Here is a 104,394-nt window from a genome sequence, read left to right on the forward strand (position 1 = left end):
CAAAGGATCAGTGGGCACGCAGGTGGGAGAAGCCAAGGCCACATGCCCAGAGGCTGCTTGTCAGTCTCTCCCCCCCCCCCCCCAAAGACTGGAATAACAGCCATTCTGTGCTTGATAACCCTTGATACCCATGCATGCACATTAACCTGTCATGCTCCATGGAGAGGGCCAGACCTGTGTTAGTTCCTGGGAAGTGACATCTTTCTATCACTGAGCCTCACTCATGACGTGTTAGCTCATCATAGATGAGAGAACCAGGAGTTTAGTAATTCACCTACAACATTCACTTCAAGTTCACCCAGCTAGACCGGGTGGGGTAGAAGAGCCTACCCTTTTCTCTTTGGGGGTTTGGGAGACATGGAGAGGACCTCTAGATCTCTGGAATAATTGTATTTTTAAATGACTGCAGCTGTGCTGCCTGATAAGTCAGTGGATAGGTTCAAAGGATCATTTTCCCTCTGGTCATGTAGAGATGAAGACGCATACTGTCGTTGAGATAACGGGGCATACTGAGCTAGCCAAGAATGAAACAACCAGTCCTGGAACAAGTTACAGAACTGTGTCCACATGATAGCTGCAGAGCTATCCATCAGAGTGCTGGGGGCTGCCCATTGGTTGAGAGCTCGCTTAGCATACAGGAAACCCTGTGGTCAATCTCAGCACTACAATAAACGAGGCACATGTGGCACACTTGTGGTCCCAGAATAGAGAAGGTGCAAACAAGAAATTAATAACCAGTGTTCAGGGTTCAAGGTTATATAGAGAGTTCAAGACTAGCCTGGGCTACACAAATCTCTACACCAAAGAAAAGAAAAAAATAACCGGTAAAGTGGTGGCACACACCTTTAATCCCAGCACTCCCCAGGTGGAGGGTGGGCCTCTGCTCAGGGGCCATCCTATACAAGGCTGGGCTGGGCATGAGTGGAGTTACTCACAGGGCTCTTAGGGAGGCGGGGTCCTCTAGCAGTCTTCTGGGCAGAGTAGGGAGAGAAAGATCTTCATACTTGCTGGGCAAGACTTGACTTCTGAAATGACAAGTTAGGATGACTTGGCACCTTTGCTGTATGTTCAAGGACAGCAGTCCTGGGATGGGCTTACGGGATGACTCAGAGGGTCAGCCACAGTCTGGGCATGCAAGGTCCTGCCTGGAGCAGCCCTCTCTCCCTGAAACACGGTGCTAGCTGGAAGCAACACATGTGTGCGCGTGCGTGCGTGAGTAAAGCATGAAAGCCCTGAAAAAGTTTACCCAGTGGGAAACAGATGGCAGATGATTGATCTTTTTCTGTACCAGGATTAATCCAGGGGCAGAAAGAAAAGGGATAGCTTGGGAATGAAGCTTTTCTTCTTCTTTGTTGTTGTTGTTTTTTGGTTTGTTTGGTTGGGTTTTTTTGTTTGTTTGTGTTTTGAGACAGTGTTTCTCTGTGTAGCCCTGGCTGTCCTGGAACTCACTTTGTAGACCAGGCTGGTCTCGAACTCACCCTGCCTCTGCCTCCCGAGTGCTGGGAATAAAGGTGTGCGCCACCACTGCCCAGTGGAACACAAGTTTCTAATCCCAGCATTTAGGAGGCTGAGGCAGGAGGATTAAGAGTTCAAGAATAGCCTAGGATCTGTATCAAGACCCTGTCCCGCCGGGCGTGGTGGCACATACCTTTAAAAAAAGACCCTGTCCCAAATATAGGCCCTACAGTAAATGGGCACTGCGAGATTTATTCAGAGAGTGGGCCCATCCACCTGGAGGCCAGCAAGTTGGAACCACGTCAGACTGCGGGACTCTCAACACTGAAGCTCTTCTTCACAGAGAAACTTTTTCCTATCTATCCTGTCTTCTGAGTCACCGGAGTGTCCGGGGTATGACCACATCTACAAAATACCAGCACAGCCACACCTGAGTTAGTGTTTCATTGCATAACTGAGAACTACAGACTAGCTAACTTAGCTCTTTCAACTGACCACAGTCACACATGCATACACATAAACATGAACAAACATGCACACACACACACATACAGGCACATATGACTATTAACATGCACATACACGCATATGCATGCACACACAGTTGTAAACACATGTGACTTTTAAAATTACATTTATTTATGCATGTGTGTCCAGGTCACAACACACATGTAAAGAGTCATTCTAACACTCCACCTTGTGCGTCCTGGGGATGGAACATTGGCAGGCAGGCTTGAGAGCAAACTCCTTTACCTCCTGCTGCAGCTGTCTGGGTCCAATAACGCTTTCTAAGCTATAAGGAATACGATTATAGCATAGTGGTAGAGCTCTTGACTATATTCTCAAGCCCTAGTCCTAGCACCATAAAAGATAAAAAGCAAGAAATGTCAAAGCCTCCCTGAGATTTCCCTCTGTGCATACTCTGTTGAAAGCAGCCATGATCCTGTACAAAGGCTGACAAGGGCCTGGAAACCCTGAAGTGCTTAGGGCTGGGCTTGCAGCTCAGGTAGAATGCTTACCCAGCAAGTACAAAGATCAGACTTTGCTCTCCAGCCCGAGGGGCTGGGGCAAGAAAAGAAGTAAAAAAAAAAAAAAAAAAACAAGATCCCCATGTATCATTGGTGAAGCTACACAATGATAGACACTCTGCAAAATGATGAAAAGCTACAAGGGCAGCCTGGTTTGGGGGCAGGGGTTCACCCCCTGTAACCGCTGCACTGGAGGGTGAAGGCAAAAAGATTGAGTCTGAAAAAAGGAAAAAACAACGGTCATATGAGTCAAGGATTTCACTCCTGGGTGTGCACCCAAAAGAACTGGAAACATGCTCGCCCGCATGGACAGACAGACAGACAATCTTCCTGTCAGCGTTTATCCCAGAGTTCACAGCTACGAAGCAGCACAAGTTGAGACCCTCAAAAAAGCTAACCCATGCACGCTGTGCTCTGCAAGGACCTGGATGATGTCATTCTGAGTGACAGCAGCCAGACATAAAGCCCTGTTGTCCATGTAGTCTTTGTGTAACATATTCAGAAAAGGTCACTACAGAGATGAAGAGAGACGATGGCCACGCAGGCGGTGTGTGTGTGTGTGTGTGTGTGTTTGTGGTGGGGGAGAAGTAGAGGGTAGGTAGCTGCTAAGGGCCCAAGGCTCTTGGGGTGGGCAGGGAAAGGGGGTATGAAAGGATCTTAAGAAAGAGCAAGGATGTTTGTACGAGTCCATAAACATCCCTGTGAGATACTGAGTTCAAATCCCAGCAACCACAGTTCTGTTCTTTACAGCAACACTACAGGAGGGCCAGTGAGATGGCTCAGTGGGTAAATGCTGCCAAGACTGACAACCTCAGTGAGTCTGTGGGAGCCACATGCTGGAATGAGACAACAGCATACCTATCCCCCCCATCACTGTCACAATTTTTTAAACTAAAAAACTATTAATAAACCAAGTAGTAGTGGCACATGCCTTTAATCCCAGCACTCAGGAGGCAGAAGTAGGCAGATCTCTGAGCTGGAGGCCAGCCTGGTCTACAGAGTGAGTCCCAGGACAGCCTGGGCTACACAGAGAGACCCTATCTCAAAATACTTTTAAAAATAAAACAAGGGCTGGAGAGATGGCTCAGTGGTTAAGAGCACTGACTGCTCTTCCGAAGGTCCTGAGTTCAATTCCCAGCAACCACATGGTGGCTCACAACCATCTGTAGTGGGATGCCCTCTTCTGGTGTGTCTGAAGACAGCTACAGTGTACTTACATATAATAAATAAATAAATATTTTTTAAAAATTAAAAAATTAAAACAAACAAACAAACAAAATCCCCACTAATTATTTTTTAGAAATACATGATTTCTTTGTGGCTTTTCTTTTTTTTTTTTTTTTTTTTTTTTTTAGATTTATTTATTTATTATATATAAGTACACTGTAGCTGTCTTCAGACACTCCAGAAGAGGGCGCCAGATCTCATTACGGATGGTTGTGAGCCACCATGTGGTTGCTGGGATTTGAACTCTGGACCTTCGGAAGAGCAGTCGGGTGCTCTTACCCACTGAGCCATCTCACCAGCCCCTCTTTGTGGCTTTTCATGTCATCCTTGCATAGGCCATGCTAACCTCTGTCGTGTTTGATTTTAGTGCAGTGCTAAGAAAACAAGCACATTCTTTTTTAAGATTTATTTCATGTATGTGACTACACTGTGGTTCTCTTCAGACACCAGAAGAAGGCATTGGATCCCATTACAGACGGTTGTGAGCCACCATGTGGTTGCTGGGAATTGAACTCAGGACCTCTGGAAGAGCAGTCAGTGCTCTTAGCTGCTGAGCCATCTCTCCAGCCCATGAGCACTATTCTTAAAGATTTCCTTTGGGTCCAGCAAGTTGATGAAGTGGGTAGAGACACGTGCCATGCAAACCTGGGCTCCTGGATTCCATCTTGGAATCCTCACAGTGGAAGCAGAGAACCAGGTCTTCTCTCTCTCTCCTCTCTTCTCTTCTCTCTCTCTCTCTCTCTCTCTCTCTCTCTCTCTCTCTCTCTCTCTCTCTCTCTCTCTCTCTCTCTCTCTCTCTCTCCCCACAAATAAATAATAAATAAACATATATAAGTTTCTACTTGGGTTTAAAGCATAAAGACCCCATCCCCCTCGATAGCAGCTGAGTTTGTTCTAATGAGGTGACTTAGGGCCGAGCCCCAGACAACTTCAGGTGTGGGAAATCAAATGATTTCAAGGTTAAAGGTTAGAACTTTCAGCCCCATCCACGTCCTCTTGGAAGTGAAGAGGAGGCTGGACAGCAGCTCTGCCACATCTCTTAGGAACTGAGGTGATGGAGTTCAGTGACAAAGCGCTTGCCTACCATTCATGGGGTCCTGGGATCTATCCCAGCAGCACAAAAACAAGTAACGCTATTTAAAAAACAAACAAACAAACAAACAAACAGAACAGAACCTTTCTATATAGCTTTACCTGACCTAGAATAAGCTATAAGAACCAGCCTGGCCTTGAACTCAAAAATGTCTTTGTGAATACTTCTTTTGTTTTATTTTTTTGAGATAGGGTCTCTCAAGGTAGTTCTGGCTGTCCTAGAACTCATTATGTAGACCAGGCTGGCCTCAAACTACAGAAATCGTCCTGCTGCCTCTGACTCCCAGGTGCTGCACCACCATACCTGGCTTTGCCTGGCTTTACTCTGGAGAGCTGGGGCGGTAGCTCACTTAGCACACTTTCCCAGCATGCATGGAGGCCCTGGTTATGAGCCCCAGAACCACATAAACCTGGCATGGTGCTGTATTCTGGAGAGAGAGACAAGAAATCAGAAAGCCAAGGTCACCCTTGACTACATAGAGAACTTGAAACCAGCCTGGGTTACCTGAGACCCTGCCTCAAACAAAATTAAATGAGGGCTGACCTGACAATCTGGGCTTCATCTTCAGAACCCACATGATGCTGGAATCAACTCCACAAAGTCCTCTGATTGCCACATTATCCTCCACATACACAAACACACACACACACACACACACACACACATCTTGTGCATAGAAACATGCAAATAACAGAGCAGTGGTGGCACACACCTTTAATCCCAGCCCTCAGGAAGCAGAGCCAGGTGGATCTCTGAGTTCAAGGCTAGCCTGGTCTGCAGAGTAAGTTCCAAGATAACCAGGGAACATGGTGAAACCCTATCTCAAAGAAAGAAAAAAAAAAGAGAGAAAGAAAGAGAAAGAGAGAGAGCCTTTTAAAAAATGAGTAAATTTTTAAATAATTGCTCTTGTACAAGATTTGCTGAATTTCTAGGTTGCTGAACACATGGATACTGAAAGGGGTACCTCCTAGAGAGGGCATGGGACCTTTGCACCCCGACTCCTGACCTTGCCCTGTCCATCTCCCAAGCTGGTGTTCATCCTTTATAACAAAAGGGCGAATGGAAGCAGAGAGTTTCCTTGAGTGTGAGCCAGTCTAGTAAGTCAGTCCATCACTGGAAAGGATCACTGGTTGGCCAGAGGTTCTGGAAATCCAGACTTGTGAATGGAGTGGCCTAGGATTGAGCCTCAACCTGTGAGATCAGACATTCCCTCTCAGTAGACTGAGTCAGAAACAGACTGAATTCGAGAAGCCCAGCTGGTGTGGGCGGCCGAAGTGCTGTTGGGGAAAACTCTCCCATACATCACGGTGACCGGTGGCCACTGAGGCACGGGAAGAACTCTGAGGATAGGGAAACGCTTTGCATGGATCACCCCCCCCCAACCCCCCTTGTATTTAGTATACTCCAAATCACTGAAGTGTACGCTCCCGGCCCATAGCGATCTCAGTGCCACCTGGACTGAATGAAAACGTGTCTGAAAAAAAACAATAAAATAAAATCAAAACCCAAAGGTGATTCTCACGGTGTGTTTGCTATATCTCAACAAGATTGTGGTTTAAAACAGAACAACAGAAAGAGTTAGCAAAGGAACAAGGAGGGTGCGCGAGAGCCACATATGCCTGCGAGAGCCACGTATGCCCGGGTGGGCTGGCCCCGGCCTGGGTAAGCAGCTGCAGCAATTCTCCCTTAGTCCAGATTCCCTTTCACTGCTCTTGCCTCCCTGCCACAGGGCTGCCCTGGATGCTGCACAGGGTCCAGAGCCTGCAGATGCCCTAGAGCAGAAACTGTAAAATTCCCAATTTTCCCCTCATTCCATTGCTTGCTGGCCACGTGGCATGTGCTAGTTAATTTTGTCAACTTGACACAAACTAGAGTCATTGGGGAAAAGAGAACCTTAATTTAGAAAATACCTCCACTAAATGGCTGTGGACATGTCTGTAGGGTATTATTATTATTGTTGTCGTTATTGTTACTGTTATTGATTGCTGTAAGAGAGCCCAGTCCACTGTGGGCAGTACCATTCCCGAGCAGATGATCCTGGATAGTATAAGAGAGCAAATTGAGCAAGCCTGGGAGCAAACCAGTAAGAGCTCGCCCGTGACCGCTCTTCAGTTCCCGCTTCCAGGTCCCTGCTTTGAGCTCCTCCTGCCTTGGCTTCCCTCCGTGATTGACTACGATCAGGATGTATATAAACCAAATAAACCCTTCCTTCCCAAGTTACTTTTGGTCATGGTCTTTAACACAGCAATAGAAGCCTAAAGAGGATGTAGCTTCAATAACTTCCCTGAGCCTCCATCCCACTGCTTGAAGAGAGTATTGTCTGAACACACTGACAGATGTCAGATGTCAGGGCCCAGTGGTATTTGCTTCTCCCAGATGGAAAGAGCCACCACCCACCCACCCCCAACCCTCAGGCTGTGACCTAGCACACAGAGTCTGACACAAAAGGAGAAACCAACCTTCGTTATAATGAGCATTGTGTGGCATATCCATCTTACAGATGCAACGAATCTGAGATCCAGTGATGGTCAAAGAGCCATCCAACACTGAGGGGGATTTGGGTCCCTGTCTTTGAGATCCTTTCTCACTCAGGATGGGACCTCACCAGTTAGAGGCAAAGGTGACTAAGTCAGCAAAACCAGCTTTTCTGGAGAGCTCTTTGCCAAGCCAGAGTTCTAAGAGGATGGCCAACCTCTAACCCAGTAGCTGCTTGTGTAGGGCTCTGGTTCATAAAACATCTCACCAGGACAAAGATATATGTAGGTTCCCATGAGGATGAAAAGCAGAAAGCAATCCAGACTTCCCTGATCGCAACACAGCCTTGTGATTAGACAGTGCGCACTTACTTAATATCTTTGTGGCCAGTGACATAAAAGGCTTAGCTGGTAAAGCTTGCTTGTCACCAAACCTGACCACCGGAGTTTAATCCCCCTGGGTTCACATGGTTAGAGAACAGCACTGACTTCTGCAAGCTGACCTTTGACCTCTACTTCACTTGCATGCCCCCCCTCCTACACACACACACCAAATTAATTAATATAATTTAATTTTTTATGCTGTCTTTGAGGAATTTTTAAATGCTGGGGAGAAATCATATGTTCTGATGATCATGATAATTTTTTTAAAAGCCATACTAGCAGTGACTATCCATTTTCAGCCTCCCATGGCCAGCACAGAGGCATAGGTACCCCAACCTCACATGACCATCAGAGAGGCAACCCTATTCTGCAGCAATTTCTTAGTTCAGCCTAAAAATCAAAAAGCAGTATTTGTCGAATGGACAGGTTAGCAGTCATCCTCCTTGTGTGAAATTATACATGATTTTAGTTTACTTAACAGTTTTCTATATTCCCTGGGTATGCATGGTTTTGTTTTCTGTAGTGAACCTAGGACCTTGTGGGAGCTAAGTAAACAATCTATCCCTGAGCTACAAATAATTCAGTCTTTACATTTTTATTAAGGCCAGAATGTCCTTGAACTTTCTTTTATTCATATTTGAGATGATCTCACTATGTAGCACAGGCTGGCCTAGAACTCACTACATAGCACAGGCTGACCTTGAACCTGCTATAATCCTCTTGTCTTATCCTCCAAATGCTGGGACTATAAGCATCTGCCATCATACATGGCTCTCCGCCCTTAGTTTTTTTTTTTTTTTTTTTTCTTTTGCTATTACACACCTGTGATCCAGCACTTAAGGAGAGATGAAGGCAGGGGCTGGAGAGATGGCTCAGAGGTTAAGAGCAATGACTGCTCTTCCAGAGGTCCTGAGTTCAGTTCCCAGCCACATCACCATGCTCATAACCATCTATGATGGCATCCGGTGCTCTCTTCTGGCCTGCAGGCATAAATGCAGGAAGAACACTATATACATAATAAATAAATGAATAAATAAATCCTAAAAAAAATTAAAGGAGATGAGGTATGATGGCAAAGTGTCCAAGGTCACCTCGCTGAGTTCAACGCTAGCCTGAGTTACCTGAGACACTATCTCAAAATAATAATTATATGGCTGATTTTGTGTGTCAACTTGACAGAGGCTGGAGTTATCACAGAGAAAGGAGCTTCAGTTGAGGAAATGCCTCCATTGAGATCTAGCTATGGGGCATTTTCTCAATTAGTGATCAAGCAGGGAGGTCCCCTTGTGGGTGGTGCCATCTCTGGGCTGGTAGTCTTGGTTCTATAAGAGAGCAGGCTGAGCAAGCCAGGGGAAGCAAGCCAGGAAAGAACATCCCTCCATGGCTTCTGCATCAGCTCCTGCTTCTTGACCTGCTTGAGTTCCAGTCCTGACTTCCTTGGTGATGAAAGTATGGAAGTGTAAGCTGAATAAACCCTTTCCTCCCCAACTTGCTTCTTGGTCATGATGTTTGTGCAGGGATAGAAACCCTGACTAAAGCCGGGCATGGTGGTGCATGCCTTTAATCCCAGCACTCTGGAGGCAGAGGCAGGCATATTTCTGAGTTTGAAGCCAGCCTGGTCTACAGAATGAGTTCTAGGATAGCCAGAGCTACACAGAGAAACCCTGTCTCAAAAAACCAAAAAAAAAAACCAAAAAAAAAAAAAAAAAAAAAAAAAGAAGAAGAAGAAGAGAGCGAGCTGCCGAGTGTGAGTAAGAGCACTTGATGCTCTTGCAGAGTCTGCATCATGGTTCCGAGCTCAGCACCCACATGGTAGCTCACAACCCTCTGTGTAACTCCAGTCCCAGGAATCCAATTCCTGTTTCTGCTGGTCTCTTGGACACCAGGTACACATGCCATACACATACATACACACAGACAGTACACATACATACACACAGACAGTACACATACATACAAACATGCAGTACACATACATACACACAGACAGTACACATACATACACACAGACAGTACACATACATACAAACATGCAGTACACATACATACAAACATGCAGTACACATACATACACACAGACAGTACACATACATACACACAGGCAGAACACATACATACACACAGACAGTTCACATACATACACACAGGCAGAACACATACATACACACAGACAGTACACATACATACACACATGCAGAACACATACATACACACAGACAGTACACATACATACACACATGCAGTACACATACACACAGGCAGTACACATACATACACACAGGCAGAACACATACATACACACAGACAGTACACATACATACACACAGGCAGAACACATACATACACACAGACAGTACACATACATACACACATGCCGTACACATACATACACACAGACAGTACACATACATACACATAGGCAAAGCACTCATACACATCAAATAAAATAAATTTGTTTTGAGAGATAGAGAGATCCCAAAAATGCCTCTGGAGGGAAATTCTGGTTTAGGGAGGGCAGTAGATTTATTAGCCAGCCTACAAGCCTGCTCACTGTAAGGTACCATGGGTCCAGTGCTAGGCACTTACCCCATAAAGACTCATCCCAGGGCTCTGCTGGCCAGGAGCCCTGGCAATGTGTCAAAGGCCATAGCCATGGAGATTGGCTTCAGTACAAGGGCTGTGCTGGCTTAGGGCTCACAGCACCCAGCTGAGGCATGCCCCAGGAGTGCACACACGGGTCCAGGGCTGCCAAAGCAATGCCAGCTCTGTCACTCAGGAACGCAGCTGCTGGAGGCCATTCACGCCTCATTGGTGCCCACTCGGTAGACGGTGGATGGTGAACGGCAGATGTGTCGGGGCACATCAGGGTAACTTCACCCTGAGCTGCATCCGGACGGATGGCCAAACAAGGGCAGGGTCACATCCACAGCCTGAGGCTCTGCTCTCTACCCCAAACATCCTAGGCAGCAGCCTGGCTTATGAAACACAGGCACAGCTTTACATAATCATGGGGAATGGAAAGCGCATGTTGACGAAGGCCCCTAACCTCAGCAGTAGATTTTTCAAGATGGAATTTTCTTTTGCTTTCTTCGGATGATAAAAGCCAATTGTGGTTATTGCCACCAAATCCCTGAAAGAAAAAAAAAAAAAAGTAATGGATGAAGAAGAAATTGTAAGTCTCTCAGTCCCACCCTTCTGAATCTCTCTAGGCTGTGAGCCTGTACTTGCAGCAGTTCTGAGTCTATGTGAATCAGGCACACACACACACACATACACATGCATGCACACACACAAATACACATGCATGCTTCAATTTTTTACTACATTTGTGTAGTGAGAATTCTAGAACTTTGGTTTCCTTTTTTTAAAATAAATTTATGCATATGACTACACTGTAGCTGTTGTCAGACACACCAGAATAGGGCATCAGATCCCATTACAGATGGTTGTGAGCCACCCTGTGGGGGCTGGGAATTGAACTTAGGACCTCTGTAAAAGCAGTCAGTGCTCTTAACCACTGAGCCATCTCTCCAGCCCCAGATTTGGGTTTCTTTAAAAACAGAGAAATAGCCTTGGGCTGGCGAGATGGCTCAGCTGGTAAGAGCACTGATTGTTCTTCCGAAGGTCCTGAGTTCAAATCCCAGCACCCACATCATGGCTCACAACCACCCATAATGAGATCTGACGCCCTCTTTTGGTGTGTCTAAAGACAGCAACAGTATACTTAATAATAAATAAAATCTTTAAAAAAAAAAAAAAGAAAAGAAAAAAGAAAGAGCCAGGCAGTGGTGGCACACACCTTTAATCCCAGCACTTGGGAGGCAGAGGCAGGTGGATTTCTCAGTTCAAGACCAGCCTGGGCTACAGACTGAGTTCCAGGACAGCCAGGGGTACACAGAGAAACCCTGTCTCCAAAAAAAACCTAAAACAAACAAACCAAAAAAAAAAAACCCACAGAAAAATTGTAAGAATATGTTTTGTTTTATTCCCAGGTGTGGAATATGGGCTGTTTCGGACTGTCCACAGCACCTGACAACGATTTGCCTCATGCTCTAGCAGAGGCATGGTTTTGCCAGCTGGAAATAGTTCCTGCAATTGTGAGAGGTTTTGAATTCTGGGAGCTTTTCAAAGGGTTTATGAATGCTATGGCCCTGAGAGGAGGGGTTGGTTGTGGTTTGTTAGTGGTTCAACGAAGAAACAAGAACAAATAAATTAGATTGAAGAATTCGTACGCAACCCCACTCCCCAATCCTTCTTTCTCTCCTGTCTAGTGATAGGGATGAAACCAGGGGGATAAAGGGTGGGAATAAAGAACTGACAAAGTACCAAATCCCAGCTCTCTCGCTCTCTCTCCCTCTTCCTCTCCCCCTCCTCTTGTGTGTGTGTGTGTGTGTGTGTGTGTGTGTGTGTGTGATAGAGAGGTCAGAGGACAACTTGCAGGGAGAGTTCTTTGCTTTCATCATGAGTCTTAGGCCTCACACTCAGGCTTGGCAGCAAGCACTCACTGAATCATCTCATCCCTTTAAGTACCTTTTTTTTTTTTTTAAAGATGTATTTATTTCATTTATATGAGTACACTGTCGCTGTCTTCAGTCACACCAGAAGGGGGCATCAGATCCCATGACAGATGGCTGTGAGCCATCATGTGGTTGCTGGGATTTGAACTCAGGACCTCTGGAATAGCAAGCAGTCAGTGCACTTAACTGCTGAGCCATCTCTCCAGCCTGCTTTTAAAAAAAAAGATAGATTTTATTTTGAAACAAGGTCTCACTGGGTAGCCTTGACTGTCTTGAACTTACTGTGTAGACTGTGTAGACCAGGCTGGCCTCCAACACAGAGATCCCCCTGCCTGTACTGGGATAAAAAGTGTGCACACCCCTCTTGGTTTTGATGAACCTGCTTTTCTGGCCCTTGCTATGATTCTGATATTGGTGTGCAATGGATGTCTCAGCTCCCCACCCCCACCGCACTCCCATAACCTACCCCCAACCTTCAGTCCGCCTGTCTCGACCTCTTACGTGCTGAGATTACAGGTGTGTGCTACCTCTCTGGAGCCAGCAAAACCCTGAGCTCAGGGCTACCCAGCCTCACCACCCGACATCTGAGCAGGCTGGCTGCCAGAATTCCCAAAACCCTAACACAATTGCCTGAGGGTCTTGTTACCCACCAATGCAAAGTCCTGGACCCAACTCCATAGAGACAGGTCAGAAGTTACATAGTGAGGTCAAGTAAAGGTTAGTCACCTCTGCTGGGGCCACCGAGGAGCAACATTTCCACATGGGTCATTCTGCTCTCTATTCCCCTGTCAGGGTGCTTTAGAAAGACTTTTCTCAAGAGGGTTGGAGCCAGGCATAGCAGAACATGCCTATAACCCAGGAGGTTTGAGGAGTTTAAAGGCCAACTTGGGCTACCTACTGAGAGCCTGTTTTTTAAAAAGAAACAACTTTGGAGGTTCGGTCTTCACTTTGGCCCCAGTCTCTGCCCACTACCACCACAGATGCTTCTATTGGGGGAGCACCCCTCAGGACCACCTCTTGGCATAGGGTTCTGGGTTAGAGGGCGTGAGCTCTGCCAGGTCTTGGCCGAGAAAGCCTGAGCCTCCATGTCTGCGGTTCCAGTTGAGGCTGGTAGCAGACGGTTGGGCTCTGTCTTTACCCAGGGCCTCAGCCAAGGCACTGAGACTTTGTAGAAGGCCAGGAAGAAGTGTGACAATGGCAGCACTCTGCTGAGGGGAGAACAAAACGAGGGGTTTCGAGAAGAGGCTGGGTATCCAAGAGCATCAGAGATGAGTTGTAGCTGGCTAGCGGGTTGTTCGTGTCCTGTCAGAGTGTATGTGAAAGTCTGTGAGGGTGAGGACGTGTGAGCCAGTGTTTGACAAGTGTCAGAGAATGTGAGAGAAAGTGGAGTGAGTGTGTGTGTGTGTACAGTTTCCATGGCTATGGAGAGACACACCATGACGAAGGCAAGTCTTTTTTTTTTTTAATATTTATTTATTTATTTATTTATTGTACCAGAAGAGGGCATCAGATCTCATTACGGGTGGTTGTGAGCCACCATGTGGTTGCTGGGATTTGAACTTCGGACCTCCAAGAGCAGTCGGGTGCTCTTACCCACTGAGCCATCTCACCAGCCTGACCAAGGCAAGTCTTATAAGTACAAGGTTTAATTGGGGCTTGCTTACAGGTTCTGAGGTTCAGTCCATTATCAAGGCAGGAGCATGACAGTATCCAGGCAGGGATGGAAATGGAGAAACCCAAAGTTCTACATCTTGATCACAGACAGGAAAAGGCTGGTAACCACATGGCTAGAAGGAGGGTCTCAAAGCACATCCCCACAGTGACGCACGTCCTCCAACAAGGCCACACCTCCTAATAGTGCTACTCACTGGGCCAAGAGTATTCAAACTACTACGAAGAGCATGTGTGAGTGTGAGTGAGTGTGAGAGTGTGAGAGAGTATGTATGTGTAAAACCTGCCTCCAGCCTGGTCCAAGTGTAACATTTTGCCACACTGACTGCCTGGCCCAAGCTAGCGGAGCAGTGCCAAAATTTCCTGCTGAGGTGAACTCAGAGCCCAGTTGTTCCAGAGTTCATTCCATCATTCCAGGCAACCTTTCCTATCCAGCATCACTGTCCAAGTGATGCCCTATATAACCATGCCAATAGCAATGCCATGGTGGGTGCCACCTCTCAGCACCCCTAGTAGCCTCCCAGTACATTCTGGTAGTCGTGGAGGTCCCAGGAGATAGCTGAGGGGGCATTAGGTTATGAGCACTTGCACTCTAAGGGTGGCTGCCCTTTGTGGGAGGTCCTGTTTAGAACTAGAGGGACAGCTCACTTCAGTGTGTGGCTCTGCTCTCAGGTTGCCACGCCCTTTGCTGTCACCTGATGCTGGCATCAGGACATCTGTGCTACTTTCTACCTTCCAACAGAGCACCTTTGTGTCTCAAGGCGGACAGGTTAGAATGGAGGGCATTAGCTGGAACAACCAGGTTCCTCCCTGGGACATCTTCCTCACACCTCTCTTTGGGTGTAGTTCTGACAGTTGCTGGCTCCGTTTACAGTATATCAGGCACTTTACAGTAATACTTTCATTTCAGTGGCACTTAGTGAGTCCCTACTATGTACAAGAGGTCATTGTAGTCTTCAGGGGTAGAGCCAGAGGCTAGAGCTCTGATCCTCCTATTCTTCTAGAACTGACATAAGATATTTGGTAGTGCATGCCTTTAATCCCAGCACTCTGGATGCAGAGGCAAATGAAACTATGGGAGTCTGAGGCCAAGGCTGGTCTACAAAGTGAGTTACAGGTCAGTTGAGGCTACGTACAATGAGAAAGAGAGGGGGGGTGGGGAGAGAGAATACACCTAGAATGGCAGTCCCTGCCTCAGACCCTGACAATGAGAAACACCCATAGAAGGGCTTTACTGGCTCCGGGTCCACCAGGGACAAACCACTGGGTAGGAATCAAAGCTCTCAGTCCTCCTGGCTCAGCTTTCCCTACACTGGGAGGAAGGTGGATACCACCATGCACAGTTGAGTTTTGTGTTGTTGCATATGTGCTTTTGTGAGTACATGTGTGTAGAGGCCAGAGAACCTCAGGTGTCACTCCTCAGGTGTCACTCTTCCTGTGCCTTCCACCTATTTTTAATTTAATTTATTTTTGAGATAGTGTCATTAACCTGGAGCTTGCTAAGTTGGCTAGCTAGACTCGCTGGCCAGTGAGCCAAATGGATCCACCTGTCTCTGTCTTCAAGGTCACATACACCACACCACCAGGATAAATCTAGGTTCTCATGCCTGGGTCCAAGGACTCCTAACAATGGAGCCATCTCTCCACCTTGGACCTTAATGTTCTTAAAGCAGGGCAAGACACTGGTGTGCTGACATGGATGGGGTGGGGCCACAAGAACAAGAGTGGGAGAGAGGCTAGAGGGTTCATGTGCTCAATTTTATTCCAGTAGTGGAGGGAGACCACGGAGGGACAATGGTGGGAAGCAGGAGGAGTTTCCTCTGACAACCACAAGGAATATGAACAGGAGACTCAAAGAATCTTGGATCTGAGGGGACAGGGGAACAAGAAGGGAGCTGGTGGCCAGGTTGGAACCCAAGGTCTTACGCCTAAGTCAAATGTGGTTCATGAAGTATTGAATAAAGACCCTTGGACTGGAGAATTACCCCCAACAGTAGGATGCTGGCAGAGTCAGGATTCTGATTCCAAAGGTGACCTTGGGGACCAAAGGCACTGAACTATGGCTGAAATCCATCGTGAACTGAGCCAACCAATGTGGAACTCCAGGATAAAACAAGATCTTAGACGCCTACAGTGGCCAAGAAGAGTTAGGAACATCTTTACTAGGATGGGTACATAGAAGTTAGCATTTTTTAACTGTTTATCACATGCAAATATATATATATGCATATGCATATATATATATTACTAAATATAACCCACTCAGTCTGTAGAACGTGACTGGTGTGTATGTTTTCAAGGTTGACCATTTGGTATTGGGTATTGACCACTTGGTATTGGGTATTGACCACTTGGTATGCTCTTTCTGGGAGAACACTACTTCAGGATTCCTTATTGCCTGTAGATCTTCGTGTAGAGTTGAAAGAGAGCAAGGATGGATATATGGAAGGGATTGGAGGGAGGAAAAGGAAAAGAGAAATGTTGTAACTATTTTATAATTTTTAAAAGGACATTCAGATATATAGAAATGAACATTCAGAAATAAAAACATATACCTCTCTAAGGTTATGTTTCCATTCCCAAATAGATTATAATTTTCCACTGTGAAGAAGAGGTGGAGGAGGAGGGGGGAGGAGGAGGGAGAAGAAGAGAACAAGGAAGAGGAAGGAGGAGGAGGAGGAGAAGAAGAAGAAGGAGAGGAGGAGGGGGGAGGAGGAGGAGGAGAAGAAGGGGAGGAGGGGGGGAGGAGGAGGAGGAGGAAGTTAACATCAGTGTCATTGGACAGGTGGAGAAATGATGAACTGGATTAATAATCACTGCCCTCAGGTTGATGGGGTTGGAAGGCCCAAAGGCTTCTGAGGTTTGTTTGCCTCCTTGACCTGTTGGTGAGCAGAGGACAGAGGTGGCACTTGCCTTGCCAAGGATCTGATGGTGGAACACTCCGAGGCCACAACACTCCAGTCCCAGGTCCAGCCCTTGGCAGACAGGCACTAGGAGGGCCAGCCTCTTTGGGCAGAGCCAGCAGAAGCCAGGGGCTGTAACAAACCACACTGGCAGTCTCACTGGGACACCTGGGAAACAGGCCAGGCAGGCAGCGCTTGGGGGAGGGGTGCTCACTTGCACAGGGCCCATTGTCTCATGACTGAGTTTGAGCTCTGTGGAGGACACAGAGAGGACCTGGTCCAAGGCTGTACTAGTGCCTTCCTCTGCCTCTGCCCAGCACCCACTCACAGGCTTGCCTTTATATCCTCTCTGTAAATTGCAACAACCTCCGCCTCTGGAAACGGTATTGACCCGAGTGTGTGTCATGGATCCAATGAGACTGATCCAAGGAGACTGTGAAGGCAACGCTTTCTGTTACAGCTGCTCAGTCCTCTCAGCTCCACCAGATCTGGTAAGAGCAGTAGGAGCTAACTGTCCTTACAGAGGCAAACCCAGTAATCTCTTTGAATCCACTCTTGTCGGTAGGCTCTAGTAGTCTGAGACCAGCATACTCCTAGTAACTTCTCAGTATTATCGTTTCTGGCAGTGTATATTTATTCTCATGTCTGGGATCTTTTTGGACTGAGGATAATCTGTTGCGGCGCTACCCACCAGCCCTGTAATCTCAATCTAACCTTGCCAAGCCTCAACCTTTTCCTTAGAAAAGTGCAATTACCGATGAGTATCTCTCTTCTCAGTCTTACCCAAGTCAGCCGCGGAACTCTGAGCCATGCTTAGAACCTGGAGTAGTGGCGAAGTTACTTTATTGCTACTGTTAGTGTGTGGTTAATTCCAACAGGGCACTGTGCGGGGACAGAGCCCCCAGGCCTGGCGACTTCCACTAAATGTGTCCACTAAATGCGGGGCGTGGCCAGAGGCCACTCGTCGGCCTGGGGTGATTCGGCGCCCCGCCCCACCCCCGCCCCGCCCCCCATGGGCGGGTCCTAGGGAGTCTTAACGCGCCCGCCCGCAGCACCCGTCCTCGGTCACTGCGGGTCGCTTCCTGAGCCGCTGCTGGCTCTGTGTCTCTGTCCTCTGCGTTCTCGTCCTCGTCCTCGCCCTACCACGCCATGGAAGGTTACCATAAGCCAGATCAGCAGAAGCTCCAGGCCCTGAAGGACACAGCCAATCGCCTACGCATCAGCTCCATCCAGGCCACCACCGCGGCAGGCTCAGGGTGAGCGCGCGCTTCTGGCGGGGCTGGGAGCCGGGTCCCGCGGCCTCCCTGGCTCTGTGTCGCGCAGCACGATGTCGCCACGAGGGCGCGGTCAGATGGCGGAGCCTTCCGCTGCTCCGGAGCGGCCCGGTTCGACCGCGTGGGCCTCGGGTCTCGCGAGCGCCTCCAGCCGGCCCGGGCTTCCCGGTTCCCGCTGCACCCGGGCGCGCCTCCTCGCTCTGGCTGCACCCCGGAGGCCACCATGACTGCTGGCGGGAGAAACCTGAGCACGTGTGGGCTCCAGCTCTCCACCAGCCTGTTGGTTCCACTGGTTTGCAGATGGGGAAACTGAGGTTCCGGGTTTATATCAGTTGTCCAAGGTCACAGTAAGAGCTGAAATTTCAGCCCTTGCAATGTAGGCAGAGAATGTGTGTAGAGCCCACCATTTTGCAGAAGACTGTGGGCCCACCCTTCTCTGTATCTCTAACCACGCTCCCCTCCTCGACACTTCTTGCCTCTCCTGCTATGTGTGGGCTGGGGTCCCGGTGCTGCTGAAGACTCCAGGGTGGGGGCAGGGAGGTGACGATGCAACACCAAGAGAGGCTTAGACCCGAGCAAAGAGGTTGGAGTGAGAGTCTGGGGAGAAGGGAGCTTGTAGAAAGAAGGGGCGAGGCCCACGCGAAATAGGAAGTTCTGGGCTAACGGTGTTTGCACACTGGGTGGTTTCAAGAAATTCTAAGGTCTCCATTGGGCCTGGTGTGAGACCTGAGACAGAGAGGTCTGGGCTTCTTGGAATGGTTTGGGGTTCTGGGGAGGGAGATTTTAGGAACCCAGACAAGCTGTGAGCTTAGAACAAAGACCAGGATTCTGGATTTTGGCCAGTTCCATACAGAACATATTATTAAAGGAGTGCATTTCTCTGGCCTTTTACCGTGGGTTCCTCCTTAACTTAGCCCTTGTGCTTTTAAGACGGGATGTCCTCAGAAGGTTTGAACTGGGAACCCTTTGCCACCCAACTTCCCATGCATACTTTGGACCTGTTATCTGTCTTGGCTTTAGCTCACTGCCTATGATAGAGGGTGCTCCCTGCCCAAGTAGAGACCTGACTTCCTTTTCTCTGGATTTCCTCAGTGTCTGGTAGAGATACTGTCCTCTCTACCTAGCTTAGCACAGAGTAGATCTTCACATCCACATCGTTTATTACTTGTTCTTTACTGGCCCCTACATCTCCCTCCAGGTCTGAAGTCTGGTCAGAGGGGCGAAGTAGTTGACTAGCTGGTACCTATGCAGCTGACCATTCTACAATGCTGGATACGCATGTAGACCTTTCCAGGATCAGGGAGAAACTAAGTGGGTATTCCTGGGCAACACAGCGTCCTGGGGTGGCATTCTGATAATCAGTTTACACATGAAGACACTGAAGTGTAGTATGTTGATTTCCCCAGACTGGGGAAATCAGTGGCTATTTAGTACTGCCTGCTGGGGGCCTGGCCTATCAGAAAGTCCTCTTGGGCACATGGGACGGCATCAGGCTGGAGGAGCAGGGAAAGCCAAGTTCAGATGAAGAGAAACTAAGTAACATTTACGGCTCTTAGGGACTTCCAAAGCAGGGGTGGTCTCCAGGGGAGAAGGTTGAAGGTGGCTACAGAGTTACACTGTTTACATTGTAGCCTTAGGCAGTCATTGAACTCTGAAAGAATCCGCTACAAATGGAAGAGGTGGGTACGCAAAGGCTGAGTGTATGGGTTGCCAGTTCCGGTATATATTTTCCTTGCAGAAAGGTACTACTTGGAGAAATTTTGTTTTTCAGAAGGAAGTAGCATTGCTCCTCAACCCCTGTCACAAGAATGATTTTGAAATGTGTGTGCAAAGAGTGTGTGCGTGTACAGAAAGTGTTTGGGGAAGACTTGAGATGTGAATGTATTTTGACTGAATGTTTCTTTGGATGCTCACTACAGTGAGAGAGTTCATCACGTGTGAAAGCAGGCTCAGTTCTGAAGTTCTGACCCAGTCAGTTGCAGACAGCTGAACTGGCCACCTAACCAGTCTGTCCCATCTTTTGGGACAATTTGGGGTGATGGTTTCAGGATGGCAAGAAGTCCTGACTGGACAGACTTCCCATAGTGCATCATCAGCACTGTAGACAATAGACTTCACCAGGCCACAGAAAGTGAGTCCACTGGCTTCTGTGTGGGGAGCTTGGTGGACAGTGCGTCCACGGGTCAGGCTTTCCCGGGTCATCTTTTTCTCATACAGAGGCGGCTGTGGCAAGGGTCCAACTCACCCAAGCTTTATCAAAGAAACTCCAATGGCCTTGTCAGAAGTGGCCAGGTTGCTGTGGCTGCTAAGTGTTCTCAGCCCTCACTTGCAGGGCTAGGTTGTGTTAGCCAGATGGAGGCCAGTGCCACCTGAGGATGCATCAGAGTTGGGCCTGACTTAAAGGGGAAGTAGTCTGTGCTTTCAGCTAGTCCCTTAGGCTTTGGGGAGAGTGAGTACCTGGGAGGATAGGGTAGACCCAGCCCTGGCTTGTGAGCACAGGAGACAGATCTAACCTGTCTCTGTTCTGAACAGCAGATGTATTTGTCAGGAAGATCCTAACTTTCTTAGAACTTCCATTTCTCCATCTTTAAGTGATGGGATCTTACAAAAGTGGTTAGCCTTTTTTTTTTTTTTTTTCATTATTAATTATTACAAGATACATGAGGCAGTCTAACTTTACAGAAAAAAAGGTTTTTATTGTTGTTTCTTGGGGTTTTTTTTTGGGGGGGGTTGTTTTTTTTATTTCTGAAGGCATGGTTTCTGTGTGTAACAGAAACCTGGCTGTCCCTGAACTTTGTAGACCAGGGTGATCTTGAGCTCACAGAGATCTGCCTGCCTTTGTCTCCCAAGTGCTGGGATTAAAGTTATGTGTCTCTGCCCCATCCCCCAAAGAAACGAGTTTTATTTTATTTGTTTATTTTGGTTGGAGTTTGTTGTTTGTTTTTAGATTGTGTGTATGAGTGTTTTTCCTACATGTATGTATGTGTACATGTATGTACATGCCTAGTACCTGTGAAAGTCAGAAGAGGACATTGAATTCCCTGGAGCTGGAATTCTGGATGGTTGTGAGCCATCATGTGGGTGCTAGGAATAGGACTTAGGTCCCTGACAAGAGCAAAAAGTAATTTTAATCCCACAAGTCTACTCTCCAGCCCAAAGACAAGGTTGTTAAGTTGGATTTTATCCTTGTTTGTTTGTTTGTTTGTTTTGGGTTTGTTATTGTTTAAACAGTTGTTTTTAGATGGAGGAAGTTCAAACAGCATGTGTGGGTGAGGCTCCTGGTGGGAATATGTGAGAGGAAAAAACACAGCCAAAGAGGAAGATGGAGACCAAGGAGGGGCAGGTCCCACAAACCACAGTACCTCCAGAAAGCATAGCCCAAGTTTAGCTAAGGGTCTTTCAGGGTTCCACACTACCTCTATGCTCAGGACCAGACTTCCAATGGGAAACACATAAATAGCATCCAAACCGTCGCTTTCCTTTTTTAAATTTATTTTTATTATTATTATTTTCGAGACAGAGTTTTTCTGTGTAGCCCTGGCTGTCCTGGAACTCACTCTGTAGACCAGGCTGGTCTCGAACTCAGAAATCCGCCTGCCTCTGCCTCCCGAGTGCTGGGATTAAAGGCGTTTGCCACCACGCCCGGCAAAACTGTAGCTTTCAAATCAGGTCCCTTAGGAGTGAAGCTAAGGGTTCAGAGTAAGTAGGCTCTGGGTCCCAAGCCCTGCAGTGAAAGTGGTTAGTTCCCTGTTCCCCAGCTCTGGCATTCAGGAACATTCTGACCAACTGTGCAGAGGGCCCTCTCAGGACTCTAGCCCCTGTGTGGAATCAGCTTCTTCAAGTAGAAAAGGCCTCCAAGGGCTAGCTCCTTTCAGGCTGCCTCGGGCCTTCTGACTGAGGCAAGAGCAAAACCTTGTGGTTGAGATTGCCTCAACAGCAGCAACAGTGTTTCTCAACTCAGGGTGAAGACACCTGGCAGCTCTTGGACTACTGGGCTCTTTGCCTGGGTAACCTCTGAGTCAGCAGAGTGCTAACGACCATATTCCTTAAAGCTAGGAACCAGCGGTGGGCACTACGTTAGGGTCTGCTGGTGATGACCTCATGGCTTCCCCTGAACTCAAACTGGCTCTTAGACTTGCCCCAGTGTCTCCAGACCCTAGTCCTACAGAATTAAGAGCAGGGACACCCCAAAGGCCAGGGACTTGAACAGAGCTGGTAGGGTGCCCTTGGACCTAGTGGTTAGGTAGAGCAGAGATCACGCTGGGACCTCTTGCTCCGCATCTGTGAACGGTGAAGACCATGACCGCTAAAGGTGGTACAACTTGTCTAGGAGCACAAACTCCTGAGAGCTTCCTCCACTGGGCTTTCTGAACACTGTTTTCCTTCTACAAACAGATCTGTGACAGCTCTGTGGAGGGGGGCTTTGCAGAATGAAAAGTTTTAAATGTACACTTCTGTTTTTGTGGTACTAGAGAATGGACCCAGAGCCAAGCAAGTACCTACCACTGAATTATATTCTCAGCTAATTTTTTTTTTAAATCTAAAGTCATCAAAGTTAGTGGCTTTATCACGTCTAACTTTAGGACATTTTCCAGCCTCCGAAAGGTCTCTCTTGCCCAGGTTTCCGTCTCATCCCATACTGGGTCTGATTTCCCATCTCTGTAAATTTAATTCATCTGGATACTTTTATCATAATGCAACTGGACAGAATGAGGTCTTTTGGGTCTGGCTCCTTGCACGTGGTATAAGATGTCGATGTGTTCATGTGGTGGCATGATTCTTCTTTCATTTCACTATCCCCTTGTATGTCACACATTCAATCACCAGTCTCTCTTACCATCCTGCTTTGTCCTAGCTCTATTGTTTGCGGGGACAGGTCGCCTGGCTTCTGAGGACCCAGACAGTCCCAGCCCCAAATGTAAAATCCATTAGACCTGATCTGTGATGACATTAGTGCAACTATTAACTTAGCTGGTTCAGAAGAGGGAAAGCAGGGTGAAGATCCAGAGAAATGGCCTGGGGTCCAGGGTTAGGTTCGTTCTGGGTGAGAATCAGCTCTGTGTCTGAGGGACTTCCATCTGACACCCTGAATTTATTCAGGAACAAGGTCTTACTCTATAAACCTGGCTGGCCTGGAACACACTATAGAGAGCAAGCTGTCCTTGGATTCATGGGAAAACCTCTTGCCTCTGCCTCAAAAGTGCTAAGATTACAGGTGTGTACCACCACACCCAATTTACCAAATATAAAGTTGGGAGGGAGATGGGCGCATTAAAAAAAAAGGCTGTATGCAAGCGTGGGGACCTGAGGTCAGATCTCCAATGGACACCTGTAGTCCCAGCTCTGTTAGAACAACCCCAGAGCTCACTGGCCACCCTGTCTAGCCAGTTAGTGACTCAGGTTCAATGAAAGACTGTCTCACAGAATAAGATGGGGAGGTGATAGAGGAGGTGACTTCTTTGTCACCTTATCTTTCTTTATCTCCTGCTATCCCACAAAACACCCTGGATGCGCCTTTATTCTGTCTTCTTTATATAATGTGCATAAATTACATGTGTAAATATTTACAATGTCTTCTCTGTTATGTCTCTGGTGTACAGTTTTCATGCTGTGTTCGTGAGGTGACGTTGATGTTGGGTCACAAATTGCTACTGCTATGGTGCCCCGTTGTATTTCATTCATCTATTCTATTGATGCATGTAAGGCTTCGTTCCAGATGGTTCCTTGCTGTGGGAACATGTGGAGTACATAGGGAGCATATGATTGCTCCTGTGTATATTCCAGTACATTGGCTTGCTGGGTCTTGGGGACGAGGCCTCTCCAACATGTTCATTCTATACAGCCAAGTGCCTCAAGTTTTCTCCTTCTTGAACAAGTTTGGGTAAATTATATTTCCCCAGAGCGTTTTCTGTTTTCAAATCTATTTACATCAGGTAGATCAGAATATTTACCATATACTTGGACCTTAAGTTCTACTTAAAACAACAACAATGCTTCGTGGTGGTGGCACACATCTTTAATCCCAGCATTTGGGAGGCAGAGACAGGCAGATCTCTGAGTTCAAGGTCAGCCTGGTCTACAGAATGAATTTCACAGCCAGGTTTATACAGAGAAACCCTGTCTTAAAATCTAGAAGACAGACAGACAGACAAAAGTTGGCTAGCTTTTCGGTCTCCCAACTACTTCACTCCCCGTATGTACTAGCCTTTGGGCTAGAAGTGTAGTGTGTTATTAGAGGGTTTGCCTTGCTCAGCAGCCTTGGCTCCAATCCCCAGCACCGCCCCTGCAAATAATAACTTAGAAAGGACTAGCTCTTAGCTCTCATTCTTTCTATTAAATATTCGCTTACTGTTTCATGAATTTCTGGGAATTCTATTTCTCAGTTTATGTGTATGGATGTTTTACATGCAGTGATGATAGAAGCCAGAAGAGGGCATTGGATCCCCTGGTGCTGGAGTTGAAGATTGTCAACCTCCATTGTGGGTGCTGGGAATTGAACCTGGGTCCTTCGGAAGAGTCGTCAGTGCTCTTAACCTCTGAGCCATCTGTAGCTCTTGTTTTATTTTGAATTTCTTTTCTGGGCTAGAGTGTTAGTTCATACCTTATAAGCATTAGGACCTGAGAACCCTCAGAACGCATGTGAAGAAGCTGGGCATGGTATCCGCTCATAATTCCATACACATGAGGCAGGGACGGGGGCTTCATGGGGCTCAGCGGTTTGACTGGTAAGTCCCAGGCCAAGGAGATTGTCTCAGAAATCAACTAAGGTGCACAGTGCCTGAGGAAAGACCACCAATGCTACCTGCGTGCATGTATGTACCCCTGTACACGTTGTCACACAAATCTTTTTTTCTGCTCTTTAAACTCAGTCCACTTGATCCGGATAGTAAATGGCTCCTTGGGCCAAGGCAGCATTTTTTAACAAGCAGCCAAGTCTATTTGAAACTTCTGTGTAGCACAAAGAGCCAGGTGGTAGGGTAGATACCTCCACCTCTGCTCAGCCAATGTCTTCAGGTGAACTACAGGTAGCACCTGCAGGCATCGGCTCAGGCGGCCTGAACTGCAAGGGGGGTTCAGTCCATGAAGCCACAGGTCCCTGTGCTGTTTCAGAGTGGCCATGTCTGTCTCCCTGGTGCTCAGCACTTTACAGTTTCCAGCACCTTCTCTCAATCTTTGGCTCATTCTCTTCTCTTGCACGGAGTGACTCAGGTGAGCCAGGGTCCTGGCCTATAGATGAGTCGTTGAAGGCCCTGAGAGGTTTGGCAGTGGCCAATCAACGTTTGCATTAGCTTTCACTGGGTTACCCAAGCATCTCTTCACAGCATCCCCTTCATAAACAAAGACAGAGCCCCGGGGTGATGAGTGAGTCATACCTCCCATGTATGTGGCAGCCTGTAAACCACCACCACCCCCCATTCAGAAGGCACATAGGGTCTACTTAGTGGGTATGAAGACTACATCTGCAGCTGGCCAGATGTGTTACAGGCTTCCTCTTTGGGGCCTAATTAGGAGAGCTTAAATCAATGGTTTGTTCTATTTATCAATCAACAAGATCTCTCCCTCCATGTGTCCTCTGTGTGAGCCTGGGCATTCCTCTGCCACAGACATCACTTTGCCATATAGTTTCTCTGAGAGTCCTTAGTTGTGGCCATGCAAGAGTGTCACCCTGCGGTCAGTAGGCAGAGTCCCCACTCCTATTTTGTTGGGCACTTCCTTCCCCACTGAAGCTTCCTCACAACAGCCTCGACATTTCGCATCTCCCCCTCCCCCTCAGATTTTTATTGCATTCATTTTTTTTTAAGATTTATTTTATTTTCAGTTGTGTGTCTGTGTGTGGGTATATGCATACAAGTGTAGGTGCCCATGGGGGTCAGAGGGTGTCAGAACCCCTGGAGCTGGGTTAAGGGTACTGGGAGCAGACCTTGGAACTTGTGGAAGAGGGGTTTGAGCTCTTAACCGCTGAGTCATTTTGGGGACGAGGCTGGACTCAGGTGGGAAGGGTACTTGGCCTGGGGTGTTCTGCAACTGAGGTTGGTGCTGGGAGCTGGGGACTAGGCTCCCCGTGAGACAGGCAAGACTTTCTTGTTCACTTGTCCTCACCTCCCTCTTTTCAGGTGTAGTGTCTTTCCCCCATGACCAGGAGTTCTCATAGAGATGGTTAAGTATGAGGCTACTGTGTGTTGGGAACTAAACCAGCATGGACCATTCTGGACCTCTTTACTAACTCATCTATGCTGAGAGCGATTTACCCCTAACCTGATGGGGAGCCCCAGAGGGGAGGAGGCCGCTGCTGTGACCCTCACCCAAGGCTGCATGCGCCCTTGGGCTTCGTGTTGGCATGTTTTAGTGTGAAGCGTCTGGAACAGCGACATCAGGGCCGAGCTGAGCTGCATGTGGGGGAGGCTGACCTTCATAGAGAATGGCTAGGCAGACTCTGACCCCATTCCCAGGGTAGGGGCCAGGTTCATCAAGCGATCCTGTGAGACCAAAACTAATCCGGTCTCTAGGATATAATCCTTGTGCTTTCTAAAACCATTCATTCAGCTATCAAAACAAGACTCTAAAATAGAGACCCTACCACTCCAGAACTGGAAGGGCAGGTTCTTGCCAGCCCCACCTCCGGCAGGCAGAAGGGTTTTTACCTTCAGGATAGGAGCTTGTGTGTTGCATGGTTCTGAGTGCTAGCTTTCAGAGTGGCCATTCAAAACACAACCAGAAAACTAATGTCCGATGTTTTGGGTTTACAAACCTTCCCTTATCCCTCTGCCTATAACGCCAGGGCACCCTGGGGTGGGCAGAATGCTCCTCATAAGCAGGTGAGCTCTGGGCAGTCTCTTTGGGGTGGGCCTCCTTGGTCAGTTGTATCATCCCTCCCCAGTCCTTAGATTCCCTCTAGGAACTCCTAGGTAGGGAGTAAGCTCTACCCTCACAGTGGGTACTCTCTGGAGGGCATGGCAGTCCCTGACCCATTAGCAACGCCAGATCCTAAGCCATCAACAGTGGCCTCCTTTAAACCCATACCGTGTTTCTAAGGAGTGGGAGCATGTAGCTCTGATGGGCCAGGCCTTTGTGAGTCTCCTCAGAACAGGCGTCCTCAGGCCCCTGACACATGCCAGAATGGATGTTGTAGGTCAGGGTCTGGGGCTACAGTATTCATGTCTGTCTTCTCTCCTTGGCCACAGCCACCCCACATCATGCTGCAGCGCTGCCGAGATCATGGCTGTCCTGTTTTTCCATACCATGCGCTACAAGGCCCTGGATCCCCGAAACCCTCACAATGATCGCTTTGTGCTCTCTAAGGTAAGAGCCCTGCCGCCTGCCACACCTACCTGGGGCTGGGCCCTGTAAGGACCCTGGAATTCAGTGTGAGCCCCAGCCCACCCTACCCCACCTGCTGGTCCTACACCTCCTTTATGTCTTGTGCCGGTCTGGTAGTGAACCGGAGCTAAGGAACCAATTCCACTCTTCGGGTAGCCTGGTACATCAGAAAGACTCTTCAAAGCAGGGTACAGGGTAGCAGCAGAACCTGTGCTTCTGCTGGGTGTGTGCTCAGTTTTGATACTGACAGGCAGCACTCAAATCCAGGTCAGAAGGTCTGGATTCCTTCTTATCTTCTGCCTGAATCCCTCTGTTGTGCTAGCATCCTGGGGACCAAGGCTTGCTTTCCTTCTGAGTAACACTCCACTGCAGTTTGGGCGTGCAGATACCCTGCCTTTCCTCTTCTAGTAAAAATCACAGCCACAGACCATACCACAATTGCCCCCAAATCCACCTGTCCTCTGGCCTGGCTCGACAGCCTCTGGCTTCCCAGGGCAGGCTGTAGGGCTTAAAACTCTGTCCAAGTATGTTCCATGCCAGAAAGGAGGATTAGGGTGGCTGCTGCCTGCTGGAGTGCTGGACTCCCGCGGCTGCACAGCTGTGACCCTGCACCTGTCTGACATGGCGTCTACCCACTTTTGGCTGTGGGAACTTTGGGCTGGAAACCAAGAATCTGGAGAGGAATGAAAGGGGAGAAGCCTTCTTTGGCTTCCTCATCTGAAATGGATATCCTGGTTGGCCTGCTCGGCCAGGCCCCAAGCTCCACGCATGGTGGGAATGATCCCAGCAGCTCTGCCCATGCGCAGTAGGAATGAACCCAGCGGCCCTGCCCATGTGCTGTAGGAATGATCCCAGCGGCTCTGCCCGTGACCTCCTCCTTGTGCATCCTCCCCACCCCCACAGGGCCATGCAGCTCCCATCTTATATGCAGTCTGGGCTGAAGCTGGCTTCCTGCCCGAGGCCGAGCTGCTGAACCTGAGGAAGATCAGCTCTGACTTGGATGGGCATCCTGTCCCGGTAAGTCCCCTGACGGGCAGCCTCCTGGACCCCGGCCTCATCTTCCTGTCCTAGGCGCAAGGGAGAGGAATGAGGCAGGGGAGCCAACTATGATGAGGCGGGATGGGAGCACGTTGTGTGCTCCCCAGCACGGGGTGAGTTCTTGTACTGATCAAGGATGAACCCCGAGCTTCCCTTTCCCCCCACGAGCCCCTGAGCCATGAGTGGGTACTACCACTCAAGAAGAGAGGTCCCTAGAGAGACTTAAAGAGGTGGTACCGTGGTACAGAGGCACCTAGGCAATGAAGCCGTTTGTACCAAGTTGCTCCCAGCACGTGCTGGCACATCGCTGGCACACTGTGATGTAGGTATTCACTAAGGCCGGATGCTATCTATCATCTGTTATATTTTCTCTATCGCTGACCTCTAGCTTCTGAATGTGGTAAGCTGTGCTTATACACAAGACCATTAAGGTTCAGAGAGGTTTAGTTTCCAGCCTGACGTCACATAGTTCACTAGGGGACAGGGTTTGGAACTGAACCCACTCCCATAGTGGCTTTGCTGTCTGAATAAGAAGGGCCTTCTTCTGTGTGGAGAGACACACTCACACACCCACTGGCTCTGGGTGCGGATGCTGCCCTGACTGATGGTGGGGGAGGGGAGTGTAAGTTGGAAACAAACAGCTCTTTACTGGACCCTTGAATAACTGTGGATCTCTCTTGTGACAGAAACAAGCCTTCACCGATGTGGCCACTGGCTCCCTGGGCCAGGGCCTGGGAGCTGCTTGCGGGATGGCATACACAGGCAAATACTTTGACAAAGCCAGGTAACCCCCGCTCCCTACTTGGTAACGTTGAGAGGGGGTCCTCAGTGGCTCAGGCTAAGCCGGCCCACATTGCCCCCTAGCCTGACTAGGGTTAAGTAAGATAAATACTTTCGGTCTTCTGCTCTCAAAGCCCTGAAGCTGGTGATACAGGCAGCACCTTTTCAGATGAGACAGACTTACAGGACAGAGGGAGCCGCCCCAGAGTCTGGCTTCCAGGCCAGGTTTGCTCTGAGTACATGAGCTACCACACAGACTCAGTCCAGTGCCTGGACCCTGGCAGTAGCAGAGGAGCCTGCCTCCCACCCCCGTATCTGACTGGGCACCAAGAAGCTTGGCCTGGACTACTTGCCCTTGCATTTGAAGAGGATCAAATTGTGTTCCAGAGGGCTCCGGGGTCCTTGGGTCACCTCCCATTGGCGAGTAAAGAAACTGCAGTGTGTGGGTACAGCCTGGTAGGTAGGTTTAGCTATTCTAGCACCAGGCGGTTTGTAGAACTCCCAGTGCCCTCGGGCAGATTTCAGCCACGTGATCTGCTGTGGACAGGTTGTGTCTCAGAAGCAGAGTGTACAGGCTGCTAGGAGTAGCCACTGGTCAGAACAGTACCTCCGGACCACCCTGTAGGAGCGAGGCTGAGTGCTAATCTTCAGCTTGATAAAGCCCCTGTGAGATGGGAGAGGCGTGAGGATGAAGTAGCTAGGGACAATACTCACCTAGATCCTCTTGTCTTGCTCTGAGTGTCCAGAAGGCAACCTGGGGACACCCATAGTCCCCAGGTGCCCTGTGGGCAAAAAGCTTCCTAGGAAAACTGGAGGGGACTGGCCCATAGCCAGGGACATCCCACTTCCCTGAAGGCCAACGCTGCAGAAGAGTGGCCACAGCCAGGTCCCTCTGAGGACAGGCAGCTGCACGAAGCTTGACTGCTCTCCCTACACACTGGAGAGTACCTACTGTTGTAGGAAGTTCTTTGAGGGGACAGGGGGACTTCAAAGTTAGTCTCTAGGAGAGCCCCAATCCTTCCAGTACCCAACCTCCAGTCCAGGGTCACTGGGATGACAGCTATTGAGCTCTAGGGCTGGCGTAGCCGCACCCAGAAGTGATTCACTCTGAGGTGAGGTGTCTCAGAGAATGAGGTGTATGCTTAAGGACATTTTATCTGGCCTAGAACCATAGATGTGAGTTAATTATTCCCTACAGATACTTGAAATAATTCCCCGTGAAGGATCATTTTCTGACCTCAACATAATAGAACAAGCCAGTGTAGAGAGAAGGGCTTTAGTTCCCAGAGGCTGTGTTGGCATAGAGCCAGGCTTGGCTGAGACCTGGGCCCTCAGACAGTACCCAGAGGGTGGGGGGACTCAGATCGCTTAGGGCACCAAGAGATTATCAGGCCCAGCCAGGCACCCAGCGGTAGCACCCCGATAGAGCTGCGTGGGCTACTGCTGTGGTATCCCTGTAAAGTCTTTTAAAGTTTTGTTTTTAAGATCATTTATTCATCAATGGTAACAATTTTTTTAAAAAAATTTCTCAGTGTTTTCAAATTCCTAGTGTGTTAGTTACTCTTTGAAATTCAAGGACAATAAAACATTGTCCCAGGGTTTTCAAAACTACAATACTTTACACACATGTCTTTGTGACCTGTAATTTGCATAGCTAAAATTCTTATTTACAAGGACAAAATACTATAAGTTCAATAGCACTTCCAAAAAACACTACATCCTAGAAAGCTATTCAATGAAAAACATAATTTAAAATTCAGATCTCCCAGAAGACAACAGCCCCTCATGGAATGACATGTTGGTATTACCAGTTGAGCACTGAGAGCAGTCATTTGAGAGAGAGAGAGAGAGAGAGAGAGAGAGAGAGAGAAGTGTCATGCATATACCTTAGCTCCTCATTTTATTACTTATCTATATTTTGCTAAGTTGCTGTGGCTAACCTTGAATTTCTGATCATCCTGCCTCAGTTTCTTTTCTTAACCCCTTGCCCTAATTTAAATCTAATAATATATTTCTTGCCCTCAAAGTCTTCATAAAAAGGTTTACAAATTTGTAATCCTAATATAAGTTCACATCTTGCTTTTTAACACAGTCTCCCTCCCCTCCCCGACCCCATTAACGCATAGCATCCATGGCGAAGTGTGGAAGCCAGAGGATAACTGGAGAATAATAAGGCATCGGGTGCCATTACCCGCTGAGCCCTAAAACATCTAAACAGTCTTTCATGGGCATTTTCTCATTGTTTAATGAGCAAGGGCTGTGTTTTGTTTTTTTGTTTTTCCTTTGGTTTTTCGAGACAGGGGTTCTCTGTGTAGCTCTGGCTGTCCTGGAACTCACTCTGTAGACCAGGCTGGCCTCAAACTCAGAAATCCACCTGCCTCTGCCTCCCGAGTGCTGGGATTACAGGCGTGCGCCATCACGCCCGGTGAGCCAGGGCTGTTTTAGTGGCTGTATGATGTCCTGTAGACATACTATATTTCCTTTAGCCTTGTCTCCTATGCGGAGTGGTTTCCAGACAGCTCTGCTGTGTGGACACTGGCTTTATCTTTATCCGAGCTCACGAATTCATCCTCGCAGCTCCTGACCCTTATTTAGTTTTTAGTTTCTCCTCTAATCTAGAAGAGCTTTTATTTCTGCTATCTAAAGAGTAGAGTAGATGGAATTCATCACAATTAACATTAAGCCTGCCTGCTGCCTTTAATCCCTCCATTCAGGCTGCATAGCACGTGAGTGAAGGCTACATAGTGAGACTCTGTCTTCACAACAAAAAAAAAAAAACGAATCACACACATTAGGCAGGCTCCTCTCCCTGAAACTGTTGTTGGTTTTGGACTGGTCTAAGTTTTTAAGCACATCTCATATCTTTAATTTTTTGGGTGGGGGGCAGGGAAGCTAAGGCCTTGATTATAGTAAGCCAGCAACTCTTCTACTGACTTGTTCCCCAAGCTCCAACATCTTTGAATTTTTTGAACCCTGAGCAAGTCTAGTATTAAGAATTCTGTCATTGGCTGGGTGTCTCTAGAGAGCGATACTGATACCTGTATTCAAAAGGATCATTGTATAGAACCAATCTCCAACTCTTGACAGGCCAGGCATCTCCAGCTAGGGTTAACTCAAGTTTCTCTAGACCCCCACATATATTCAGACTCTCATCTCAGGACCTTAGGGTCTCCCCCCACACACACACACCTTAGTCTTCTGACCGTCTGGGGCCAGCCTTGTCCCTGATCTTGACATACAAGACTATGCTGTAACCCCGCTTGGCTCCTGTCTGACTTTCCGGAAATGTGTTGAGCATGTGACACAACCATTCATATCTCCCCTCCCCCCCACCCCCAGAAGCTCTTAGTGGAGGTCAGGATCCATCCCTACATGGCTGCCTCTTTGGCTTCTATCATGGAGATCCTTTTGGGGAGCTGCTGTGTCAGGCCAGAGCTCCCTTGGGGTTTTGGGGCCCCTGGTAACCTGCAGGGAGAGAAAAGGGAACTTGGGAAAACCAAGTTATAGGCCCTCCTAGCCAGGGTAACCAGTGATCCCATCTAACAAGCACCTTACAAGAGAAGCCCCAAGCAGGAAGCACGAAGGGAGTTCTGGCTGCGGAAGTGCTGAGTCATGCTGACAGCTCTGACTGCCCGGCCCTGGGCCTGCAGTCACTTTGAGGGCCTTTCTCAGGAACAGCTAGGGAGGATCTATGTCCTCTGTGAGCCTGGCCAGCCGGAGCCACAGGGTTGGACACCAGGAAAGATGTAGGGGTACCCCACCCCCATCCTATCACCCCTCCTGCATGTATTTTTATATAGCAAGGAGATGCCAGTCCAGGATGCAGGCAGACATGTCACCTTCAGACAAGCCCTTTGACTGTGGAATGTTTCCTTGGTCTCTGGATTTGGGGAGTTCATCTCAAGAAGGTCACTCAGTTCAGGGCCCTGCACCAGCTATGGCGCTGCTACCTCACCTCCAGACCCTCACCTCTTCTGGGGCTTGGGAGTCTCAGAACCAGTCCCCTGGCTCTAGCCCCACCCTTCCATGACAAAACTTGTATTCTCTGAGTGCCGTGTCCTGATTTCATGCTCGTACCTCGCCGCTATGCTTTGAGAAGACCACACTTGCCTGTATTGAGAGGAAGCCCCACAGAAGAAAGGCCTAGGACAAAGTCCTGGGCTTCAAAGGAGCCTGCCTCTGAGACACCTAGTCCCTATGCCAAGCGATTGTGCCTGTTCTTCCCCTAGGTGGACTGAGCCTGGCTCCCAAGTTCCCCTCCCGATAGAGGGCTTGCCTCTCAAGTCCTTCCAACCATGTCTCCTTAGTTTCCTCTTGTCCTCATCATCTCAGCAGCCAGCCATTAGGATCCTAGTGATACCGATGACCCTCCCAGATCCCTGTTGCCCGCTCTCCATAGGCTGCCTGATAGGTTTTCTGGGAAGGGTGGTGTTGAGAGCTTCACACTCCCAGGGGAGAGGGACCAGCCCTACAACCTGCCTTTTGTCCACAGCTACCGTGTCTATTGCATGCTGGGAGATGGGGAGGTCTCCGAGGGCTCCGTCTGGGAGGCCATGGCCTTTGCTGGAATTTACAAGCTGGACAACCTCGTTGCCATTTTTGACATCAACCGTCTGGGCCAGAGCGACCCAGCCCCACTGCAGCACCAGGTGGACATCTACCAGAAGCGCTGTGAGGCCTTTGGGTACGTACGAATGGCCTGAGAGGGGCTCCTTTAAAGCAAGGGCTCTTTTACATGGTTGTACAGCCTACCACCTAGACACAGTTGTATGCAGGCTCAGTTAGTGAGGCTAAGTTGAACGTGAGGATGGGACCAGAAACCCACGTGTTTGGGGACCCAAGCCAGCCTGGGGGTTAGGGACTGGCTTCCTCCCCTAAAGATCTGGTGTCAGGGCTTCCCTACCTGAGCTTTCATTGCAGTGAATTCCAAACCAAGTGCTGCAAAGCAGGGAAGCACACGCCAGCCTGAAGGCTCCTGACCTCAGCATGGCTCCTCAGCCCCAAAGACAAGATACTCTGGATGGAGCTGTTGGCTCTGAGGGGCCACACTGCCTGAGGGGGATTTAAAGGGCAGGGTTTGAGGACTTGGGTGAGCATCATGGCTGCCCTTTGTAATGAATCTTGTTGTGACTGTTGGTGGGTACAGCCATCAAGGTATCTTGACCTTACGAAGGGAAGAGGTGGGGGTTAGGTATATTCTTTCTGTTGGGTAGATAAGGAAATGACTACAACAAGCCTGTAGGGTCTTTTCAAGATCATATGTGTCCGGAAACTTGAGTTTAATCCCCTGGGGCCTATGTAAACTTGAACCATGACCTTGGACAAATTATAGTCTCCGTGTGTGTTTGTGTGTGTTTCTGAGGATGGGACCGGGGCCTCATGTGCTGGCAAGTGCTTGACACTGAGCTACATACATACAATCTTTATTAATATGCCCAAAGGTGTTGGCGAGGGCCTAGCTCAGTGGTAAAGTTCTTTCCTAGCATGTACAAGTCCTTGGCTTCGCTAGGCGCACAGAGTTGTCCCAGTTCCTTGACACGTGGTGGATAGCGTGATTGAGTGTATAAGAGTTCGCAGCATCTGCGGAGGTCAGGTGTGTCCTCCAAATAAACACCGAGCCAAACGTTTTATGAATCTAATAACAAGTGGCTTCCAAACCCAGTGCATTGCCTGCAATATGGCTTAGGAGGAAATGAGTGGATCAGGAGAAAAAAGGCAGCGCATGAGCTAAGCTTTGGGTTGTTTGGAAAGAGGGAAATTAAAACTCAGCAAAGGAAGCAGAGTGTAGATTAGAAACAGTAGTAGTGACTTAGACTTTGCAGCTGGAGTTTGGCCATGGGATGGTGTGCATGTGGGATGGTATGGAGCTCCCAGATGCTGGGCCACATCTTTCCTGGGGGCTTTCCAGGGTTCTCTGGCACCTGGCTGCCCCTTACCCTGTGCTGCTTCTGTCCCCAGCTGGCACACCATCATCGTGGACGGACACAGCGTGGAGGAGCTGTGCAAGGCCTTTGGTCAGGCCAAGCACCAACCAACAGCCATCATCGCTAAGACCTTCAAGGGCCGCGGGATTACAGGTCTGTGTGTGAGCCTCCCCAACCCCACAGCCACCACCCTTGAGCCTGGAAAAATGCCTGCTCTTGGCTGCTCCCTAAAGTGACTGGTCTCAACTGAACCAAATGGACAGACAGAAGTTTCCTGAAGGAAAAACCCCTGTACCTACCTTAGTGTAGGGTGTCACTTAATGGAGTGTCCCTGCCTGCTCTGGCCATCTGCCCTGGGCTGCAGTATAGCGTGGCACTGTACAGCCCAGGAGCTCCTGGGAAGACCTGAATTCTCGCCAAGGAGGCAGTGCAATGGAGTAGCATGTGGCAGAGGCCTTCGCCAGTCCCTAGATGAGGGTTCCCTGCTTGGGGGTGAAGCAGGCATAGTCCCTATGCAACACCAGGGGTGAACGCCGGATCCCAAGGCCTCCTCATTTAATCCTTGCCTACTTTAAAGATGGAAAAATCAGAGTATACATGATCAGAGACAGTGAGAACTTTCACCCTAGTTCAAATGGTTGTTTTTAAAAAAAAAAAAAAGACAGAAGGTAGGACCAGGGGAATATGTGGTATATTTTTGTCCGTGTCCCAACACTTTGGTGGAACAGAAGAGAGTTTTAGGCTAACCTGGGCTATGTGAGACTGTGTCTCAAAAAGGAAAAACGAGCTGGTACCATGATGTGGTGGGTCAGGGTGTCTGCTTCTAAGCCTGACAGTTTTGAGTTAGTCCCTGCAACCCATGCAGGTTTGGAGGTAACTCAGCAGCCTGCAAGGGTTGGTCTGTTCTTGGATCTCCTTGGGCAGCAGTGGCATTAAGTGTCCTCAGATAGTAAGCCTCACTGGTCCTCGCATGGTAAAGCTCTGAGAGGATGAGAGGACCGGACTCCGCTCACAAATGCGTCAGATAAACTTGGCGGTACTTTCTCTCTTCCTTTGTCTTCTGACAGGGATGTGGAGCCTGGGGCCAGGGCCTGCAGGGACAGTGGCAAAGGGGACACACATCTGCCTACACATGGTTCCTCCTCTTCAGGTTCATCCAAGCCATTTCCCTGAGTGGTGGCCAGAAGTCCTTTGCTGTGACACCACTGTTGCCCTGATTTTCCTCTGTGGGCATTCTTACCTGACCTCCTGTCTCCTGTCCTACAGGGATTGAAGACAAGGAGGCGTGGCACGGGAAGCCCCTCCCCAAAAACATGGCCGAGCAGATTATCCAGGAGATTTACAGCCAGGTTCAGAGCAAAAAGAAGATCCTGGCCACACCCCCTCAGGAGGATGCCCCATCCGTGGACATTGCTAACATCCGAATGCCTACGCCACCCAGCTACAAAGTGGGGGACAAGGTACCTGGATGGCTCTTTTGTGAATGGACTGGAACTGGGGTGGGCCTGCTTGCTTCTTTGGCTTCCCACAGTCTTGGCCAAGATGTGCCTTCTGGGGGCTGTGAGGATAAGTGTGACCTAAGAGGGAAGCTCAGGCTCTTTGTCTGCTCCCTGATGGGGGAGTTATGTGCCTGTAGAGGCTCAGAGAGGCCAGGGTACTTACCTAAGGTTGCACAGTAAGCTTCTAGTTGAAATGATTGTAGAGTTCAGGACTTTTTCATAGTCTGGCAAAAGCTAGGCAAAGCTGTCTTGATCGAGGTTTTTCATTGCGTAAACCCATCCATGCAGCCTGCAGCTGAGCCTTCTGGCTCTTGGGCCCTTGTGCTCCTGTGTGTGTGCAGTTCCTGTGTTCCTGAGTGTGCGCAGTTCCTGGCCTCGTTTTCTGTTTCTCTCTTTGTGTTGTTGTTTTCAGTTCCCTGATGCCTTAAGTTCAGCATGCTCTTGCCTTTGCCTCCCTAGTGCTAGAGTTACAAGCGTGCTACTCCCGGGTTCCCATTTTTCTCATCCTTCGGAAGCTTCAAAATCCCTAAAAGTCAGACAAGACTCTAGACCCCGTCCCCACACATGCCTCAGTGGTCCTCAGAGCCTTTGCTCCTGCCCACAGATAGCCACCCGGAAGGCCTATGGACTAGCCCTCGCCAAGCTGGGCCACGCCAGTGACCGTATCATCGCCCTGGATGGAGACACCAAGAACTCCACCTTCTCGGAGCTCTTCAAAAAGGAGCACCCAGACCGGTTCATTGAGTGCTACATTGCCGAGCAAAACATGGTGGGTGCCTGGGTAGGGTGAGGGACACAGCCACAGCTGCAGGGCTACCCTGACAGGTAGCAGCAGGCAGAAGCCCTCTTTCTCCCTCGGGCAGCCGTATTGACAGTGCTGAGTGACAGCCATGGGTCAGCTGAAAGAAAACCACAGAGTAACTAGAACCCACATTGACCTTTGACCTTGGGTAGCCAATTTTGGGGATGATTATTCCCAAGGGAGGAGCTTGTATATAGGACAGATAATGGAGGTAAAGGGGACCTGCTGGTCTATAGAGCCTTTAAAAAAAGGGAGGAGGGGGCTCCTATGTAGCCCAGGATGCCCTAGATTTCAATATGTAGCTAAGGCTAGTTTGAATTCCTGATCCTCCTATGCCCCAAGTTGCTGGGATTATAGATTGCAACCATCCTGGTGTCAAAGGAAACTTGTTGATTTTTGGTCTTTTGAGACAGGTTGGTTTTTTTTTTTGTTTTGGTTTGGTTTTTGGTTTTTCGAGGCAGGGTTTCTCTGTGTAGCCCTGGCTGTCCTGGAACTCACTTTGTAGACCAGGCTGGCCTTGAACTCAGAAATCTGCCTGCCTCTGCCTCCCAAGTGCTGGGATTAAAGGTGTGCGCCACCACGCCCAGGAAATTGATTTTAAGAGTTTTGAAATAATCATTTCAAGTCAAAGGAGTTTGGGGCTGGGAAACAGATGACAGAGCCACGGATACACAGGCGACTCTCGAGGGTTAGCATACTGGGATCGCAGCCTCTTCTGCCTCCCACATGTGGCCTCGGGAGGGTTCTGGGCTCCCTGTTCTTCAGGGCTAACCTGGCCCTCCTGCCCTCAGGTGAGCATTGCCGTGGGCTGTGCCACACGTGACCGGACAGTGCCCTTCTGCAGTACCTTCGCGGCCTTCTTCACACGGGCCTTCGACCAGATTCGCATGGCTGCCATCTCTGAGAGCAACATCAACCTCTGTGGCTCCCACTGTGGTGTGTCCATTGGTGAGTTCAGACCTGTTGCTAAGCAACGGTACCTTTCTCACCTGCAGCCAGTGAGTGTGGGAGGGCGCACTGGAGCTGGGAGCCAATCATCAGCTTCTTTTCAATACTCCAGGGGAAGACGGGCCCTCTCAGATGGCCCTCGAAGACCTGGCCATGTTCCGGTCAGTCCCCATGTCCACCGTCTTTTACCCAAGCGATGGAGTTGCAACAGAGAAGGCAGTGGAGTTAGCAGCCAACACAAAGGTTAGTCGTGTGGCTGTTCTTTTGGAAGCTAGCTCTTCCACAGAGGCAGAAGAGGAGGCCAGTGCAAGGTAGAACTGGTCACTTGCTGCCTAGGGAGGCATTTCCTGGCCATGTCCCTCGTGTGTGTATACCTTAAAGAAACAAGACTGAGAAGAAGAACAAAGCATACCATTCGTCGTGCATCATGGCAGACACGGCCAGCTGATGGGCACTCTGCCAGCTTGACCACTGGTGTTTGCCTTCCTTGGGTTGAAGGACAGTAACCCGAGCCTCCTGGTCCAAGACAATAACTGACTTGCCTCAGACTGGCATACAGTTTCCCGTGTCCCACCCGAGAGCCGGGGCCAGCCTTACCGAGGCATTCTGGGGAGTAGCCCCACTGAGAAGCCAAGCCAGTCTACCTTTTATAAGTTGCTTCCAGTCTGAGATTAGCCAAGCTGTGGGTGCTTCTTCTCGTGTGTTCAGAGGTGCCAGCTACAGAGAACCAGCCCCATCTCTTTGCCATAGCGCCAGGACACAATGACTGTGCCCAGGTTATAATTGACTGACTAAATGAGGCTTGTATCTAGGAAGGGTGGCCCTCTAGAAGACCAAGCTGTCGTGTTTCTCAGTTTATCTGTTCCAATCCCAGGGCATTTGCTTCATCCGGACCAGCCGCCCAGAGAATGCCATTATTTATAGCAACAACGAGGATTTCCAGGTCGGCCAAGCCAAGGTCAGTGCCCTTCGTGTATGAGAACCCAAGGGAGCCACCCACCCTGCTGCTGCTTCTACTCTCAGACCCTACTCTGGCCCCTCACTGTCCCCATGTCACCCGCAGGTGGTCCTGAAGAGCAAGGATGACCAAGTGACAGTGATCGGGGCTGGTGTAACTCTGCATGAGGCCTTGGCTGCTGCAGAGAGTCTAAAGAAAGGTAAAAAGAAAGGGACCAGGGAGGTCACAGGCTGGTCACATAGAATCTCTAGTTAAGTCATGATGACAATAACTGAAGCCACCCTTTGAGCCATTATGCCATGTCCTTGCTATGTTCTAGGACTGGTGACTATCGTCACCTATGATCCCTGTGTATCAGATCGGAGGCCATGGAGCCTGCCAGGGAAACTGAAGTCACAGCTCAGCCGGGCACTAGTTAAATGACTTATTCACCGTCTTTGTGTCTCCGATTCCCCATGGGTAAACTGGTACTTAGCCTTTATGACTGTCCCAGGGCCTTAGGTGTGCCTTGGCATTCATACTGTGATTATTATTATAATGTTGTTAGCTAGTGATACCGTAGGGACAGAGCGCCAGCCTCATCCTCTCAGTAAGATCACCAGACACGTCACATCTCAAGCTTGTGAGCACCAGGAAGCAAAAGATAGTCCCTTGGTTGGGTGACCTCAGAGTGGCCTGTGCAATGTGGGGGTGAACTGGATTGAGGCTGTAGCAAGCTGGGCCTGAGAGGTCAAGAAAGCTCCGCCCAGGCAGGCCGTCTAGGCAGCTGGGTGTGGTGAGGTGGCTTTTATTCTGAGAAAGTCACTCTGGCTACAGCTCTTTTCCCCATTACCCCAAAAACCTTTATGTTAGATCAGATATCTGAATTCTTCCTTTTATCTTCAAAGGCATAGGAGGATAAGAGCCCCATAGTCTGCTCTAACAGTCGGTCCACAGGGCACCCAGCTGACCACTATCTCTCCCAAACAGGAGAGAATAAGGGGAGAAGAGCTATCTCAGTGGTGAGAATAAATGGACAGACAGCTAGCCACCAAAGAGTAGTTCTTCTTAGGCCCAAGATGCCCCCATTCAGGATAAGGGGCCATTGAAGTTCTGTTCTAGCACAGGGGAAGCTCAGTGCCAGCCTCTCTCTTAGCCGCACTCTGGTCTTCCCTCGCAGATAAGATCAGCATCCGGGTGCTGGATCCCTTCACTGTCAAGCCCCTGGACAGGAAGCTCATCCTAGACTCTGCCCGAGCAACCAAAGGCAGGATCCTCACCGTGGAGGACCACTACTACGAAGGTAACTGCGGCTGCACCAGCCTGGCGAGGGAAGGCCAGAGAGAGCAGTAGGGGAGGCAAGAGGTAGACACCACTTTAAGTTCCTCTGAGGACAGTCCGCCTTTGCCGCTCACGGCCTGGCAGGGGCTCGGGGAGTAGAGCCAGCCGGCAACTGAGTTAGCTGGATCCCTAAGCCAAAGCCTAAAGCCTGAGAAGAGGCCAGGTCTCAGCTATACTGATGGAGGCTCTGGGTTTTCTGGCCACAGCTGAACTCCTGGGCCTCGTATCAAGGAGGTAAGATGGCTGGACAGGAACAAACAGGAAAGACAGTACCGAGTGTCTTCTTGAGTCCTCTATAAGTGCATGCCTGTTCTTACAGGAGCCTCTGAGGAGAGACGAGCTGAGACTCTAAGGTCAAATGCACAACTTGTGGGAGTCAAGCTGACCCCCACCTGTACCATACATGTGTGCACACACACATACTAGATAAAGAAGTGTTTAAAGTATTAACTCAAGGAGCAGGGAAGACCCGGCAGTCACATCGCCTTCACAAGCATCTATAGCTCCCCAGTGTCCTCTCCTGGCCTCTGAGGGCGTGGAGCAAGCATGTGGCTCACAGACATGCAGGAAAAACACTCGGTACACATTTAAAAACAATTTTTTTAATTACATAAAGCTAAGTGTTGAGGCTAAATCCCAGGACTCAGAAGGTGAAGGCGGGTGAATCTCTGAATTCAAGACCTTGAGCTCCATAGGGAGTTCTAGGCCAGTCAAAGCTACAAACAAAAATAGATGTAGGGCTCTGATGGTAGAGTCCTTGCCTTGTGTGCACGAAGCCCTAGGTTCAATCCCAGCACTGTGTAAAATCAGGCAAGTGGCTTATGCTTGTAATCCCAGCATCCAGGAGGTAGGATAGAACAAATCGGAAGTTCAGGGTCATCCTAGATGATAGGGTTAGCTTGAGGCCATCCTGGGCTATCTCTAAAGAAAAAGTAACAAAAAGAGAGTGCACATCTGGACTTAGAATAAGTCACGGGAACCCTGGTGGATTAGTGATGTCTGCTCCGGCAAGGGCTGTGCCGTCTTTGTCATCTCTGGCTCAGGACTAAGACCTCTCTGACTTTCCTCTGCACAGGTGGCATAGGAGAGGCAGTGTCTGCTGCCGTAGTGGGTGAACCTGGAGTCACGGTCACTCGCCTGGCTGTCAGCCAAGTACCACGAAGTGGCAAGCCAGCTGAGCTGCTGAAGATGTTTGGTATTGACAAGGACGCCATTGTGCAAGCTGTGAAAGGCCTTGTCACCAAGGGCTAGGGAGGGCATGGGATGCTGGGTGGGTGAACTGCACATTCCAGGGAGGTTCTGGCAGAGGTGCTCGGAGGTGTACTGAGTGGGGAGGTAAATATATGTTTTGAGAAAAAAAAATTAATCCTCAGACTCTTTTTTTTTTCTTTGATATAAACATATCCAGTGCCAATATAAGGAGACTGTGGGGAGAGAGGAAGAGAGCTGGCTCTCTAGGCTTGGGGTCAGGATCTAGGTGTCCCCTGGAATCCCCTTCTCCAGTTCAGCCTCTGCAAAGCCAGAACTGCTCCCACCAAGTCATAACTGGGGACACTCATTGCAGCCTGCCTTTTAGCCAAACTAGGATCCAGCCCCTTCCCTTGCCAGTGTGCCCTAAATGACACCATGGAGTTCCCTCCTGCCTTATAAAACCTTCCTGGGCCCTCCATAGCTGCACCATGGCCCCCACGGTCCCACAACTCCTTTTATGGGTGGTTACTGCTGTTTCCTAGGAATTCCGCAGTGCCCTTAGGGAGGATGGGGCCCATTTGTTGAGCTATGCGCATGTCTGCCCTTTGTTGACAAACTGTTCGGCTAGCGAGCTGCCTGGCCAGATCCTTCCATGCCAGGAAACTATATGGTACCAACTCCAGAAACAGCAGAACAGGTAGGTTGTCTCAGGGAGATGACAGAGACTCCTCAGTGGGTGATCTTAGGGCAAACCCTGGGAGGCCTTGAGCTCCGCATGTCAGGAACTCTCCTTCACTGAGAAAAGAAGGCAAGCCATCTCCCTGTCAGGACAATTGAAGAACTTCTCAGTGACGAGTTTCAAGTTTGGACATAACTACAATGTGTTAGGTAGTTCGGAACAAAAACAGTAAAGCTTGGGTGCTTGGTCACCACCTGGTGGCCATCTATGGTACTACAGTGCTAAGCACACCCCCTACAGAGGAATCTGAGGAAGGAGAGAGAGACTAGGGATGGTGTTTTCTGAACTCTGGAAAGCAACTGCTCACAGCAGGTGGAGGTGACAGTGACATTACTGAACTTTGTATGCATTTTACTTAATCCTTACTACAAGAAACCATTTTAGAAGACATTCCACTTGGCTGAGTGCTAAGGATTGGTCTATGTATTGCAATGCTAAATTCTGTACCCAAAAGTCTACAGGCTTTTATTGTGCAAACCTTCTTCCTTAATTTAAAACTATTGTTTAAATAAAATGGCTACAGTCAATTACTGGAGGGATTAGAGGTAGGGGGGATGGGGGGAGGAGATGGACCATGAGCAGCACATGGCCAAGAGAAACTGGCAAGTGTCTGGGGCACATGGGTGGGGAGGTAGCCAGGCCAGCAGTTAGGAAAGTAGATTAGGGGTTACCCCCCCCCCGTAATGGTCAAATAAAATAACCATTCATTTATAACCTACACGGAGATGAGCTTAAGTTGGCCTAACTACAGCCCAGTATGCAGAGTAAAGGACTGCAACTCCTTTTTGTGGTTTTTGTGGCTACCATTTTTGTCCTTGTGCTATGTAGTCAACCATATGTAGAAGTCCTTGTCCTGCAGGACAGCTTAGTGCCCTTGTGTGTCAGCAAAACTGCTGTTCTCCCTAGAGGTTATAGGCTCATGAAAAGATGTTTCCAGAAGAAAATGGGACAAGTACTCCCAACCGTAGCACCGAAGAGGGTCTGCTGCACCCACCTGCTGCTGCTTGTCTGTGGGCCCAGGGATGTGCAAGGCTGAGTGAGGATGAGAACTAGAAATGCCAGTGCCTGAGCTGGTCGGTGCTCTGAGGATTTCACAGGGGCCTGGGCCAGCCAGCAGCATTGTACATAGATGGCTTCAAGAAGCCTGTATGAGGTTCTGGATTCAGTTCCTAACATGGCAAGAGGTAGGGGTCTGGGGAACATGTGACTTCCAGAGCAGAGATGGGGAAGGTGGCTTCTCTCACCTTCAGGCTCTCCAAGGCCCGCACCCTCTCAAGGAGATGGTAAAAGCTTAAGCAGGCAGCCAGATAGATGCCTGGGGAGTAAACGGGCAGAGGTGCTCCTGAGGCACAGTCACCTAAACTCACTCAGTCTACATCATCAAACACCTGGCATTTAGGGAGCCAGGAACTCTGAGGAGTAGGTGAAACTGCTATGGGTTGGGTTGGGTTTGGTTTGGTTTGGGGTTTTAGTAAGAAAGCTTCTAGAGTGTGCTGGAATCCCAAATGCCTAGGCCTCGGGAACCTGAGGAAGCCTTCACTTCTCCCTCAGCCCCTGGGACGGTGAGAAGACCGCCCTGAGCACCTGAGGCTTCCTTGTAGCTCCTGGGCCTGGTCAGGGCCAAGGCTCAATCAAGGCTGCACAAAGGTAGGACTTTCCCTGGGCCAGTGAGAGCCTCCTGTAGCCGGCTGAAACAAGCAAGGTCTCCTGTCACTCACACCACATGGGCACTGGGACATGGTAACAGGAAGAAAGTGCCTTACTCATTTCTCAGTCTCCAGCTGCCTAGGTGGCAGGGCCGGGGAGCCTCACAAAGCTTCCAGATCAAAACTGAAGGAGCAGTTCTCTCCAGTCCTGTCTCCAGTCCTGCCTCCATCCTCCTGCACTGTGGAGGAAGAGTCCTCTCCCTTGGGCTGCTGGGAGGATGAACTATGGTACATTCCACAATACCATCAGTACACTGTCCGGTAAGGGCTCAGAGATGTTGCTTTTCCGAGCAGTTCATTCAGGGCAAGCAAGTAGCCTGTAGCACCAGGTTTCCGGTGACTACAGACATGGGGCTGCCTACAGTTATGTGAGTCAGGCCCAGAACTCAGGAAGCTGCCCAGCATACTTGGCTGTTAGACTTTAAGATGACTGTTACTAACATAGCCCTGTCAAGTTTACTGAGATCTAACGCCATGCTGTACAGTTCACCCTTTCAAGATACAAGTCAATGGTGTTTTAGTAGACTCACTAAGCTGTGCGACATATTATCACCCCTGAAGAGGGAACATGCGCCTTTTATCCACCAACCCCCCCCCGGCTGCCATCCACATTTCTGCCTCCAAAGCTGGGGTGACATCCATCCTCACCCCTCCCAAGCACCCCTTCCTTCCTGGGTGTGTGCACATGGGAGGAATCTGGACCTCTGCCCCTTGAGTCCTCCCTTTGAGAGTGGGAAAAGGTGAAAGCCATAGCGGTCTCTGGATGAGAATCCTGAAATCAAGCCCCTCGGGCAGGGGGCTGGGATTTATTGGCATGTGGATTTGCAGTATTAGCCACAGAAAATAGGTTAAGTATAAAATACAGGCGGGAGTGTTAGCCACAAGGCTTCTCCAGCCCACGTGGTGGCTTAGTAGATGCCCTCAAGCCAGGCTTCTTCACCCTCTGTATGGTGCAGAAACAGGAACTCACCCACACGCACCTGAGTGCCGATGGAGGAGGCCCTGCAGCACGGACATAGGCTAAGTCGGCACTGCCTTGGGGTGCATGAGCCCTTTGGTACAATTGACAAGGCAGGAAAACTTTGTCCCAGGAGCTGTCCCTCAAGAGCCCAAGCCTGACACAGGATGGGGACGTTCCCAGCCCTCTGGACTGGGACTAACAATGTCCGGAAGTACAGAGGAGTCCAAAGCTATAGTCTTGGGCTCCAGCTGCATAGTAAAACACAATGGAGGGGTTGGAGAGATGGCTTAGTTAAGGACACTGGCAGCTCTTAAAGAGAACCTGGGCTCAATTTCCCAGAATCCACATGGCAGTCCACCATTGCATGTAACTCCAGCTCCAGGAGATCTGACGCCTTCACACAGACACACATATACCAATGCACATGAAAGAAAGAAAGGAAGGAAGAAAGAAAGAAAAAAGGAAAGTTTAAAAACCACAGTGGAGGGGCTGGCAAGATGCCTGAGTGGTTAAGAGTGCCGACTGCTCTTCTGAAGGTCCCGAGTTCAAATCCCAGCAACCACATGGTGGTTTACAACCATCAGTAACGAAATCTGATGCCCTCTTCTGGAGTATCTGAGGACAGCTACAGTGTACTTACATATAATAAATAAATAGATCTTAAAAAAAAAAAAAAACCCACAGTGGAGAGCAGTAACCACATCTGTGAGAGCCAACGAAGAAGGGTGGGATAAGAAAATTCAAATTTGCCGGGCAGTGGTGGCACATGCCTTTAATCCCAGCACTTGGGAGGCAGAGGCAGGCGGATTTCTGAGTTCAAGGCCAGCCTGGTCTACAGAGTGAGTTCCAGGACAGCCAGGGCTACACAGAGAAACCCTGTCTTGAAAAGAACCAAAAATAAAAAGAAAAAAGAAAATTCGAGTTTGCTTTTTTTTTTGCTTGTAAGTGAGGAAATGCTGGGAAGAGTGTGGGGGACCCCAAACCAGCCTTTATCCAGCGTGAACTATGGCTCCTCCCTAGCAGTGTACCCCACTTACAACAGCTAACCTAACTCTCCTCTTCTGTATATGTACTCTAGCTCCTACCCATAGGCAACCTGCAGCTAGAGCAGCCCTGCATAGAGACTGCTCCAAGGAGCAGCAGGGAGTGGCTGGGCTCTGGTGGGGAATGACCATCCCCTGCCCTCCCTCCCCATCTCCCCGAAGCAGACATTGCTGGCTGATGGCAATGGCAGCTGTCACTCAGAGGACTGAGTCTGATAGCACTCAGGAAGAGTCACTTCCTGTTTTCTCGTATATACGAGAATTATATTTAAATTGGGATGCATATATGTGTTCAGGGGTATGTTTAGAGGTCAGTAAGCTAGAAAAGGGATCGTGAGAGTGGGAGAGCTCTTAAGGGAGGGTGGGAAACAGAAGAGAATGAAATTGATGTAATGGAAAAGCAGAAGTGAGAGCTAACTGGAGGAAGGGAGGGAGGTGAGGAAAGGTCACGGGGTAGACGGATGAATGAGAACTAAATAACCACACAGTCAGAAAGAAGTCATGTTGGAACACTTTTTATTTTTATTTTTTTGAATCTAACCTAAATAACTATTTTAATAAACATTTTTTGAATAAAAACCCCAATATTTTTTTATGTACGAGCAAAGCATAGCGATACATGTATGTATATGAAAACGTCATAATAAACCCAGTATTTTATATCCTAACAAAAATTAATGAAAAAGAACAAATGACCCGGCATGGTGGCACACACCTTTAATCCCAGTACACGGAAGGCAAAGGCAGAAGAGCTCTGAGTTCAAGGCCAACCTGGTCTTGTAGACCATTAAATACCAAGCCAGCCTTGTCTCCAAGGCCAGCCTAGACTAGAGTGAGCCAGAGAAACATAGAAACCCTGTCTCTGGAAAAAAAAAAAAAAAAAGACAAAAAACTAAACTAAACAAAACAAAACAAAAAAATCAAAAAAAAAAAAAAAAAAAAAAAACAAACCTGAAAGTTTCTGCTGAGCCCCTCCCCACTGTGCGCTCTCTCAGCCCACTGCTTGGATCCCGTTTTTTCTTGTGGTCAGACTTGACTTTTGTCTTTAACCCTAAGCCTGGCCTGCATAGGAAGCAGAGAAGAAAGTGGGCAAGGGACAGCTGTTGAGGGACTGAGAGTTTGGGGCTGAGGCACAGCAGATGCTCAGGAGCCAGCGAGGTCACTGGGGGATTGCCTGGAAGCTAGGATTTATTCCGAGGTGCTACGGGGTGGGGGGTTGTATTTGTGTATTCTGTCTGAATGGACTCCACCCCACAGTTACCTGGCAACAGCCAGGTAGGCCTGGACCTCTATAAAAGGGGCTGCTTGCCCCCTCCTCTCTCTCTTACTCCTGCTTCTCTCCCTTGCCTCTTGCCCCCTTGTTCCCCCTCTCTCCCCATTCCTTTCCCCGCTCTCTCCACGTGGTCATGGCTGGTCTCTACTTCTCTACTCTCTCCTTCTCTTTTCTCTGCCTCTGCTACTCTCTTAATTTTCCTCCCCATGCCCTAAATAAACTCTATTCTATATGATAACTTAATGTGGCTGGTCCCTCAGGGGGAAGGGATGCCTTAGCTTGGGCCCCGCTGAGGCACACCCTTCCCCCCACACCCCCATAGAACATATCTTAATATCTCTTTTTTTTTTTTTCTTTGGTTTTATCAAGACAGGGTTTCTCTGTATAGTCCTGGCTGTCCTGGATCTCACTCTGTAGACCAGGCTGGCCTTGAACTCAGAAAACTGCCTGCCTCTGCCTCCCAAGTGCTGGGATTAAAGGCGTGTGCCACCATGCCCGGCTGGGAGGAATATTCTTAAGCAGCTACAAGAGAGGGAGAGGGAGAGGGGAGAGGGAGAAGAAGAGGGGAGAGGGAGAGGGAGAGGGGAGAGGGAGGGGGAGGAGGAGGGGGAGAGGGGAGAGGAAGGGGGAGGGGAGGGGGAGGGGAGGGGGAGAGGGAAAAAGAAAAAGAAAAAGAAAAAGAAAAAGTGGTGTGTTGTCTGAGATGTTTCAGACAGACATTATCTTTAGAAACAGAAGATAAGCCAGTAGCTTCCTAGTTCTGGGAATACCAGGGCTTGAAGGTAACAGTGGAAAGGCATAGGGTTACATTTTTTTTTAAGTTTTTTTTTTTCATTTATTTTACGAATATGAGTACACCACCGTTGCTTTCTTCAGACACACCAGAAGAGGGCACCAGATCCCATTACAGATGGCTGGGAACCACCATGTGGTTGCTGAGAATTGAACTCAGGACCTCTGGAAGAGCAGTCAGTGCTCTTAACCGCTGAGCCGTTTCTTCAGCCCACAGGGTTACATAGAAATGTTCTGTAACTGTGGCATGAGCATACAAGTGACTAGACTAACAGCCACTGGGTTGGCTTCAAGATTTATTTATTTTGTGTGAATGAGCTCTTTGCCTACACATTTGCGCATCATATGTGCTCCTGGTTCTGCAAAGGTCAGCAAAAGGGGTTCACTAGGACTGGAGCTACAGATAGTGAGCCACTATGTGATTGCTGGGAATAGAACCTACATCCTCTGCAAGAACAAGTGCTCGTTAACTTTGAGCCAACTCTTCAGCCCCGTTTTTATTTTTCAAGTCTATTTTATCTTATGTATATGAGCATTTTGTCTGTCTGTCTGTCTGTGCAGCACCATACGATGGGTTGACCCATCTCTCCAGTCTTAAAATACTCTGTGAGACACCAGTCTGTCCTGAACAGGCTCTGTAGACCAGGCTAGGCTGCAGCTTCCATGGCTCTACCTGCCTCTGCCTGGCACGTGCTGGGATCAAAGGCATGCACCAAGACACCCAGCTCTGAACGGGGCACCTTAAATGGGTGGCTTATATGTCATGTTCTCAGTAAAACTAATGAGAAAAGGGGAAAGCTCAAGAGTGAGTGGGCTTGGCAAAGACAATGACAAAAACATGTCCAGGGGACAACACCTTTGTTAGAGTATATCTCTATCCTATAGGCTAGGGGCAGAAGAACGCATGTAGACATTATTGATATGAAGCTTGAAAATATATTAAGGGGCTGGTGAGATGGCTCAGCAGGTAAGAGCACCCGACTGCTCTTCCAAAGGTCCTTAGTTCAAATCCCAGCAACCACATGGTGGCTCACAACCATCCGTAACAAGATCTGACTCCCTCTTCTGGTGTGTCTGAAGACAGCTACAGTGTAGTTACATGTAATAAATAAATCTTTAAAAAAAAAAAAGAAAATATATTAAGTAGCTGGTTGTGGTGGCACATACCGGCAGGATTTGCCGAAGAAGGCAAAGGCAGGAGGATCACGTGTTTGAGGCCAGCCTGAGCTACATATAATTAAAAAAAGAAAAGAAAGGGAAATATATTAAATAAAAATAAATAACGTGTGTGGTGAGATGAGACTGCTCAGATGGTAAGCACACTTGTCTTACCCCAAGTCTAAAGATCTGAGTTTGATCCCCCAAACCCACATAGTGGAGGAAGAGAACTAGCTTCTGCAAGCTGTCCCCTGATCTCTATATTCTCACGGTGGCATAGGTGGTCACACATACCAATGCACACATATGCACACACATATACATATACATCATATACATATACATATACATATACTAATGTGAAACGATTCTCTGGACTGGGCTGTTGGGCTTTTTCCTCCCAGGTGGAACATCCCACTTTGAAGTAAAGCTCAAAAGGCTTAGTAAACTATGGAAACTCAGGAGGCTCAGGAAATGCAGAACATTTAGAAGAATCTGGAAACTCAGAAACTTACAAGACCATTCCCAAATGTTACATAGCTTCTCTTCTTGGTGCCATCTACTGCTCGGGTAGGTAACTTCAGGGCTACAGCTTTGGTGAGTCATCTTCCATACTGGGGTGAGATTTGGTGACCCTGAGGACTTTGAGTCACCGCGCTCCTGAAAGGAACCCCAGTGAACCAGGGTAGACTTGGGTGGAATCTTTTCTTTGGTCCGTCAGAATTCTCTGGGGTGAGTAGGTCTTGGTTCACGTGTCCCCTGGGAAAGGCAAGCCCCTCAGGCCAGGGCAAGCCTCAGGCCTAGGAACAGGCATTCCCCACAGACTAAAAGCAGGTGCTGGCCTCTCGGTGAAAGAGGACATGGATGTCTCGGGTGAATCTAGGAGAGGGTTGCAAAGGAGGCTAAAAGGGCTGAAATTACATCTCTGCTGCTTTATTTCTCCATCTGGGACGATGGTTCTCTCCAAGTTTTTTAGTATCTGAAAGTTTACCTAACAATTTTGTCAGAAAGAGCCACCATCTCCCCTAATGTAGGGCCCCTTCCCTCTACCCTAGGAAGGCCCGCCCACACAGGGCTTACTCTCTCCTGACCTACTCAGAAAGGTCACAGACACACACAATACATTCTGCTGCAGTCTTTTGTTTTGAAGTTGCTGATTGCTTGTCCCGGGGAAATCTTCCCTTTTCCCTTTAACCCCTGAGGCGCTGATCTCCTCCAGCTCTGCGCAAGCCTTGGAGCAGGCCTTTGAATTGGTAGAGCACTGGCATCTGAGGCTGGAGCACTTGGCCTTCTGTCTCGGCGAGTCATTAGGCTGATGCTGATGGAGCTGAGCCCCCGTGTGAGTGTGCTCACCACCTCTGACCAAAACCGCGAGGCTCACAATTCCCACCACAGTGCCGTCTCCTACCACTCCAGGCACTGGTGGAGCCACTCTGTTCATTTAAACCTGTCAGCTCCCCTCCAGCCAGGGCTGGTGCTGTCACACTGTGGGGACAGGGGACAGCCACCAGGACTGATAACATTCAGGGACCACACATTCACAGTCTTACCCTCCACATGCACGGCCCCCAGGACTGTCTGCTGCTGCAGCTTCTCTGCCCAGGCTGCTTTCCTGACCTCAGCCTCTCGCCGACTCATTCTTTTTCATGTTTCAAAACTTGGAGATGGCACATCCACAAAGAGAAACACAGAACAAACGCACAGTGTAAGGAACCGTCATAAAAGGACCTGGCAGGTCAAGAGTTAGAACGTTCTTTTAAAAGCACTGTTAAATCACGACCTCTTTTGAACATGGACAAGCATAAAAACTAAAATAGGCATCCTTAAACCCACCACTGGGTTCTGCGGTGAGTTTGTTTGTTTTTTTTAACCTTTATAAGGCTCATTTATTTACTTTATGTCTATGAGTGCTCTATGTGCGTGAACACCTGTGTGCCAGAAGAGGGCATCAGATCCCTTTATAGATGGTTGTGAGCCACCATGAGGTTGACAGAACTTGAACTCAGGACCTCTGGAAGAGCAGACAGTGCTCTTAACCGCTGAGCCATCTCTGCAGCCCCCTGGGGTGAAACTCTAATGTCTTTCCTTGCAGGTTCTGCTCTTCTAGACCAGAACCCAGGGCTTTACTGTTGCCCAAGTGATCTCCATAGCCTAGACTCCAGATCTTAATACGTGAAATGTTACTGACAGGGGTATGGAGGCTCCCTTAGACTCTCAGGCCTCTCCTTCACCTCTAGAGCTGGAATCCCCATGGGGTTCCGGTTCCCTGAATGTCTGTGCCAGGGTTGCAGGCATCTAGAGTCTGCTTCGGTTCAGGCTTCACAGAGGGTATCACAAGCCACAAGGGATCACACGCTCCTGCAGTCCCTGCTCAGGAGGCTGAGGCAGTGGGATCCTGGGTTTGAAGTCAGGCTGGGCTACAGAATGATATCCTTCTAGAGAAAGGAGCTGGAGCTGGAGGAGGAGGAGGAGGAAGAGGAGGAAGAGGAGGAGGAGCCTCACCATACACTTCCTTTTCCTTCCCATCTCCTTCACCCTTTTAAATATGTTTTGGGGGAGATTAGCCTTTTGTGGACATGGTTTCACTATGTAGCCCAGGCTGGCCCGGACTCAGCGTTGGGATTACAGGTCCGAACCATCCCTTTGACAGAGAGGTTGGGGATGTGAGTGGAACTGAAGCAGGGGGCTTCCTTGGCCCTTAGATCTCACATTGGAATGATCCAGTATTGTTCAGGGAATGCAGCCCACTTCTTGATCTAGGGCTGAGGACATTCCCGTCATTTCTAATTCTTTCCTTACAAACACTTCGCCACAACCATCGTTGCCTGTGAGAGGCTCCGGGCCACCACCAGGCTGTCTCTAAATGGAGTCACTGGGGAGCTCCAGGGACCAAATTGCTTTCAGTAGGAAAGGAGGTCGATTTCTTCTCCCACTGTGGCCAGCAGGGACCGGAGGCTTCGCATCCCAGGAGCACTTGGTGTTATCAGACTTAACACGTGTCTCACTGTGGAACTTGCTCATTTTGGAGGGTACTGGGAGTTAGCTGTACCCTTTGCCAGGGCACCGCCCCTGGTTGCTTTCCCTACCCAAGAGAAACTAGCATCTCTCCTGCACACCCACGACTCTCATGCGCTGTAACCCTCTGCTTACACACCGACCTTCCCAGCAGACCTCCCGGGCCATCCCCCTGCATCCTGCACAGTCCTCAGACACCCCCAGGCCTTGGCTGCTGCCTACTAACCAGGCATCTGGAGGCCTCCAGGCTGCCCCAGGTGGTTGCTCTGAAACCAGAGCAGACAGGGCCACACCACAGGCATCGCTGGCTCTCTCACTGCTGCCACTTGCAGTGGAGTTTGGTGGCAATGGCAATTGCTACCCTTCATATCACTTTCTTTTAGATTGTGCCAAGAACTGGGACATTTGACATTCAAATTCTCTTTCTCATTATTGAAAGCCACATGGGATCTGCTTGCTGTTTCTCTCAGCCTCAGGCACTTATTTTCCTACCGTTGGGCTGGCTGATGGCCCCAAGTCCACAGGGAATGGGGAGCACAGTCCCAGTCCGGGGCTCTTTACCCTCCCTGCTCCTGTGCCTGGAAAGGGCTCTTCCCCATTTGGCAGTATTCCCAGGCACTATTAACTGCAGCCATATCTTCTACTTATGCAGGTTTAGCTGGAAACACACTTGAAGACACCTGCATTGCTCACAGAGCTGAGCATAAGACCTGTCTAACATTTGCAGAACCTGGACTGGGTCTGAAGCAGCAGGGGGATTTTTCTGTAATGTCTAGCAGTACCCACATGCAGTGGGCGCTACTGTGTACATGCTAAAGACAAGGATACTGAGCATCCAAGAGACCCAGTCCATAGACACTTGGCCTTTTTGCTCTGGGTCTTAGTGTCATTGTGCCACATGACAGGAGCATTTGGTATAGGAGATCTGTTCACTTCATGATGGCTGAAAACAGAGGAGGGGTGGTGTCCATGTTCAGTGACCTCACTTTACAAAGACTATCTCAGCCGGGCGTGGTGGTGCAGAGGCAGAGGCAGGCGGATTTCTGAGTTCGAGACCAGCCTGGTCTACAAAGTGAGTTCCAGGGCAGCCAGGGCTATACAGAGAAACCCTGTCTCAAAAACACCAAAAAACACCCCCCCCCAAAAAAAGACTACCTCTTTTTTTAAAGATTTATTTATTATTATAGATAAGTACACTGTTGCTGTCTTCAGACAGACCAGAGAGGGCATCAGATCTCATTACGGGTGGTTGTGAACCACCATGTGGTTGGTGGGATTTGAACGCAGGACCTTCAGAAGAGCAGTCAGCACTCTTAACCACTGAGCCATCTCTCCAGCCCCAAAGACTACCTCTTAAAGATCCCTATAACTCCACAGTCTGGAACCAAGCCTTGAGTACTGGGGAACTAGGCATGGTGGTACATATATGTGTTATCCCAACATTTGGGGGGACGGGTCAAGAGGATTATAAGTTGGAGGCCAGTCTAGGCAAGACTGTCTCAGAGGAGGAGGAGGAGGAGGAGAGAAGCTGGAGAGATACCTCAGAGGTTAAGAGTGCTTGGTACTCTGGTAGAGGACCTGAGTTCATTTCCCCACACCCACATCAGACAGCTCACCGCTGCCAGTAACTGCAGCTTGAGAGGATCCAATACTATACTTCTGGCCTCCACAGGCACCTGCACACATGTGTGCATACACACACACACACACACACGCACACGCGCACACACACACGTACATGAGGGGATATATTTTAAAAAGAAAGAAATAGGGCCTGCAAGATCAGTAGATAAAGGTACTTGCTACAAGGACTGATGATCCAAGTTCTATCCCCAGAGCCCACATGGTGGAAAGAGAGAAAACCCCCCTTAAGTTGTACTCTGATGTCCACATGACATGTTTACCTGTGTATGTGCACACACATGTGCACACAATTAAAAAATAAACATTTTTTTTTCTTTTTTTGGTTTTTTTCAAGACAGGGTTTCTCTGTATAGCCCTGGCTGTCCTGGAACTCACTTTGTAGACCAGGCTGGCCTCGAACTCAGAAATCCGCCTGCTTCTGCCTCCCAAGTACTGGAATTAAAGGCGTGTGCCACCACTGCCCGGCCATAATTTTTAAAAGAAACAAACAAAACCCCACAGGAGCCTTTGGAAATTAGTTAAGATCCAAACAATAGCACCAAGGAACCTGCTAGAACCTAGAAGCGAGGACCTTACACTCAGAATGGAGCGGGCAGGGGTAGACCCAGACTCTGCTCTAAGTTTGACCATCAGCAATGCTAATTCCTGGACACGCCAGGTGAAGGCTGAGTATGGCTCCATTATCACAGAGCCTTTACTGCTGAGCTATTGGTATACCTGAGACAGTGCTTTAAAATGGCTCTTACATTTTTCGAAACATAAAACCCTTGTTTCCAAACAGGACACTCAAGAACGATTAAGCTAACAGAACCAATTTTATGAACTGTGTTATTTTTGACTCTCTACTGAGACAGAGTGTGTTTGATTGGCTTACTTTTGAACCCATGATTTTCAAGTCCAGAAAGTGGCTTCTAGAAACCTTGCTGTGTTGTTGTTGACAGCAGATATCTAATATGCTGCAGTCCCTGAGCCTGTTCCCAACCCTTGGTGGGGGCAGTGAACCTCTACCACACCAGCTGGAGGGCATTGCCTACTGAGGGGCCTGGACCTGACTCACCCATCACAGTTCATGTCCCAGGCAGGACCAGAGGTAATCTCTGCTGCCACCTGCCTCCTTCTGGCACAATAAGGGCAGAGAGCAGGGTGAGAGACCAGGGCCATGCCCAGGTGAAGGGAGCTCTCTATTGCCACATCCTGGGCTCTCACTCACCCAAACCCATCTGGGCACATTTCCTGACCTCTGGCTGTGATGTAAGCTCACTGTGCTGTCTATGGACCTGCAGAAGGCAGAAAGGAAGGAGCCAGGCCTACAGGAGGAAGTGCAATGTTGGGTACAACGCTGACTGTCCTTTCTGAAGATTCCCCCATGTCTCTAGGACTGCTTCCTCATGCAAACCTGGCCCACTCCCACCCCTTTCCCCTCTGGTTCAAGTTACAAAATGGTGACTCCGCAAAGACACCCACCGGGTGTCTGTGATCTCCAAGGGCTTTCCAGGGCCAACCAAACTGTTCCCCTCCTAGCTGTCCTTCGCAGCTCCTGCTCCTGTCTCTCTTCTCAGAGCCTCTGCAGACCAGGGAAGGTCATCTTCTCATTCTCCTCCTGGCTTGTATTGAGCAAGCCTGTGAGCAATTGTGCTCATTGCCAAAGAAAGCACGACAAAGACTCACAGACTCCAAGGAGCCTCCCAGAGCTATGGGGAAAATCCTCCACTCTTCAGACCCTCTGCTGACTCACTGGAGAAGTGTGGAGTTTGACAGCCAGCAGCAGCCATTTCCTTAGGGGCTGTTGTGAAGATTAATTACAGGCCACAATGCAGGGAAGCAGTAAGAATGGTACTTGACATAGTGTCATTGTCCTGAACTTGTGGGCCACACACAGTGCATGCCAGGCACGCTTATTCGTTTCTGTCACATGATGGCCCAAGTGATACCCCTTAAGCTCCTGGCCCACAGCAGGCACCTGCTCCTGCCAAGGACCATAAGAACTTAGGCACATAGCACTCACACCAACACCACCCACAGTCCATGTGTCCTCCATCCCAAGTGAAATCAGTAAGATCGACTCCCAACAGGCCTTTCGGAAGAAAGTACTTCCCCACAGGCCTTGGCCTTTGTGTAGCACTTAACGTGGGCTGAGAAGCAAATGTCAGGGCTTCCTGAGTATGTATTTAACACAGGCAGAGGGAGAAAACTGTGCGTCTTCTAAGCCCTACTTAAAGAGCCCGATTTAGGAACAGATATTAAGGTTCAAAGACTGAAATCACAGAGGATATAACTGTGGAGAGCAGAAGTAGATCAGCTGATGAGACTCAGAGAATGCCTGTGACCTCAGGACATCAGGAGCCTAACGCCATCTGAGTCATGGTAACTTGGGCCAGGCTCCTCACTTTGGGAGCCTTTCTCTGTCCTTGGTCCCCTTCTTTGTTTTCAGATCTTGTGTGTGCTGTCTTCCCTCCTAAGGGGATAAAAGGGCCCTGGCCGGGCGGTTAGGATTCAGAAGAGCAAACAAGGTGGCCCAGCCTCTGGTCTCCCACAAGCAGTCGTCATCCAAGGTCATTTGCTATGGAGACACAGTCGGGGGTCAGGAGGGGTACAGAAGCCCCATCCAGCTTTGATGGTTCCAAAGTGGAAGCAGGTGTTGGAGAGAGCTGAAAGTTAAGTCCTGGTAAAGTCAGGCCAAGGGCAGCCATGGGAAGTCCTGGATCCCTCCCCGCACTGGCAAATCTGAATGTAGCCTCATTTCCTCTATTAGAACCTCTCCATTAGAAAATGTGGACCTCCGACTCACATCAGTTGTACATACATTAATGGGGACCTGTTGGGAACTATGGGCACCATGTTAGGATGGACACTATCCTCTGAGACAAAACAGATAATTGTTTATGTAAGAAGAGATATTATTGCCTATGTTTCTCTGGGTCCCCAGCAGCCAGAGAGTGTTTAAAGTGTTCAGCACTGTCCCTGGCATGAAGACTGATGGCAGGCAGTCTCTGCAGTGCCTGCAAGATGGCATCCACCAGGGGGCGATGTAGCCCAGCCAGGCAGTGGGCGATGTTGCCCTGCCAAGTGGCCATCTCACAGACCCCTCAGTTTTTCTGTCTGTTGTCTTAGACACGTAGCAGTGCTCCACGGGCTCAGAAGCCAGTCCTCCTCCACACAATGGGCTGGTCTGGCAGTGCTGACAGGTGACTTGATTTCCAAGGTGTGGCTTTCTGGGCAGCTTTTCCTAGCTTCACTGGGCAATATGCAGATTCCTACCTCGCCTAACTTGCTCTCTGTCCTGATGCACATACATATCAGGAGAGCTTTCAAAATATGATGCCTGGGCCTCCTCCAAGATGACAGTGTAATTAGACGTGGCTAACCTGGGAACTGGGTTCCAGGACTCAGTTTTTATCAGTATGCACTGCTGAATTCCAGGCAGCCTAACATACACCTAAAGTCTAGCTGGTCCTTCTATCCATCCATCTGTCTACATATCCATCCACTCACTCATGCATTTCTTTTCTGTAGCTCTGCTCTGTACCCCCAGCTGCCAGTACCCTCAGAAGCGAGCACATTTGGGCTTTGAGAAGTAGCTCAATGGTTAAGAGTATGTATTGCTCTTTCTGAGGACCTGAATTTGGCTACCATCATCCAAAGTGGCTCTTATTAGGGGTTGGTTTTGTGTACTGTATTTCAGATGCTGATTTCTCTGCCCAGGGACCTGGTTGTAGTTCAGACGTTGGCACTGTCACGATTATTTGAGCATCTCCTGTCTCAATGATGTGTAAAGATTGTTTTCTAACAAAATGTCCATCAGCCAGTAGCTGGACAGGAGAAGAGAATAGGACAGGACTTCCAATCCCAGTCAGCAAGTCCCAAGTAGGAAGAGAGACAGACAGACAGAGAGACAGAGAGATGGAGAGAGACAGAGAGGGAGAAAGAGGTGGACCAGGAGGATTCACTACGAGGTCCCCATGAGAGAGCAGCCATGAGGACACACATGGACCAGAGTGAGCCAGGGGGGCAAGACTCAGATGGCAAGTAATTGGCATGTGTTTGGGAAGTAATCCAGGCCAGCACAGCCGGGCTAGGATAGCTCAGAATCTGCCCAGCTTAGTGCTTGCAGATTATTAATAAATATAAGGTCTCTGTGACATTTACGTGGGGACAAGGAGTCACATAGAAGAAAACTCCCAGAATTACATTTATAGCTAACAATTCCCTGTGATTCCAGGGATCTGATTCCTCTGGTCTGAGGGCCACCTGTTCTTACATGTGCATGCATGCACACACACACACACACACACACACACACACACACACAAACACACTGTACAGCAGGCACGTGGAAGGAAGAAGGTGGAATCCCACCGAGCCACTGGTTCCCTTCTGCTCTCTTTGCAGAACTCTTGGCCCTGCACCTGTTGGGAGAATCCTTGAGCAGCTCCTCAAATGCCCAGGCTTTTGCTCACTTCCTGTCTCCTTCAGTTACCATGGGCAGAAGCAGGCATTCCGGCAAGTCTGGGCATGAGGGTCTTGAGTACCTGTCTGAAGGGGGAACACTGAGTGACTAGGTAGATACCTATTAACTGTCTACCTGCAGTCATCCAGTGTGGGGTAGAAGGTGTCTCCTCCCCTGAGGGGCAGGGTCACAGTGGCTACTCTGTATGGAATACATATAAACACAATTGTGTCATCATAGCCAACAGCAATATCATGGTGAGCCCCATCCTTCAATGAGGAAGTGAAACTGGGGTCCTGGGAGACTGAGTCACTTGCTGAGGTCACTAGGACACACAGCATTTAAAACCAGGGCATTCTGACTGCAGACCTGTGCTTCTGCTCCCAGGCTCCTGAGCATCTGCAGTGCCCTGACCTGTACTGAGCGGGCTGCTTGCTCTGTCCTTTACGACGACGGCTGGGCTTCCTGCTGTGTGTATATCCACTTGGCAAGGGCATTCTGCCTGCTTCCAGACCCTTAGATGCTAGGAAAAGTGGCTTTGAGCCTAGCACGAGAGGCATTTCCTGGCCAATGGGCCAGGCCTGGCACCTACTCAAGAGCTGGGAACAGGTCTACAGACAAGACATGTGGCCTTCCAGGCATCCAGGCAGAGGCAGTGTCCCTGAGAGCTGCTTCCCACAACAAGTGAGGGCTTCCTGAGGCAGGTCCCACAGGCACCAGCCACTGTGAAGCCCTGTGTGAAGCCTTCCCAAACCAGCCATTCACAAGGCAGCACGATTAGTGCTTCCTTCTACCAGCGAGGAGACAGACTGACAAGGAACTCAGCCAGTGTGTGGCAGCATAGTGAAACTCAAACCTTCGGCTACTTTTCTAGATTCTGTGTTCTCACCCCTCCTCACTGCCTGAAGCTGAGAAACCACCTAACTCTCCCTCCCTTCCGCAGGGGGAGGAGACCCATCTTCGCATGTAAAGCTGTGTGCCAGGCAGGCCCTGCTTAGAGCGGCAAGATGGTGGGAGCCCCCAAATGTGAGCACTAGGACAACTTCTGTGCTCTCACTATTGCCCTGGTTCATGGAAGTGCTGGAGACCTTTGCATGTTGTAGCAGAAGCAGGACATGGGGGACCCTAGGCACCTCCCTTCCTTATTCCAGTGTCACCATGTCATATTGTGAGGACCAATGTCACTGCTTCCAGTGTCCAGGTTGGCCCATCACAGGTACAGTGAGAGGCAGCGTGTCTTCCTGAGAGGACAGAACTACACTCCCATCCCCATAACCCTCTTCCTTGGGCAGTTTCAGTCCATCTTGCCTTCTCAAGCTGTGGAAATTTGTACCTCAGCCCAAAAGAATGAACTGCTGGCAGTCAGTAGCACAGCTACTGGACCAGCCAATCAGGAGCTAGGACCGCCTCATCCACCTCCAGGACAAAGAGCCAGCTGGGTCCCAGGGGCTGGACCAGAGGGGCCCAAGGGAGGGCCCTGTTTGAGAACGGTGCCCCAGGCTGCAGGCAGGAGCAGTCGGAGCGGGGGGAAGGGACAAACTAGAAGCTTACAGAATGGGAGGCATGGAAGCGGTGAAGAGAGCCCAGTCAGGGAGCTCCTGCATACCATGGCCATGCTGGCTCGCAGGCAGCTGCCAGGTACTGCTGTGTCTTAGAGCTGGCCTCCTTGACTGTGCAGTTTGGTCAGCATACTGGAACATCCCATCCAGGCACTAGGCATTTTCTCTCCCACCCTGCCCCTCTCTTCTCCAGCCAGGCAAGGACTCCTGTGGGATAATTTTAGAACATAGATGCCGACCCCTGTCCCAAGAATGAAGATAAACAGTAAAAAGATGTGTAGTTTTGGGCAGGTGTGGTGACACTCAGGAGGCAGAGGCAGAAGGACCTCTGTGGGGCCAGCCTGAACTACAGAGCAAGCTGGAGATCAGCCAAGACTACACAGAGAGACCCTGTCTCAAACATGAAGCACTTAAGCAAACTCGAGTACTGAGACACACCTCCAGCTTTGTGCCTCTGATCCTCCTTTCCGGTCTGGCCTTCTGTCTCTCTGAACTTCTGGGCTGGCCCTCTCTACCCAGTCACAGATTACAGCCCATCTCACCTCCTACCATAACCCCAAAGAGACATTTGTGGTTCCTGCAGTGCCAGGGCCCTGGGGCAAAAGGAAACCCCTAAACACAAACACATTTGCATGAAGACCCAGGGTTCTGCCACTGCAGCCAACGGTGGCAGGAGCACCTGCTACCAACTTCCTGGGACATAAATGTCCCCACAGCCAGGTTGGTACCATTCAGTGTTTATTTAGACACACATAAAAGAACCTGTGGTTCAGACAGCTTGTGCTCTTCTTTTCTTTTGGTCATATATATATATACATACGTACATACATACACATATATATGTATATGTGTGTATATGTATATATATATACACACATATACATATGTTTTTTTTTTTAAAAAAAAGGTCAACACATCACCAGTCTCCTACATGCTTTCTATACTGAGCAATATATACAGCCTATTATATATATGTGCATATATATAATATATATTTCAATAACTACATTCAAGTAATGAAACACAGGATTTACAGTTTCCCTCTGATGGCAAAGGGAAGGCAAATTCACAAACAGTTCACAGAGGAAGTACTGTGAGCCCAGCCAGCAGGAGCCGGACTCTCCAAGGAGGAGGGGGTGGCAGCAGAAATCAGCCAGTCACCCACTATTCTCCACGGGCAATGCGGGTGCAAACCAGGGCGGACGGGCCTACTCTGCCAGGGCGTTTAAAGCAGGTCTGGGAGCTCAAATGTCCAGGTATTGCTCAAACTTGGGATTCACAAAGGAGAAGCCGTGGAAGGCTGCCTGGTCCATAGAGTCGATGAGGTTCTTGTCACTGAAGGAAAGCTGAGGCTTCTCATTGAGGAACTCCGGGTCGAAGTTGCTGTAGTCTGACGGGGATTTCTGTGGGCAAACGCAATGGCAGGTAAGCGTGACTGAAAGGGTGTCTCCAAGGTCTGCCTTCAAAGACATGGCAAGGCGCCCAGGCTTCTGGGGCCCTTGTCGGGGCAAGCCAGGGCAGTCAGCTCAGTTGGGAAAGAGGATGTCACTGGTAACCCAAGGACAGCGCCATCACAGGGGTGCTGCGCCTCAGAGGTGAGGATGGCAGGCAGGGAGCACCGCACGGGGAAGTTAGGACAGGGGATATCCTGGGACATCCTGCAGAGCAGGGCCAGTCAACTACCGCCTGTGGGCCTCAGATCTCCTGCTCTGCTCTTAATGGAGGTCTATAAGTTAAGAATAGCTTTTGCTATTTTTGGATAGTTGGTTTTAGTTTTGGTATTTTTGAAACAAAAGTCTCATTATGTAGCCCAGGCTGTCTACAAAATCATGATCCTCCTGCCTCAGCCTCCCAAACACTAGAACCGCTACGCACCACCACTTACAGCTCTAGCCTCTATGATTTTAAATGGTTGGGAGGAAAAAAAAAAGACTATCCAATGGTATATGAAAATGAAGTCAAATGCAAATAGCTGTGCCCACAAATCAAGTTTTATGACTACACAACCACACCCATCTGCAGAACAAGGAACACGGCTGCACTGAGCACAGGGCTGCAAAACGCAAGTATTTCTTCTCAGGATGTTTATAAGAAAAGTTCCTAATTCACTGCCCCTGAGGACTGGGTAAGATGGTAACAGGTTAGCACACCCTTCTCTCTTCTTACTGTACACCACAGTCCCAGAGACAACGGCGACTACTGTATCCGCAGTAAAACAGGCTCAGAGATATCAGCTCTCACTCTGGCCAGAGATTTGACAGGTAGAAGATCGGAATCTGGTTTTTGTTCTTGTTTTTTCTTTTTCAAGACAGTCTCATGCAACTGAGGCTGGCCCTGAACCCCTGCTCTTCCTGCCTCTACCTCCCAAGGGCTGGGATTACAGCTATGTCCTACCTACCATGTCTGGTTTTGGTCTTTCATTTTGACCTTTACTTGGGGAGGACGCTGACCTGCTGGGGGAGTACTCTGCCATGAGCTATAGGTACACCAGAGCCCCTGGGCCCACTTCCTGTGAGGCCCCACTCTTAGGCCTGAAAGCCCACTGTCCTGCTCAGCCCCCAGAGGCAAAGGCTGCTCACATGTCCACTGAGTGGAGGAATAACTGGGGAGCAAGAGCCATCCATATACTGCCCTTATAGCTGAGCCAGCTTGTCACCCTGGTCAGGGAGCCTCTGACTATGACTTCCATGGGGCGGGGGGCACAAATGTGGGGCAGGCCACAGAGACTGCCCAGTGGGAACAGTATGTCCCGGCAGAAGACAAGTGAGAGAAAAGGTAGCCAGGGAAGGAGCTATGACCACAAAAGGGACACTGTGCCCTAACTTCTTCTTTTTTTAAAGACAGGATCATGCTGGGAAGTGGGTTTGAGGTTAGGAAGCTCCTGTATCCCTCTGAGCATTAGGACTACAGTACACTGATGTACACACCCAGCAGGTTCCAGCTTCCCAGTGTCATGATCTACTTATCTCAGCCAGTGCCAGTGGCTGCTGCTGCTGCTGCTGAGGCTGCGATACAGATCAGCTCACTACCTGGGATACCCTCTCCCAGTCTGACAGCTGAGCCCTACTCCCATAAACCAGTTCTTCCAAAGCATCCTCACAGACCACTCTGCTCCCTGCATTTCTGGTTCCTACTGCTAGTCCCTCCCTCTGGGAAGCAGCCTGTAATGTGTGTCCTGTGACATCCCACACTGCTGCCTTCTATCAGAGTGTCACCAGTGTCTAGGCATCTGGTCTGGGCTCCTCGGGGTTTAGGACTTTTTCTCAGCCTGCCAAAGCCTAGCACTGTGCTCTGTTCCCAACAAGGACTCAGCGTGTCCACGATTTATGATTGATGAATAGACAGATGGAAGTAAAGCCTTAACTCTGGTGGCCAAAATACAGCTCTGGGAACACAAGGTTCTGAAGAACTTAATTACGAGGAATGGCTGCTAGCAGGCATGGCGGTGTGTGCCTGTAGGGGGGATAACAAGTCCAAGAGTTCTGAGCCAGTCTGAGAAATACAGCAAGGTCCTGTCTGTCTGTCTGTCTGTCTGAGACAAAATCTTGCTATATAGCCCTGGCTGACCTAGACTTACAATATCCTCTTACCTCAGCATCAGGTGCCTCGCTGCCAGCACTCCTGGGATTACAGGCACATGCCACTTGTGGTTGTTGCTTTGAAACAGGGTCCCCACTATGTAGCTGAGGACTCACTAGGCTGGCTTTGAACTTGTGGCTACTTTTCGGCTTCTGCCTCCCAAGTACTATGGGTTACTGGTGTGCTCCATCATGCCTGCACCCGTTTCTGTTTCTGCTGTTTTTATTTGGTGGTGCTGAGATTCAAACCTAGGGCCCTGTAGATGCTAGGCTAAGTGCTCTGCCTCCGAGCTATGTTCCCCAGCTCAAGACCCTAAATCTGCAGTTCCAAATGTCTCCTGAACGAGTGCCGGGCTGACATTATGAGGATGCAAGAGTGGAGGCTGTGGTACACAGCATGCCAGGAGGGGTCAGGAAGCAGGCTTGCTGGAAGGAAAGTGGGGCATGTGGGGATGCTGCAGGGCAAGGGGCAGAGCAAGGGAAGGCCAGGCCTGGAGCAGGGCGGGGTGACATACCACTTTGGGCTTAAAGGGCGGCTCCACCTTCCGCTTCTCCAGGAGGGACCAGTTGATAGTCTTGAAAAAGGGGTGAATCCTGATGTTTCCTGTTACTCCCAGCCTCTTGTCAGGGTCCCTCTCGAATAGCTGCAATCCACAGGGGTCTTGGTCAGGACTCATGGCCATGGGAAACCAGAGCTCTGCAAACCACTGGCAGCCCAGTGGCTCCAAGACTAGACAGGCTCAGCCCAGGGAACTCTGGGGCTGAGGGTACTGCTCTATGTTTTACTGATACTATCTGCCCAGGTGCTGAGTGTTAGGGGTTTCTATGTGCTTCTAGCAATTCTGAGACAGTGTGAAGATAAGGAGAGAGAGGTTAAGTGACCCACCCACAGTCACCAGCTAGTTACAGACAGAGCCAGGACTTGCCCTCAGGTCTGTCTGTCTCCTGACCTGAGTCCTTAGTCACCACACCCTGCCGATTCCAGGCAGGGGACTCAAAAGGACAGGGACATAGCAAGGCTTGGGATATGTCAGGCATGGAGCCTCAGGGAGCCCCTATTCCAGAGACAGGCCCTCCTGAAAGCCCCAAGGTATGCATCAGCCAGACTCACCTTCTCCATGATGTCCTTGGATTCCTTGGTGATCCAACGGGGATAGTGTGGTGTGTCCACCCGGATGGACTCGAAGAGCTCGTCCTCATCATCGCCGTGGAAGGGGGACTGGCCGATGAGCATTTCATACAGGAGGACCCCGAAAGACCACCAGTCCACGGAGAAGGAGTACTTCAGGCCCTGCAGGATCTGGGGCAACAGGGGTCAGAACAGGGGGCCAGCCTTCTACAGGGAGCCTTTCTGGCTCTACCCACTCAAAGCCAAACGCAGAGCTAAGAGAGAGACCTCTTACCTCAGGGGCGATGTAGTCAGGAGTGCCGCAGAATGTGCTGGCCCGGCCCTCCCCAAATATATTCTCTTTGCACATCCCAAAGTCAGCAATCTTGATGTGGCCGTCCCTGTCTAGCATCACATTGTCCAGCTTGAGGTCCCTGACGAGAGGACAGGACAGAACATCCCTGGGCACAAGTTCTAACCTCCCCTAGCGATGCTGCCACACGCTGGATTTTAGCCCTGCAAGTCCACACCTTTTTCTCAGAGCATGAGAGAACACAGAGGAGAAAGGGGGTCTGGGGGGGGGGGAGTAAGCAGGTGCCTTCTGGTAGCCACCCACTGTGCTAAATGTGACAAACAGCACCTTACTCCCTGAATTCCTGAGTGCAGTTCAGAGCAACGACGTCACTGTCCCTTGTAACCTAACTGGCTGGCAGATATATATACCACTGCCTTCTACCCAACTCAGGTCTGTCTGACTCAACAAGGGCAGGAACCATGTTGGTTTCCATCATTAGTCATTTGAGTAGATAACTTACAGGCACAGGAACAAGTAACAATATGTACAAACAGTATGAGGCTCATCTCTACCAACTTCAACCACCAGGCCGCCTTTAGCAACGCTAGGCACAGACAAGCAAGCAAAGTAGAATATGGACGGCATACCCACCTCTTTTTTTTTTTTTTGAGACAGGGTCTCTCCATAGCCTTGGCTGTACTGGAGCGCACTATGTAGACCAGGCTGGCCTCCAAAGAGACCTGCCTGCTTCTCCCTTTCAGAGTGCTGGGACTAAAGGCATGTGCCACCACGCTTGACTCTTGCCTACTTTTAAATTTATTTTTAGTTTTAATTTATAGATAGGTATGTGTGTCTGTGTGTGGGTAAGTGCACATGAGGGTAAGTGCCCACAGAGGCCAGAAGAGAGTGGCAGTTCCCTGGAGGTAGAGCTACAAGCAATTGTGAGCCACTGGACATGAATGTGAAGAACCCAATCCTGCAAACAGCAGGCGCTCTGGACTCCTAAGCCATCTCTCTAGCGCCCCACTCCCACCTCAGAAAACTGGAACACGGGGTCTCAATATGCAGCCCTGGCTGTCCTATGTAGCCCAGGCTAACCTCTAACTCAGAGATCTGTCTGCCTCGGCCTCCCAAGTGCTGGGATTACAGAGGTGTAAAGCCACAACTTGGCTCCACAGGGTAGTTTCTGCCTGATAGTTTAGTATCATCTCACATACCCAGATGCAGATATCCTATGACACAGAGTACAGCCTCAACCCTTCTGGTGAGTGTGTGGCATCCGCCATAGGGTGGAGCCTAAGGTACTGGATAAAGACTTAAGGAACCAGTGCCTAGTGGTGAAATCTCAGATTGCTCAGTTGGGGTCTTTGGAGTGAGAAAGATGAACATCACGTATGGAGGCACTGTACCTGCTCACGCTGCCCCCTTTCCAACAGCACTGAGTAAGGACAGTGAGTTTCCTGTCCCAGGAGCTGCACCAGCCTCAGCCGTGCTGGGCCTGTGGGTCAGGCTAAGCATCCGCCTTCCCAGAAGTCCCTCCCCATGGCCCCGGCACCAGCAATACCTGTAAATAATGCCTTTGCTGTGTAGAAACTGCAGTCCGCAGATGATCTCAGCTGCATAAAACCTGAACAAGAGATGCTATTCCAGGATTTTGCCCACCAGTCCCATCGACCCATCCCAGGACAGGAAACACTAAAAGTAACTCCATCAACACCAGGGCCCTAACCAAGCACATCTGTAAATCAGGGCTCATCTGTAAATCAGGTAAGTGGGGGCTGGAAGCCCAGGCAGTAAAGTTTGAACTGAAAGCTTAATAAGCCAATGCTCTGTTGTAGGAGAGATTTCTGTTGGTATAAATGTGCAAACACATGCCATTAATTTAGGCAAATGCTTGACAGCATTACTACTGTGGCCTAGGGGCCACACACCAGGGTCCAATGCTATGCAGGTCCATTCTGCTGTTCTGGCTGAGGCTGAAGAGAGGACAGGACCTAGAGTACGTGTCCTGGTCCCATAACCAGACCTTGTTGCCCACATGATGTCCCCAGTCTCCCCAGTGCTAGCTCTATCCTGACTCAAGCTTTTCTGGGGGGTAAGGATGGGGAGCAAAAGAATGAGAGCCAAAGCCCCTCTCCTCACATAGAGCCCTCACATACGTAGCCCGGTAGAGTTCGAAGCGGCCTTTGTCCTGAATGTGGAACATCAGATCCCCACCATTGAGAAACTCCATCACGAAGAACAGGTGCTCCTGGGTGGGGCAGGAAGTAAGCAGAGGTAAAGGGTAAGTAGGAGATACCCTAGCAAAAGACCATGGAGCCCAACTGGAAGCAGAGAGCACAGGACTTGGGCTGAGGGTGACAATTTGGGAGGAGTGACTAGAACAGACACAGTCCCCACTGCAGGGAGGATGACAGGGGAAAGTCAGGAACCTTGGTCTGGAAGGTACAGATGAGGTGGGTGAGGAAGGGATTCTCCCAGGCGAGCGCCAGCACCCGCTTCTCCACCATGGTACACTCTACATCGTCGTCAATCAGCACCACGTCCTTCTTCAGACACTTGACTGCAAAGTACTTGTCTTTGCCCTTCAGCTCTGCCAGCAGCACCTACCAATGGGAGGGATGCTGAGCAAAGGCCCTGGGGGTTATCAGCCTCCAGCCTTCGTGCTTAACAGGAAACCCCTGAGCCCTGGTCTTCAGGCCGCCCTCACCTTGCCAAAGCTGCCTTTGCCCAGTACTTTTTGGAAGGTGAAGTTCTCAAGGGTGCACCGGGTGCTCCCCTCCCAGATCTTGCCATAGGTCCCGTTGTTGTCTGCTAAGAGAGAGAGAGAGAGAGAGATTAAGGTCTCAGTCTACATGACTCCCTTTCCCAGGGAACAGGAGTGGGCTAGGCAAGGGGCCTTGGAGAGGAGAAAAAGAGCTGATTGGTAACAGGTGGTACCTCTTTCCAGGACTTACTAGACAGAGAGGACTCACTGGAGTCCCAAGGGTGGGCTGGGGAAGGAAGGGGCCTTGGAGAGAAAGAAGCTCAGGACCTTACCGCAGGTCTCACTACTGTCCTTTTCCTTTGCCCTGTTGGGGAATGATAGCTTTAAAGGGATATGTGACCCAGCTTCACCTAGGCTGTCACTCTCAGAGACTTCTGGCTTCTTCTCAAATCCCTGGTATATTCCGACAGACTCTGTTGTGTCCAGCCTCCGGGAAGATCTCTAGGGAAAGGACATAAGAATGGAAGACCATTGTCAGAACTCTCAGACGAAGAAGACCCCAACTGCAATATCCTCCTCAATTTCAATGGCGTCAGAGGGCAGAACCCGGGTCTCCCAGGTCTCATTCCTCCCTCCCACTGGCCCTGAGATCTGAAAGGCACAGATCATAGGCAGAAGTTTATTAAACTGAGCCATACCTTCCTAAGCGTTTAATAAATTATCTAGTATCATTTTTAAGAATTATTTTACATTTATGTGTGCATATGTGAACAGATACATGTGCACACATGCATATGGCACAGGACACCCATGAGACCAGAGGACAACTTGTTAGACTTGTTTCTCTCCTATTTTGTGTGTTCTATGGAGGGAACTCATGCTGTTAGGCTGTGTGGAAAAATGCTTTTACCCACTGAAACATCTTGCTGGCCACTAACTTCATATCTGGCTCTAGATTTTCACTCTAAAGTTTGTGTTATCCCTTAAGTTCCAATCACATATAAATATACACATACCATGAGAACCCCTTTCTCATACACCCAACACACTCCATATACTGTACATTCACACACTACCACACTTATGCATAGCATAGCGATTATTATGTACATACAATACACCCACTTCACATACTACATACCACCCCCTACATACCACACACTGCATACACACAACACTCACACTATGTAAACATACCATATACACTATGTACATATAGCATACATATGCATACAGTACACATTCTATATACCACACACACACCTAGCTACTATACTCTGGGAACACACACTACATACCAAATAAATATCACACATGCATACATATGTCACACACAACACTTACACTATACATATCATACATGGCACACACATTACATAGACCCAGTCCCTGTTCAAAATGTCCCAACATTCAACTCTGCAGTCCCTGCCTCCCCTCAGGTAACAGACTGCCTGAATGATAAAATTTCCAAAGATAACAAGGCCACCTCTCTCTGCTGCCTAAATTCATCAACTATCTTCCAGAAGTCACTCCCCAGGCATCCTGTGAACCCTGATACCTCTGTTCCCACTGCCCTATGTCCAGGTCCCTCCCACGGGCCTTGCCTACCTGGGTTACTTGGTTTAAGGCCTCAGCCAAGAGCTTTTGGTTGATACCACACAGGTTGGCCACCTTCTCCCGGCATTTGTGGTGCACATTCATGCCACAATCTGCAAGAGTCAGAGGAGGGTCCAGCCATGTTAGGTCTCAGAAATGAACAGGGATGGAGGAAGGGGAGGAGACAGGGGGACTTTTTGGCTTGTTGAGCTTCTGGAGATGAGGACATTTGAAACCATGATATTTAAATAAAAAAAGAAAATAGCTGGATGGATTAAGTCACACCTATAATCCCAGCAACTAGGAGGCTGAGGCAAGAGGACTGCTCTGAATTCAAGGCCAGCCTGGCTACTGTGTGATACCCTGTCAAAGAAAGAGATGGAAAGAGAGGGAGAGGTGTGGTGGTGCACACCTTTAATCCCAGCACTCCAGAGGCAGAGGCAGGCGAATTTCTGAGTTCGAGGCCAGCCTGGTCTACAAAGTGAGTCCCAGAACAGCCAGGGATACACAGAGAAACCCTGTCTCAAAAACAAAACAAAAACAAAAAAATAAATAAATAAATAAAGGGGGGGAGAGATATGGTGGGAGGAAGGGGAAGAAGGGAGGGAGAGAGGGAGAAGGATAAAGAAAGAGGGGAAAAAAGAGGGAGGATGGGAAGGAGAGAGAGGAGGGAAAGGGAGAGGGGGAAGAAGAGAAAGAGGAGGGGGAGAGAGAGAGAGAAAGAGAGCAAGGGAGAGGGAGAGAAAGGGAGAGGGAGAGAAAGGGGGAGGAAGAAGGAGGGGGGTAGCTAATTATAACCTCTTTAACATCTGGGACAAGTGAGAAAGGCAGCTTTCCTCAGGGCCTTCAGAGTCTCCTGACTCTGGTCAGGTTGGGCTGGGGGGGTTGGGTTGGGGAGGAAGGCAGGCCAGCAGGCAGGGCCGCTAGTGCACAGCAAGCCTTGGTAAAGCACTTCCAGTCACTTGCTCCTCAGTGATGTGAGCTGTGTACCGGTGTGTGTGTGTGTGTGTGTGTGTATGTGTAGGAGGGTCCCCCCCAAATGAAGAGTAGACAGATAAGGGTCCTCTGACTTAGTGTAAGAACTATCAGAGCCAGGCGTGGTGGCGCACGCCTTTAATCCCAGCACTCGGGAGGCAGAGGCAGGCGGATTTCTGAGTTTGAGGCCAGCCTGGTCTACAGAGTGAGTTCCAGGACAGCCAGGGCTACACAGAGAAACCCTGTCTTAAAACCAAACCAAACCAAAACAAAACAAAAAACCTATCAGGCATGGTGGTGGGTACTGGGGCTTAGGTCTAGAATCTGGGTAGCACACACCTTCACACTTTAATCCCTGCTTCACCAGTCCCCAGAGCAAACTGCCACAGTGGTCACAGAAGGTGGGGCTCATGTAGTTATAAACCTTGAATCGGTGAGGCATGTCGATGTTGAAGCGTTCTTTCTGGAACTGGAGGGGAAGCGTATCACAGGTAAGGGGTCACATGCCAGTTCTCCCAAACTGTGGGTTGTCAGATGCCTAACAGGGCTCCACCAAGGTCTGGGAAACTCAAAGGCCCAAGGAGCCCAGGCAAGAAGCAAGGAAAGGCAAAACAAAGTGAGAAAAGAGGGTGACCCTCACAGAGTCTAGGGTACCCATGGTCCTCCCCTCCCATCTGACAATCCCCAGACCCCCGCGCCCTGGGCCCAGCTCACGATGGTGTCCCGGCTATTGGTGGCAGTGCCAGTGCAGCGGCCGATAATCTTGTCAATGCATTTCTTGTGGATGGCAGCGTTGCATTCTTGAAGGGGCACAGGCCCAGGACGGAGCGGGGGAGGCACCAAGAGAGGCAGACTCTGAGCTGGCACTGCTTGCCAACTACAGCCCTCTGCACAAAGCCAGCCTTCTCACTAGCCGCCTACACCCTCACACTATATAGGCTTGGCCCGGGGCTTTATCCCACCCCACCCCTCCCGCTAGCCTTTCCAGAGCAGCCTGAAAAGCATGGGCAAGAGATGGGCCAATCAGCCAGGCTGTGGTGGCTCACGCCTTTAATCCCAGGACTTGGGAGGTAGAGACAGGTGGATTTCTGAGTTCAAGGCCAGCCTGGTCTACAGAGTGAGTTCCAGGACAGCCAGGACTACACAGAGAAACCCTGTCTCGAAAAACCAAAAATAAATAAATAAAATAAAAATAAAAAAAAAAGAGAGATGGGCCAATCTAAAGGGTTGTAAAAATTAGAGAAGGCTCAAGGCTCAAGGGTTCTCAGTAGTGAGGCATGTGTGCACGTGTGTGTGTGTGTGGGGGGGGGGGTGTAGAAGTGATGCTGTATAGGGGCAGGAAAGAGAGCACAGCACCTCTTTCAGGTCAGCAAACAGTTGCTGAGCTCTCTTTCACAGGTACACGTGCCACACCCCATACAAAGACACCTGTCCATCCACACAGAGCCTGCGTAGTGACTGACAGACTTCTTTTAAGGAACACTCACCACCTGATAGCTTACATGGCATCTAGTAGGTCTTCACACTTGAATCTGTTATCTATCGTGTACGGGCAAGGAAGCAGAGGCACCTGCCCAGTGCTGAGAAATGTGACCAAGGCTGCAGAGGCGCAGAGCAGCCTGGGCTTGCTCACTGTGAAAGGCGTGCTCACGCTCACACCTATGCATCACACACTCGCATCCATGACAAGCACACGAAGGCAGGGGAGGGTTAGTGAACAGCTCACACCCACCCCGGGGTGGCGATCTTGTGTGTGTCTGTGCCTAGTCTGTGGCTGGTCTACAACAGCCAATTGGGGGTAACTACCTGACAACCTGCACAGAGTTGGGAAGGAACGCACAGAACTGGCTCTGACCAGCTGCAACAAGCCAGTCTGGCACTAACTGACTTGAGCACACATATTCATGGACACTGGGCTCTGGTCCAGACTTGCTCTCCAGACCCAGGGACACAAACAGTGGCAGGCGTCAGCACACACCGGTGCACACAGCAAACAGGGAAGACTTACGCCTGCATTTGTAGCCTTGCTTGTTGAGGCCCCTGAAAGGCAAAGCCCCAGCAGAATGAGTGAGGATGCTCCAGTTCAGTCCCTCCCTCCCTGCGCCACCTGCAGCAGGGCTCACCAGCTCTCACCAGACAAACTCTTTGCACACAGAACAGAAGGTGGGCTGCCCGAAGAAGGTGGCGATAAACTCGTGGTTCTTGATGTAGTGGATCTTGGCCTGTTTAATGGCTCCACGGCGGTTCATGGTTGGAAACTTTGCCTCCTCCTCACTACGCATGGACTGTTTGCAATCTATGAGCCATACAGTGAAGTCAGCCCCAAGTCCATTAAGGTCAGCATCCCCTTCAGGCCCTCCCAAGATGGTCCCAACATAGCCCCATGGGAGTTGTTTCCAGCTCTGCCTCTGACCTGGCAAAAGAGCTTGCCCCTGCCCAGGTGGGGGTCTTACCCCCATCCTCCAGGAAATACTGCACACACATCAGCACCTTGGCCTGAGGCTGCAGATCCAGCTGCAGGGGTGGGAGGGGGATGTCAAATCAGTGAGGGCCAGCCTGGCCCAGGTGAGACTCAGAACCTGCCCCATTGGTCTCCCTCAAGGCCAAGGGGGGGGCCCTAGAGCCTGTTCAGACTCCAGCCTGTCCAGAGTGGGCAGGGCCCCGCCCAAGCCCCGCCCCACTTTGCACCCAGGGTATTATTACATTTGGGGAAGTGAAAGGATCCAGCCCACACCCTGCTAGGTCACATGGTCCAGGAGCAGTGTACAGGGGAACTCCCCCCTCCCCATCTGCACATGCAGACACCACACCACTACACCTGACAGACACAGAACACTGTGCTCACAGAGACAGGTCCTTCACTACAGTCTCGAGAGGGAAAGGCCTAAGCCTCTATCAGGACCTAGACCCAGTGATATTTCCTCAGGGAGAGCACTGGCCAGGAGGCTCCCGTGCCCCTGCCTAACTGGCTAAGAGTTGGAGCAGTCCTATGTGGTCCCCTCTTCTATCTCGGCTCCTTCACTCCTCATTAAGGCTGACCAGTGCTTCCAATGGTCACTGCGTCTTTTTAGAAAGGCATTTTGGCTTCAAAAGACCACAGGACTGTATTGGCTCTGGCATTCTGCTGCCAACAAGAACACTACCACAGATGCACCTGGCCCCAGGCATGTGCCGCCAAGAATATCACCACAGATGCACGTGGTCCCAGGCATGTGCAGTCCTAGTTTCTGCAGGTGAGTGGGCAGACTGCCAGCTTCCTTCTCTTACCTCTTTTCTGCTAAATAACATGATGTTCGGTCCATGTCTGGCTAGACCTGTAATATCCTCAACACGCTCCCCCAAATAGGAACAACAGGGGCCTCTAAGAGGGAAGGAGCCTGGGGCTGGGGTAGGAGCACAGCACTTTAGGATGCATACCCTGCCTTTTCAACATTAATCGGTGGAGAGAGTTAGCTGCAATAGTCAGATAACTTCCTTCGGGACTGACGAGGTATCAGACTGTGGTGTCTCCATACTTTGTGGTGCTGGAGAGATACTAGACAAACTATCACTGAGCTGCATCCCCAACTCTAACTTTACATTTTTAAAATTTGAGGCAGAATCTCATTAAGTTACCCAGCAGGTCCTGAACTTGTAACCTTGCTGCTTGAGAGTCCCAAGGACACAGGATTAGAAACCCAGGGCACCACAATTGGCTGGCAATAAGCACTGAGCATTGATGCTCATTTTATCTGATGGGTTCCTTGGAGTAGATATTTTTACTCCTTCTTATGGATGTAGAAAGAGAGCTCAGAGGGGCCAAGGACCTGGTAAAGCAGTCCGGGATTCAAGCTCAGTCACAGCAGCTACAGAGTTGGGCTCACTCACTCGCCAAGTCCCAGCCCACTAGCACACAAGCACATGCAAGACCATGCTCACAGGCCTCTCACCCAGAACTCAGCCTTGCCGTTGTTCTTCTTGCAGCGCTCAGCCAGTACTGACACTCCCACCGTGACCTCAGACACGGGGTCTTCAGCTGCCCGCATCAGCACAATCTGGATAACACGGCCTTCATAGATGTGGGCGTCGAACGTTGTCTTCCACTCAGGATACATGGTGGGCTTCTTCTGTACCAGTGTCTTCCCTCGCTCTGCGACAGGGCCGGACAGAAAAGTCAGACTGGGACTAGTCCCTGCTTCCCTGGACCTCCTTATCCCTCAGTGCCACACAGTCTTCTTTCTCTCCAGCCCCAAGGATGTGCTACGGCTCTCCAGCAGCCTCTAGTGCCTTTCGGGCACTCTGGCAGGTCCCACCTAAGTCCTTTGGCCTTGCTGTTCCCGTTCCTATAACGTCCCTGCTCCAGCTCCAGTACAACTTCCCTTTCTGTCTGCATTCACCCAGTGATCACATGGAAGAGCTGCCACAGGTTAGCCACGACCTGATGACAAGGAACATGGCCAAGTCAAGTCCCAGACAGAGACATGAACCCCTGCACTCCTCAGGTAGCCACTAAGTAACAGCTGTGATGGGATGGAAGAGGACAAAGACAGTGGCTCTGAACCTTCCAGCCATCAAGTGGCCTGACCCTAAGATTGAGAGAAGACTTCCTGGAGGAGTGGGCAGCTTAGTCAGAACCTAACAGGTGTGTAGGCAGAAGTCATCAGGTGAGAAGACAGCAAAGGGTTCCTCCTCCAGGAAGCAACCCTGACCCTAGGCTGGGACAGGGTCTTCTCTAGGCTCCCTAGGACTCATCTCCTGTGACCTGCCCAGTCCTTCTAGGGGTGAGGAGAAGGCCGAGTCAGTCCTGGAGCACTACAATAGCCTTAGTGTCCAGCACAGGGCCAGGCCCAGGCAGACATGGAAATCACAGTAGGGTGAAACTCAAGATGTGGGAGGTTCAATGTAACCCCTGTGGAGTGTCAGGAACTGGGTGCTTCTGTCTTCCTGCATCCTCAGCTGGGTCGTTCAGGAAGGCAAGAAGGATCTAGAGAAGAAGGGAAGCCTCCCTTCACCCCCATGCCCCTCTAGGGACCCTTCCAACCCTACCTGTGCTGAGTGCCTCCTTCATCTTCACAGCACAGAAAGGCTGGCTTGCTTCGTCCTCAACTTGCAGGGAGCCCAGCTCATAGGAATTGAAGGAGATGCGCAGGAAGGGTGCCATGATGGAGCCTGGAGTGAGATTGTACAGTGAGCATGAAGCCAAGGCAATAGAGCAACATGGTAGCTGCTTTTCTGTCAGTCTACCAGGCCAGGCCACTGTCCCCATTCCTGAATGGGGCCCTGGAAGCATTTGAGCCTGTGATCCTTAGGCAATTACAGAACAGCTGTACATGCCAGGGACCTCGAATGTGTTGGGCTTTGCACTCAGTGTTAGCAGCTGCCCTCTCGTCTCACTAGGCTCATGAAGCACCTCTTGAATCTTTGTTGATTTTGCTGATACACACCCAGGCAGAGAGGCACGGCCAAACTGAGTCCTGTTTTATCAGCTAAAGGTCCCCATCCTGTAGATGGGGAAACTGAGGCTCAGACGGAGCCAGAACTGAAAGCTAGAGTTATATAACTCTGCCCCAACTTGTCAACATACCCACACTTCTGACCAAGAGCCCCTCAGGGTCACATGCCTCCTGCCTCTTTAGATTTCCTGCCCTTTCAAACTGAGAATGGAAGCAGTGGTTAACGCAGGGAGAGAGAGGATGTGAGAAGGTGATGCAGTTTCTTATTCTTCTCTAAATATAAAAGTATTTTAATGTTGAGTGTAATATACAAAGCTGGATTCAGGGCACCCTCACAAACACACACACACACACACACCCCACAGCTGCTGTCCACCACCCTCACCACCACCACCACCACCAATAAAACAGCCATCCAGTCTGAAGCAGCTCCCTCCAGCTCCTCAGCAGGGCAACCAGAACAGCAGCCAGGTCTGCCTGGAGCTTCCAGTCCAGATGAGCTCACAGGAAACACTGACTTCAGCCTGCGGTCCAGCCCAGAGTGTCCAGCCAGAGCTCAGGGCCCACACCAGACCAGAGCAGACAAACTAGAGAGGCCGGTCCCACTGACTCCTACCCTGGTCTGGCTCGGACTCAGTAAAAGTGAGAGCAGGTAGGTGTGTGAGGCTGGCCTGTGCCCACATCTCAGGCCTGAAACCAGCAGGTGAGCCAATGCTGACCACCAGCCCAGTGCCCACGACAATCTGCAGGGTACAAAAGGAGAAGCTGTGGGCTCCTCCTGGCCTGGAGCCTGTGTGGTGCTGGGCACGGGGGCAACACATCTGCAAGAATAAGACTGTCCTGTTTGCTCTCTGTGGCTGTGAGAAACCCCATGAACAGACCATGATGAGGGAACGGATTTATTTCATCTCGTAGCTTACAGGAACCCGGTTGCAGGACCTGACCAGAGACCGAGTTGCTTACTGGCTTATTTTGCAGCTGCCGGCGTCCTCTCTTACACCTCCCCGGACTACCTGCCCAGGAGTGGCACTGTCCACAGTGTCTACGGTGAATGGAGCCCCCCACACCAATCAAGAAAATGCCCTACAGACTTGCCTATAGAAGACATTTTCTCAATTGAGAGTCTCTCTTCTCAGATGACTCCAGATTGTGTTAAGTTCACAAAAACCCCTAACCAACACAAGGATTCATCTGGTCACGGAAGTGTGTGTACAGTGAGGTGAGGGTGTGTGGGTACGTGCCATGATAAGAGGCCAGTAAATGGTAGGATGAGACCTGGCATTGGAAACTGCAGGAGGCTTGGACAGATGTTCCAAATGTCCAAGGGAAAAAGACATCTTGGACCTCCTACTGACCTCAGAGTCCAAGGCATCAAGGGCCTCAGAGAGGGCTTCCAGGGTCTGAAGGACTAAGCAGAGCGCCCCCTGCCCCCCACAGTACACACTTGCCATGAGCCTGTGTCCAGATATCAAAGGCCAAATCACAACGGGCATAGCTCTGCCTCTGCCTCTCAATGAGATAAGATAGGTAGTGAGCAGCTTCTAGTACCTCACAGGGTAAAGTTGAACAGGCAGAGAAAAAGTAGATAGGACCTAGGCTCCTCCTCAGAGACAAGAAAGAAGAGCCATCCAGGTGGCAAAATGGTAAGGCAGGACACAGGTCCTTGGCACCACTGCTGTCTTGGCTATGTAGCTTTGCAGGCCTCCTGGGCTCTAAGTCTCTGAAGCCTCATATTCCAGATGAGGACGTGTCCCTGGTCTCTAGGCTGTCATGCTAATGAGAAGCCCAAAAGGGTAAGGGCCAACCAACATCAACCTGACAAGCCTAGGATGTACCCGCTGGCTAATGTCATTCCCATGCCCTACATACAATATAACCCTCTCTGAGTCCACTCATCCCTCACTGTGCCTCTTCTACCTGCCCACCAGTCAGGGAGAGCTGGGAAACTGTCCCCGATTCTGAGACAGGAAAATCATGTCTGCAGGAACGTGTGGCAACTCATCCTGGCCTGGAAGGCACTCCACCCCGTGGTCAGCCTCTCTCCACAGCGCCCCCTGGTGTCGAGTTCAGTCTGCCTGCAGGCCCATGGCTTTCCTTGCTCTTTGCTTCCCCTGGGCTCAGAGAGTTGTGTGGAAGAGACAGGGGTCAGAGCAGCCACAGGAGTGTGATGCAGGGCTCAGGACCTGACCCATTGGCTGCCCCTGAAGCTCACACTCATAGCAGCTTACTGTTACAAACCACTGGAGGGAAAACCACAACCACAACAGGTCTGGGCCCCAGCCCTAAACCTGCAGCCAGGCCACAGTGCTACCAGCACAGGGGAGCCATGGTCTTTGTGGGCTGCCATGGGACTACCCAACAGTTTGTTCAGGGGTCAAATCACTTTGCCCCACATTCCTGGGACAAAAATGAGGGCAAAGGCCCTGCTAATACCCATGTGGCTCTCCTCTGGAGTACTCGGACCCCAGAAAGGAAACAAGACACATGAGCTAGCTAACATCTGCGTCCATCTCAGTGTGACCCTGAGAGAGGCTCTGGGCAAGTGTCCATCTGCACAGTGAAGTCAGGCTGCCCCACAACCTTGCTGTGCCTGAGCAGCTGTGAAAAGCACAAACGCAAGGTGTGTTCTCCATTTATAAACCCCATGCAAATAGGCCCAGGTCCACAGGCCCCAAAGGAAGAACAACGGCTCAGCCCCAGGCTTTGCTGGCCCAGAGGATAAGCAGGAGATATCCTCTCAGCACTCCACAGGGAGCACTGTTGGGGGCTCTCAGTCTCTCTGTCCTGTTCCTCCAATCTGTCTATGAGGAAGAGAGTCAAACAGAAGCTGTCAATCTGAGCTCACACACTTCTGAGAAAGACTGTCCTGTCCAAGATGTCAACACACTGCATAGCCTTGTAATTATATTAGCTCACTTTGTCCCAGTGTAGCCCCGGGAAGTGTTTTCTGGATGAAGAAATCAAGGTTCAAAGACAGTAAGTGACTTAAGGTCACACAACTTGTAAGTATGAGTAAGTGGTGGAAAGATTTGAAGGTGGGCCTGTTTTATGCTAAGGAAAGATGAAGAGAGGCGAGGGCAGAAAGGGAGACAAATATGGCAGGAACCACACAAACACTTATGAGGACAGAAAAGCAAGGTAAGAATGCAAAGCCCTGAGCTTGACCAGTCTATTCACCTATAGTCACCCTTAGTCCTGGGCAAGGCCGAGACCTGCCCTAAAGGGCACCACTCTCCTTTTACACAGCATGGTGGCACCGAGCCCTGAACTGTCTTTCCTCCATTTTTGAAGACCTGGGAAACTGGTCCAGATCCCTATCCTTGCCAGAGACCAGAAGCCTTGAGGCGAGGAAGGCAATGGCCAAGCCACAGCAGGCAGGTCACCTCCAGAACAAACAGAAACCTGTGTCCAGCCAGCCCAAGGCTCTGAGAGAGACGAGCCTCAAGGCTAGTAGGGAGGCACTGTTGCCATTCACAGTGGGTGGCTGCGAGTGTGGTGAGAAAGAGCAGAGAGGGATGCGTCCATCTCTTTACCGCACAGAGGGGAAACTGAGGGCAAAGTTCACATGAAAGGTCCCAACTCTGACAGGGTTTCCTCTACCCTGGCAAGATTCTGCCTTGCAGGCCACAGGGTCATACCCATTGCACAGAGAGAACAGCTTGGGCTGAGGATGGTGAAGAGGGGCCTAGATCAGACCTCTATGGCAAAGTGGGATCGTCTGACTTCTTCCACGGAGCCCTGGTCTTTCCTCACACAGCCCTCTACTACCCACACCTGCCTAACCTCAGACTGGCACCCACTGCCTGCCATGGAAAGTTTCATCTACTGCCAAAACTAGATGCAGATGTTGGCAAAATGGTGCCCTCCTGGGGCTGCTGCCCTACCTGGTGTGTAGGTCTGGGAGGGCAGAAGGAAGGAGAGAAGAACCAATGTAGGGCTGTCATGAGACAGGGGGAAGTGATATGCTCGCAGGTGGGTGAAAGCTGGCTCCACAGCTGTAAAGAACAAGGGGAGGTATGAAGAGCAACCAGGCGGGTCCTGTGAACAGGCAGGACATGACTGGCTGGGAGGCTGACCTCCATGACAGAATTTCCTGACAGAACCAAGTCAAGGAGACTGTGGGCTTCCACAACTCAGGAGCTAGGCCTAGCAGGAACTGCAGGGAAGGGGGAGAGAAAGCCTATACTAGAGCCCATGGTCTCAAGTCATAGCCAGGTCCCAGCACAGGAACGTCTCTGTGGGACTGGCCTCACGTCCTTGCTGGGGCTCCTCCTTCCACCCCTCCCTCTCTCCACAGGACCAGCACCCACCCATGCCCTCTCCTCCCCCACTCTTCAACACTATTCTCCCAGCCCAGGATGCTCTCCCAGCCGGGCCTCTGCCCACAGCATGGCACCTTCTCAGCTATCAGTGTTCTCAGAAGCAAGAGGCCTCAGTCTAGCATTTAAGGCTCCCCACACCCTGGCCCCATCCTGTTCTCCATCTCAAATGCCTCTGGCTGCTTGGCACCTCACTTGCCAGCCCCTGTGAACCTGGACATGTCCCCTTAGTCATAATGGCTTTCTTCTCATGTATCTATCTAGACAGTTCAAAAGCCAGCCCTGGGAATCTTTTCCCACTCCTGAGGAAGGCAACTGCTTCCCTATTGATAAGTAGCCCGTGCCTCTGTCTTTGGTATCTGAGAACTTGGGTTTGTTGTAGGTAGGGCAGTGTCTCCAGCTTAGTCATCTCAGTCCTGGCTGCATGAAGTCCACTCAGCAATCCCACTACTGAAAGCTGGCAGCAGAGCTCAGTGGTAGAATACTTGCCTGGTATCATAGGCCCTGGATTCAATCCTTAGCACAAAAACAAACACAGAAACAACACACACACACACACACCATACACAAAACATGAAAATCCGGATTAATTGTATGCAAGTGTGGTGGGCCCTGTCTGTCTGCAATCCCAACACTAAGCAGGATTGGGAATTCCAGGCCTGCCTGGGCTATAGTAGGAACCTGCCTCAAAACCAAAAAAAATTCCAAACACAGTCCCTGGAAATAGGAAGTGGACACTGGGTGGCATATTTGTACCTTTTCAACACACAAGAGCTGAGTCCTAAGAATCAAGTGAAAGCTGGGGTCTTCACTCAAGAAAATATGCATGCTTATTTTTCTGTACATGAGTCTGCACAGAACAGGGTGGGGGCTGGGCCACAAAAGACTGCCTCAGCCCCAGGTTACTCCAGATCGCCTAGCCAGTGAGTGGTACAGATGAGAAGGCTGATGGAGCACACAGCCTGGAGGAGGGCTAAGGTACTGAGTAGGATGAAAGCAGGGATGGGGAGCGAAAGGGCTGAGGTAGAAGCAGGGCTACAAAGGTCTACTGGCTGGGGTGTCAGGAGCATCTTTAGCCTGAGTGATATCACAGCTGGACGGGTTCTTGGGTGTCAGTGGGCTCACAAGCCGACGGCCAGCACACACATGGAATAGGGACTCCTTAAGGGCACAGCCAGCATCAGGCACAGAGCTGTGGTCATCTAGCTGCCCCCCAGATCGAGGGAGGCAACTCAACCAGAGGGAGAGTTGCAGGAACCCGTGAGGAAGAATCAAAGGCCTTTCATGGCCCGAGATGTTTGCTCTGAGGAACCAGAAGGGAGAAGGGGTATCCAGGACTCTCCGAAGAGCAGCCACACACGTGCAAACTGACTAACCTAAATATAGTCGGGCGTGGGGAGTTTCCGTCAAAGGTAGACACACAGAGAAACATGCACAGCCTTAAGATGACATAGTGCATACACAGAGGAACACCTCCCATTCACCCATTGCTGTCACATGTCAACACAGAGCCAGGTGTGTGTGCAGGCGCACACACACACACAAACACACACACCCCACATGGTGTGATAAGCATAATAGACAGATGGGCAACAGACACACTGTAGACAAAGAGATGAACACAGAGGCCTGGAAGGACCTTGTATACCTGATTAGGTTCTGGCACCAAATATAGCTTTTCCTATCACAGTACGCTTGGGCACATGGCTGGGGAGAAAAGAAGGGCCTGGGAAGGATAGCAGGGAACCAGGTCGGGATGAGCTTGCCTCTTCAGGAGGTTCAATGAGAAGTCCAAGATGTGGAAGAGAAGGGACAGGCTGGTCAGGCACATCCTAGGACAGGCCTTAGCAGGCCTCCTCACCTGCAGGCCCCTGAGGGGAAGTGAGCCGAGGCTGAAGCTGGAGCTCACAGGTGCCAGTCACAAGCCTGGCAAATGAGGGGAGGATTTTAAGTGCTGTGGTGGGGGCAGCCCACAGATGACCTCCGTGAGCCCCAGGCTTACACTGCACAAGATGACCAAGAGGTTGAGCAATTAAACCAAAGCCACAAAGCCAGAAGGGGTGGGGGCACAGGAAGGGGAGGGAAAAAGACTCCAGCCCAGACTCAGACCTGTCCATCAGACTTGTAAGGGGGAGGGGCCATGTTGTACATTGGGCACAGCTCCTTTGCCCCCCAGATACTGGTCCCAAGCCCATATCTTACACCATCTCTTCATCCCCACTTCTCAATGAAGGTCTCCAGAGGAGTTGGGGACTTAGCTCAGTGATAGAGGCCCTGGGTTCGGTCCTCAGCTCTCGGGGAAAAAAAAGACAAAATAACAAAAAGAAGGTCCCCAGAATGCCCAGATTCATAACCATAAACTGTTCCATGTCTGGGAGAAGGCAAATGGCCACTTTGGTTTTTTGCTATCTATAACCTTCAAAATGGCAGTGGGCAGAGGAACATCCATAAGGTGTGCCAATCCCCTCACAAGTAACACATACAAAGAAACTGGTGAGCTCAGGCCTAAATGGGTCGGGTGGATGTAGTTCAGAATGCAGCAAGCTCTTTGGTGTGCCCATCTGCAATATGGCACTGAACTTCCCCATATGCCATGCTGAACACAGGGCCTGGAATGAGGCAGTGATACACATAGAAGCTGTCAACCCTGCTACACTCATCCCTGGCCCTCTCCCCTACCTGTCTCACCACTCATCTCCAGTTGTCCTCAGTTCTCTTAGGGTTAATCCAGCTGTGGCATGCCCTGGGCTCCTGGCTACTCTAGGATCCCACCTAAGCTAGTGTAGTTGAGTTCCTGGGCAAAGCCCAGGTCAGCAGCAGCTGCTCACAGTCTAACAGTCTAACAGTCCCCTTGTCTTGATTATCTAGACCCCTAAGCTTTCTCTGCAGAGATCCTCCTACCCTGTACCCACAGCCCCACAGTCTACACCACACAGACATCTGATCCAACCTTGGCCTAGTGACTGGCCTGTTTACTCAACATGGCTATAGATGTGATCCAAAGCTTCCGTGGCTGTTGTGAAAACAGCAGCTCAGAGACCACAGGCCTGCCCTCCTGGCCCCTAGGCAGGGACCTTTGAGAGATAGCTGTTCTATCTTACCTGTGGGGCCCTTCAGGCGTTCCCACCAAAGGGGCTCCTTTCCATCCCAATCTGGCTTTAGATTCTCAGGTCTCACTTTGGACCTAGAACCCTGCACTGTGGACTTATGTGCCCACCTAGCTCTCCAACCTCACCACATGAATGAGTCAAAAAGAAAAAAATGCTCAGATCAGCCCACAGCATCCTACTGATGTCCCACTTCATGTGTCCTTGACTGCCAGGAGTGCCCCACACTCACAATCAGACCAGAAACCAGGGGCCTGGTTTTTGCTCGCCTGCCTTCCCGAGTGCAGCCCACTCCCAAGCCTGCCTTTGGAGCAAGCATCAAGGCCTCTCCTGTCTCTGCCTCCTACTCCAACCTGGTTCCTACTGCCCAGCCTGGCCTGAACCCCTGCCTGCCTACTGCTTACCCTCCCATACTCTGGCTCCCACAGGCCCTAGGCCCCAGCTCTAAACTGGGCTTTCAAGACATTTAAGACGGCAAAGCAACCCCTGCCATTCCTGAGTCAGCTCCTAGTGTTTCCCACCAAATCCATCAACCTCTAGCCTTGACCTCCCTGATCTTGGCAGTTGTCCTGTCCTCATTCCTGTGCCCTGGCTATAGGGACCCCTTTCACTTCTCTGATAACCAAACTTCCTTCTAGGAGGAGCCTCTGTGGGCAGTGTCCTGTCTTCCTATACCCTACCCATGACAGTAGCTCCTTCCCATCATTCAGATCTCACTCACATGGGCACCCCTGTTCTGCCTATTTCACAGATGAGGCAACAGAGGCTGAGAACGGCCTAGTCTCTGGCTTGGGTACCTAGCCAGGAACACTACACTAGAGCATGCCTGATGTTGCAGAGGTCTTGCCCTGCACCTTCAGGATGTTCAGCACTGCCTTTCATCTATCTCTAGCCCTCTGACCTCCTGGGCCTGCATGCCACACCACCATCCTTACCAGTCTTTGTAACCAGAGACTCTCAGCCTCTTGGTCCCAAACAGCAATGGGCAAAGATGAGCTGACTCCTCTGTATTCCTGGGACATGGAGGCCCCTCCCACCAGCCACAGACTAGTGATGCAACGTGGACGCATATGGATGCTCCACTCTCCAACCTAACCAGTCCTAACCCGATAGCTAACCCTTCTCTGACTGAAATGCTGACTCAGGGGTCCCAAGGATAGGCAGCCTGGTAAGAATGCTCACTACCCACCTCCTCATTCTAAATCCAACGTCCCACAGGGTTTACAAAGCAGAGAGGAGCTGAAGGGAGCCCTAAGCAGCTGGCTGTGGGCTACCTTTCCCCAGCTCTTCAAACACGGCTGTGAGCTCTATCTTCCTCACTCTGAAAGGGAGCAGGCTGTGCAGCCGACTGTGCCTAGCTCTTCTGCCCTGGGCTCCTTCTAAAGAGGACATGGGACCCACGGGATGAGCACAGCCCTCCCCAGTGCCTACCAACGGGGGTGGGAGCAGAGCTGACAGAATGGAGGGAGTCAGAGATCCGACTTCTCAGCTGGGTTCCAGGCCAGTCCTAGCTCATCAAACAACAGCTGCACATTACCAGTATCAGGTTTGAACAGTTATCTGCATGCCTTCAGCTCCTGCTATGTTGTTGTTTTCGAGACAGTGTTTCTCTGTGCAGCCCTGGTTGTCCTAGAACCTGCTTTGTAGTCTCACAGAGATCTGTCTGCCACTGCTTCCAGAGTGCTGGGATTAAAGCCGAGTACAACCACTGCCAGCCAGTTCCTGCTATTTTGCATACATCATCTTGTTTTCCAAATAATTCATAGAGGTAGGTATAAACATGATTTTGTCAGAGAGGGAAACCAAGGTCCTGAACGTAGAAACCACTTGCACAGACTTATCCATTTAGGCTTGGTGCTATCTAATGGAACACAGGAGAGTCACTGCCACCCTCAAGGGGCAGTGCCTACTGTCACTGAAGCCCCTGCGCTTCCGCTTACAGTCCTGGGACAGGAGAGGAGCTGGGGTCACAGGGCTGCAGGAGGCTCATTGTTCTTAGGCCCCTGTCTCCTACCAGAGCTCTAGACAAGCCTGGTCAGTTGGCCTAACCCACAGCAGATCCTACTCCCCTCACAGGCAAAGTTGGGGTGAGGCAAGCCACGAGCGGAGCTGGTCAGTCCTACTCTGAAACCACTTCCTGGGCAGCCCAGAGGAAGTAAGTGTCCGGAAACATCTTGAACCAACTGGGTCTCTTCTCTGGGCCCAAGTCATGAAGAGTGGACCCCAGGAGAAAAATGCCCAACTGGCTCCAGAGGTCAGCAGTTCCACTCTCTCCTAGCATAGTGTCAGGACAAGGTGGCTGTAGGTCCCCATTGGCATATGGTCACCTTGGCCACATGACCGAACAGCCCACTCACTTCCCCTTCTGTGGCAGGAGCCACAGCTTACAGCAGCTGACAGGACCCGTGTGCCCCTATCTCCAACGCCAAACCCTGGTGAGCCTTGGGGCCTGGGTCATGTGGGCAGATACCCCTCCCAGTGTGGCCTAACTTCCTCCAGTCCTGGTCATCTTTTTTCTTTCTTTCTGTTTTGTTTTGTTTCTTCTTCTTCTTCTTCTTCTTCTTCTTCTTCTTCTTCTTCTTCTTCTTCTTCTTCTTAAAGGGAAGTCTTTTCTGTGTAGCCCTGGCTATCCTGGAACTTGCTCTGTAGACCAGGCTGGCCTCGAACTCACAGAGCTCCACATACATCTTTCCTCTTTCTCCCAAGTGCTGGGGTGAAAGACATGGGTCACCACCACCCAGCTAGCCCTGGTAATCTTATCTACACCTGGAACTTCACTGTCAGGTGACAGACTCTGGTTGCCAGAGTGGGTACTGATCCTGACCAGGGCTCCCCATCTGACCTAGCATGGGCATGATGTGACATGTGTGAACATTCATAGCAGGGAGCCTCTGTCCGGTGTCTGAGTGTGTCCCTTGAGGAGATGCATGCGGATAAGTGTGTGCTTATGTGTAGGCAGTGTGTGCCTGAGGCGAGTATGTCTAGTATAGCTTGGCTTTGTCTACCTGTGTGGGCACGTGCATGCCTCTGCCAGCCTGCAGCCAGGTGATGTTTAAGTTTTGCAGAAGGGCAGGCTCCAAGGCTAATGCAACTGAGGGAAAGTGATGGGAAGAGCTGGCTTCCCCGCCTTCAGGCAGATGAGAACTGCAAGCAGGTCAAGTCCTCCCCTCCAGGATCGGGGTAAGTGACCAGACCGAAGACCCAGTGAAGATCCTGGCCCTGCCCCAACCCCCACTGGAGTGAGAACCCCAACCTCCTCCCTCCCTACACTGAGGAAACCTCAAACACTCCCACATTAAATGTGGCAAACATCCTGAAGAGTAGGAATGGGGGCTGATCAAGGGAGATTCATCCTTGCCAGCCTGTTCAACACTCCCCAGATTCCAGTGCACACACTCATCCCTCCCATACACGTATACATGCATATGTGTGTGCCTCTGCTCACCAGGGCTCCTCTAGTCGAACACACAACTACTTCCTCCCTCCCTCCCTCCCTCCCTTCTGTCTCTTCCATCTTTCTTTTTCTGTTTGTTTTGGGTGCTGGGGTTTCTACCAGGGCTTCACACACACTAAGCACACTACCACGGAGCTACAGCACTTTATTGCAACAGGTCTCAAAGAAGCAAGGCTGGCCCCACAGGGGGCACTGCTAACTTTAGAGACTCCTTGCCTCCCGCGGCTTTCCTCAAAGACAATGCCCAGCTGAGCCTAGCCCTGAATCAGGAAGCTGGGGAGATGGAGAGAGAACCAGGAGACCACTCAGTCCTTCTGGGAGACTCCATTCTATTCCCAAGCCAGCATTCAACCTACATGGAGCATAGGTGAGCCTGTTGCCTTGTGACATGAGGACAGTTTGAGGAACCATGGGAAAGCTGACACCGCCACCCTAACCCCTGGTTTACTACTTTCCCTCCAACTGACCAAAAACAGTGTCATTGCTCCTTCGCCCATGAGGACAGGCTGGCTCCAGTCCTCTGAGTTCCAAGGCCAAAGCCACAACCAGGTATTAGGTAGGAAGTCCTTTATGCACAGAAAAGCAAAGGGCACCTCCCCTGGACACTGCTTCACAGCCAGAATGTACCGGGATCCAGCCAGTCCCACTGGAAGCCGACAAGCCTTGAAGAGGAAGGGCATCCTGGCACACTGCCCACCTGCCTGAGATGACCTATCTCACCTGCCTCCCAGCTCCTGCTCATCCTGGCTCCTGCTGGGCTGCGGCTACTCACTAACCACGAGAAGTAAGTAGGCCCAACGCCCTTGCCTGGGCTAATTCCCAGCAGACCTGTAGGAACAGGAGAAAACAGCTGAGCTGGGAAGCACAGCCAAGCAGGCCCCAGCACCAGCACCAGCCGGCCTCCACACAGCCAGCACAGCTCAGCTCTGCTCGGGGAAAGATAGTCAGGTTCCCTGGACTTGACTTTCTCTTCTGAGAATGGCCATTCGGCCCAAATTCTCTTGGGAACCAGCTATGTGTCCCTTCGATGTTAGGGTCTAGAACACTGTGTCCTTGCCCTTAGGCTAACATTTCTAGCGTGGTAAGGAGACCATGGAACACGGGGGTGTGAAGAATACTTGGTCTGACCCTTCTGTCAAGGAGGCCCTCAGAGAATTCCTTTGAGCTGGCTTCAAATTCACTATGTAAACCAGGTAAGCCTTTTTTTGAGACTGGGTCTCTGTGTGTATCCTTGGCTGTGAGATCCCCTTCCTCTGCCTCCTGGGCGCCGGGATTAAAGGCATGTGTCACTCAGCCCGGCTCCAAGCCTCTTTTTTACATTGAGGAAAATGTTACTGCTCCACTGCCAAGGTGGCTCTGAGGTTTTAAGACGTGTCCTGCCAGCTCCTGTGCTAGAGTCACAATGAAGTAAGCGATGGCCAGGCATGGTGAAACACACCTGTAAGCCTAGCTGCTCAGAAGCCCGAGGCATAAAAAGCAAAAGTTCAAGGCTAGCCTGGGCTACATGGAAAGTTCGAGGACAGCCTTGGCAACTTAATGAGACTTTGTCTCCAAAAAAAAAAAAAAGTTTAAGATGTAGTTTAGCAGTACTTCCAAGAAAGGCCTTGGGTTCAATCTTCAGTACCACCAAAAAAGCCAGAGAGATGAGAGAGTAACAGATAGTGACCCATCTTAGTCCTTGTTTTGTAGTCTCAGGTGATTCTCACATTACTATTGCACCATTATACAGCTGAGAAAACTGAGGTCCAGAGCTATCCTCAACAGGAGGAATGGCAAAAGCATAGTGTGCTGGCATTCCCTCTGCAAGTTCTCCCAGCCAGAGACTCCATCATTACTTTCTGGAGGAAGCAGCAGCCTCCCTCCAGCTTTATCTTTCCATCAGTTCTTCAAATGATTTCTAGTTTAAATGTAAACTCCAATTAGCTGTTCCCAGATAAACAGTGTGAGAGCCCAGCAGCAGTCACAGTTCTGAGTCACCCCTACGGCCTCCATGGGAGCTACAGAGACTGGGGGCCGCTTGGGTGGGGCTGAGCAGAGGCAGGTCCTGACACTGTGAAGAAGAAGCCCTCCTTGCAAGCAGCCTAGTCAGGGAGACAAAGGAGGCAACCTACACGCCACGTGTGGGAAATATGGTTGGGAACTCTCTGGGTTTCCATTCATCCCAGATTCCAGAATGGGACACACAGCCAGGGACAGCCCCACATAAGCCTTCACTTGCACACCACTCGCAGTGTGGCCAAGACTGCAGAAGAGCCATCGACCTCTGAGTCCTCACTTTCTCCATCCCACAAAGGAAGCTCAACATCGTGGCAAGGCTGGGCTTGGGACTCCTGCTCTTAAAGGGCATAGTAAGTATTTGACTCCATTGCTTTTTGGTCCAGACCCTGAGGTGTCAATCATACCATTATAACCCCAGGACTTGTCCCTAGCTCTCTCCATCTCTCCAGGAGCCAGGGCTGGGCTTGTGCACACTAAGCACACACCCAGTGCCTCCTGCTCCCATAAACTCATGGGCAGCCGGGCACTCACCTTCCCTCACCTCCTAGCACACCCCTCCTGTTGCTATTACCCACACTCAACCTCTCTGTTACCCACAAGCCCCATCACTCCTCAATACACACCCGCAGTTTCATACAGTCAGACTGTGAGTCTCCTACCAGTCACCCTCTCCCACCAGAGTTCCATATGGCAGTGTCACCTTCCACACAGTCCTGTCATATACCTGAGCCTTTACAGTATCTTACAAAGATACTGTCACTGAGAAACAAAACACACACACACACACATACAGCAGCAGCAGCAGCAGCAGCCGCCCTCTGCTGGCCTGTTCACCACACCCCAACCTAATCCATAGCCGGAACGAGGAAACCCAGTCCCCTCCCTCTGTCCCTGATCAGCTTGGTCATAGAAGATCAGTAGCAGAGGAAGAAGAACCGAATATGATTAGATGCACGCTTACACACAAGCCTAGGGGGTCGGCACACCGATAGTGTGGGCTCGCACAATTAAAGGAATGAATGTACTCATGGCCGGAGGGTTGTTGTGATATAATGCACAGACCTTTGGAACACACAGGGACACAGAGACATGAGCAAGCCAAGGCACAAAATATACAGGGGGAAGCCTCTACATACAAGGCATGATTACCAAGTTGCATGGGGCACACACCAAGCCTCAGAACACACAGACAGCCATGAAGTATATGCAAGTCACACGTGAAAAAGGACACATTCACAGGGGAAGTCCCACTATGACAAATAATACACAAGGAGACAAGATACACACTATACCCACAAGTCTAGACACAGATACTACAGCAACAGAAGCCAGACTACTCCGAGGGCCCAGGGTAGGGGCCAAAGGAAAAAGGAATCTCCCCCACTCGGTCTAAGTCCTCCAGGTTTGAGTGGGGTGCTGAGTGAGGCTCTCTCTCTCCCCTCCCCTGTACGAGGGAGTTGGGGAAGTGGGAGCAGTTGTGATGGTGCTCCCTCTCCACTGCCAGCCGGCAGGGCAGGGCACTCTCGTCACTGCTGTCCTCATCACCTTACTGGGCCCCCAGAGGGGGTGGCGTCTCTCCAGTGGGACAGAGACTGACAGCACCAGGCAGAGACCACCCGGAGAAGGGGCTCGGGGGATTAGAGAGGACAGGGGAATGGTGGAGGCTGGAGCCACGCCCAGCTGAGAGACAGATGGAAAGCCAAGAAAGACACCGAGACTGAAAGAAGAGATAGGGCGAGGAGGCGGCGCCGCGAGAGTCCGCCCGCCTGGGACCCAAGCACTGGAGGCTAGGGACACCAGCAGCCCGGCCTCCGCCCGGTGGTGAAAAGGACCGGAGACTGGACTGGCAGGGGCAGGCGAGCGTGGGCTGGGGGTGCGGCTCTGGAAGGACTGGGTCGAGGGGGCGGCGGGTCTGGTGGGGGTGGGGAGACGGAGTACACGGACGGTGAGGGACAAACAGACCTGGCCTGGGAGCAGAGGACCAGGCAAGAGGGGGTGGGGACCGACGAGCGTGCAGAGGCCCCAGAGAGATTTGAGAAGATCGGACGGACCCTCGGCGGGGCTAAAGACTTAACACAGGAGTGGAGTAGGGGCGTAGAGATGCTGGGAGTAGTCGGGCCTGGGCTCCAGCCGTCGAAGAGAGGGTCAGACCTACCAGGGTATGGAGGCACCGGCGGGTCTCCGTGCTCGGCGGGACTTTGGTTGCTCCTGGCTCAGTTTCTCAGTTTCAGAACCGGGAGCCGGAGAAGAAAGTGGGGAATGGAGACTACGAGCGAGAGAAAGGGGGAGAAAGGCCGCTGCGCCCTCGAGTTAACTCGGACCCCGCGCCCGGGCCCAGCTCTCACTCACCTCCCGACGCAGGGCCAGGCGCCAGGGGTCCCGGCGAGCCGGGGTCCGTCTCGTGGCGCGGCTCTCCCGGATGCGCGTGGACGGGGAGGTAGGCACAAGTCTGATCCGGACGGGCCCGGAGGCCAGTGGGGACCTCCCGGGTCCCGGCTCGAAGGGTAGATGTCCAGGGGCCGCTCGCGGGATCCCCGCGGCCGCCGCCTCCTGCTCTGGCGCCGCGGCACACGGAAGTGCAAAGGGGCGGGGCTGCGCGACCTCACCCAGGTGCCGGCCCCGGTCCCGCCCCCACTCAGGACCCGCCCCACGGGCGCCCGCCCCTTCGAAGCTCCGCCCACGTGAGCTGGGGGTCCAGCGCGTCTCAGCCTCTTTGAGTTGCAAGTCCTTGGGTCCCCAGATCTGTTAGCCGTCTCTGGCTCTTGTGGCGCCTCGCCTGCCAGTGGTACGCAGGCCATCCCATCTCAGGGGACTAATTTATAGAGGACTCCGAGGCCAAGTTGGGGGGGGGGGGAGCACTGCACACACAATGGAGCCCAGGAGGCACCGACGGGGCTTCCCCAACTACTTGCGCCCACGCCCGGGACTCCCCACTGGCCAGCTGGCCCGCCTCGCCTGGCCTCATTCCTCTTCCTGCTGGCTTGAGCAGAGCCACGCCGCCAGGCCTGCCGGTTCCAGCCCTGCCCGAGAGAAGGAGCTGGGAGGTCTCCAGGGCCTGAGAGGTTCTAGCCAGTCTGTCTCAGCACTGCTCCTCAGACAGTTGTGGGAATTGCCTCTGCCCCCATCTTCTCACTCTCTTTCCTGTGCCCACGGTTCAGAGCTCCCCTTGCTCAGTCAAGCTCATAAGAGGAATTTGATTGTCAGCTGTAACTCATTCACTCATTAAGGGTCCCCTGGGCCCAAAGTCTGAGCACCAAATGGGAGCCAGGGACTCCATTTTTCTGTCCCCAAAGCCCAGAACACTAAGCTGTTACATTATACTTACCCAAAGAAATGACTTCCTGGGCTGGGCAGATGATAGTGTGTCTAGCACGCAGAGTGCGCTGTGTTTGACCCCCACCACAGAGTAAACCACAGATGGAGGCTCAGAATGATACTCCAGTGCTCAGGGGAAGAAAGCAGGAGAATAGGGAGTGTAGACGCCAGCCTGTTCATGGGAGACCTTGTCTCAACAAAACCAAACAAATAAGAACTCTTCCTGGGAGGATACAAGAGGGTTCTAGTAGCCCAAGATACCTAAGCTCCTTCTAGAAAACTACCTAGAAGGAATAGAAGTCTAGACAGCTCTTTGCTCACTGAGATCAAGAGAAGTGCCGCCCCACCCCTCCCCACCCCACCCGTGGAGTCTTGAGACTTCCAGAGATGGGGGACCCTGCCAGAGATGTGGGGTTCCAAACCTTATTTTAAATGTACATTGGGGATTGAGCTAGAGAAAGGAAACCACAGTGACTCGTCCCTTCTGTAGAAAGAGGAAGGCCGCTGCTTCCCTCTACCCTGAAAGAAAGAGGACCCAGTTTGAAAATTAGTATTTAAGTCCCCAGTTCTGATAACTGCCCCGACCCCATGACGGTGGATTCTTCCCACAAAGTTGACTGGGCAAATTGGATTCCTTCTGGAAAGACAGCCTCCTTCTGCCTCACATCAGGCTTGTAAGCATGCTGTTTCCTGGGTCATTTCCTATTAACATTCCTCTACCTGTCTCAGCTGTGTCTCTTCCCATCTGTGACTCCCTGATGCTCTTCCCATCTGTGCCCTTTCCATCAGCTAAGGGACCCTATTCTTTTTTGTTTGTTTGTTTTGTTTTGTTTTCCGAGGCAGGGTTTCTCTGTGTAGCCCTGGCTGTCCTGGAACTCACTCTGTAGACCAGGCTGGCCTCGAACTCAGAAATCCGCCTGCCTCTGCCTCCCGAGTGCTGAGATTAAAGGCCTGCACCACCACACCCGGCTTGGGACCCTATTCTTTAGCTTACTTGGGAAAGCTAAACTCTTGAGCTGAAGGAAAGGGTGTGCGGGGTGAGCGTCAAGTGACCTTTGCCCACCTGGAGTTGGGTTTCACCCTATCTGGCTCCTCCTCCAGATCCACAGCAGCCAACCTAGCCTCTCCCTCAACAACAACAAAGGACCTACCCTGTGCCAGGGACCATAGCAGGAGAGCCAGCCATTGGGGAGCTCTAGATTCAGCCTCTAAACCTTTCTTCCCACATGCTGCCTTCTGCCTTGGGAAAAGGAGATGAAGAAGACTGGGTGGTTGGGGATGGGGTCTACCCAGTACTGGGCCTTGTCTTAGGTGCTAGATATGTGTCCTGCATATGATCTTCAAACCCAACTTTGGTGACTAGCAAGGGGAACTATGATATAAGGAGATGTAGAGTAGCGAAGATGGCCATGTTCTGGCAAAGGCACAAGATACAGTTCCTTGGGCTGGGCCAGTCTCTGGAGAGAAGGAACTCAGAGAAGACAGGCTTGGGTAGAGGTCAGGGACTTCAGGCCCAGGTTGGTTAGGACCACTCATTATGGAGCTGGGTACAACACTGGGTAGGCACTGGGTAGGCCTGAGCTGTCCCTAACTAACCCCATAAGGGCCTTCCGAGGCCTCAAAGGAAACTGGCTGTATCATGTGCTGACTCTATGACCCTGACTGTATCATCGTGACCACGCCCCTCCCAGCCTAAGTCCTCACCTGTAAAAGTGGCTGCACAAGGAAAGAGAAACACAGACAAACACAGACAGACAGACAGACAGACAGACATGGGGGAAGGAGAGAGAGAGAGAGAGAGAACACAGAGTTTGATCCAGGGTGGACCTCTGCTAAGGACTTGGTCTGTATGTTTGTATGTTTAGGATTACAGGAATGGCCATTATGCTAAGTCACAGGCTCTCAGCTTTGAAAGGGCACTGGATAGTCTCTCATAACACAGGGTATTGATCCTCTAGCAAGGCTGAGCTTTAAGCATCCACACAGAAGTGATCCCCCTCTTCTCTTTCTCCTCCTCCAGGTTAGCATAAAGCCTAGCACAAGATGTGGGTGGAACCGAGCAGCAACCACTCTGGACTGGTCCTCTGTGAGTTTCTGGAGGATTTTCCAGAGGAGAGCAAGAAGACTTCTATCACTCTGGTATTATCCAAAGCGGTGAGCAAAACAGGGTCCTGAGACCTCTGAAGGAGAAGTTTGAGATCTATTCAGATAGCCCGAAAAGACCACCCATTGTTCCTGAGGCCCGCCGGCTGAAGACAGGACAGGCTCTCCCATTTGCTCTCTGCCAGCAGTCAGTTCTTGTGCTGTTTGCTGTTTCTGGCTGTCTCACTACTTACTGTTCTAGCCCTGAAGCTCTAACTGTCAGGGCAGCCATCTCCTCCCCACCCAGAGGAGCACTGTTCTGGTGAAGAGAGAATAGACTCACGATTCTGGGACAGGAAATACGGGCAGCAGGAGTAATATATTTGAGCCTGGCAGGGTTTCGTTGGGGGCAGTGAGGTGGGAAAGGGCACTTGGGGCATTCCTACAAGTCAGGTCATGAAGGCTGCCACAGAGGTTTCAGCCTCTGGCACCAGGTGGCAAGCAAAGTCAGGCTCAGGAGATTTTAAGGGTAGTACCACGTGGCAGGGAGATACTGAAAGGGCTAGGTTATTGTCCCATTCTGCCCTGGACCTGTGATCTGACTATGTATAGGCTCCCTCCTCTGTGGAGTGAAGATGCTAATAACGACATCTTGTGGTTGAGATGGAGTTTCTGAGACCAGAGGAGCCAGCTCAAGCTGGGTAGGTTCCACCAGTTAACACAAAGTCAGCAAGGCTGGGCTAATCCTCTCTGAGATTCCTCTTAACCTCCGTTTGTTTAGTGAAACTTAAGGAATTCCTGGAGAGAAATGGGCAGAAGTTCTTAGGGACATCAGGGCATAGGGCATTCCTGTGGCTCTCTCATGGGCACAGCCCTGGACTGTCCCAGCCCAGCATTGACCTTAGCACAGTTCTGGCCAGGCTGTCTCCTGAGCGGGGGGGGGGGGGGGGGGGGGTGGTTCCTCTGTCCCAGGTCCTCACTGGAACCCGGGAGTGGCAAGGAGGGGGCAGTGGAGCTGAGGCTGCTTAGCAGTGACAGCTAGACAGCTAGAGACATGAAGGAAAAGTCCAACACTGACTTCCCCAGAACAACTCCATGTGCCTCTTCTGGGGCTCAGACTAGTGTGTCTATCCACAGAGAGTGACGGCCGGGAGAAGGAGGCAGGGATGGTCTCACCGACTCCTCACTTGCTCTCCTGTGGATGCCTCCGTTCCTCTGCCAACAGCGGTTCATTGAAACTTCTACTGGAAACTGAGAAAAGGGATTGAAGTGGCCCTGAGACAAAACAAGGTCCTTGGAGGTGCCGAGGGCTATAGACAGGTACTCCAGGGACCCAAGCCACATAAGCCCTCAGTGGCAACAGCATTCCCTTACCTCTTCCCCCTCCCCCACCTTTCACCCTTCCACACCCAACCTCTACTGTACCACCACAACCACTCTTGCAGACAGTCCCCTAGTGCCACTGTCATTGTGCACTAGTGTGGACAGCTTGCAGCCTTGCCTGCCCTAGGGAAGAATTTCCCAGCAGGGAGAGGGAGGTGCCAGGCCTCCAAGTGATTCTGACCTGACTATAAAAGACCCAGCTCTATACCTGGGTCATGTAACCGCCTAGAGGCTGCCAAGACACTGACACCTGTCCTGGCATTGCCTTGCTGGTGAGGACCCAAAGCTGGAGGTGGCAGATGGGTAGGGAGAGCCCTAGAAACCTAAAAAAAACATAAAGATCTGTTGGCCGTTTTGAGTCCTTTAAAGTAAAGGAAACAGCCGCATTTACAGAAGAAAGCAGAAGTGTTTTGTAACTGCACAGATCTCCACAGACTGATCTGCCCACTCCTCTTCTCAGAAGGAAATGACTGCCCTCTACTCCTCCACACAGAATAGAGCAGCCTGAAGCTCGGGACCTCTTTACCCTTGAGACTGGGAAGTTGAGCTGGGACTTCTGACAGATTTTGCCTGGCATCCCCTGGCAGGGCTCTGCGCAGTGGCAATGGGTAGTGCCCAAGAGAAGTGGTTGGGCCAGTTAGACCAGCAGAGCCCAACCCAGCAAGTCAAGTCCTCCAGAGATCTGAGAGGCCCTGGGTTACTTCTACCAAGACCCTGCTCTCGCTCTCCACTCCCTAGTCTCAGCTCAGTTTGTGCTTTGCCCCTGGAATGTCTGCCATCCAGCTCTTAGTAGCCAACAAGCCCCACCCCCGCCCCACAAATGACTCTTCTGCAGAAAGCCTTTGCTTCTCATGTGCCCACCTGCACTACAGCCTGCCCAGGGCCTCTCCTAAAGCATAGCCCCTGGGCAGAGGCTCCAGGCAAGAAAAAAAAAACATTCTGTAGCCACCTCAGTGACTGGCTATGTAACCTGGAACAAATGCCAGCCCTCTTCCAGCCTCATTTTCCTCAGCTGTAAGAGCTACACCCCCTGGGGCTGCCTTGAGACTAACTCAACAGAGAGCCCAGTCCCGTGTCCAGCACTAGAACTAGGCAGGTAGGCCTGTCCCTCCTTCTGTCCCACACCTCCCCATCTGCCAATCCTAGCAACTTGCAGTCGGTCAGCAGGGAGGAGCCTCCACAGTGCAAAATGAGTCCCATCCTCCAGCTGCTGCCCACCCAGCCTCAACCCATCGCCTTCACAGGTCTGGGCCCAGCCTCTGCCCACAGCCTTTTGTGGGCACAGACTGTGGCCATCTTGGCCACAGTGGCTAGGCAGGCAGCCAGGCTGCTGAACAGGCTTGGACAGGAGGCATTGTAAGCCCTTAAGGTAAACAAAACAAACAAACAAAAAAACCACAGTCAATACCCAGGCCAGCACCTCAGGATCTATGACCTCAGGGCAAATGGGAGAAGGGTATAATTTTTGGATATAGGGTAGAATTTGGGTCAAGGGCTGGAGTACAGAATCTAAGCTCTCAAGTAGGCCACATGTAGGCTAGAGACTCGGTTGGTTTCTGACACCCCTGACACCCCACCATACCAGGCTTCCTCAAGGTTAGCTTTGGAAATGGGACCCCAGTCACAGGTACCAGGCCCTGGACCACTGGAGTTTCCAGGTGCAGAAGAGATCTGGGACCCAGTTGAGAAGTCTGGGGGAAAAAAAAAGTTAGTCTTTTAAATTTGTCCTCAGGTTTTATAACCTAGATGCTTGGGAAGTTCATGCTGAGGTCTGTCCTAGCTCCCTCCAGTTCCCAGAGCAACCCTGCTGGCTTGGTGGAGTGGGAGGATGTTTCCCAGGGTGTGGACTGCTTCTGGCCAGGATGGGGGAAGGGTGCTGTTTGAGGCCAGAAGTTGAGAGAACATAGAGGCATCCGGAGGGTCTGTGCTGGCCTCTAAGGGCTACCTAGGAGTGAATTCATGTGTGTGTACTGAGGGGCCAGCAGGGGTCTGTGTATGGGAGGGTTTGTAGGAAGAGAGATTGCGGGAGCACCCTCCTTTCTTCTTGTGTCTCAAACCCTTCCATTCCACACCATCCACACCAGACACTGGAGCACTCCAGAAGCCCCAGGAATGTTTTTCCCTTCCCCAGACATTCAAGAAGGCCAGTGTCAATCATGATCCCTGTGTGTGTCTGTGCCTGTGAGTGTGTGTGTGCATGTGTGTGTGTCTCTGTCTGTCTGTCTGTCTGTCTCTCTCTCTCTCTCTCTCTCTGTCTCTCTCTGTGTATCTGTGTGTCTCTGTGTATATGTGTCTGTGCCTGTAAGTGTGTGTGTGCATGTGTGTGTGTCTCTGTCTGTCTGTCTCTCTCTCTCTGTATATCTGTGTGTCTCTGTGTGTATGTGTCTCTGTGTGTGTCTGTGACTGTAAGTGTGTGTGTGCATGTGTGTGTGTCTCTGTCTGTATGTCTGTCTCTGTGTGTATGTATCTGTGTGTGTCTCTGTGTGTGTTTGTGTGTGTGTCTCTGTGTCTGTGTGTGTGTGTATATATGCATGCACACGCACATGCCTGGCAGAGTAATACAGAATGATATTTCTTCCTGCAGTCTGAAGCCTTCTCCAATCCAGATGGCAGCCATGGCAAGAGTTCCCAGGCCCTGGCCAGAAGCAATAGGCCTGCACTGATCAGTTGTTTGCCCTAGCCCCTATTCTCAACCTCAACCAGCACAATGCCACCCCCCACCCCACCCCCGAGCCAGCCTGCACTCACTATGGAAGTTTATACAAATCGTTACCACCCTCATACTTCAGTATCCCCAACCTGACTTCTCCATTCATTCACTCCTTGATTCTACCACCCTGCCCTGTGGCCATTGTGTGGTTCCCTCTATGCAAGACATAGCCTTCCTTGACCCTGACAATTTGTCATCTTCATGACAGCTATGTGGTCGTCTTAAAAAGCTTTCAGGGCTCACTTCTTGGTCCTGAGGCTGATCCTGGACCCCTTATAAAGAGGTTCAAAGTTCTGACCAGTCATCAGCCATGTGACCTAGTTTCTCCTTCCTCCCCTGTCAGCCTCCAAACTCCAGGAAGATGGCTACACAGACCGCACAATGCCTCATATCTGGGCTTTGCCTGTGATATAACACTTGGCTAAGCCTTCTCTGGGTTTAACTGGGCGCTGGCTTAGAGACTTCCTCTGGGTTAAAGAAGGGAAAAATGTCCGTTTGTCCATCCCTCAGCACAGTCCAAGGCCTCCTACTTATGTCCCTGTCAACATCCCTGACCAGCTGCCAAGCCTCAGCCTGTCGCTGCTACTCAATCCCATGTTACTGAGAAAGTGTGAACACTGGAAGACATGGTGGGAGGAGAGGGAAGTGCCCAGAGAGCCTGGGGATGCATCCCACGAGCCACAAATCCGAGGTAGTCTAGAGGAGGAGTCAGGTGGATATTAGATAAGCAGTAGCTAGTGAATATTAGGGCCGGTTGTTCAGCTGACAAGGCTGTAAAGGCCACACTTCCCAGCTATCAGATCAAAGACCTGCTGGGTTCAGACACAGTTGAGCCTAAGCTGTATATAGCCTTTCCTCCCAGCTTAGCACCCTCTTACTGTGTGACTGAGGCAGGCAGCTCCTCCAAGATGAGAGGCCCAACTCCCAGTGGTTGTGAGGCAAGAGAGTGAGGGTGTGGAGGCCTCTGAGGATGCTCTCATGGGCTCTCACCTTCTCTTTCTCTTTCTCCTCCCTCTTCTGCCTGAGAAGCTGCCTGCAGGTTCTCTCCCCTCTCAGTGCCTTCTTAGCCCCTGGCTCTCAGGCTCCCCAGGGGTGATCCAGACAGCGTCCTGAGCAGAGAGGACTGCCAATAGCTAGACAAAAGACCTAACTGCTCTCTAATTAATGACGTATCCCTGGTGCACATCAGGTATTACCATTCATCCCACAGAAGAAGAAACCAAGACTTGGGTAAATCCTTGCCTCAGGCCACACAGGTTGTTACAGGGGACAAAGGCTAAAAGTCCAGCTTCTGTGTTTGTCTCTCCATTCCTTGGCCTGTTCCTCTGTCTGTATGCATCTTAGCTGGACTCTCTCTCCGTGATGCAATATTTTCCAGGGTATCCCTCATTCCTTCCCATGCCACACTGCCTAATCTTCCTGAAGGAAGACAATATGCCTGCCCCAACCTTACAGGTTTTATTGAAGGGAAGTAAGTAGTCAAGGCCAGGCATCTCCTAGGACTGTGGGATATTAGTCTTCTATTGAGGAGCTTAACTGCTCAGCTATGTGACCTTGGACAAGTCACCTTCTCTCTCTGGCTTGAACTTCCTTATCTGTAGTGTGTGTGTGTGTGTTGGGGGGGGGGGGCTATTAGTAGTCCCTTCCCCCATAAGACCCTGGAACTCAGACAAGAGAAGTGTTTAACCCAGTGCCTACGTCAGAGTACATGTGTCCTCGATCACTGAGGGCTCTGTTACTGGGCTTTTGTATAGTTCTATATACTGTTTGTATAGTTTGTATAGCTGGCAGGCTTTGTGGAAGATAACCTGGCACCAGCCAGGATAACCTGGAAGGAGTCCCTGGTGGCAGAGGTGGGTGAGGAGGCACTCCAGGTGGAAGAAACAGCCCAGGCTGAGTTACAAGAACAGTGCAGCCGCTGTAGAAAGGCCTGCTCTGGAGAGCAGGGGAAGGTTGGAGTAGATTGAGGGCCTCTGCGTGAGCTCCACCGCTGTGGTCACCCATGAGAGCACCCTCAGTGGCTTAGAATACCATGCAGAGGCCTGGGCATGGATTGAAGAGATTGAGAAATGAAACTACAGAAAAGGGGCTTTCCAGGCAGAAGCTGAATGAAGGAAGGTCCAGCCCAACACTCGTGAGCACACACCCAAGGGCCCCTCAACTGAGGGAGTGGTGTCAGCCCAGCCTCTGTAACTTATGATCCCAAGGCCACCAGAGCTGGGACCAGAGTGCCCAGCTTCCGTAGGCAAAGCCCGTGTGCCATGGAAGACTAGAGACAGAGCCGACTCCACCACCTGCCTATATGTCCCACTGCCCTCGCCCAAGGAAGCGCCGAGGCTGATTACAACCCCGTTCCAGGAGCACACAAGAGTGAGTCCAAGGAGCCTTTTCCAGTCTTTGCCCTTCTGACCTTTGCTCAGAGAGCTGAGCTGACTCAGCCCTTAAGGATGAGCAGCTGGGAATCTGCCAAGGAGACCCACCGGTGACTCATGGTTAAGGGTATCAGTGTGCGTGGAATTCCAGGGCTGCCTTGGAGACCCTTCCTTTCCTTCACCATCAGGTCTGTCCTTTCTCTCTATTTTCTATTCTTTCTTTTCTCCCCCTACCTGCTTCTCTTTACCACTGAGCTATATATCTTCAGGCTGCTACAATTCCAAAACTGAGCTTGTGTGTCTCTGGGTTCCCAGGTGCCAATGTCCTGGCAGTTGCCTCTGTTCCCTCCCCAGCTGTAGCCCCCACCCCACACCTGAGTGCTATGTCCTCTCCTGATCACTCCCCACTGCTACCACCCACTCATCTCTCACTCTATATAGGCAGAGAATGCAAGCAAGCTCTCCAGATTGACTGTCAGCTTTCCATGGTGGCATCGGTAACATTTGTCAACATGCTTGTTGTTTCTCCGGCATGTTGTGTGTCTGTGTAGAAAGGACCAGGGAGCGTCTTATCCATGGAAGTTAAAATGGATGGGTTTAGTCTGCATCTCTGTGGCTCTCTGCAGCGAGGTGTGCAGGAAGGCCCCAGCCTCCTCGATCCAGAGACATCAGAGCTCTGCCAAGGGTTCAGAGGCTGCAAACAGGTAAGTACTCAAGCAGTTGGGGGAGCAACAAGAAGCCAGTTTGTGCTAAGGTCTGTGAATGTCCAAAACCACATAGCTACACACACTGGGTACCTGTCCTTCTGGAATCGGACTCCTGGGCTTCCTTCCTGCCCCACTGCTTCTGGATGAAGCATGTAAGGTTACAAATCACCGTCTCTTTCTTCCTTGGCATAATGGATGGGTAAGAGGGTGCACATGTTCATGCATTCATAGCGGCAGGGAGAGTTGGGGATAGCAATTCGAGAGAGCCAGAGAAAGACTGGGTACAATCATGCCAGGTCATGGCCTCCAGGAATGCCCTTGGGGTGCTTCATGTCACTCCAGTGAAACTTGTGCCAGCCAGATGTCATGCACACCTATAATCCTAGTGCTCCGGAGGCTGAGGCAGGAAAAGAATCCTCAGCTTAAGATCATCCTGAGTTACATAGTAAATATTAGAGCAGCCAGGGCTAGTGAGACCCTGTCGGCCAATACCCGTGCATTTGAGGGAAGAAGGAAAGGGGACAGCCAGGATAGAGAGCCTCACTCACTGTCCCTTCTTCCCTGGCTCTATCAGCTTGCTTTGTGTTGAGTCCTCCGGGTTTTGGAGTGCTTCTTAGTGGGTTTTCAGGCTTCCTTGGGCTCTCCAAAGAGGACCCTAGCCCTGAAAAACAAAACAAAACAAACAAACAAAAAAAAACAGGGCAAACAGGTCTCTATGCAGATTATGGCTTTGTAAGCCTTGAATCCTGCACTTAGAGGTCAGCCTCCTTGGAAGGGTATTTCCCTCCCTCCCCCACCCAAATCAACCTTTGTTCCCATTTGGGAGCAGTAACTGGCATAAGGCTGCCTTGGGGCATCCAAATAAAACCTGAAAAATGCTGGCCCTGCCCAGTAGTGCAGAATTCTACTGAAAGGTAATTATAGGCCCTGGGATGGTGAGCTCTACCCACAGTTCAGCACTTACTGGGCCCTGGGCCAAGGGCTGTATGGAGCTCTCCCCACCCTGTTCCATTCTGTTCTAGGCCTTTAGGATTCAAGCCTCCAAAGTCCTCAGCTTTGATGCCTTCTATCAGTCCATATGCCCCCTGATCTTATCAGGGATCCCCTGGGGGTCTGGAGGAACTCTAGACTCTGAAGAAGGTGTGAAGAATTTGAGTTTCGAATCCCTATTAAAAACAGTAATTCCACAGAGTGCCCACTACAGGACAAGCTCTAGCCTAACCCCTGCCATTGAGATGTCATTCACCCACAACAGACCTACAAAACCCTTATGTTGTCAGTACTGTCGTTATAGGGGAGACGGAGATCCAGGAAGTCTAAATAACACACCCATTGTCACACAGCTGAGAGGCAGTCAGAGTGGGCCCCGCATCCCAACCTGTGCTGAGTTTCAGGCCAGGGTTCACAGCCACTAGGCTAGCTTGACCCTGTGCCACAGGAGCAGGCAACTGTGCAGGATGGAGTAAGACAGTGAGTGGCCCAACAGTGTCCACAGCTGAGGGGAGAGATGGCATTTTTACCCTAGAGGAGTGCACCTTTCCGGTTATGGCCTGAGGGGGTATTGTGAATTAGTGTCTGGAGGAGGTGACAGAGAGGAGGTGACAGGAGGTGGCTACTTGTTTTGCTTCCTTATTGCCTGCCCTCTCTGCCATACCACCTCTCTTTAACTGCCCAGGGTTCAGGAGGCTCCCGCGTGTTTGTCTCCTGCAAGAGTGTATATCCAGGATGCTTTTGTGATAGGATGCCTGGGTCTGATAGGTACAGAGGCTTAGGCCCTACCTCCTCTGGCACAGGACCTACTCTCTGGACCTCTGCCATGATTTATCTCTGGAATTTGCCTTGAAATACTCCTGGTCCCCACTGACGAGTGAGGGCCAAGCAGTGACTGCCCTTGTCCCTGGGCTCAGGATGTTGGTGCAAGCTGCTAGAAAATTCTTATGAGCATCTATTAATAACTGACTCCTTGCTGTGTGACTTTGACTTCCATTCTCTTATTCCTGATTCCCTTCCTGGCTCTTAGTAATGCTATAGTAAAAAGATCCTGTGTTCATACTTCTCTCTGCTCTAAGTGGTATCTCCAAATGACCTCTGCACTGACCTTGTTACTAATAAACAAGGGACACAGAACTCTTACTGAGCACCTACTATGTGCTGACCGCTGCTGAGTGAAGGGAGGGAGAAAGGAGTATAAATGTCTAGGTGGCTACCATGCTGATTGATCATTGCATTTCATGCCAATCCTTCAGGAATACAGCTCAGCATCCTTCTTGCATAGCTCCATATGCCACTGGTACTAGGTAGAGTTCTCATGAAAGTAGGGACCTATTTACCCTCCTCCCTTCTGCACCCCACCTCCTACCAAGAATTGAGGCCAGACTCCAGCCAGGGCTTCTTGTGTAATGCTGTCCTTGTCCTGTGCCACCTCACAGTGTCCGTGTCCTGATTTCTGTCCTCATTCTCACTTCCTGACCCAGGATGGGGAAAGGCGGACAGGATCATCTATCTTCCTGTCTCAGGTTCCTGTAAGGCTTTGAAGCCTAGTTGGGGACATGGCCCCAGAGTGGCACAGTAAGTACCTTTAGACAACTGTGTCAGAACACTTTCATGGCCCTGTCTTCAGCCCTGGCCCTCAGCTGATGTAAGTCTTCACAAAGCTGCTCTGGAGCCTAAAGATTACAGAGTTGTGGTCCAGCCTCCTGAGCACTATAGCTCACTCTGCTCGCTCCCAGGAAAAGACTAGAGCTGCCTTCTCCCTTGCCTGATTCAGCCATTCAAACATGTGGATCAGAACTCACTGTTTACTTGAGCCTGGAGGTAGGGAAACAGGGAGAAGAGGGTATTGAAAGCACCCCCCACGGGGGGGGGGGGCTGGAGAGATGGCTCAGGGGTTAAAAGCACTGGCTGCTCTTCCAGAGGTCCTGAGTTCAATTCCCAGCAACCACATGGTACCTCACAACCATCTATAGGGGGGAATCTGATGACCTCTTTAGGCAGGAGGATGTATATGCAGCAGAGCACTCATTAAATAAAATTTTAAAAAAGATTCAAAAAAACAAAAAAGGAGATCTAACTCCCTCTTCTGGAGTGGCTGTGTACTTACATATAATAAATAAGA

At 50.6% G+C, this 104,394-nt stretch overlaps 2 protein-coding genes across 3 annotated transcripts; one reads left to right on the forward strand and one right to left on the reverse strand.

Moving 5' to 3' along the window:
• Positions 1 to 17,838: 17,838 nt before the first annotated feature.
• On the forward strand, positions 17,839 to 41,991 carry Tkt (transketolase). Its single transcript, XM_021181349.2, has 14 exons — positions 17,839 to 18,008; positions 27,209 to 27,326; positions 28,248 to 28,361; positions 29,069 to 29,166; positions 33,655 to 33,846; positions 35,121 to 35,239; positions 36,353 to 36,546; positions 37,190 to 37,354; positions 38,179 to 38,335; positions 38,448 to 38,578; positions 39,210 to 39,293; positions 39,399 to 39,492; positions 40,453 to 40,575; positions 41,689 to 41,991. The coding sequence occupies exons 1-14, from the start codon at positions 17,902 to 17,904 to the stop codon at positions 41,862 to 41,864; spliced, it is 1,872 nt and encodes a 623-aa protein (XP_021037008.1). The 5' UTR covers positions 17,839 to 17,901; the 3' UTR covers positions 41,865 to 41,991.
• Positions 41,992 to 60,866: 18,875 nt separating this feature from the next.
• On the reverse strand, positions 60,867 to 91,281 carry Prkcd (protein kinase C delta). Of its 2 annotated transcripts, none has more exons than XM_021181612.3 (18): positions 91,060 to 91,281; positions 75,426 to 75,548; positions 74,330 to 74,529; positions 72,854 to 72,914; positions 72,534 to 72,696; positions 72,409 to 72,440; positions 71,115 to 71,200; positions 70,740 to 70,869; positions 69,438 to 69,538; positions 68,240 to 68,330; positions 67,833 to 67,936; positions 67,555 to 67,728; positions 67,282 to 67,373; positions 66,687 to 66,749; positions 65,123 to 65,261; positions 64,831 to 65,019; positions 64,235 to 64,363; positions 60,867 to 61,544 (listed from the first exon to the last, which is right to left on the reverse strand). In XM_021181612.3, exons 2-18 carry the CDS (start codon positions 75,538 to 75,540, stop codon positions 61,386 to 61,388), a joined length of 2,028 nt encoding a protein of 675 aa, XP_021037271.1. In that variant the 5' UTR covers positions 75,541 to 75,548; positions 91,060 to 91,281; the 3' UTR covers positions 60,867 to 61,385. The 2 variants fall into 2 exon arrangements, with proteins under 2 accessions (XP_021037271.1, XP_021037272.1); XM_021181613.2 differs by having other exon boundaries at positions 67,833 to 67,933; positions 91,060 to 91,270.
• Positions 91,282 to 104,394: the final 13,113 nt, after the last annotated feature.

This window comes from Mus caroli, unplaced genomic scaffold, assembly GCF_978045245.1.
Source record: "Mus caroli unplaced genomic scaffold, Mus_caroli_1 scaffold_12, whole genome shotgun sequence".
NCBI lineage: Eukaryota > Metazoa > Chordata > Mammalia > Rodentia > Muridae > Mus > Mus caroli.

Coding starts and splice junctions, on each gene's coding strand:
- Tkt (XM_021181349.2), top strand. CDS start 17,902: ATGGAAGGTTACCATAAGCCAGATCAGCAGAAGCTCCAGGCCCTGAAG. Junction 29,167..33,654: donor AAATACTTTGACAAAGCCAG/GTAACCCCCGCT, acceptor TTTTGTCCACAG/CTACCGTGTCTATTGCATGC. Junction 39,493..40,452: donor TGCAGAGAGTCTAAAGAAAG/GTAAAAAGAAAG, acceptor CTTCCCTCGCAG/ATAAGATCAGCATCCGGGTG.
- Prkcd (XM_021181612.3), bottom strand. CDS start 75,540: ATGGCACCCTTCCTGCGCATCTCCTTCAATTCCTATGAGCTGGGCTCC. Junction 67,937..68,239: donor CTCTGAGAGTGACAGCCTAG/GTGAAGCTGGGT, acceptor TCTCTCTCTTAG/CAGACAACAACGGGACCTAT. Junction 65,020..65,122: donor CTGACTACATCGCCCCTGAG/GTAAGAGGTCTC, acceptor CTGTTGCCCCAG/ATCCTGCAGGGCCTGAAGTA.